The sequence below is a fragment of the Myodes glareolus genome, chromosome 2, assembly GCF_982192425.1.
Source record: "Myodes glareolus chromosome 2, mMyoGla1.1, whole genome shotgun sequence".
Lineage (NCBI taxonomy): Eukaryota > Metazoa > Chordata > Mammalia > Rodentia > Cricetidae > Myodes > Myodes glareolus.
This window is the reverse complement of record NC_142027.1, coordinates 56,684,485-56,808,977: the sequence shown is the minus strand read 5'-3', so window position 1 is coordinate 56,808,977 and position 124,493 is coordinate 56,684,485. Positions and strand designations below refer to the sequence as shown.

Below are 124,493 nucleotides of genomic sequence, written 5' to 3'. Positions count from 1 at the left end.
TAATTTTACATCTTTATGCAATGATGATGGGGTTGCATTTTGTTCTTTATCTGTTTTGGGGACCCGACACCCAACTCACAAATAATCACATTCAGAGACTTTTTCTTACTTATGAATGCCTGGCCTTAACTTGGCTTGTTTCCAGCCAGCTTCTCTTAACTTAAATGATCTCATCTGCCTTACGCCTCTGGGCGATTAGCTTTCTCTAATCTATATTCCTTTGTTTACTTCTTACTCTGGTGGCTTGCTGTGTAGCTAGGTGGCTGGCCCCTGACGTCCTCCTCTTCTCCTTTCTGTGATGCCTTGATCTTCTCTTTCCAGATTTCTCCTTCTATTTATTCTTTCTGCCTGCCAGCCCTGTCTATCCTCTCTCCTGCCTCACTATTAGCCATTTAGCTCTTTATTATACCTATTCGGTGTTTTAGACAGGCAAAGTAACTCAGCTTCACAGAGTTAAACAAATGCAACATAAAACAACGAACATACCTTTGCATCATTAAACAAATATGCCACAGCATAAATGAATGTAACATTTCCTAAATTAATATTCCACAACAGCACACTGTAGACAGGGGTAAATATTTGTGTACCTAGGCACAGAAGAAGCAGAGAAAATGTGATAGATATAAAAAAAATAGTACAAGTACTCAGGCCAGTTATGAAGAATGGAGTCTCCATGACTGGGAATCATTAAGAGTGAGTCAGTGGGTTATTGATATGTGAGCATGGAAGCCTAGGACGTTACTGTGTACAGCTGTATAGACTTTATAAGCACTGTACACTTGGACTATCCCAATGCAGTAAACAAACATTCCATCAATAATAAACTAGCATTGGCTCAGTAGCATTTTGGCTCTATAAATATTTATATTTCAACTTTTGACTCACAAAAGCAATTTAAAGCAGAAACACACCCTATAGGTATGCAAAATTGCTCTCTCTTAGGGTCCTCATTGTTGTCTGAGTTCTGTGCAATTGTGATTTGTAGGCTGGTTTTCTTTGCTTTATGTTTAAAAACCACTTATGAGTGAGTACATGTGATAATTCTCTTTTTGTGTCTGGGTTACCTCACTCAAAATGATGTTTTCTAGCTCCATCCATTTTCCTGCAAAATTCAAGATATTGTTGTTATTTTCTGCTGTGTAGTACTCCATTGTGTAAATGTACACAATGTACACATTTTTCCTTATCCATTCTTTGGTCAAGGGCCATTTAGGTTGTTTCCAGGTTCTGGCTATGTCAAGCAATGCTGTTATGAACATAGTTGAGCACATGTCCTTGTGATATGATTGAGTATATACCCAAAAATGATATTACTGTGTCTTGAGGAAGGTTGTTTCCTAATTTTCTGAGAAATTGCCATACTGATATCCAGAGGGGCTGCACCAGGTTGCACTCCCACCAGCAATGCAGGGGTGTTCCCTTTACCCCACATTCTCTCCAGCATAAGTTGTCATCAGTGTCTTTGATCTTTGCCTTTCTTCCAGGTGTAAGATGGAATCTCAGAGTTGTTTTGATTTGCATATCGCTGATGCCTAAGGATGTTTAGCATTTCCTTAAGTGTCTTTCAACCATTTTTGATTTCTCTCTTGAGAGTTCTCTGTTTAGATTTATACCCCATTTTTTTTATTGGATTATTTGTTTTTTTGATGACCAATTTCTTTAGTTCCTTTTATATTTTGGAGATCAGCCCTCTGTCTGATGTGGAGTTGGTTGGTATAGGAGTTCCTTCTGTTTGTGTGTTGTTTTCATTGGATAATGAATAAAGAAACTGCCTTGACCTAGTTGATAGGGCAGAACTTAGGTAGGCGGAGAAGACAGAACTTAATTCTGGGAGAAATAAAGGAGAGTGAGAGAGACACCATGGAGTTACCAGGTCAGACATGCTGAATCTTTTCCGGTAAGCCACAACCTTGTGGTGATACATAAATTAATAGAAATGGGTTAAATTAAGATGTAAGAATTAACCAATAAGAAACTAGAGCTAATGGGCCTGGCAGTGTGTTTCAATTAATAAATTTTTTGTGTGATTATTTCGGGTGTAAGCTAGCCAAATGGCCAGTACAAACTGCCCTCTTTTCCTTTTACAGATGTTGAATATTTTTCCCATTATGTAGTCTACTGATTTGTCTTGTTGACTTTATCCTTTGCTTTATAGAAGATTTTCAGTTTCAGGAGGTCCCATTTATTAATTGTTTCTCTCAAATGTCTGTGCTACTGGGGTTATATTTAAGAAATGGTCTTCTGTGCCAATGTGTTCAAGTATACTTCCCATTTTTTTCTATGAGGTTCAGTGTGCTTGGCTTTTGGTTGAGGTCTTTGATCCATTTTGACTTAAGTTTTGTGCATGGCGATAGATATGGATCTTTTTTCATTCTTCTCCATGTTGATATCCAGTTATGCCAGCACCATTTGTTGAATATGTCCTTCTTTTTTCCATTTGATATCTTTTTGCTTCTTTGTAAAAAATCAGGTGTTAGAACTTTTTTTAAAAGCTGACACAGAACTCACTATCTTCGGCTTTCACAGAGTCAGGGCTGTTGATAATTGATGTCATTTTCTCTACCTCCTCCTCTTGTCCTGGTGGAAGATCTTCTGCAGTAATGAGAGAAAATGCAGGAAATGTCACTGTCACCTCCCATGATAAAGGATCTGTCTTCTGGAATGTCTCCCAAACAGATTAGCTGGAGACTGTTTTTTACGTGAGCATTTTCTCTAAACAGGAGTGGTAGACCCTGAAGATTAAAATATAATATAGTAGATACAAAAGCTGATAACATAGCTGTTTATTACTATCATGAAATGTTGTGTAGTGGATGAAATTGCGTGAACTGTTTTCACATGGCTGACTGCACGGTGTGTTCTCTGTACTCGCTCAAGGAGAGCATGAGCACAGAGTGCGATGGGATCAGTGGCCAAAAGGGATATTTCAGATCTACTAATGCTACGGTAGCCCATAATATGAAACCTATCATTGACTGAAATACCTTTTCACAGTGTGCGGCTGCATCTAGGTCGTCACATCTTGGATATTTCCAGCCCCTATTCTAGAATCGGTCATTTCTCCAAAGAACTGTGGTTATTTTTAAATTGGTTTAGAAACAGAGACTTGTTTCTAGATGTGCTCATTGTTATTAAATTGTCTTTGCCCCTAGGTTCTCTCAGTCAACACGGCGAAGAAGCTTGTGTTATACCTAGCCTTGAACTAATAGTTGCACATATGCATCTATAACTACTTTCCTATGCAAACATATATAGCTATATTATCTAAATGAGTTCATAACGCTATCTGTGACTGCTGTCTGGTCTGTTACCATACACAGATCATCCTAGCCTCCTGTCTTTGTTGGCTTTCATAGTCTCAGTGAAGAAACCTGGCTCCTATTCTTTTCCTGGTAGTAAAGCTGCTAATCAGTACTATATGTGAAAGAGCTTTATCAACGAGAGTGCTGGCCTTTCCTTTGCATTGCCATCAGACATTCTACTCATTTCTTGAGTTACTACCCACCCTCTTCGGTGAGGTTGTTGTATGCATTACTAATACATTTAGGTTGTCTACATAGTCTGCATCCTATGCAGAGACTACTAAACCTTGTAAATATTTTTATTTGCATATGCATTTTTGTTCTGTACATTTCTGTGAGTTTTACAAGTGTAATAATAGGCATCTATAATCACAATTTGCAGAACCAGTGCCTAGGTAAAAATGTTCAATATTTCCCCCATTTAACCTTCTGCTCTAGCCTGGCAACCACTAATCACTTTATGATCCCTGTCCTTTTGTGTCTTATACCTTGCACCATACCTTTTGCAGTTTTCCAGACTGGCTTCTTTTACCTTTCAATGTGCATATAAGATGCACCCATGTCCTTCTGTATTGTGATAGTTCAATTCTTCTTTTAATCCCCGGTTAGTAGTACACTGTACAGACACATCATGTTGGTTTACCTAGCAACCTATTGAGGGATATCCTGATTTCTTTCATCTTTTCTGTAACTGTGAATCAAGCTGCAATAAACACTGACATGTAGATTGTTGTGTAAACATAAATATGCAAATCATTTGGGTAAGCATCTACAAGCATGATTGCTGGGTTACATGGTCAAACTATATTTAGCTTTGTAAGAGGATGCCAAACTTTTTTTCATAGTGACTGTGCTTTCCTGCATTCCCACCACCAACAAATAAGGGTTTTCCTCTACATCGTCAGCAGCGGTAACTACTGTTAATTTTTTTTGCCATTGTAATTGATGATGGGTAGTTGTAATATTTTAATTGTTAAAAATCAACTGGAAAGCAGCTAGTTCTTTTGGAAATCATGGAAATGGTAAATTAAAAGCACTTTTCAGCTTTATTTTATTATTATATTTTTAATTGATTTTTCTTGAGCTCTACATTTTTCTGTTTCCCTCCCTGCCTCTCTCCTCCCCTTCAACCCTCCTCCAAGGTCCCCATAAACAGTTGTTTGGTATTACAGAATGAGGACTACTCTCATTGCAAAGGAGTGGCTTCAAGACCCACACAAGCCCATGTTTCTATACATTCCCTTAAATTCATAGTTCTCAGCCCTATCAGAACCAATGCTCCCTTAAGACAAGGTCTGTAACGTCAAAACGAAGTTCATCAATGATGTACCCGGGCATAAGAGTTTTAAATAGCAATAGCATGCTTTATTACATTAAAGGGAAAATTTAAATATGAGAATTAAACTATTTGTGTCAATGCATCCCATAATATTCTAGCTACATTAAAGACAATAAAGTGATCAGACATTGATACCTTAGTCTTAAACAAGAAGATGAGAATAGCCAATGTTGCTCCATGAAGACAAGGATCTTCAGGCTGTGGCACTTCAGTCTCTTGTCACCACAGAGGGGCTTAAACCAACTTTCACTTCCCATATTCCAAAGGCTTGAAGTTCCGGAGGAGGATGAGAGTCAGTACAGTTAGGCTCTGAGGGATTCCTTCTACGTTGAAGAATAATATTTCTTGTTGTGTGCTCATAAGCTGAAAGAGTACAAGAGGGTTCTTGTGTTCTTTCTTACTCGGTCATTAATCCTGTTAATGAACACTATACCTCCTTGACAATTTATTTCTCAAAGGCGCACACCAGTGTATCATGTCTGACTTGAATTTTTGAGAGATACAAACTTTCAGTCTTCACAAGCAGGATGGGTGAATACTAGGATTCATATATTATTCATGTTGTGCACGAGAAAAAGAGTGCTTATTTGTATGCTAAAGGAGGGCATCACCCCAGCTGAAGTAGAACTAACATGCTGAACTAAATGTTGCTGAGGTGGAAACAATGGGAACAGAAGGTTCTTACAAAATGAGATCAATGTGCGTGCGATGTTAAAGTTTCTCATAATACAATGCATGGTACGAGAGTGACAAACTGTCCTGTTTCCTGTTTTGAAATTCTATCCATTTTGAGATATGCATTTAGTCTCATCTACCATGTCAGAAAAGGCCATATTCTTCAGTGAGCCACCGGAACTACAAAGTGAATTGAAATAAGACACTTTAGGGGAAAAAATGTGTGTTAAATGATTGGAAATGGTGTTGAAGCAAGTGCTGAAAAATAAGCAACTGCAAAATTTTTTTATTGTTATTTTCACAGCATAAAGTTTTATCGTTGTATCAGAAAAAAAAAACAAGATGACTAAGGGTGTAAAATTTTAATACACTTTTTGTAGTGAAATGCTCGAAGATTTCCGTATGGTCCTCTACTTTGATAGTATTTGGCATCTAGTCACTTAAAAGGAGTCCCAAATCTATGATACATTTGCAATCTGCCTGTAGCTTTTGCAGTAATTGCACAACTGTACTTTTAACTAGTATGTATTTGGAAGTACTATGCTACACTGAGTAGGTAGAAACCAGAAAGTAAGTCAATTATCCGATAGTTTAAAATAATGTCTTTATCCCACTTAAGCTTCTCTGTTCTATATCCTTTAATTTGCATTGATTTTTTTTGGTTGAATATATGTTAATTTCCAGTCTTTTATTTAATAAAATATTGACTTACTTTTGTAGTGTATTTGACACCTTAGGCCACTAAAAATATGTACAAGAGTGTTTCTTCAGTGGGATTTTCTTATGTATATTAGAATATCTGGAGTGCTTAGTAATGCCTGAGTTTCCAGGTCTTTACCACTAATTATCAGAAAATGGGCAATGCTCCCAGGCTACCATGAATGTCAAAAGCCAAACTTACTGTCAAAGCCTAACTTGCTGGTGATCACACAATTCAAATGCACGTTCCTGCCCTTCCATGAAGAGGATAGTGAGGTTGGGTTGCTGAGTCTGCAAACTTATGTATGTTCTTGGGTAACTTCCTGGTGGCTGTGAGATAGGTGATTAAAAACAGGTCCCTGAGAAGTATGCTCGTAATCAGCCAAGACCAAGTAACCAAGTGAAAACTAACCTAGCTTTTGTGTTCTTCTTGTTTTTGTTTTTGTTAGAACCTTGGTTATAATGAGGAAACAAAGAACATGAAAACTGCTCTGTAAGCGTGCACTATAGGCCGTCGGCTATAGTGATGACTTCACATCTAATATTCATAAAAGGTTCAGAAGATTTTACTGCCCTCATGTAATATTCACTTAGTAGAAGAAGAAACTATTGGAAGACACAAGGAGAAAACCAGACATTGGAGGAGAGCTTGTGGAATTGCCTGCAGTGCTGAATAGGTCAGCAGTATGGACTATTGAGAGGCTGTTTGTTTGTTTTTTAAAGATGAATGGCATTTTTGCAATGTCAGGTAGAGGCATTCCGTCTTCTAACCTTGTTTAAAGTCTCCTGTCCAACTTGTGGGAATATCCAACCGTTCAGTTTTGTTCCTTGCTTCTAGGAACAAGCGTACTACCGAGGCTAAGGATTTGTGACTCAGCTGGAGCTGTCAGGTGGCCTCCACTTAGTAAAATGATTTATGCACGTGCAACAGTTAAACGTTTCAACTTGAAAGATGGAAGAAAGTCCCCTCAGCTCAGATTAAAGATTCAGTGCGAGTGAAATAAAGTGCTTTCTGAGAGCTTGTGTATAGAAAATGTCTAAGTTGTTTGTTTTATGTGCCACCCTTTCATGATCTGTGTTTAAATCAGCTCATCCTATGCTCTGACTCTGGAGCTTCCAAGATAGCATGTAGAAACACACTCTCGGATGCTCAGGAAGGTTCACTGTGAAATTTTAAGAGCGCTTCCATCTGTTAGTTCAATGATTGATAACAGTTTAAAATCATCCAGGAGAAGAATAGTGCTACCAGAGAAATCAGCAAATCTTACAAACAAAGCCTCCTTCCAGATGCAATTGTGAAATATTTATCAGTAGACGGAGGTTTCAAGATTGACTTGTTCCACTGTGGCCATTGATATTTATTTAGCAATATGCTTAAGGGATCTCTGGATTTATTAGGATTTCTCTCAATGACTTAAAATACTTGACCATATGACAAGTATGAAATTAAGGTGAATGAAGAAACCACGTTACTGGTTTTCAAGGAGATCTCAAGGGCAGATGGCGATGTCTGTCAGTCTGTGACTCATTATTTTAAGGCTATTATTATTTCTTTGTATTCCCATTCTTCACTACCTCTGTTCTCTACTGACATTGATGGGATGTTTATCTTTGTACGTATCTTTATAAAATAGGAACTGCTCTGCATAGATCTGTTTGCTTACAGCAATGGTTCAGTTCACTCAGTTTCATACCTTTTACACCAAAAAAATAGTTTTAACTATTCTTAATTTGATTATTATTAGTGATCAGTTGTCCCCTGGGAAGATCTAGGCAGCTAACTTTCTCATCAGCCATTCTTGAGAAGTCCCATATTGCCACATTCTTACCAAACTTTAATAATTAATTTAGCTTTCCATTTCCAGGCTAATAGGTGTAAAGTGATATCTTGTCCTAATTTACATTTCTCTGATTATTAATGAGCTCAGGGATCATTTTATATTCTTGCTAGCCTTTGGGTTTTCTTCCACAAATTGCCTGTCAGTATATACTTACTACACTTTTATTTCTCCCATGGAGTTCCTGTCTCTTTGTTATACATTTTAGATATTAATCTCTTATCAATATCTCCTACTGCAAATATCATAGAGAAAATAAATTACAGTCCTTTGCTATCTAGCTGTGTATCAGAAGACAAACATTTCGTAAGTTCTATGTGCTCATTTCTTTCCTCTCCTCTCCACACCCCTCATCGGCCCTTTTATCAGTCAGGATTGGTTCCACAGAGTTGCAGTAGCAAACATCTCCAAGATTTTTATGACTTAGAACCAGCTACACACCTGAGTGAGAAATGATCACGTCAACTGTGGATCAACACAGGGCTTGTGCTTGTCATGGTCACTCAGGGACTGACGGATATGCTATTACTGTAAGCACTGCAGACACAAATGGAAGTGGTGGCGGGGGTTGAAGGCACTGGTATAAAAATTAAATGGTTGGCCTGAAAGTGATAGGTTTTGCCCACGATTCTCTGACCAAGAGGTGTCATGGTGCTTCATCTAATTTCTAAAAGGGCCAAGAAGCAAATTCTTACTATTTCTTTTGAAAGCAATCAGCAACAAAGGGTCACAAAACAAATAACAATGGCAGCAGCAGCAGCAGCAGCGACAGAAAGCACTATTATTAACCCTTCTGGCCCAAACTAACACACTGCTGCCGTCTTTGCAAGTGAGAAATAGTTGTCAGTTCTTGAGAAACAGCACCTAAAAGTCAATTCCAGTCAGCTCATCAAATTCAAAGTTCCTGCATCTCTGAATGGTTACACTGTCATCTCTGCATGGTTACATCGTCACCTCGGAATGGTTCCGTTATCTGGAGATAATGAGCAAGGACGACTAATTCCTCACTTCTCTCACTGCCAGGTGCCTAGAAGAATCAGGAGAGGGTCACCTTAGTGAAAAGCTGCTCAGCTGGGACAGGGAAGAGCACAGAGCAGCGCAATTCACAATCCTAATATCAGCAGGGACTGCAAGGGGTCCTGGACACCGAGGTGGGAGTTCCTAACCAGGACTCCGTGTTACACACAGGGGTGGGGGCATCTGCTCTGCTATCTTTACCTTCACCACTGGGAAGTTTCTTTTTTAGTCCTTGCCATCCTCAGCCCCATCTGAGAAGCGTGTTGGAGAGTATACCAACTTTTACAGTAGAAAGCTTTCTCAAGCTGTGGTTTAGGGACCTAGCGTCATTTTCAGTCTCAAACAGCCACCAATTCCTGATTAGTCTTGTGGTTCTCTGGACCATAATCACCACGGCAATTGGATTCTCATTTGTCTGAGTCCAAACAGCATCCTGTGCCAATAGACATGTACACAATTATTCTCAAAATTGCGCTGCTGCCTTCAGCTAAGTGCTCGGCTTGAACTTCGGTGTGACTATCTAAGCCTTTGTGTCTTTTCACTGAGTGGATGCCATTACCACAGACTGATCTCTGTTATGAAATAACTGGCCCTCCCACTGCTCTAAGCCTTGACTTGGTTCTTGCTGCGACACCAAATTCTAAGAAGACCCTTCCTCTGTCTTTACCATTTACCAGTTGGAGATACAGCAGTGACACCCTGGACCTAGAACTCCCAGACTCCCTGCATCCCCCTTCTCCCTTCAGTGTGGCAAATAAGCCAATGATCTCCCTAGTCATTGATTCCGTATGTGTTAGCAAACATCGCCAACGGTAAATAGTATTTTATTTTTCAACCTCCTTCCCCACAGATGCCATCTTATCAAGCACTTGCATTGTCTAATAACATCCATGATGTCACAAGTGACCCTTTCAGGGAAGGTTTCACCACTTTGTACTACAGATTGTTCCCTTTCCATACACCAAAATTATTGTCTTGTCACCTAGCTACTGGATCAATGGTAAACAATTTGAATTTCAGGTGAATATCTCACCTTTATTTTTGGGTATATATTTAGTGTCTGAGCCAGTCATTCTTTCCCCAGGATGGATGACTGCTGTAGCAGATAAGTATGAAGTCTCCCTGAGCACCATAGCATGTTTTTCTAAATCTGAGTTAGAGAGAGAAACTTTATTGGTTGATTTTCTCTTAAAACCATGTATTTCTAGGTCAATAGTCTAAAGATAACAGATTAAATGACTATCAAGATTGAAATCACTAGTATCTAAAACCAATACATAGTAAGAGAATTGTAGTCACTTGAGAAAGTCTTCATATTACTTTCCCTCTTGTTGGATGCTTTCATACTGGTATAAAGGATGGATAACTTGATCATAGCTGGCTTTTGTCAAAATTTGCATAATCAGAAGCTTTCAAGGAGCTACAATAAGACTGCAACAGGCCTAGGTTTATGAATTCATATTTTTGAGAAACTCCTGAGTAATTCCCAACATTAATACACTAAGCTACAGTCTTTGAGGCATAAGAGAAATTGATGATGCTCTTTTACCATAGGGGTTAGGGCGGGCACCTTAAGTCATGTGGGCAGGGGAACTAGCTTCATGACTAGAGTTAATTAAGCAGCCACATCTAGTGCAGCTCTGTTTGAGAACAGAAGGTGGATGGAGATGGTAAAGAAGTCTGGGCTGGATGTAGAGCACCTAATTCATCCCTAACTATGCAAAGCGAGCTTGACATTAAGAAAACTCAATATTTCCAATAATCAAGGTGGTTAGCACTAATCAGCAGATACTAGAGTACCAGTTCCACAGATCTAACAGCCTCAAATAGATATGGCCTCTCAAAGTCAAAATTTCAACTTCTTCAGGTTTGGTAGACATGTATGGTTTTTGTCTCTCTTTTTACTTCTAATTCTCAACGCTTTCAACAGACAAAATCAGGTGGTAGATCACACTTGGGGACTATCTATTCCTGATTATAAGTTTGCTGTTGCTGTGACAAAATACTCTAGATAATCAGTCCAGAATGGGAAAAAGTTTATTTTGAACAACCTTTTCGGAAAGTCTTGTCTGTGATTGAGTGGCCCCATTATTTCCAGCCTGTTTTACACACCACATCAAAAGCATGAGACAAAGAAAAACCAATCATCTCATGGCCAGGGAGCAAAAGAGAACGAGATGAGGCTGGCAACTCGGTGTCTCTAAGGACCTTTTGCTTGGCCTCAACTCTTAAATGTCCTACTACCTCACAAAGAGGACCACCCTCCGGTCCTCTGGATAAATCACTATCACATGGGCTTTTGGAGTGTAATCACGATCCAAGCTATAACAGCCAGTTTAGTTCAATTTAGTCGGATCTTCATAGGATAGTGGGCAATGGAGGGCTAGAAAGCAGGACATGGGCAGCAGAGGCAAAAACTCACTCCATCTGATAGAATGCCTGCTATCCCTAGACTCCATCGGCTATGCAGAGATAGCCTGAAAACACATGATTTTTTTTCCTTTCTCCCCATAGCCAAGTGACATAATTTCCGAGAAACTCAAAGAAAAAGGAGAAGCTCTTCAAATCAGATCTTTAAACAGGAATGCAATTAGGTGATTTTTGAAGCTGGCTGGAAAGAAAATTATTGAATTGGATGACTTTTTCTGTATCTGGGCAGTCATGGGGAGCCAGCGCTAAGATGGAACTGGTTATAGAAAAAGGGTTCCCATTATGTTATTTGCAACTTGGCTTTCAAATCTGCACCTGGCGTACAAAGATGTTTGGACAACAGCCAGGGGAATTAGAGGCATCGAGCATACATCTCTGCCAGTGTCACCTCCAGCTGTCAAGTTTTCGTACTGTTCATTTAATACTTCTCCTCTAAAACACTTCTCCATGTATATGTCTAAACATATAAGAAGAGCTAAAGTTATTTCAGAGTTCCCAGATACTTTTTATCACCATGGACAACTCAGATAGAGATATAATTTTCAAATATTTATTTGAGTAATTGTTAGAGTTTGGATTTGGAATGCCTTCAAAGTCTCATTGGAAAGACTTGATTAGCAGTCTGTGAGGTTGATAGAAGGGTGGGACATTGGAGAGGAGAGACTTTTCTCTGCTTTTTGGCTACTGTGAGTTGAGCAGGTAGGCTTCACCTCAAGCTTCTTGCCATGATCACCTACCTTATCACCAACTTCAAGGCAAGAAGACCAAGTAGTCTCGAAAACCACCAGCCCCAGTCAATACTTTACTTGTGTTGTCCTGGTTGCTATTCAGTCACAGTGACAAAGCTGATTGGCACAGTAGCCTTTGTAGGTCCTTAAGAATGTCGGCTGTAAGCCGATGCTGATGACACCCAACCCACAGAAGCATGCTATCAAAGTTTGTTGGGTTGGGAAAGAAAGGAGTTTATACCATTTAGGCTACAAGAAAAAAAAAAGACAGTAAAATCAATTATGATTATTGGAAACACTCAGATTTTTTCAAACATCATGAGTTTAGTCATAAAACTGATTTTCAGTCTTTTAGGTTTGCTGTTAGTTATTTTTTAAATTTACTCTTATTTTATGTGTAAGGGGGTCTTGCCTGCATGTGTGTCTATCTACTACGTGCCTGCAGTGCCTGTGAAGGCCAAAAGAAGGGATACACCGTATCCCTAGGAACTGGAATGAGAGATGGTTGTGAGCAGCCCATGGAGATCAAACCTGGGTCCTCTGGAAGAGTAAGCAGCAGGTGCTCTTAACTGCTGAGTCGTTGCTCCAGCTCCTGCTACCAGTGATTCTCCATGGAAACATCAAGGACTGAGATGCACTCAAGTTGTAAGCCAGTATCTGGAAAATGGATCTGACTCTGAATGTCTTGTGGGTTTTATTTTGTTGTCGCTGTCCTTTTTGTGATAAGTGGCAGCAGCAATCCTGCACTTATAATTGCATCTAATACTTAATAACATCGATTGAAAGCCTGATAGGGTTTGAAGTTCTAGTTTATGTGTCTTTGGTCTTTATGTCTCTCTCTTCTGTTGAAAGTCTTCCTGTAATTTTTGCCTGGTACTTTTTTTATTCTCCTGTATGTGAAGATCTGGGCAGAGTTTTATGGGGGTTTGGGTTAGGCTAGTACATGTGATTGGATCTTATGCAATTCTTAGGACTAAAAAGGACAGGAATCCCAAAGACAGAATATAGGAGTCATGAGAGCTGTGTGCACACCAACCTCACAGTGGGCGTTGTTGACTTTTAGTTCCAAGGAAGCCCAGTGTCCCTTATCTAGTACTGTTTGGGTTTTTTAATATTATCAAGTTTTTACTTAAAGAATAAGTCTTATCTCTTAGTTTAGTGACCAGCAAGATTATGTTACTAGGTTCATTTAAGGGTCATCAGAAAGGCTTGGATCAACTTCTCAGAAGGAGTTTGTACTTTCGTTTGATCACTTTCCAGGGGATAGAGAGGAATCTAGAATAGCTGTATTAACCATTCTGCCTAGGTGCCCTGCCTATCCAGTTATCCCATTTGCTTGTACTTAGGCCATAGAGAGTATGGTAATTAGACTCCAGAAATTGTGTTCATCTTGTTCAGATTTGGGGAGAATCGAAGCTAATGCAATTAATTACTCAATGACATTAGCCGACCTAAAGATTTCCTGGAGAATGTCATTGTGAGGTCTATAATGATTCCCAGAGTCACTAAGAATCTTGCACTTTCCCAGGAGGATTCAGAGTAAATACGGAGAGTGAAGCTTCTGAGTAAAGGATGGTCTATTACAAAGAGAATCACCTTGTCCTTGTTAGTGCAAGTCAGGGAATTCTTAGAGTTCCCCAGAGATCTACTGTCCTTCGTTGTTTAACAAGCCTGTCAGAACCACTCAGCTGGCTCATGCTATGATCTCCCCAATTGTCAGCCTAAAATCCTAGACCCTGGGGCACTTGGTGATGCAGATATTAAGTGCTTTTTGAGACAAAGCCTTGGTATTTTTCAGAAGTCTTTTAACTTGATGAAAAGCAACATCTTCTTTCTGGAGGTCAAAGTTGTTTAAGAGGAAGGGTTGAACTATCTTGATAGGTTTTGGTTCAGCAGGCCTCCAGAGCCATCGTCCTCAATAGGCATCCACTCCTGTCATGTCTCCCCAACCAGGACCTTAGGATTTCATACTGGTTATCAACTGGACTAAGCAGCAGGTCCCCATCTGCCTTAGTCACTTCTCAATTGCTATGGTGAGACACTCTGACCAATCTGGGGGCCACTGACGCAGCACAAGTTTAGTGAAACCATAAGCATCAGGTCCAACACTTCCAATTTGAGTCAACAAAGCACACTTGAGAGCAGACAAGGGCTCTGTCGTTCTAAGAGATACCCCAAATTTCCCGTTCTCTTTAGAGAATTCTTCCTTTGGAATGACTCTAGAGAGCAATTACTCTCTTTTCTCCCGTTAGCTGTATCACGCCATTGTCTTCTGTCTTCCACGCTACTGTTCAGGAGGTGTGTTTCTCTTCACACGTTACCTTCTTTCTGTCATCAGCCCCTGTCACTCTCTTCCTGCAGTTTTTAAGCTCTTTTATAACCCGAATTAGACTTATGCAGGACGTTCTATTTTCCACATCTTCTCTTTTATATTTGAGCATTAATCTTCCTGGGTACACATTAGAAGTCTCTTCAAAATGTATTTCAAGAATACACAGAACAAAAATAAAATTAACCAGCATTTTCAAGTTCTTACTCTGAATTTGACACACTGGATTCTTATTTTATACACACTGACTAGTGATCTTGAAGCACATAGCACAGTTTCATTATTATAATTTGATTTGCATCTTGGTGTGTGTGTGTGTGTGTGTGTGTGTGTGTGTGTGTGTGTGTGTACTCAGCTTTACTGGAAATTATCTGCAGAGCTTTAGAGTTTAAGCTTGCTGCCAGTTCTCTTGAGAAAATTGATGTTTTATTTTATCACTATCAGAGGTATGGTTTATCCTGGATAATTTCAAATTAAAATGTGTACTTGAGATTTTCTTGGACAACACAGATGACCTGATTTCTTCAGCTAACCATGGAGCTGGTTTATGATTATGGGTTCTCAGGGAAGAATGGATTTCCTTTTAGCTGAATCAACAGTTTAGGGCCACAACCCGTCCAGCCTTGGGATTGAACTAGCTGAGATGATACAGAATGATGAAGAAACAACAGATCTCACAGAGGAAATCTGGGATCAGGTGAGCTCTGATGGAGACGCACCAGACTCAGAGAAACAGCCTGGGTTTATGTGCAGCTGAAGGAAAAAACTTTCGGGGGCGGTGTCTCTGTAGCAGGGAAATTTCAAACTATAGCATCTGGGAGGGAGAAGCTGCTGTTGACTCTTTCTGCACATACTGTCAACATCCGTACCAGGGGAAGGCCTTGCCATTTCTACTGGAATGAGGCATTGGTTTCCTTGACATGGCCACGGTCATGCTCAGGGACATATTCATGGGCAGGACTTCACTGACTCCCTACAATTAAGTTTGGGAATGTATATTTTCTTGATTTTTGCCTTCTTTTTTCCTTGGTACTCTTTACCTTTATATCCTAAAGATATCAATATTTTAGTCAAGGTTTTCCTATTAGAGTCTCTAAGTGCACTGGCCAGAGGGTTTAGCTCCTTTTACTCATATTAGTGTCTACAGAAAAAACCCAAGCATCTCCAGAGGCCAGCAGAGATTGACAAATTGTGATATTATCCTGTATTCTTTATTTTAGATGGTTTGAATTTTTTATTGTAGCCTCTAATTTTGTACCAGCTTATTGATAGTTCAAGAATAATTTTTAATTTTCTATTTCTTTTCTTATATTTAACTAAAGCAAAATGTTTACTGCATTTAATCTACCATATTAGTAGAAATATAAACATTGGTAACTATTATAATGTCAAAATTTTCCAACTGTTTCCTACTAAAAATTAAGATTGCATATTTTGAGAAATGGGTACTTTAATAGAACTAATTAAAACTCCATTTGCCCCAAATTGGAAAAGCCTTCTGTGAATGAAAAAATGAAATGTGAAGAAAGAAGAAACCAGCAAACAACAAAAACCCCTTTGTTCTCAAAAGATGCAAGGGTGGTTTTGTTTTCTCCTTCCTCCCCATTGTCTTCTTTTCTGCCTTTTGTTACTTTTCACACATTTCCGGCTTACTCACATTGCATTCTGGGGGCACCTCCATGTCCTTTCATTGCCCTCTCCCCTTCTGCCTGGAGTAGTTTTCGGCTGCGTGGAAAGCTCCTAAGGTAGCACCCAGTCCAGTCGAAAGTGGGAAGATGCATCTCTAAGGTTCACGTTACCGTATTCCCACAAAAGGTGCTCGAGGTCTAGATTTTCCCACACACTTCTGGGGGTCCTTAGCCAGATAGTCCTCCCACCCCTCTCACTGAACTCAGGGGCCTTGACTGTGTCTGCCGACTGTGAGGTGTTTTCTACACCCTAATGTCAACCCCAGCACGCACATGTCAGTCAAACACACCCAAGGCATGCTCATGAGAACCATTTTTTCTTTCTTTTTCAAAAAGCCCTTTCAAATTTTATGCATTCAATACCTGGTACTAAGTTACTGTCAACGAGCCAATGTGTAACAACGGTAATAAGACCTTTGTCCTGAAACTTTGAAACAAGTTAAAGAAAGATAAGAAGCTTATGTGTGATTAAGACACTGTTTACTCCACTAGTAACCAAAGAAATATACTCTCAACTGGAGGTGAGCTTGACCTCTGGAGAGGAATAGAGAGAAAAGAATGTCAAAGGGTGTCTGACTCATTCCCAGATGGCAGTTTGGCAAGAGAACAGGGTAGAGGGTAAGGTGTAAAGGTCTTTTGTGAAGACTTATAGCCTTAAAAGGTAAAGAAACAACTTGGCAAATAGGAAGGCTGGAAAGTCCCCACCAGAGGTCCACTAACCCTGCTTGGCACTCCAGGACAGGTAAGGCAGCTGCAGGCTCAGAGGCATTTCAAAGGGTCTGAGAATAACCTGTTCCATCAGAATACTCATTATTAATTCTAAAGTCAATGCTAATTAGAATACTCTTGGGCAGAGAGTTAAGATGTTAATGATACATATAATGTATATGTTTATGTAGAATTGTATGTAACAGAGTGTGAACATAAAAGGCCATGCTATGTAGATGAGGCAAGAGTGTGGACTTTTGTGACAGAGACACCCAGTTCCTGATGCAAAGGCACACACTTGAGATACTGAACTTCCTCTGCTCCCTTGGAGGAGTGTCCTCTGAACCAGCTCTCTTGCTTTCCTCACTGTTGCCTAGTCCACTGCCACATTCTTTAAGCCAGGACATGGGAACTGGGAACTTCCTGCAAGTGCTCATCAAATGCCAAGATCAGCCACTATCAGTGAACGTCAGGAAGATTACATTTCTGAGCATCAACGTCCCCACTTCAACACACAGAATCAGAGACCACCCATGCCTGAACTCAACACAAATCAGGAGGCTGTTAAAGAACTTTATCAACTTTCAAAGTAGGGAAGGAGATCACGGTACATTTACACCCACCACATGTTCTCACTCATAAATGGTTTTTAAACATAAAGTAAAGAAAACCAGCCCACAAATCATAATCCCAGAGAACTTTGACAACAATGAGGACCCTAAGAGAGACATATATGGATCTAATCTACATGAGAAGTAGGAAAAGACAGTCTCCTGAGTAAATTGGGAGCATGGGAGTCATGGGGGGGGGTGGTAAAGGGGAGGGGAGAGTATTGTAGAAAATGTACAGCTCAATAAAAATCAATAAAAAAGAAAAGGGATTCATGTAATTTTTGTACTATTTGTGGAAAAAAAATGCCTAAATCTTCTAACTTGATGACCAGTGTGTTCAGCATTCTTCAAATGTGTGACAGAATATTCACCTGAGATTTTCTTGGGCTTGCTGAGAAAACTGAGTCAACTAACTAAACTCAGGGTGATGATCACATGCCTCACAGTTCTCCAGTTCTGGGACTTTGAAATATTTAAAAAAAACGTTAATGACAAATGGTTGTTTAATAATTTTAAAAGCTTACCACATGTACTCTATCATTATAGAGTCTAATTAAAACAAGTGTTCTTCACAAGATAAAGAGAGGCGAACAACTTCCATGTGACTGAGCCAGTGCTCACATCACCTGGTAGCCAAAGAAATATACTACCAACTCCAGGGAGCTTGACCTCTAGAGAGGGATAGGGAAGAAGGAATGTTGAAGGGATCTGACCCATCCGCAGATGGCAGTGAGGTGGGAGGAGGGGGGAGAGGGGGCGCTCTTTCAGAATATTAGCTTCTCTTTGCTATGTGTAGGGCTCACTCAGCAGTTTAAAGTAGAAACACATGACTTTACATGTCTCTACATAACACTAGCCATGGATCCCTGCTTTTTTTTTTTTTTTTTTTTTTTTTTTTTTAAGAAAAGAGAGTCTGGGTTATGCCCTCTCAAAATGGGGTCCTGCCTGAGTTTTCCTACTCAGGGGCTAGAATTCTCATACAATGCAGTCCTGTACTGATCATAGTCTCTGCTCCTGCTCTGTTTTCCTTCATGTTCGACAGCTAATCCCTGCTGTGGAACAGGAAATAAGGCAGAACAAAAACTGAAGATACAGACAGGATGCTATTGCAAGGCACCTTTGTTGCTGTTAACTGTGAAGGTGTCATTTTTGCATTTTGCAAAATATAGGGCAGACAGTCAATTTGTTCCTAGATGCTCCTAGATATTAGGATATTAGATATTAGGAGCATCTCCTCTTTTGTACTGAGAAAGTCACCTTCTTGCTGAGAATACTCATCACTTCAAGCTCTCAGTAATACGGGAGAAACTTTGAGTAAATAACTTTTGTCTACTATGTATGGGGGCTTTGTAAAGAAAGTAATATCTGGGTTACCCATAACACATAGCAGTTCCACAGTGCAAAACCAGGAATACTCCAAACAGTTTTGAGAAGGGCCTGGAACTATTGAGTATCCCTGGAACTAGGAAATTCTGAAGTGTTTTAGAAGTCACAGTTAAAAATTTGGGAGAAAGACAACAGGGTTCCATTTCAAAAAATTGTTTTTCTGTGTCTAGCATTAGTACCACGTTATGTAGGTGATGTTTATTCTCGTGAATTACCCTTTGAGGCTGATATCTCCCAGAATTTATAGGTAAGTCACCCTTGTGGTATAGAAACTTACTCAGAACTAATAAGGTGATAATGAAGAATAACTGCTTCCGGGACACTCAGGCTCAAGTGTTTGCTCCTATATCCCCACTAAAGGCAACACAACCCTCAGAGTATTATACACAAAACACACGTGAAGCTCTTGGGGTCGGGGTAGGAAGGTCAGAAGGTTTCAAGACCAAAGCATTAAGGAACAACAATGTAGAGAGTAGCTGGTTTTTCTTTTAGACTCACACACCCCAGAATTGAAGCTGAAGAGGCCAGCAACCTGGACATGTCAATGGGTCCAAAGAGGACTGAACCAAAGCCATCTTACCTCTGTGTTTGTGATCAGGATATGGAAAACCTGGAAAGAGAACTTCTCTGTGCCGGTCAAATACTATAGAAAAACTTCTGGAGGGCTTTAGTTTCTGTCTCCTGGCAGCTGTAAGAATGTGCTCGCCCTCTTGATAGGCTGGTGTCACAGGAGGAAGAATGGAGGTCCTGGCTTTCCTAACCCACCCCAGGTAATAACATGAACTCCATGCTCCCCAGAGCATTGATCTCCAGGGCATTGCTGGAGACTATGCTAAGGACCTGGACTTCTGCCTGCAGTGTGCAGTAATCAAACGCCTTCTTGCACTTCCCCTGCTGGAGCTATGTCAGAAAAAGGCAACTAAAATACAATGCAAAAATAAGTGCCAGTGTCTCTTAAATTAACTGGTTTTGCTCTGCAAAACTCTCTGTTACAAGAATATAAACATAAACTATAGAATGAGACAAAATATTTGCAAACTCCATAGCTGCCAAAGGATGAAATCTGGAATATATAAAGAACCTTCAATTCTCAACAGCATGAAGACCATCCAATTAGGAAATGGGCAAAAGATGTGCACAGACATTTCACCCAAAAGCATATGCAGATGGTGAATATGCACATGAAAAGATTCTCAACATTATTAGACATTAGGGAAATGCAAATTAGAATCAAGCAAGATACTACTACACACTTAACAGAATGACTAAAATAAAAAACAATGACAATATCAAATCTGGTGAGGACTTAGAGAAGCTGGGTTGCTCCAATCACTGGTGGGTTTTGCATGTTGTTGGTGAGAGTATAAATAGTACAGAATTCTGGGAAAACAGTTTGGCCTGTTCTTTAAAACACTATCAAGGCAATTGCACACCTGGGCATTTTTCCCAGAGAGAAATAAAAAAAAACTATATTCACTCAGAAACTTGCACACAGATATTTATGGCAGCAGGACTCATATTTCCAACCACTGAAGCTAATCCAGTGTCTTCAGTGAGCAAACCTTTAAACAGGAGTGTATCACAGGACTCCATCCAGCCATAAGAAGAGTGGAACCATTGATATGTACAGCAACCTGGACGAGTCTCCTAACAGTTAGACTAAGTTAAAAATTAAGTCCTTTTCCTAAAAAATTATGTGGGAGTGATACTATCTGAAAGAGGGTATGAAAGTCTGGTGGTGGTGGCACATACCTTTAATCTCAGCACTTGGGAAGCAGAGGCAGGCAGATCTCTGTGAGTTTGAGGCCAGCCTGTTCTACAATAGTTCTAGGTCAGGCTCCAAAGCTACAAAGAAACCCTGTCTTGAAAAACCAACAAAAGAAAAAAATAAAGAAAGAAAAAAGAAAAAGAGGCTGTAGAAATGGTAAAAGTGGAGATAGGGTCTTTAAAGAGGTACTTAAAGAAAAAATGTCACTGGGTTGTAATCTAGTATGCCTGACCTCCGTTTAAGCAGAATGATCCAGACGACAGATACAGAAGAACAATTCTGTGAATTACAAGGATCAAGTAGCCATCTGCAGCGCCGCAGGCCCAAGAAGAATGTCTCAGAAGAAATAACCTCTCTGACAGCTTTTGTTTGAACTTCTAGCATTTAGAATTGGGAGAAATTTTGTTTCTGTTGTTTAAGTCAGCCAGCCCCTGGTTCTTTGTTATAGCAAAGGAAATTAATATGCTGGTTATGATACTCTATTATAGTTTATATGTTATGTTATGGGGAGATGTTGATTGTCAGGGAAACTGAGTAAAGAGTACATCAAATATTGCCTATATGATTTCTGCTACTGCCTGTGAAGCGCCAGTCATCTCAAGATAGTTGTTTTTTGTTTTAACTGCTCTGTTTTAGTTTATTTTGCAAAAAAGGAAAAAAGGCTAGTTGAGAAGCAGCTAGTTCCACAACTGCTAGTGTTCAGAGATCAAGAGGGAAACGAGGTGAGAAGGCAAACTTCCCTTCCTCCCAATGCCACATTGCACACATCACAGAAGCACATCAGAAAAATCCAGACAGGAAACACGTTTTCAGCATAAGCAGCATGAATGAATATTGTAGGGCCATGGGGCTTGGTTGGCCTGGGGACTGTGTGTTTAGGAAGCTTGAATCCATCCCTACAGCTTTACTGCCCATCTTTCAGGTGCATCACTGCCTTTGATGACATAGTGGCTCATCCATGTGCCCAAATCTCGGCAATTTCATTGGGTTCATTTGCTCAGTATTTGAGCTAGTCAGGACCAGGCTCTGTTTCTGCACAGGAAGGTCTCTTTGCTTTCAGAGGACTCAGAATCCTCTGTGTTGCTTTGATGTTGATGACCACCTGGATCCCTTGCCTTCAGCTCTCTCTCCATCGGCTCATCACTTGGCAATTCATCACTGTCAGCTCTCGGAGGTCTCAGTCACTGGTGGAGTACTTCTGCAGCTATCTCTGATGACCCTTCACTGCAGGGACAAGCACTAAGCGCTCCTCTAGGCTGGGATTCTTTTCTTCCTTCTCTTATGCTCCCCAGTGTATTTTTACTGGGAGAATCTGACTGTCACTTTCCGGGCTGTGCTGGCTTTTAAAGGACTTCAGTTTCAGCTTCAGTAAGAGGGCCAGCCACCGAGTGACCTCCAGGGAGTGCTTTCTGGGATCTGCGGAGTCCTGGAGCTGCAGTCTGGGGCAAGCGCAGATTTTCTAAGGACCTTTTGGTTCTCCTTCAGATCTGCTTGCAAGTGGGTACAAATTTATTCCTAAAATCCATTGGTATCTTCTGGGCTGGCAGGTAAGATCCCATGCTGACATTAAACTTTTGGCCAACTTGGGAACTGTTGATTCCAACAGCAGATTCCATGTGTAAATACTTGGTCGGCCCCATAAATTACCATGTCAGGTTCTGTGTGAGACATCTGGCTTCTCTGAAATGTCTGGAACTGGATTCCTCCCTCCCCTGATGGTTTCAGGGTGCAGGAGGAGGGAACTAATGGCGGAAGTTTTCCATGGAAGCAAGATGAGGGTCTTGAAAGTCACAAGATGAGGGGCTAGAAAGTCACAAGATAAATTTTAGTCTGCTCAACTTACGGATGCCAAAATGTATTCTTACTGAAGGGACCTCTAAAGGGAGGCTGTTAGTTTGTTTCCCTGCTGTCCAGACCCAAATAATAACACAGAAACTATATCAATATTAATTACAATACTGTTTGGCCAATGACTCAGGCTTCTTATTAACTAATTCTTATATCTTAAATTAACCCATTTTGCCATGAGGTTGTGGCTTGCTGGTAGGTTCCAGCGTCCTTCTCCTTCAGCAATGACATGGCATCTCTTTGACTCCGCCTACCCTCTCTATACATCTTTGTTCAGATTTCCCACCTGGCTTTGCTCTCCTAAGCCACTGACTGAAATAGTTTTATTTGGTATTCAATAAAAGCAACACATATACAGAAGGACATCCCACATCAGGGACCAGTGGTTGCAAGTGAGTTGAACATTCTCTCTTGCGTCCTGGGCAGCCAGTAAGATGAAGAAGCAAGAGTCGCTGCAGATGCAGTGGCAGGGCCAGTAAGGATGCTTTGAAAGGACTGTTGCTGAGAGGTGCCAGAACGCAAGTGTGACCCAAGTCAGTACCACCTCTCCGCCTGATGAACTTTCACTCCTCTGTCAGTCTCCAGGTGTGAGGGCTATGGCCTTTGTCCACAACACAATGGGTTACCACCCTGCCTGTGTAGCTGCCTGGCAAGAGGCTCAGGGTATCTTCAAAATAAATGTTCAAAGTGATTCTAGGGTTCAAATGCAAATCTGTTGAAAGAATTTGTGCCCCAAAGTGGCCCAAACCTTTGACCTGGTTCTGTGTCAGAGGACCTTCAGTTTTGAAGCTGAGACAATAATCTAAAGTATAATTTTAGACTTCAGAGACTGATGTGGAGACTGACCTAGAGTCCTAGTTCAATAGCTCCAAGCGTAGTACTCCACCCGACTTTCTGATTTTCCTCATTGTAGGCCAACACTTCCTGGTTGCTCTTTTCCATGGAGTAATGACACACTCTCCCAGACCCAGAATTTAGTATAATGGGTGACATCTGCTGTCATGTCCACCTGTAAGTAAAGCCTTAGCAGTCTTAGAGTTGATTGGCACCGCACTCTATTCTGCAATTTTCTAAAAGTCACACTGAACAATTTGGAGGAACGTCATTTCATAGTAATTAGAGGAACATTGCTTTTTAAATGGATATTTTGGTACGGCATAGCCCCTAAATATAAGTCAACCATGTCACGTCTTCACTTGAGAAAATAGTAATTTTCTTTTTTCCCATGTGTTCATTTTTTATTAAAATAGAATTATATCACTTTCCCCTCCCTTTCCTCCCAGATACCTTCCCTCAAACTCTTTCTATGTCTCCACTACTCTCAATTTGATAATTGCTTTATATTATCATTGCATGCACATGTGTGCATGTATGAATGCATGTGTGTCCATGTATGTACAAATACACACAAACACACAACTTGTTGAGTCCACTGTTGTTATCTGTGTGTAAATAGTTTCAAGACTGACCATTCAGCACCAGACAATGACTAAAAAGGCTCATCCTATCCTTGGGAGAGACTAACTCTTCCTCCAGCACTCATCCGTTGTCTGTAAATCTTTGTTCAGAGTTCTTTGTTCAGAAAGTTTTCCTCCTTCCATATTAACTTGTCTATTGATCCCACCATTTGTCTGGCCTTGCATGTGCATCCATTTCTGTGAGAGACCCGTTCATAGCAGACTGCATTCCGGCTCTTCTAAGATTTCTACCATGTCTTCCACCATGGTCCTTGAGCCTTAGATGCAGGAGTTATGATGCAGATGCGCTCATTGGCCTGAGCTCTCCCTGGTCAGTTGTCCTCAGCATCATGTCCACTTGTGCTTTTCTGAGATAGTCTCCATTTGCTTCAAAGAGAGGCTTTGTTGAGGGGTGGTAGCTACATTTACCTATGGGTATAAAGATAAGATTTAGAATACATCTAGGAGTTATGCTGGTCTAGCAAAGTGGCAGTGGTAGATTCCTTTTTAAAGGCCAACATCTCCCCAGTCCCAGGAAGCTAGCTAGGTTTCCAGGACCAAGTATGAGTCCCCTACTGTTGGGTGGGCTGTAAGTCCACTTGGACAGCGGTTGATTGCCACTGACATTATTGCACCTTCATGCATATCTTGTCATGCTGGTAATTGCCATGGTTGATAGGTGCTATGACTGGGTAGGATGGTTTAATTGTTTTCTTCCCTTGGCAGCTTGCATTGTATTTTCTGGAACTGTGGAAGCTAGACAGGGGGAAAGAGACTTTCAGGTCAGATCCAACTCAAATCATCCAAGGCTTGTGTCTTATGTATGTAGTGTCTTCATCAGTAGGGCAGAACTCCCAGCCCCTTAAAGGCAACCAAGGGCTACATCTATAATACACAGCTTTGGGAGTCACTTGGACTACCTTGACCAATCATTTGAAAGGAGGTTTCTTATTCCTGGTACTGAGGACTTTTTTCCTCTATGATTAATGTAGGGAGCATTGTCAGTCCAAGTGGCTTAACTTCCATATGTATCCTAATCTTAACTAGAACCACTACACCGCTCCTTGGCTTATGTCCAAAGGACTCAACATTCTTCCCCACAGATGCTTGCTCAGAGAATTTCATTGTTTCCATATTCACAAGAGCCACGAAATGGGAAAAACCTAAATGTCCTTCAACAGATGAACAGAAAATGAAAACGTGGTATATATACACAATACTCTTCACCTGTAATGAAAGGCAAAATCATGAAATTTTCAGGTAAATAGGTGAATGTAGAAAAATTTATACTGAGTTGGGTAACCCAGACCCAGAAAGACAAATGTCACATGCTCTCTTTCATATCTAGTTCTTACCTCCAAATCCTTCTCTGTGAGTATACGACATGAAGTAACCGCAGTAATCAGTAAACTAGAAAGACCAAAGGTCAGGGGGAACTGGGGGAGGAAATTGCAGGATACAGGTGATAGGTGAAAAGTTTCTGCGCCCCTATAAGCTTCTCTGCCAATAAAATAATCTGAATCAGACCAAATCAAACTGAGTTAGAAAAAGCCCAGGCTTAATGGATACCAGCCCAAATGGCTTCCCAGCCCCCCAGATAGGAGCTGGGAAGGAAGACTGAAAAACCATATGCTTGTTCTCTGGGGGGGCAGTTTAAATACCCTGTGGGAGTGGTCTTGAGTATCTCTTGGGAGGAATCATTGTTTGGTGGGATTTCTTAGGGGTGGAGTCTGGACTGAGGCAACTCCCAAGGGTCGGGGCTTGGGGTGGAACTTCCACCTGAACATTCCAGACTCTTTGGCTACATGGATGCCAGAGGCTGGGATGACGCTTTCACCCAAACAATATGGAGTCAGAATGGAATAACAAGGAGAGTGTCCAATAAAGGAGGAGGGGATAGGTCAATAGAAAAGGGGTAGAAGGAACAAAGAACAAATAACACCAAGGTTGTTTGATAAAGCCTCAATGAATCATTTTATATTTACCTAAAATTATATACAATACATTTAAGTATATGTGTACACACACACACACACACACACACACACATATTTAAAAATCACAACATTTAAAACATACAGACTCCTCTTCTTCTGTCTGGTCATTATGGAGAAAGCGATTTTCATAAGGAGTTTCAGAGGTAATTCTGACATTGTGAATATTTTGCTGCCTTGAGAAATTAACCTCTTCATAAAATCCAATCCCACTGTGCTATTTTGACACTTCTTTTGTGTGAAAGTATTCATTAACATTTCACATAATTGCCCTGTTTCCAGAGCAAGTATGTAATTTCCCCCAGAAGGAAGATTTCATAATGCATATCCAATAAAGTCCACCCTGTCTACCACTACTTGACACCTTAGACTTAATTTCAGTTTGAAAGAGATTTTTCCACTGTTGATCCTGCTGGATCTGGTTGATTCCTATTGTTCATGTGCACCCATTTAAAGCTGCCTGGCAGCCAAGGCCATTGTACTGTCTACAATTCGGTTACTGTCTCTGTCTCTTTTGTGAATGCCTGGATCTTTCCTGAATATGTATTGCTAGTGACTAGTGACAATTCGGCACGTAGGATCAAACCTATGAGAGTACTATCACAGCTTTGCCTTTGCCCCAGTGTTCATGAAAACAGCAATTAAATTTTGATAATTATGTTGGAGACTATAGAAAGCCATGATAACTGTGAGAACTTATATTGTAATGGAATATGAAATCAGCCCAAGAATAGACTTACAGACATAAAAGTATTTCATTTTCTAGAAAATTACATGGAGATTCAAAGACTGTGTGTGTGTGTGTGTGTGTGTGTGTGTGTGTGTGTATGTGTGAATGAATGAACCAATATGTATTGAAGCCAGAGATCAACCTTAGATGTTATGTAGATGCTGACTACTGGTTCTGGTAATGGGGCCTACGGTCCTGGAATTCACTGCTTTGGCCAAACTGGGTGACCAAGAACCTCCAGGGACCTGTGTGCCCTGCTTCCTTAGCAGTGGCAACACAAACATACGTACCGTTGCAATCATTCAAGCTTTTTTTTTTTTTTCACAGATTCTGGCGATCCAACATAGATCCTTATGCTTGTGTGGTTGGTGCTTTATACACTGAGCACTGAGCTAGCTCTTCAGCCCAAGGTCAGTTTTAAAACATGCCAATGTAGTTTATCAATCCTCTCATGAGTTGTTTTGCACAATTACTGTGAAGAAAGCCATCACCGAATCTTTATTTCTGCTTATTGTTCGTACCATGCTGGCCTCTGCACTCTTCTCTCTGTTCTCTTGATGGGCTTTCTTCTCACGCAAGCCAAACCTTGCAAGTCAGTTTTTTGGTTCATTTTTCTTTGTGCAATCCAAGCAGTCCAATCCTAAACAATGTCAAAGGCTATTTATTGTCTTGCCATTACCAAAAGGAATTCGGAATCCAAATTGAAAGATGAACTCTGGGATGGTCTTATGCATTTTGGTTAGTTTTCTTAAAATTACTGTCTTCAGAATCATCGCCTTCCTGTGGTAAAGGCCATCAACAATCATTGGTTTCCTGTGAGGTAGTTGGTTGTTCATGAAATCGTGTACCTCAAAACTACTGCATCGTTTATGATGACTGTAGATACCCTTGGCAGCTAGGGAGAAAAAGAAGTTGGTGTGAGTTCTTTTTTAAAGAACGTGTAGATGGACCCAGAAGTGAAGGTCTGTAACTCCAGCTACATCATAGGGTGAAGAAAGAGGATCACAGGTTCAAGAACTGCCTGGGCTACTGAGTAAATCAAGGCCAGCCTTGGAAACTTTGTGAAGCCTTGCATCAAAGTAAAAAGAGACCTGGAGATGGAGCTCAGTGGTAAGACCCAAGAGACTGGGTATAGTTCCTAGGACTCTCAAACAAACGCACAGACAAAATTCCAAATAGATTTTTTTCCCTAAAGAGTTAAAAGTAATTATGAGTTTTATGTGCTGTGTATATATGTGTATGTGTGTGTTTTCAAGTACGATAACTTGCTATTACTTTTATGCTCTGGTAAAGTGAAATCAAACTACAAGAAACAACAGTCAGTCAATTCTAAACAACAGTTGCATGTTCTTGCCAAATTCTTTTGTTTCAAGTTATTAATTATGTGGGCAATTCTAGTGCCCATTTCATGGAATAATTACTGATAGATGGTCTCTATTTTAAGATTGCTTTGAAAGAAATGAACTTACTGGCTACTCTACATAGACCGGATATATGCCATTTAGGAAACAGAATAAACACAAACTGGTGTCTTAGAGTGACCAACACTTTAGTCAGTATAGCTACGGCCTGGAAGACCAGTTTCTTTCCTCAAACTTATGACTTCATATATTATCTCTCAGTATGTTATGAAGAAGCACACCAATGTTTTCATGCCTTGATATTTCTTCATCAAATATGTAAAGTGACCCCTAGAGGCTCTTATCTCACAAGTAGTGTGACCAACTAATCTGATAGCCAGCATAGTGAATAGAGAATCCCTTTGGGGCTATTACTTATGAAAATTTATCCTTTCTGACTCAAGAACAGCAATTTGTTTTTCTTGGTACTATGCTCTACAGTATGCTGCTATTAATATGATACTTCACCTTAGAGGCTTCATTTATTTTTCTCAATATCCTTTTTGTACAAGAAACAAACAGGTATGAATGCCCATGTCTCACCAATAAACCCTTAAGGGGTGAATCACAACAAATACACACATGTACATGTAATTATAACTGTAAATATTGATGCAATTTCTATTATAAACCTTAGATCTATAAAGATATTTTTCTGTTTTCTCTGCTCAGTGAGACTGCTTAAAATAAGCCATCTGCACATCTAAAATAAGAAGCCATGAGAATTAAAGTCTGACTTCTTATTAGAAAACTCAGGATGAAAAGGAGCCTGCTAGGAAGCGTTACAGACTAAAATGTCACTGGGTAAAGATAGCTCCTCCAGTTCTCTTGAGTTGTCTGCAGACGGGCGCTACTTTTACATATGAATTCTTCTTCTGAAGCAACCCTCACTTTGAGGCAACCACAGTTTTCTATTGTTAGGCACCTAATATATGCAAAGCATGCAGGACATAAAGAGATTAAATGCTTTCTATTCAAATATTAAATCTTATAGCTTTGTGTAAGACTGGAAATGGGTATTGACTTTTGGGTCTGGTAGTTATTAGGGTAATAAGAAGAATGGACTGGATAATCAAACGAATATGTTTCTATCCTATTTTTTACATTGGTACACCAGAATACATCTTTCAAGTCCTGGGGAATAGAGGACAAGATCCTGAAAGGAGAATGATAGGGTGGAGGAGGACCTACTTTTAGGGTTCAATGCTGAGTTGGCTACCCAATGGGCAATAGGGACCTGTTATTGGTGGGGAGTCATACCCTTGAGGATTATTGGTTAGAGACACAGGCATGGGGCAGCCTGATCCCCAGTTGGCTAACATTAACAGCAGAGAATATCCATGATATCTTTTCCAAGAGTCATACTAGGAAGCAAAGACTGTATGGGACAACATGCAGGACAGCCCCATTTTACAGCTGAGATAAGATACCAAGAATTTGTGTGAAGATAGTTGACTCAAAAACGTGCACAGCGAACACTTGGATTCAGGGGATGTGACAGGGATATAAAGTTATCTAACAGAACTCCCAATGCTAACAGTTGTTCATTATAAATACCATGCCCACTCAGTCTGATTTCTTCACCCTAAAAGAGACAGGAGGATCCCCTTCCCTGTCTGTTCACCACAGTGATCTCAAGAGAGCATCGTGAAACTCTTCGGCAGAAAACCCACTAGAAACTTGACAGTTTCTGAGGATATTGTACTACGTAGGCATAGCCATAAAACAGGGAAGAGATCAGAGGAAGCATGGAGAAGGTCACAGGAATCCCTGACTTCATGTGACAGTTCTAAAACAGCAATGGACCAGAGCAGAGGGCACACATAAGTGGTAACAGCGTTGTATTTAGCATTTTGGGGAAAAACATGTAACTCCAACACATAAGTTTTTCATTCATTGGAATGATAGAGGAATGTTTCTTGCTAGAATTAATATCAATTGATATATACTCTTTAAGGGACTAATATACGAAGAGTATCCAATGCCTGGTCTACCTCAAACCAACTGAAGATCTACATTTTAGTCATGCCTCCATTTCTCAGCTTTAAACATCAAGTTGATTTTCTTCTGCAGTGCCATGACAATGGAAAGATTCCAGTTACATTATTAATTTCAGCCTTTTTTGATCTCTATGACATCAACCAGTGGCTCTCGTTCCCTCCTTAAGTTGTAAGACAGTTATGCTTTAATTCCTTCACTATTTTGTATATTTAATGAAGGTTGAACACTGGATGTTACTATAAAATTTCCTCGGGAGTACAAGAAGATATCGTTGGGTATGCATTACAGATATAATCACAGTTAACCATATCCCATATGGCACTTCTTGAAGGGATTAAGAAGCCACTTTGTAGAAAAGAACTCTAACTGGTGTTTGAAATGATTACATACGTTCAGTGAGGAACAGCGAACTTGTGCAAGCTGTGGCCCTACAGACTTCCCTTATGGAGCTTCCTAAAGGTCCTTACTACTTCTTTTTAGGTACCTTTTCCTGGGGCGGTTGAGGCAAACACTTCACAAGGGAAAAGTACAAACTCTAAAGCTGCTAACCTACCTAGTCTTCAACATCGACACGGATGTGTGGTACCAGTGACATCCCTCTTGACGTATCTTTCAGTCACTGGTAGTGTTTAAAACCTTAGCTCTATAGTTACCCTCAGTGTGAACAGTCTCTGCACACCAAATATCTCTAGATGCATGCACCATTTCATTCTAAAACTTCAAACATCTTCAAAGAATGTCTAGGCTTTCTATTTTGAGATTCTATGAAAGTCTGTGTCCCCCACCCCCACCCCCGGGCCTACACTTTAATACTTTAGGATCTTAGTTATTTCCCTAAACTAACACGAGAGTTGCCGTGATGTGTCAGGAGCTACGTGGCTCTCGGGGATTCAGAATTGGAAGCTAGGATTATCTGCATCCTTCAAGGACGTCTCAGTTTGATCTTGTGTCATAATAAATCTTACTAAAGGATGATAAAAGTTGCAGTGGGTAGCAATGGGATTCAATGTTTCTCAGTCAGTTTTCACTTGGCAGTGGAAGTCTTAGGACAGGTGACTGCAGGACAGCACTGTAAAGGGAGAGCTGGGAAAGACGAGGGGACGAGTGCCCAAATGCACCTGTCTTCTCCCAGGTGGGTAAAGAATGTAGTGAGTTATGCACAAAGACAAAGTCCCGTGAAGAGAATATCACATGCCAATCTAAGGCCTGGTGCAGATAGAAGACTCCTGGCACTTGTCCTCATACCTTTTGTTGCTCACGTTGTAGCTTTTGCGACTTTCCCCCGTATATTCAACAAGCAAGTATTGACCATTCACTACATACCAGTACCTGGCAAGACCACAACACAGTGCTAGCTGCTGAGGAAACAGGTGTGATTGATGATCATGGATAATCGTATCTACTGTGGAGATGCATACATGTGACATGAGAGAGAGAGAGAGAGAGAGAGAGAAAGAGAGAGAGAGAGAGAGAGAGAGAGAGAGAGAGAGAGAGAGAGAGACTAAGAGAGAGGGGAAAGGAATTATAACCATCACGGATGCTATAGCGTAGAGCAATGGTTCTCAACGTGTAAGGGTTGTGATCCCTTTGGTGGTAGCATATCAGATTATGATTCATAACAACAGCAAAATTGCAATTGCAAAGTAGCAATGAAATAAGTTTATGGTTGGGGGTCGCCACAAAATGAGGAACTGTATTAAAGGTTTCCAGCATTAGGAAGCTTGAGAACCACTGCGTAAAGGAAACAGTGCCAAGTTCTCCACATAGCGTGGAGAGATTTTTTTTTTTTTTGTAGATAAGGTTTTGCTTTGATTCTGTTTGTTAAACTTATGTAGCAACCAGGACAGCAATAAAAATGATAGGTGTGAATGATTTGCTATGGACTGAGGTTCCTTTACATAGAACTGCCAAGTGGCGAGCACGCTTCTTTACTACTCTGCAGCAAGCTAGTCAGTTTTGCAGTGGGCACAAAGATGACAAGCAGCCTACCTCAGGAAGTTTTGTCATTCTGATGCTGTCATTCTGCTCTCTTGCTGGCCCACACAGCAGAGTAAAATCTCCGGATTGTTTACATAGCTGTGCCCTTTACTCCCTGCAAAGTCACCATGGGTGTATGAACTTTGGAGTCAAAGTGACTCAGGGTTAGGGAGGGGCTCCAAGAAGTGAATTCTTGGATTTCTACTTTGCTCCCAGTAACACATATGTTCCATTCTTCACTCCCCATGAATTGCCTAGCATTTGACTAAATGGCATGGAGTTCTAACGAAGGTAAGGTTTTCTTTCTATAATGTTTATATCTAGATCTTAGAATTGGACGTGATTGAATCAAATGTGTAGCGTTTTTACCTGACACATTACTTTTATGTTAGGGAAAAATGTGATTGATCTTTTAAATCAATTGATATATATATATATATATATATATATTAAAATACATGCACAAAAATAATAAAAAGTTGGCGTGGTGGAAGCTGCTGATGTATTTTAAATAGAAGAAAGACTTAATGTTCTGACAAGACACAGAAGGCGGGGCTGGATAATGCTTGTTTATAAAAGTGTTTGAGGACTTTTGATTTCGTAGGTGCAGTTTGTACTTATCGAGTTACAATACTGGGCTTTTTAGTTACCCTAAAGTGGCAAACTTCACCCCTGTGATGTCTGGAGGAGATAGGGAAGAATGTGGCAGTGATATTTTAGTAGAACCATCGGGTGAGTTTTGCAAAATCATTTTTTTGTACCTTTTAGTTATCTCAAGGGAAAGTCACTAAATTAATTTTATTTTTAATATGTAGAGAAATGATTTTAAAATTAGGATTTAATACTTATTATCACTTTATTGTTTGGGACCTTGGATAACATAAAACATAGCAGTAGATAGTCTTGATGTGTGTTGCTGTAATCTGATAATGTGAAACTGAATCCCTTCATTTCCTAGAGACTTCCTCTGAACAGGTCCTGGGTGTTACACTTCTGCTCTAGTACAAAAACTAAGCATCAAACCTCAAACAAAAGTTCTTGGCATGAAAACTCACTTCTGGTTCTTATTTGCCTACTCTGTAAAATGAAGTGAGGAAATAAGACACCTAACTGGCTGAGCTTTGGTTTTTGCCTGGTTGCTTATTATTGTCTCATACAAGATTATACACTTATCGAGTTTTGCTTATTTTTCTAGTTGGGAAATTAATATTGATATGATGGTCTAGTAATTTGACCCTAGATGGTAACTTGAGATTGAAGGAGGAAGTTTTCTCAACTCTATTTTCCTGTTTGAATATGGTTAATTATTTATCTGACAGCAGATCTGCAGATATCACCCTAGGGTAACTAGAAACCTGTAATTATTTCCCTGGTCTGAATTGAGCCTCCCTCCTGCTGTTTTACTGATAGAAGGCTGGCAGAGGCAGACACTTCATTAAGTATCTGACATATCTTCCTACTTCTTCCCTTGCCAAGTTTACTTTGATTTGTTTAGGTTACTGGTGAGGAGTCCTGGGTTCTGACAACCTGAAAGCCATTCGCTCTTTTTGAGGGAAGTGAGAAGCTCTTCGCTGCCCTCCATTTGTCTTGCCTTTGAATTTCAATCCTTTTCAAAGTTCTGTTCTGTGTCCTCAGTTTAAGTCACAGTAAAGTCCTCTGTATTTTCTTGTCACACAGAATTTTCAAAGGTGGCAACTGATTTTATTCCTTTCTCTCTTTCCACCTTCCTTCCTTCCTCCCTCCCTCCGTCCCTCCCTCCCTCCCTTCTTCCTTCCTTTTTACTTCTTTCCTTCGTTTCCTTTCCTTCTTTTTCTTTTCTCTTTCCTTTTCTTTTTCTTCCTTTTAGACCTCATTAAAGATATTGTCCACCTGGATCAATAAAGGCAAAGGATGCAATGAACTTACTTCATAAACAGTTCCTGCGTTTTCTAACTGGCGCTTGCTGTCTCCATGAAAACAGCATGGGATAATAGTCAAAGAATCAGCAAATATCACTATCTTCTGTGTAGAAGCCAAAGGTTATTCCCCTTCTTTCTCCCTTCTTCTTTTATTTGATGTTCAAATGCCTTATTACTGTATGTCCTAGCCATGCATACAACAGATTGACTTTCACCTAAAGGTGGACTTCCTGTAAAATTATTTTGGGCAAAAGGATTCTACTCTATTCTCACTTTAAGGACTATCTCTATTTTATTCTTGCATCATCTGCTCCATTTGGCGTCTTTTTTTATTTTAACTTCAGGCCGCACCATTTGTGTCCTGAGGAGTAACCTCATGGATGCCAGTCATTTGAATTCAGCAGGCTAGCTCAACGCTTCCGAAGGGTTGTCTTCTGTGCTTTACAAGTTGTATAATCCTACTGGTTGCCACTGAAATGACTATTTCCTTGGCTCTTCAATCTTCTCTCATCATTTTGTTCGGCTTGTCTTTAGTCCTTGCATAGTTCTGTGTATAATCTGCCCATTACTTTCCAATTATGCTATTCCTAATGTCTAGTCCACTTATAGACTTTGGTTATCTGTTACATATTTAATGTGATGTGTATTTTGCTCAGAATACCTCATCCCTAGCCATTTGTTCTTGATTACTCCTGGTGCGGGAGAATTATCTGTATTCTGTCAATCATATTTTAATAAAACACTGATTGGCTAGGCAGGCAATATAGGCAGGAAAACCAGACAGGAAGTAGGGGCGGAGAAAAGAGACTGGGAGTATTCTAGGAAGCAAGAAGCTCCCTCCGCCATTCCTACCCAGATCACCGAAGAGGCAACATGTGAGCTGTCACACTGAGAAAGGTACTGAGCCGTGTGGCTAACATAGATAATGATAATGAATTAATATAAGTTACAAGGACTAATAAGAAGCCTGACCTAATGGACCAATCAGTTTATAATCTTATGGAGTCCTGTGTGTAATTTTCTTTGGGGCTTGCCGGTTGTGGGGTATTCGGTGGGACAGAAACCCCAACAAGCCGGACCCTCATGTTACATACTCCAATGGGTTGTTGTGTTTGCTGTGCAACTAGGACTCGTGTCTGACTCTATATCCTTGACCTATAGCATTTCCCAATATGGGGCTTTGTTGAAATTTTTGAAGACTTAATATTTATCACATTAAAATGTGTTTTATTTATATAATGAGGTCAAGTTAATTGTTTTGCAAATTGTTAGTTTATCTGCACATATGCAGATGGTTCATTTTCAGTTCTAAGCTAGTCAATTATAAGTCCTTGTTCTCTCAAAAATGAACCAGGGGCAAGGATTAAAATATTGATCTTTCACGTTGAAGGTGACAACCTGATACAGCGAGGGACGGAGGTGAGGCGGGTGGGTGGCTCTGTGAGAAACGGGGTTCTGTATTGGCTGCTTCATAAGCATGGAAAGGAGATTGAGAACTTTCGTGGCAGACAGGTGTACAGGCTCAGCGTGATGGGCACTCTTATAGCCTGAATAAAGGGCTGTGTCTCGGGGTAGTCCATGAGAATGAGGGATGAAAGGCAGAGATGGCATTCATCTGCCAGATCCATTGTTTCTTTCCCATAAAGACTTAACACACACCTGGTGGGAAGAAGGGTCAATGAATAGAAGTTCTCGCTGTGCCAGCATGCGATGTTGTACTTAGACCCAGAGAACTCATATAAAAGAAGCCAAAGACAGTTCTAGTATCGATAATTCCTATAGTCCAATGGGAGACCAGAGAGAGGGAGAGAGGAGAATGCCCAGGAGCTGGTAGCTCAGTAAGCTTAGAATACAAAGTAGAAAAACAGCAGAGAGACCCTACCTGAGCAGCAAAGACCTCCTTTGACTGCCACAGGCATGCCCAAATCCAAACCAACTAATGTGTGCACACACATCCATATACACATATATACACAGCTTTAGTATACAGAGGAAAACCATCCTATATATCCAGACTTCATCATCTAGTCCCTTTGATGACAGTTCAGGATGCCACAGCCGGCCCAGGCCCTGCAGTAAAGTGTTTCATTTTACTCCAGAAATATGAGGAAGAGCCAGGCTCTGCAGGTGTGTGGTTAGCTGGCTTAGCTCTGAAGTGACGTTCAGAGAAAATGGCCTGGCATTCAGTACAAATGACAAACAGGCATCTCACAATTGCCGGGAAGTTAATAAAACAGTTAAGACAAAGCAATCTAAAGAGGCTCATGAGATTTGCATCCAAGGTGGCAAATCACATTTATAAATCTCTCTAATACTAACCTTTCTTTGGTCTTCCTTGGAAGACACAACTTGGTTACTTTGGACATGCATAGAAAGGAGGTCCGTTGTCAGACTGTAGAATAAGTGACTGGTGAACCATTTGCTGCCTTCAGCGTCTGTCACCATATGCTGTATTTTTTATTTTATTTATTTTTAAAATTTTAATTCAGAGCTCTTAAAGAGTTTTAAATCTGATGCTAAGTGTAAGTACAAGAACACAATACAGTTTTATTTACTTTTCCCCAGGTCCCTCAATGCTTAGCATCTAATATTCATGTTGTATTCTAAAAATTTAAGAAATTAACAATGGAACAGTACTGTTACAGATGCTATCAATTTTATTTGAATGTCATCAGTTTTTCCCATAAGACCCAGTCAGAACACCTCAACAGACTTAGCAGATCTGTTTCTCCAGTTTTTTTTTTTTTAACTTGTATGTTCTTAGTTTTGCTTTGTTTTCCATGATCTTGACGGAGTGGGGGTTAGGTAAATTGTAGCTCTGATTTACACTTTTCTTATGGTTAGAATGAGGCTGTGAGTTTGTTGTGTATTACCTACAGATGTGATATACCGGCCATTGTGAATGTGGTACTACAGATGTGATACACTTAGCATCATGGATAGCATAGTGCAAGATTGCATCATGACTTGTCATAGATAGTGTTAACCTGCTTGCTTGTGCAACGTAGTTTGTCAGGTTTTCCCACTGAAATGATGATCTCCTCCCTTGGGTACTCATTATGAGGCACCAAGTCCAGTCTACATTCAGGAAGATGGGCGCTAAACTTTACTTGTCATAAGGAATTTGTGTGCAGAGGTATTCTCTGGAATCATTTAGTAATAGAAACAGTTAATTGGACCATGTACTTGTGTCAGAAAACCCAATATCATAAATTATTTTGCTGATTCAAATTTCCAACCTTGGCCATTAGGGACTCAAGTTGAGAGCTGTACCCTTTGGTCATTGTTTCACTTCTCAAAAAACTTAGCACTGTCTCACTTTCCCTTCTTTGCAGCTCCCCAAATGTGCCTTCTCACACCAAGAGCATCTACCTCAGCCAGAGAAAGCGTATTTTTCCAGAAAAAGTCTAGCTAAGCTGGAAGGAAATTTTTTTATCCTGGGTTTTGATATTTATAAGAAAAATAGACCTTACACTGAGGAAAAGCAGTTACACAGTTTATAAATTGCCTTCAGGGATAAAATACCTTAAAATGCAAAATTCATCAAAAGACTCTGTTAGCGGGCTTGTGTTATTTTCATCAATCATACTCTGTTGACATTAATGATGTATTGTTCTTACTAGAAAAATCAGCTGGCTTAATTGTTGATTTTTAAAAAATTCTTGGCAAGTCAGAGTAATTCATTTGGATTTTCAAGGGAAATTTTTCTAGTATAATGATCTGGATTCTGATTCTCAAAAGTTGTTAATCACTGAAAATGAACTGCATCCTCCATGCATATTGGCAGCAAGGATGAATTTGCTTGTTTGTTATGATTGTGGATTTGATTTCTCATCTCAGCAAATATAGAACTGGATGCCCTTATGGTGCATCTCAAGATTGATTTGACAGCTTGAGAGGCCATTTAGAATGAGGGTTTAGGGAAGATGTAAGTACTTGATATTACATTTCACTCTATTTCATTTTCTCAAGAGTGTAAATTCCTTGAGAACTGAAACTTTTTAAATGCGACATTTAGCAGGAGTATTCAGCCATCGCTGCCAGCCCAAATAAAGTTACAGTGACTGTGTGCTAACACACCTATGGAAAAATACTTATTTACTGCATAAGCTTTTGCTTGTCACCAAAATGCACTAGAGGTTTGGTAAATGGTTATAACTTACAGACTTTTTCAAGTTGTTTTAAAGTGATACCGAGTCTAGAATGCTGACAGAATTCAATTGCTTTTCTTCGCTTTACCAAGTAGAAATGGGCTAATGCCTTTGCATGGTACTTGTAGACTTGAGAAATTATTTCACTCATAGCAAATCCATTGTTGTTTCTCCCCCACCCCAGCTGTGTAATCCACAAGTGACAGAAAACAACACCTGGAAGCCATTCTCTTTTTCTCTCTTTTCCAGCAAGCCTCCAGTCACTTAGTTACATCCCTTGGGGTGGTCTTTGTCTCAACTGTCTTTTGGGTAATCCAAGTACTGTTCAAGTGTGAAAAATAATAATTCAAGGCATATGTACATGCGTCAGCTAAACGTGGACCCGTGACCCATGCTCAGTTACGCTAAACAGTGCCTGGTGAAATGTTGGAAGTGATGGTTGGGATTGTGGAAATGTCAAGTAACATCAGACATTAAGTATAACTTACTTAGAGACGTGTGGGAGACGATGGGAATGCAAGAACCCTTTTAGGAAGGGTACCCAGTGAAGTCAGCTTGTGCCAAAATTACAAAAAGAACGAGGCATCCTGTGGCTGTTGCTCTTTCCTGGCCTGACCCTCTAGACTGCTGGCTATGTCATCTGGCTGATGTCACCATGTCCTTCCCCTATCTCCGTCCTTGATGCCACTTTCCAAAGCTCTAACTCTTTCTTATTTCTTTGCTCGTTCTAATTTGGGGCTGGGAATGGGCATCAGCAGGAGCGGAGTTTTCAAGATTGGTCTTTTGCACAGTTTGGAAGCTAGGATCTAAGCCAGAGAAACAACACATGGCACATAGAATTTGATTGCAATAAGTGGGACGTGACATAAATGTGATTACTTCTATTTTAATCTATAGAGATATAGATGTCCCCAAGCTGGTTAATTCTAGAGAACGGCAGAAAAAAAAATGGATGTTACTCAGTTGCTGGGTGAGCACACACCTGGCTTGGTGTGAGCAGAAGCACCCGCATGTAACAGAGGAGTGGTATTAGAGCCACCAATTAAATCTTGTTCTTTCTGTTCTCTTTTACACTGCTGTCAATCGCAGAGAGCCACGTTTTCCAGGCTCCCTCTCTCTATGACATCTGTAGAAATGGGAGGCATCAGCCAATGGGAGGCACAGCCAGACAATAGGAAGTCCCGAGAAGAGTGAAGCAGCCAGACCTTTCTCGCCCTTTTTGCTTACGGAGGTGTCCCAGTAGAGGCTGCCTTTCCTCTGTCCCTCCTCCCGTGCTTTCACAAACAAGGCCCTCACTGTTTCTACTAACTTCTTTGGTTGCCTGTCTAGGTCTGTAGCAGCTTCTCATTACTGATAATGACCAGATAATTTTATTCACCCCCTTATGAAAAACATAAAATAAGAAAAACAAAGCTCATCCATGGTTGTGACTGTCTCCTAGCCTGACGCTGTTACTGCCAGCTATGTCACCAGGCAGGTGTCAGCATGAGCAGTTGTCCCTGCCACGTTCTACACAAATCTGCCTGGTGGACCCGAACTCTGCGGGTTCTTGCTACTAATGACTTCTGATGTCCTTTGCTCTGGGATGCCTGGGAAGTTATGCCGTGTGACCAGGGGTTACCCTTAGCCAAGAACTGATATGTTTAGGGGCGTAAACATTCTCTTACTGCAGGACGAAGCAAGGCTGTGGTACAATTCAGCTTTCAGGGCTTCCTGGACTATTATTAGTCAAAGTCTAGATTTTAGCCAAGCCTAGCCTGCTAGGCTTTCATCATTTCTCTGCATTACTTCCTCATTTATTCATGACCCACTCTTGAAAGAAAGTTTATTCTTCTTAGTGATCCCGCTGTGTTACCCATCTCTGCCTCTGCTATGAGGAAACCAAAGTTTACAGTGTGTTTATAGAGGTGATGGAGAAAAATCTGCTAATCCAATGAGATGAATAAATGGAACTTAGGATTATCAATTTTCAACAGTTTGAACAGTTATTCAATGGGGAAGGCAACAGCAACAGAACATCCAGAGGTGGAAGGTTTGAAGTTTTAAAATTGAAGAGAAAAGGAGCCTTGCTATGATGCTTAACATTGATATATAGTATAAGGAATGCCCATGGGATTATTAGTGAAGTGTACAGTTTCTGTGAGATTGTCCCAGGTGGTCAGTTCATGAAGACTCCGATACAGTGAATGGATTGGTCCATTGATGGCTTCATCCCACAGTGACAGAATAGGAAGTTGTGAAAGGGAGGAGGCAGAGCCTACTTGGAGGAAATAGGTCACCAGGATCCAAACCATACCTTGGCCTGGCTTCTTCATGTCACCTCCCTTTTTCTCTGTTCATGCCTGTCATGGGAAAGCTCACCTGTCACGCCTTCCTAACACCATGATGCTCTGAAACACAGAACCAATGAGACAAAATACCCTGAAACTATGAGACAAAGCAAACAGCGTCTCCTGTAGGTTGTTTCTATAAGCCTTACATCCCAGAGATGAGAAAGATAATATTCTTACCTAAAGGAAGAAGGCACAGAGAGGCTAGATTTTATGGCAGAAAGGTGGTACTGTGCCTTTGGCCAGTTGGGTGCGGAGTTTTCAGTAATGCAAATGCCTGAGTAGAAACTATAAATGAAATCTGATGCAAGACTAGAAATCCAAAGTCTAAGATAATGATATGAAGCCAGGAATTCTCAGAGTTGAATCATACATCTCCTTTTCTGGAAAAAGGCTAGCATGTGTAGTCTTGTGGAGATGCAAATAGGACCATGCAATTTAGTGGGAGTAAGGCCAGGAATAGCAGAAGCAGCTAAACAGAGCGGCACCATGGGTAAAGTCGCCAGCCACCGATGACTGTGTGCAGCTCAGGGTGGGTTTTCTGAGACAGTGTATTAGGGACCATTTGCTGGGAGGAGGGATGGGAGATACTCACCCATTCCTTCCCAGCATTTTCATGGACAGAGCGTTCTCCATGATTCTGGGATGTGGATAATGTCTTGGGGGAGAATTGAGAGAACTGCTGTGATTCTCCCTCTCCCTGCTTCTGACTGCTCTAGGTCAAGGCTTGTCCTCGGGCAGAGTGCCTCAGGCTGCGGTCAGTGGGCTAGAGTCTTTCCCAGAACTGGTTGCTACAGTGTGGCCAAGGGAAGAAGTGGGCAGGTAGATTAAAGTCATGCACGAGAGTTGGTCGACAAGTACACATATATGTGGGGTGCAATGTCCTCACGCCACCTGAGTGTAGTATACCTTCATATGTAGGGTACAGAATAGACACAGAGTGGTTAGGAAAAACAACTGACTTAGTGCAGGGTCAAGCCTGACTGCACATAGAAATTAAGCTCTGAGACATTTAACAGTGTTTTTATTTATTGGTGTGGGTTGAGGCTGAGTGCTTAGGGGTTCCCTTCTCATCATGGCTCTTCTGGTGGTTACGCTGGGTTTTCTTCAAACCCCGCTTAATTTGTATTACATAATTCCATTATTTCTGAGACAGGGAGAGAAGGTGGTTGTTTAACAAGACTCACTCTTCTGAGTGCCGCTGTCCCCAGCCGAAGTCTAGATACACTTTGGTGAAGTGTACACCTTGCTTCTGATGGATTTCTCTGGGAGAGCACAGGTTGGGTTTTATCTTTGTGCCCATAATACTAACAAGTTGGCAATGCCACCAGTACTAGCAATTATACCTTTAAAATATCCAATGCAGAGAGAAGAGTTAAAGGAGGAAAGAAGTGAAAGAGGCCAGGAGAAGTCATCAACCACCTTCAGCCGAATTCTGTGTTCCCATGATTCTATGTTTGTAACCTGGACTAATGCACATCCATGGTCCTATGTTGTCCTCTAAGAAACAAAAGGGCCTTCAATCTCATGTCTTGAGGCTTCCCTTCTTGACATTTTACACATTCTAGAAGTTTGATCTCCCTGCCCCCCTAGTGCAGGGGCCTTGAAAGGTGAAGGGGCCTTCCGAGCAATGGAAGGTGATTGGGTTATGTCGCTTTTATGGAGCTGGCTAAGTCTGGTGGGAGTGGATTCCTTCCTGGTGGAGCAGTAGAGCAGGTTGTCAAAGAGCAAGGCTGACTTCTCCTGTTTTGGATCTTGCTCTATGTTATACCTTAGGGTGTTTTGTTTTTGGGTTTTTTTTTCTGTTGCTGTGATAGAACACCATGCCCCAAAGGAATTTACAGAATATATTTTGGTTTATAGTTCCAGAGACTGAGTCCATGATGGTGGGGGACACAGGGCAGTAGGTGGACAGTGTAAGAATCATAAGGCTTAAAACAGCTACTGGTAACTGTCACCCCTGTTAACAGGCATATTACTACACATGTAAGAGATCACAGATTATGGTATTGTCAGCCTTCTAGGAAATTGTGAAGCTGAAAGTCACAGCCAGCTCCGACTCTGCAAACCCTGCTCCTGACCTGGCAGCAATTCTCTGGCACCACCACTATCTGATAAGACTGACAAGGTACCCTTGCTATCCAATAAGGCTGACAAGGTACCCTTGCTATCTAATAAGAATGATGTTCGAATTGAAATCATTTTTTTTCTCAACTCATCTGAATACAAGAGCTGTTGTGCCTACCAAGCAAGATGCCAGGCTCAGTGCCAAAGCTTCTTCTTGGCTCTTCAGAAGAGCAAGTGCCTTTATTTTTCCAGATGGGTTGAAAACAGTGCTTTTGTGCTCACATTAAGCCTTTTTCTCAGACGCTCTTGCCCTGTGGAATCAGATTAAATTCAAGGTAGCTCATCAAGTGTGTGCCGGGGTGTGTTCCCTGCCCTCAGAAGAGCCTCCAGCTCAGTATCCAATACTGGCTGTTTCATTAAAGCCCTGTGCATACTGATTGGTTGTGCTCGGTGCCTTTGGAGACAAGGGCATTGGCAACTGGAAAACACTCAAAGATGGTAACAGAGATGATCCCCTGCTACACAGAATGCTTAAGAACGTGCTGAAGGACCAGTATTAATTTCTCTTGAAGCTATTAACCTCTCCTTTGCCACTGGACCGTTCAGTTGGTCCTCTCTACTGTAGGTGCAGAGGAGGGTGCCCAGCCTGGACTGTGGCTCCCTTTCTGTGTGGCTCTGGGCAGGTCTCTTAGCTCCTGCTGCACTTAGTTTAACATGCATGTGAGAGGGTGGTGATGGCTAGGATGCTGAGAGGTTTTGTATCTGCTGTGGGATTCTGGCATGTTTGGACAGATGAGCTATTAGACAAAATTCAGATGATTTATCGTATGGCGGGAACTTTCCCCTCTGAGCTTTCCTCCAGATAACAAAGCAATATCAGATACCACAGTGATATGTCTTAGAGGAGGAATTAAGGCAAACAGAGATTATCAGTCTCTGTGTGTTTTGGGTTAAGTCTTCTTTGTTAGAAAAGAATGTGGAATTTGAAGCTTAATTGAGATTTGGTCTAGTTTTAAGTGTTATTAGAAAGCTTGAGAGAGCCAGCCCGCAGCTTTGAGAAGGCTAGCAGCAGATCTGCACAGGTTCAGGATGCAACAATCATGTGCTTTGCCAACATTTCTAAAAAATAACTTGGTTGGCAGCTGGATTTCTTGGTATTTTGAAAGGGCAGGTAATATGCATAAATAGACTTGGTGCTTTTCTTAACGTTGTTTGTTTTCAAACGGGAATGCCGTACCTGTGTTTTCCTTTCTCCTGATTTCAAATATCTATGTGTTCCTCAGAGCTACCTGCTCTCAGAAGCCCGATCTGTTTGTGTGGTTTGCAAGGGGTTGATGTTTATTTGAATAATCTGAGGCAGCAGAAAAGGAATACGTTTAATCATCTAACCTTTACAACAAGGTGCATTTGAAATGTCAGCATTTTATTTCCGGAACAGGTGAGCTATTACATTATTAGGCTCATATTTATTTATTTACACAGCACATCTTTTGGAGGAAAGGATTTGGAGCAACTCTGAACTACTTCAAATAAAGGATAAAACAATAAGAAGGACAAAAAGAGGTGAAAGAGTAAACAAAGAAAGGAAGTCAATATAGTATCTGTGATTTACCTGAGGGTGTGGGAAGAGGACCAGGGCAGAAATAATTTGTATGATCTTTATTATTCAAAAGAAGAGAACACTTTCTTCTGCTTCAAAGCCCACAGCAAACATTGTCCTGGGAATGGTAGTTAGCATTATTGTACAGATACTTACATACTAAATAGCCCTGAACTGTGTCAGGTGCCTTGGAGGCAGACGATGCAGGTAAGAATGTCCTTCTCATGAAGTTCACAGTAGCAGGCATGGTAAGTGCTGCGCCTGCTGACACTTGGCCATCTGTACTTTGTTTTCGTATAATTTATGGAAATAGTAACAGTTCTGAATGCTTCCCTGACTCTCTAGTCAGACACCCGAGAAACGGCTGACATCAGCCAGGTTAAGGAAAGCAGAAGCAGCTGGGTGGATGGGAGACGCTACACTGAGCCAGTGTACCTGCAGAGAGAGCCAGAGAGGGGCCTGCCACGGCTAGCACTGACAGCTCAGTCAGGCCACCCATGCCCCAGGACTCTGATTCAGTTTGATCAAAGTTAGCATGTGAGTATTTACTTCCTGAAAGGAAAAACATGATTTTTTTTACACTTTCTGTGCTTAGTAATTTATATAGTTTAAATCTTATATTGTTTTTCAACTAAAATTTAAAAATCTTTTGTCAATCCCCACAAACTTTTTTTTTTTAAAGTTTGCTACATCTAGGAAATCTAAAAGCTAGAAAACTTTGGTCTACTAAGCCTTCAACAAATCTGAATGTAGAGACATGAAGTTGGCAAAGTCTTCTCCTTTGACTAAGGCAGGGTTTTCAAAACAGACAAGCCACAGTTTCCCTGAACAACTGCTTTGGGATGAAAACCATGCTCAGTCCACTGAGCTTGTGGGGTGAGTAGACCTTGAATCCAGTCCTGTTTCCTGTTGCCATACTATGTGCCTGGATGGGGGTGGGGCCCTTCTTTGCAGGAAGACAGTGGCTGGTTGTAGACCATACACTTCCAGCGGTCTAATACAGGATCAAATCCATCAATTCCACAAGAATCTACATGCAGACTGCAAACAGAATGTCTGTTTCATCCATTTAGTGAGATATTAGTTTAATGAATAGGCCTGTTTTTGGTTGCCTTTGAGTAGGGGTCTGCATGCCGGCTATTGCTGAATTGTGCTGTATCTATACACTTTAGAAATTAAGTTCACAAGAGAAAGAGCGAATTCAGTGGGGGAGTGGATAGCTTGATATCCCAGCCATTGGAAAGGCACTTTGTTATTTCATGCAAGTTAAGACGTTTGCCTTTACAATTCTGTAAGAGAAACACCTTAGGATGCTGGAAGATTGCTTCTAGAAGAAATCAGAAACTTTGGACTGGAGAGATGGTTTAGTTAACATTGATTGCTGTTCAAGAGCGATGACCTGAGTTTGATTCCCATATTCCAGGAACCCATGATAGAAGGAGAGAAAGTTCTTCTCTCCCCTCCATGAGCATGCTGCAGCATGTGTGTGGCCACTTACACATATGTACATGTACACACATAGTAACAATTAAAAATAATGACGATGATGAAATTATAAAGTTGTATTATACCCAATCTTGAACGCAGCCTTTATCAAACAACATTTTTCCTTCACCCTCATGATAAAGAAGAAATGATTCTGGTCAAAGGGCATTGGAGGGAGGATCTAGATGGCCTTATCATGACCGTGGAAAAGATCCTAGCTGAACCTTCCGCTTTGTCTAAAGCCTCCTAAACATGCCCACCAAGATAAATTAACCACAAAACAGGTTCAAGGGTTGCAGGATGGATTGGCCCACTCCAGAAAATCCTTTATAATTGGCCAATTACGTTGGAAGCTGTGTTGAAAACAAACACTTTACTTAGCTAATGTTTACTCGAATTCCTGGAAACAAGCAATTACCTACATCATTTCTCTTCCTCCCTACAATATCTTTTCCTTTATATTATGTCGATTTGTGCTTATTGAAGAAAATCAGAAATTGCAAACAAGAAAAGGCAAGGAGGCAAGAAAAATGAGGAAGCAGGCAAAATCACACCATAATCCTATTATACGCAGAACAATAGCAACATTTTATTCATGCTGCCATTTATTACCCACCCACATATGCACTGCATGTGTAAATGCATACATTTTAAGAAATAAGCAAACTGTGTCGATCCTTACTCTTCCAGTGGCCTCAGGTCAGCTTGAACCGTCATCTGTCTCAAGGCCTCTGGAATTTAGACTCCTTTTCGTCCTTGTCAGCACTGGTCCTCTTGGCTTACCTTTTCCATCTTGTAGACATTTTCTTATCTTCTCTTGAGAAAACAGCTCTTGGTTGCAGACACAAAGTGCCATGCATAAAGGCTTTAAAGTCTACTGGCCACTGACTGTCTGCCTGTGGTACCATAAGTGTACTGGCTAGTTTTATTTCAGCTTGATACAAGCTAGAGTAATCAGAGAGGTGGGAGCCTCAACCACAACAACAACAACAACAATGCAAAATAATAAACCAAAAATAACCACCTCCATAAGATCTGGTTGTAGGGCATTTTCTTATTTAGTGACTGATGGGGGAGGGTGCAGCACATTGTGAGTGGTGCCATTCTTGGGGTGGTGGTCCTGGATTCTATAGGAAAACAGGTTGAAGCCTGGTGGTGGTGGTGGTGCATGCTTTTAATCCCAGCACTCGGGAGGCAGAGGCAGGCGGATTCCTGTGAGTGTGAGGTCACCCTGGTCTACAAGAGCTAGTTCCAGGACTTACTCCAAAGCAACAGAGAAACCCTGTCTTGAAAAATGGGAAAAATAGGGGAAAAAAAAGCAGATTGAGCAAGCCATGAGGAGCAAGCCAATAAGCAGCACACCTCCATGACCTCTGCATCAGCTTCTGTCTCCTGGTTATTGCCCTGTTTGAGTTCCTATCCTGACTTCCTTCAATAAAGAAAAGTGGTACGAAAGTATAAGCCGAATAAACCCTTTCCTTCCCAAGTAGATTTGGTCATAGTGTTCCAGCATAGTGACAGTAACCCAAATTAAGACACTAGGCTTTTTCTCAGTACATTCTCTCTACTGGGTTTCTTAAAGCCCAGATTCCTTCTTATTTCTTACTCACAGTGCCTTATGAAGCGAGCCTCAAAAAAGCAATAGTGTCAACCAATAAAGCAGGTATTTATTTTTTAAATTTTTACTCAACTCTAGCAACATTTGATTTTTAAAAACAGGGTACCATGTTATGCTCCTTAAAACTGACCTGTTCAGCTATTTTACCAAGAATAGAGTCAAGCAAATGTGACCATTTTATAACTAGCACATTATGATTTTTAATTTTTTCCCCTTTTTAATTACTTAAAAAATTACCAATTCAAATTCCCACTCCCTCCCCTCCTCCCAGTCCCCTCCCTCTCCCTCCACAGACCCTCTCCCTCCCCCTCCAATCCTAAGGGAGTGCCACACACTTCTCCCTGTGGAAAGTCCAAGGCCCTCCCTACTAGTCTAGGTTGAGCAAGGTTTACATTAAAAGAGAATAGGATCTCATGAAGCCGGTATATGCAAGTAGAGACACATCCCAGTGTCATTATCAGTGGCCCCTCAGTCTGCCCCAGCTGTCAACCCCCTTCAGAGGTGCTAGGTTGTTTTCATACTTGTTCACTCCCATTACAGTTGGAGTTGGTGAGCTACCATTAGTTTAAGCAAACTGTCTCAGTGGATGATCCTCTCATTGTCTTGAATTCCTTGCTCATACTCTCATTCCCTCCACTGTTCAAGTGGATCTTGAGAGTTCAGTTCAGTGCTCCGATGTGGGTCATTTCCTGTGTTCCCCATCTGTTGTTGGATGAAGGTCTATGGTGATATTTAAGATAATCATCAGCCTGATTCCAGGGTGAAATAAGGTGAACTCAAAGAAAAACACATATTGACCCACCTGGAAATTGGAATCAGACAAAATTTTGGGAGCAGGGGAACTAGAGGATAGGGGGGAAGGTGGGGGGAGGAGAACTTGAGGAAATGGGATGGTCTAGATGGAGGAAGGACAGATATTAGAGAAAGAAAAGAGATATCTTGATTGAGGGAGACATTATGGAGTTAGCAAGAAACCTGGCTCTAGAAAAATGTCCAAGAACCCACAGGGATGAACCCAGATGAGACCCTAAACAATAGAGGAGAGGGGTGTGAACTCATTTTTAAATTTTTAACTGTATGTATATGTATGTGCCCATGCATTGGCATGCACATGTGCCTGTGTGGTGGGAGCCATGTGACTTCTTCAAGAAACAAGGGTTCAGAATAGCATGAGCGTCTTTCCATGTGGCAAAACTTCTGGAGTCCCTGACCCACTTGAACGGTTAGCTTCATGATTCCCTGACCCACTTGGACGGTTCGCTGCATGATTCCAGGCATGACCCTGGGAACATGGGTGTTAGGTGTCCTCCTTGATTTTCACCCTACTGCTGGCCTGAGTGAGCCACAGTCATAAAGTTTAATATAACACATTTGCATAACTGTTCTGGGAAGAATGATTGAACCATAAGAGCTTTAAAGAAATGCTATTTACTAGTTAGTATCTGGAGTCAGTAGGAACAGAGAGTGAAGCAGACTCACAGAAACCCACTGATCCCTCATTTCTGATAGCTGTGCCAATACCCCAAGACATTAACGGAGTTAGACACAAGGACAAGGAATAGACAGTGTCAGCTATGAAGAGTAAGGTTCTAAATTATGCTGCCTATCGAATAAATGGAAAAACCTGGTATGCCTCCAGAGAGGATAGAGCAGTGTAAAACATAGACTGGATTCATCCAGCTCTGGCTCGTGAGTTATTTATGAGACCCCAGACTCAACCAGAAGCTATAGATAAAAATATTTACCCCAAAAGACAAAACTGTTTCCCACCCTGCATGATTCTGTAACCACTTGTGCTGCAAAGTGGACACAATGTTCTGCCTGTGGGTGTGCCCAGTCAGAAAATTCCCTTTGTAGCTTGCAAGACTGCTTACGCTTCTGACGTTAGAGATGTAGGTCAAAAGGGTAATGGTTACGTGTGGGAAGATTTGAGAGGTGGGAGAGGAAAGAGACAGGACACAAGCTAATAATTATTATAACCATTTTAAAAAAAGAAATGTAAGACGTAGAAACGTAGGAAGCAAAAAAATTATTCTGTTCAGCAAACCATTGAAACTGTATAAAATGGTTCAAGCTACTCGGGGCTACGTGCTTGGATGAACACCGGTGATCACAAACCCTTATTAGCACGAACTCCACACATCCATCCCAAGTCCATGAATCCATCTGTGGCAAGGCCTCCAGCACCTGTATGCACCTTCAGATGCCCTGGAGCTGCAGTTATAGGTGGGTACCCGGAACTGAACTCAGGTCCTCTGCAAGAGCAATGAGTACTCTTGACCACTGTGTGTGTGTGTGTGTGTGTGTGTGTGTGTGTGTGTGTGTGTGTGTGTGTGTGAGAGAGAGAGAGAGAGAGAGAGAGAGAGAGAGAGAGAGAGAAAGAATTGGATCTTTAGAGACTGTAAGAACTCACAATCTCTCTTCTAAGTGGAGTGTCTCAGCCTACCTCATGCCACACTTGCCTCATGACAGCCTTGATAATACTCAGACCCTCTGCTAGGGCAGTATCAATGCCTGGCAGGGCCAGCTTCTAAGCCTCTGGATCCATGGCCTCATTGTAGTTTTCCATGGCTGCTCCGCGACAGTCGCTGAGCATGGTTAGGAGTATTAACATGTACCTTTAGCTATAAGATCTGACCCCTCCATAGTAACTCATTGGTGGCTACTCCTAAACAATGTTCTACTTAAAACCCTCCAATGAGGGCAGACATTCAAGGGGGCGCTGAGATGCCTTGTGGGGTCTAAGTAATTTATTAAAAGAGTTATTAATGCCATGGACAGGAAGATGAACAGACAACAGCATGACAGGTGTTCTGAGGAGAGTTTAGACTCCAGAGCTAGACAATGGGGAGGGGCTCTGAGGAGAGGACTCAGGACCCACATGGGTCTTATATGTTCCTGAGGATGAGGATGGTTTCATAGTACAAACCTCTCGGCAGGCTCAGGGTTTGCAGAGCAAGGATGTGCCCACCCACATTCTCTTTCATGCCAACACACTTCCCTAGGAGAGAGATCTGGCAGCTGGAGGTCTGTTAGCTAAGGACTCACAGAGGGACTCAGTAGGGTGCCTATCAGCATGTATGAGTAGAAGGCTGTTACAAGTATGTTTTATAGCCTGAACTATTGCCGGCCTTTGACCAGACATAAAAATGTCATAAGAATGCCTAGGAATCTGGAGTGAGATTACATCACAGGTCTCATCGAAACTCCTTTGGACTTCCATACGTGAGACCTGTCTTCCCTGTCTCTTGTCACAGGCCCAGCCTTCCTCCTCTAGCGCCACACTCTCGCCTGGTAAGTATTTCCCTAATATATCGGCTGCACTGACCTTCCTTTTATTAGAAAAAGCTAAGTAGCACACACATCCAGTAAGTTATTAAATCTATTAAAAATGACAAAATCTAGTCATAGAACGTCTGTGTCTACCAGCTCGCTGATCTCAAAGGTACGAGGTGTTCTCGGAGGAGAAGATCCCTAGAGGAAAATATTGAAATATGCTAATCTAAGTACTCCCAGAGTCACGGGCTTCTATTCTATTTCCATACAGGAGCAGATGTGTTTGTTCATTCACAGGTGAAAACATATTTTGAGCATCTCTTATGGTAGTTAGCAGGCCCTTCAACACTGATAGAATTAATCATCATTAAAGCACTTGTATTAGTAACTTCTACAGTACTGTCTTGGAAAGTGTGTTAGGAGCAGTTGTTCAGCTAGCGCTCTCATCCTCAGGGAGCAGACGAAAAGCAATACACGCACTCGTCACATGGCCTGGGCTTAAGCATTTTATTGTATAGTATATTGTGAGCCTTATTTCTGCCAGTGAGCTTCAGATCTAATTGTAAACTGGTCAGTTACACGAGCATCACATCTGAAAGACAACATATTTTGGTTCCAATTTTCTGTCAATTTCTGTTTTATCAAAGTCTTCATAGTTTATGCACTTTACTTCTTACCAATCTTTTCTACAACAAGAATTTAATTGTTGACAAGTCATACAGGGAGTTCCAGTTTGTACAGCTGCATGAGTGGGTTTTATCCCCCCCATATTATTTACTGATGGAGTTATATGTAAAATGTAAATATATAATCCCAAAGGCAGTAGACAACTTCAGAGTCCTCCACAAAGATTATGATCTAGAGTTTAGAGTCTCCCTGAGTTTGTCCCTGTCATTATTTCTTCTTAGGCCTGTCCTTCCAACAGGCTGATAGCCATTCTGACAACTGATTCTGTTTGAATCCCATCTTCTCCCTGGACATTGATAGGCTCCTCTAAATGCTAGTCTAGAATTTACGGTATTTCCTTGAGTTTCTTCACGGTTTCTTGGCATTTTCATGATAAGGCAGGTCTCTCTATAGAAACTCAAAAAGCAATATATTTTTAAAAATGAATTTTAAAATTCAGTTCTGTGAAGAGAATGTGGTTGACACTTATAGGCAAGGGATTCTAGGGCAAGATGAAGTTAGTCGTGTCTAGGGTTAGACATCTGGGTCCGGGGAGTTTATAAAAAGCCAGAGTATTGAAGAGAGGCCCTGAGTGAAGTTCTAGAGAATTTGAGCCCAACTGTCAATGTTGAATTTGAAAGAAAGAAAGAAACAAATAAAAAACGACTACAAAGGAACTGTAGGACTTTGTACACAGGTCTGTAGGACTGTCCTGCATTTCTTGTTTCTGAGTTCCCAGCGGTCCAGTGGTGTTCCCTCTCTAAGAGGTCAGAGCGGAGCTTTTTGCCCAAAGAAGATACATCTGTAAATCTGTACAGAGGGCTTTCTGGAGAAAAGAGCAGGGGATTTTTAACCCGTTTTCAAGATCACCAGCTTCTTATGTGGGCTGTCCAGAGCTTTCTCTCAGGTCTTTGAAAAATGGTCCCATTCCCGGGCAGTGTGTCTGTCTAGACTCACTCCGCTCGGTTCTGGGCTGGCTTCCAGCTCCCACTTGAGGATGTCGGCGATCCATCCTGGAGTTCATTCAGTCCTGGACTGCAGGAACTCTCCTTACTATGCCACCCCTCTATTGCTTTTACATTCAATTTGGTGGACATTTGGTGGAGCGCTTTCCCCCACAGCTTCTTAACAAGGGGCAGATGGGTTATTTCTCGGAGGCTGTGTGAGTCTGAAAATGTCATTCCGCCCTCATAAGCTTTGATTTGGACGTAATTCTAGGTTAGAGGTCATCTTCCATTAGAATTCCCCATGGCAGAGAATTTTCTTTTCACTCCAAAGTCATGTTGTTGTGAAGCTGAAAATTGTTATGATCCGTGATCTTTTTCTTCTTGGGAGTCTGTAGAGTTTTTCTTTCCCCCTTATGTTCTGAACTATCAGAACCGAGACTCTTGAGTTTTTCCATCTACCGCGTTTGTTCAGTAAGGGTTTTATGTCTTTGTATTTCAGTAATAGACACTTATCTGGTATGTTCTGGAAATTTTGTATAGTAATTTTTCTCGGCTCTCTGTTCTTTCTCTTCTTTCTGCCCTTTCCCCAGCTTTTATAAAGTTGGCCTCAGAGTTTTCTTTTTCTCCTGTTTTGTGCCTCTGTATCTTTCTTCTCTACTGTCAAGCAGCCCTCTTCTACTTTATCTTTTGTTTCTATTGACTTCACTGCTGATTGTTTCGCAAAACACATGGTCTGTTAATTTTTATGGCATTTCACTCCTCTTCTACGGATACAGCATTTTCTTATCTCTCTGGGAATAAGAAGACAGTTTTATTGCAGGCAGTTTGCTGTATTTGTTGATTTCTTACCTACATATTTATTTAATCAGAATGCATTTTATGGAAGACGCTGTTGTGTTTTATTTTCTGTCTTCTTATGACAACTTTCCTCCTGGTACCTAGAAGCCGCTGAATGTCTCCTTAATATTAAGAATGGGAATCTAAGAAGCCCATAGAAGGCTGCAAGAGCCTGTACTTCGGACCATGCTGATCATCTAGGTTTGTTACAGGGGCTCTTCGGGCAGGGCAGTGCAAGGGCCTCTATAGAGCAGAGGATTCATTCATTAAGTATTCAGTCCTCTTCGCCGTCCAGCTCTAAACTGTGTCTGGCTTATCAACTTGGATAGTCATGTTTCAGTTTCCATAGGAAACAAGCCTGCAGGTATCTCCCAGAGCAGGCACAATTGCTCAGCAAACAGAGATGGATGAAAGAACCTGGAGAGCAATGCTTAGATATTTCCTCTTGTGTGGTGCAATAGAATCTGGAGCCTTCTCGACCTTTAGACAGGGCCTCACTGATCAGCCTGGAACTCTGGATCTCCCTATGCAGACTAAGGTGTCTACACACTCCCAGGGAGTCACATGCCTCTCCCTCCACAGACCCGGGGTTAAAGGGGTGCACCAATGTGTCTTGGCTTGACTCCATAAAAAAAAAATCTTTGATTGCTGCAATCTGTTCATTTCACTGTCTTTCAGTCAGCTAATGAGGAAGCTTTTCCCTCTTTCCCTTGGCACAGCAAAGGGATCAGAGCACACAGATAAACTCCCCTACAGTTTCTCTCCTAATATAAAACAGATTCAGCTACTACCATTCATATCAACCCCAATTCCCTTCCCCATAGAGATCCTGCAGGCAAATTTCTGGGCAGCTTGGACACTCGCCTACTCTTCTTAGGAAGGTCTGTGATGATGATGCCTTTGTTTCTTATTTCCAACTATAGATGATATCACCAGCAGGACATCACACCTACTTTTTCTTTCTTTCTTTTTTTTTCTTTTGAGCATTTTAAAATGATCTTATTGTATCTTAGTACATTTCTCTGAATGTACCATTTCCCCCTTCACTTTCTTCCCTTCAAACACTCTTATATACTCTTCATTTCTTTTTTTCAAATTTATGGTCTCTTTTTTATTAATTGTTTTTATGCACACACACACACACACACACACACACACACACACGCATGCACGCATGTAAACACTTCCAAATACAAAAACATAAACTACTCAATTTGCATAACTTTACTCTTGCATGTGTGTTTTCAGGGCTGATCACGTTGTGTTGGATAACCACTTGTTGTGCTTTTCCCTGGCATTCCTTGGTTGCCTGTAGGTCTTTGTATAGGGTTACGGCTTCTTGGGCTTCCCCTGTTCGACTTGATCATTGCTGTCGTTCTTGTTCATCTCATGTGTAGGCAGCCATGTTGGTGAGTCTTAATGTGCATAGCTTCTGACATTGCTAGGAGATACAATCTCATAGCACCTATTAACTGAGGTGTGCCCCAATTCCCTGTATTGGATGACTACAAGAAACTGTCTTCAGAGAGGGCTGCTTTGTCTTAATTTTCCCCTCATATCCCTTCCACCTAACGAGTTCCAAAAGCAGTTCCCAAGTCTTCTGGACACCGTCATACAAATTGGTTGACACTCACAGTTTTCTAGTACTGTATAAATATTAATTTTCTTAGGCCTGCTAAGTCAGTTCTTATCTATTGTTATGAACCCCCAAATTTCGTCTGCTATTTTTTCCTTTTCCTCTTTTGTTTAACTGCTTTGTGTCTTTTAAATAAGTATCTTTGCCAAGTGTTTATTGAATTAAGGAGATGAGGAAACAATTAAAGGCAACTGTCTAATCTGTGTTGCTATCCCAGAAACCTTCCATGAGCTCCTTCTTCACACCTTGTGGATGCTATTATCCCGGGACTGCTGAATTCCTGAAGCGCACATAAGTTTTGCTCTTACTGCTCACAGAGCGCAGTTCAACTATATTACTGTATTCTGATGCAATCTACTGTCCACATTACTAAGAGCCTAACGTTTAGTTTCCCTATCTACAATTGACTATTGATTTCAGCCATTTGGTTCACCTAAATCTGCTTCCTGTTATTAATAGCCCTCCATTGTAAAAGAAATACAAACCCTTCAGCCAACAGTCTAGAAAGAAGCTACACTGAAAGGGAATTAGCTTTGCTTATATGACTAAAAAATCTTGTTGGAAATGCTAAATATAGAAATTGAAATGATGTTGTTTGTTTGAAAACAATGATTTCATCTATTGGTAATACTATTTTGTTTTCAAAATGAGTAAAATTTGTTTGTATTGTTAAAATACAATTTCAAAGTAATCTTCACAATAAAAGCATAAAGATGGAAATTAATTTTTTAGCCATATATACCACAGTTTTAGTCTCTGCTCCAAGTCAGTGAGTCAGATTAAATGTATTATATATCCTTAAAAAAAACAACTGTATGATATAATCATGATAGGAGTACGTGAGCTTTAAAAATACAAAGAATAGCATATTTTGCCTGCTATTTTGTGCTAGATCATATTTAACTATGTTTCTGAAGATTATTCTATAGTCAGACAATTACATCTGCCTTATTCTTTTACTGGTTTTTTGTGGAATCGAATAAAATAAAGACATATATGAAATGTGCCACAGCTAAACCATTCAGCACAAAATAAAAGCTCCTCAGCTTAGCCAAACAGGAGAATATTCTCAGGATTGTGCAAAACTCCCTCAGCTCCCTTCCAACTTAGTAGTGTCTCTGCCTCCTTCACCGATGCCTCTCCTTACTGCCTGTGGGCATTTCTTCTTTGTCTTTAATGTTGCTACCTAAATATGGAGCCTCATGCATATGGTTAAGACACACCTGCTTTGATAATTTCAGGTAATTAGAATTGGACAACAGGGATTGCTCTGAGTCTCACTTGGGGTTCTCATTTGTCCTTCCTGTTCTGTGTGTCCCTTGCCTGCCCTGCCCAATCTTCCTTCTGTTGGAACCTTACCAATAACTTCTTATTCCATTTTTCTTTACTCACTGTATTGGTTACTTTTCTTTTGGCTGTGACAAAATAACTTAAAAATAGATGATAAAAAGAAAGGGTTTATTTTGTCTCACACTTCAGGGACTTGATAGCCACCAGGCTTGGAACAGCTGGACTTGATGTGTTCCTAGCTGGGGAGTAGAGAGTTGAAAGCTTGTGCCTAGCCTTGCTTTCTCCATTTTGTTCAGTACAGAACACCAGACCATGGAATGGCACTGCCCTTCTTTAAAGGGTTTGCCTAGATCTATGCAATCTCCTACAGAGGTGCCCAGAGATTTATTTCCATGGTGACCACAGATCCCATTGGTGGACAGTCAACTTTAACTGTTGACTCCTTTATGTTCTTCTGTAGAATATTAGCTGTGTCCTTGGCTCTTAGGACTGTAAGTCAGTAGGTATTTTACTGTCTGCATAAGGAATGGGAAGCAATTAAGGTTTCATTTAGCCTTTTCTAAACTTTTGAGGCCCTTATTGTTCCTTCCTGTTTTTCATTCAAATTTAAAATGTGTGTGTCAATAATGTACTCAACTTAAATTTGAAATGTTTATCCTTTAAACCTTATTGGTATTATTGCTGCTATGATACATGCTTAAATTAGTCTCATGTTCACCAGTTTATTGAGTTGAGAGGTATTTTTTTTTCCTTTTAGCACTTAGGAGATATTTATTATTTCTTATCCCTTTATTTCTATTATGAGTGTTTAAAAATCAGGCATCTTTCTAATATTTACTGTTTTGAAGACAGTCTATCTTTTTAGTTATTTAAACTTTCCTGGTTATTTAAATACTTTCTTTTTCTATTATTTGTGACAGTTTACTATGGGGTAACTTAATTTCTTTTTGTGTGAGAGTTTCTATGCTTTTTGAATCTTGCTAATTTTAAGTTTTAGAGAATCTTTTATTCATTATTTATTCAAATAGTTTCCATATGCACTGTTTTTTCTTTCCCTTGGGTATCCCTTAAGGAATATAATAACTCACACACCATTATCTATAGTATCCTTTGTTTCTTGTCTTCCATCCTAACATCTCCCGTCATTTTATTTCTCTTTGCGTTATGCTGGAGTTTCTTTCTGATTAACCAGAATCTATCCAAGCTTCTTCCTTACTATTATTCTTTTGTACTGCTGAATTCCCTGGCCTTGTTTATCTTTGAATAAAATGAGTATTTTATGTTTAAAATGAGTAATTTATGTTTAAAAACCTTCAACATTTAAAATTTTCCTGACTATTTGATTATTTTCTTGTCGTTGAGTACTTGTTATATTTTTTGTCATGTGTCACGATTTGTTTGCAAGATACTGAAATAATTTTCAACCTGGTATACCATCCCTCAAAGAGGATTTATGTTCTGTTTTTCTGGGACACTCATCCTCTGGGTCAAGTTGATGTAATTTCATTAATACAGCATGAGGGAAAACCCTAACTTGCTCAAGGTGAGATGACAATGGCCTCTTCTGAATTATGCCAAAGTTCACAAAGCATCCCCTGTTGTGAGCTGGGAGGAAAGCAATCAAAGTTCAGTATGATTTGTATAGATAGCTATCTGATACATACATATACATTTTAGTTGCTTTTCAAACATCATTAAGACAACCCTTCGAGCAATGAATCTGAGGTGGTTATATAACCCTCCCAGGACTTCAGATGTGAAGCTGAGGAAGAGGGGCATCATGCCTTTTGGCCATGGAATAACTTGGGCTTCAAATCCTTCCATCTGATTTTAGCTGTTATGGTAGAAGAACAACTAATATCTAAGCCAAATCTTCTGAACTTGGTTATATTCCTGGCTTTTCCGGATGTGCGTAACTAGAAGGCAATGCTATTAGAATTATTTGGTTTCTTCTCTCAGGGGCATGTTTTGGGAATGGTCACCAGGCTAACTAAAGAACTGAATCTGTATGGTGTCTCCTAGTCACTCTCATTTCCACATAAGCACACACATACACAAGTTAGAAGTTTGGATCCTCACATGAGAGCACATGCAGTGTTTATCCTCCTGGGCCTGGTTACCTCACTTGATACAAGACTTTCCAATCTCATCCACTTTCCCGCAGATTTTATAGTCTCAGGACACTTGATTTTCTTTATGACTGAATACAATGTCATTGTATATGCGAATGACATTTTAATGACCTCTTTATTTGTGAATACAAACATCTAGACTGATTCCATCCCCTCCTATGAAATACAAACACATGTATCTCTGTGCTATGGTGTTCAGTCCTTTGCATATAAACCTCAGAGTGGTGTAGTTAGATCATATGACATTTTGAACCTTAGTTTCCATGTTGACTTCTACTGTGGTTGCACTGGTAAACATTCCTATCAGCAGATGTTCAGAGATACAGGGCAAAGCTATTTAGAAGAGCGATGTATAGGGCATCAGAACACTTGTGATGTGGAAGTGCAAGGGGTAATCCTGGAGGGTATAAGAGGGGAGAGCGAACAGGGAGAAATGAGGGAGGTTAATCAACTAAAACTAGCCATGTACAAAAATGTCCTAAGAAAACCTATAGTTTATATGCTAATTAAAAAATGAAAAGGAAATTGGGTGGGTATAATACATTGCTATCACAGTCAATTTAGAATTAGGACAGCAAATTATCCTGTGGAATGATAAAATTTAGCATTAGATTACAGGGGGCAGTTAGGAGGGAAATTTTATTTTATTTATGTTGTCTAATGATTGTAAGGTTTAAATGTATGATCTATATGTCTCCTGGGTAACTACTGGGTCACTGTGAGCAGAGCACCTAAGAGAAACAACTAAAAGAAGGAGAGGTTTCGTTGGCTCACAGTTTCAGAGGGTTGCAGTCCCTCGTATCTAGCAAGGCATGGCAGGGCTGCTCCGTCTCATGATGGTGGGCACTTACAGGTGTGCCTTGTTTATATCTCAGTGGACCAAGAAGCAATGAAGAGAGGCTGAAGCAGGGGCACTCATCACCTTCAGAGCCCTATTCCTAGTGAGCTTCTCCCACCTTCCAGGCCTTACTTACTGAAAGTGCTGCACCCATTAAAACAGCACCAGAGGGCCTGAAGAGATGGCTCATCCAGCAAAGGGGCCAGCTACCAACCTTGACAGTTTCAATCCTTGGGACCCACGTGATGGAAGAAGAGTACTGACTTCTGCAATCTGTCCTCTGACCTCCACTTGTGAGCCATGGCCCACAGACATGCACACACACACGCATGCGTGCACACACACACATACTTCAATAATAAATGTGAAAATAAAATAAGATAGAACCATAAGCTGGGCATTATGCATTCAAATCATTAGCCCATAGGAGACATTTCAGACTCAGATAACAATGGGTTCTTAAGAGAGAATGAAATAATGTCTGTGATGTCGGGAGAGGGACTCACTGGAAAAGAGCCCAATGTGTTGCAGTTCCTAAGTGGGAGGAGGGAGACTTTGGGGTTGAGTCAATGCTGCTAAAAGCTCTTTTGCACCGAGAGCAACGAGTAAGAGGGAATTGCATCTCAGAACTTGGAAATGCTTGCTGGATTCATGTGTGACATTTGTTTACTGTGTTGCTTTCCACAATGACTGCTCAGGCGGCTTCAGCTTGGATGCTTGGCTCAGTACCCAGAGGGTGTTTGATTAGCTAAGTTTTGAAGCAAACACATACACTGTAGAGGAAATTTACCCCAGAACAAATGCAGATCACTTAGTCAAAAGGCTATATTTTCAGTATGTTAAGTCTTTTCTGGGAGAAAATGCCACAGGAGCACTCTTAGAAGCATAGATGAACAAAACACATTTTTTTTTTGTACCCAAAGAAACTGAGGTGTGGCCTAACATGTGATTCAGAACCAGTCAACTTGACCTTGGAGAGAAAGAGACCATAAAAGGAGAAAATGCACAAGGCTGATTCTGCAGAGAATATTTACCAGGCAGAACCTTCATTGAGAGTGGCAGAAATCAGATGCAAACCAGCTTAATCACAGATATCGAGATGGAGAAGATGAACAAATTGCTGTCTTTAGCTTGACTATGGTGCATATCAATGTGAATTCATTCTTGCTGAGTTGGGGAGAGAGACAAAATGTTCTAGCAGGTTCAAACATACTTAGAAGACTATGAACTTAAAATGAGTGAGGCACCTCTTGTCACAATCCCCAAAGCAACATGGACAACTGGCCTTGATCGGAACTCATTACGATCATAAGATAAAATAAACCTTCCCTCTTTCAAGTTGGTTTTCCTAAGTATTTAGTTATAGGTGATGGAAGTTGACTAATATGGGTATCTACTGCTGCATGACAATTATGCCCTGAAGGGTAGAGTCTGCCAAAAACACAGTGTCTCCTGTGGCATTTCAGTTAAGGTGTGGCCAAGGATATGGTAGCTGAAGCTGTTGAAGAAACTGCTTCCAAGCCATTCATATGAATTGCTCTAAAACTTTGGCTTTTGTTCCTTGTCGTCTGGGTCTTCACATAGGGTTGTTCATCAAAAGAGCATAGCTATAGAGGGAAACAGATGAAATAATCTTAGAAGTGGAGCATCATGATTTCTGCTGTGTTTTATTTTTTATGTTTGTGTGTGTGTGTGTGCACATGCGCACACACGTATGTGCAGGCGTGAGCACGTGCATGTTCATTTATGTGTGTTTCAACCACCTCTGTTTCTATTCTGCTTCCTGGACCACAGGAATATTCGTTCTGATGAGACAGACTGCAGAATCCTTTGAAATGCACATTACTCCACTTCCAAGGCCAGGACTACAGGTGAGTCAGCCGGACAATTTAATGGATTCTAAAGTAGCATAGATCAGTGTCATGCCAAAGACAAAACACTGCAGACTCCAGATGGCTACAGTCATGAATCCAAAGACTGTTCTGTATACAGTGCTTGGGAAATAACCCAAAGAAGCAGAAATCTCTGGCTCTAACTAAATATAGGAGCTTCTGGGATTAATTAGAGCCAGCCTTTAAAGCCTGTATTTATTTATTTTCACTTTGGAAAATGAAACAAAAAATTTTATTCTCCAAGTGTCATCAAAATTGTATCATAGCCAAAACAAAAATTTTGCAAGGAAAAAGGTATAAATATCCATATGTCCATCCTTCTATGCTTTGAAAACAGCCTAGAATGTAGCATTATTTTAATCTACTAGTTTGAAGAGCAAACAAATTGCTGCCCCCTGGCTTTCCTAATATACCACATTTCTATACATATAAAAAATGCAAGGTACCAATTTGGGGACACAGAAAGTTGGCAAGAATAGACATGTAATCAGAGAAAAGCCTTAATTATAGACCCATGGGTACTAGTGAAAATGGGATGGTTGATACCCAGTGTATTCAGAAAAATATCATTCACATCAAGTATGTTTAATAGAGGGAGCTTAATGTAGGGGAACGGGCTCAAGAAGCTGAAAAAAACCAGCAGACAATGACAAGAAACCCAGTTGTAGTGTGGCTCTTCCTGGGGATACATAAAGAAATGACCGTTTGCTCCAGATAGACTAATGACAGATGAAAGAAAGGTTCCATTCAAGTCCAGCTTGGTAAGCCAATGAATTTGTTGGGGTTATGTGCAGGAATACAGGGTGGCTTAGAATCAGCAGTGTCACTGAAAGGTCCACCTTAGCATGGGTGATAACTCATGAAAGCTGCACCACTAGCATCCCAGTCCCTAATTAAATGCCCATCTCCTTTGTACTGTACCACCTTCCAAGGATGTGTGTAGCTGGAGACAGGCAGGTGGGGATGGTGGATGGAATCCCAAGTAAGAATTTAGTGATGCTCACCCCTGCTACTATGGAATAACCTCATTATTATTGTAACCATGGGCTTAGTCATCATTGTATTGCTTTGTTTATTTTGTTACCACAATGTAAGCCTTGATATTTTATATACCATTCAAATGAACCACACCTGAAATTATAAAGTACCACCCATATTAAACCAATGAAGAGTATAAGAGTTTATTTTGGGATAGTGCCTCAAAAAGATTCTTGTTGGAGAAGCTCAGGGCACAGCATTTTTAAAGCCAGAAGACCTCCCAACCGCATTTACATCAATCTTATATGAGGATCAGAGTAACATTGTAGCATCTGTTTTGGCAGAACATAGTTCCTTCAGATACAGGATCATTAATTAAGATTTATACTATTATCTGTTATTTTTGTATATTCTTAAATTGTGCAAATATTAATTATTTTTGTTAATGCATCCAGACCATGGCCAAGGTTGTGGAAAACCCAGAGCTGTCAAAACAGATGTGGCAGGTGTGAGAGCTGTCAAAACAGATGTGGCAGATGTGGGAGGTGGGTGGAGGGTTGAGAAGTGTAGAAGCAGATGCAGAATGGAGTCAGGATGACATGATGTTGCCTTAGTCCCTTCACCATAGTGACTCAACCTCATGATCCAACGGTCATGTCATGGCCAGTGGAAACAGCTCCACTATACTGCTTCACCCTTTTCTGGCTCATACTTTAGTTCTGCTCCCTTTTCCATTATGTTCCCATAGTCTTGGATAGTGTGTGTGTGTGTGTGTGTGTGTGTGTGTGTGTGTGTACCAAAAAGGAGAAAGAGGGTATAAGGAGAGAGGGAGAGAATGCATATGTAACACATACTGGGTCACTATACCACACAAGCAGTATAGCCCACAGCAAGAGCATGACAGAATAAACCACAGTAAAAGACACTTGTCCTCAGCAGCTAAAGTGTCTGAAGTATCAACAACTGCCAAGGAGGTTTTCTTCCATTATTATAGGCAACAGCAGTGATCTTTGGTTGTGAATACAAAAGTTCAGAAGAGAATTAGGCAAACACATTTTATTATTTTTTTTTTAAAAAAAACGGTAGTAATAGTCTTCTCAAGGGGACTTATGATTTCACAATCACAGGGTTTACCCTCAAGTATTTGGAACATAGGCTCCCTTCTATAGAGCAGGACTTAAATACAACCTGAAAGTAATTGGTTTTACCTATAGCAGTATTGCCACTATTACACCAGCAGGCACATATTAGTTCACGCACTCACAGAGGAACATGTGGGATTCAGAGCTGGACAGGATCCTTGGTGATCACCCTTCCAATCAGCATGCAGAATACGTTATGACACTACAGTATACAGCATACTCACTATGTGCACCACTGTAGCAAACCTCATGGGGTCTGCCTGGCCAACAGCTCAAAGGAAATTCACCCTGGTCTACCAGTCATCCTGCCTTGTCTTCACAGGTAGACACACAGACCACTTAGTTAAAGAAGAAACTGGGGCTTGCTATTACAAACTATGGAAACTACTTCTTTTGGAATAATTGTGGTCTGTTACCACTGGATTTTATCCTATAGAGATAAGGTATGATGAGGTAGATAGATAGGTAGATAGATAGATAGATAGATAGATAGATAGATAATAGATAGATAGATAGATAGATAGATAGATAGATAGATAGATAGATGATGGAGGGAGGGAGAGAGAGAGACAGAGACAGAGAGACAGAGAGAAAAATCAACCAACATGTTAATTGAAAAGAAAGTGAGAGATTGTACCTGACTGGTAATGAAGAAGAGTTCTTCCAAGGCAAGAAACTGTTTTAACTTCAAGTACACATGCATATGCTTTTAAATAGCTCTGGAACAAAAAGAAACAATGGGGATCAAAGGCGTTCTGTCTTCTCAAACACAAGCACAGGTTCTGGTTCTCTGTCATCTTTTTCTCTAGCAGCTCCAGCATGACATAAATTTCTCCAGTTCCTTTCAAGTGACCCAGACAAGTCCCTTGTCTACTTTACCCTTTCCTCAGCCCCTCTTAAATGTTTTAGTACTTCACAAATCCAATTTAAATGATGACTTCACTCACTCAGGTTCACCAAAGCTAATCCTACCTCATTAAAAAAAAATCATGTCCTACCATGAAACTCAATAAAGCCACTAAAACCTTAAATAGTCCTGAATTATCCACTAAATTAAAGTATGCTTTTGAGACAGAAACTCCCTTGTAGCCCAGATTGTCCTTCACCTTAAAACAATCTTGCCTCATCATCCTGAGTACTATGACAGGCCCATGGCATCACTGCTGACTTAACTTCTCCTTTTACTATTGTGTTTGTCCTGGTATATTGGACATGAAACATTGCCTCTCGTGGGACCATCATGTTTATTTCATCTCCTCAGTGCTGTCCCATTTACTGATTTTCCCCAATGAGCCTAGGTGTTTGAACCTCAGGAGGGGGTTAATCGACACAATTTTTAGTATACCCTTACCCTGATGCCCTGCCCCTAGCTGCAAGTATCAACAAGCCAGTACCTGCGTTTCATTCTTCCTCTGACCTTATTTTTCCTGATAAATCAGGGCTAATAAGGAAGATTCTTCCTCGCATCTCTTTCTTATTCAGGACAGCTCCCCCTGGGCAGAGAGCACAGCATCATTTGTGTTTTATCACTCACAGCAAAGGCCACACAACTTGCCACAAGAACTTCCTTATAGCCTTATTTTGTATGTGCTACTTTCAAGGACTGCAATGCATTGCCTATTCCATCTGGAATTTTGAGGGTATCCCCAGACTCATATGAGGGTGTTCCCCAGACATTCACCAGGGAGGTGTGCTCCTGGACACCAAGTAGAAGAAGGTTATATTAAGATTTATCCTGTGGATTCTCAACCCTCAAATGAAACAACCTCACTTTTATAGCACGAGCTATAAAACTGGTCCACTCAGACCTATCTTTGGTTTTGGTAATTTCTTGTGTGTCTTCCCAAGGACATATAAAGAAACCAGTAGGATGTTGATTGCCTGTGTGTTGCGTGGGAAACCAATGAATTTACTGGTTTCAACGGTCATCCCATACTCAGAAGAAATTGTTTTGCTGCAACACTAGGCACATGTATGTCACTTTCAAGCTAGAAATAATTCTATCAGATCTCAGAGGTCAGGCTACTTCAGGGAAGTTAGGGCCCTAATAGTCATAGAAAAAGAAAACCTTCCCAATATATAATTAATTAGTCTAGTGTTGATTCTTCTTGAAATTGTTATTCCATATGTTATCTCCTTAATAGAACAAGTTTATGCAATGACTAAGGCAGATCCAAATGCTGAAAAATGCCTCTGGCAAACACCATTAGCACAATTGCAACACACACACTCAGATTTTAGAGAAAGACTGCTTGCTACCTTTTGCTGGGGCTGTTATTTTTAGAAACCTAACTCATTCAGATTCTGAATCAAGAAGGTACTTGAATTTTAAGTTCCATGGTAAGGAATCCAGAACCACAGCAAAGTAAGGAAGGACAAAGATACATTTCCCCGGCAGAACTCCATAAAGCCACAAATAATAAATATGTTTTATGAGTGCATTGATTTCATGCTCACTGAGACTACCATGCCTGTGGTCCTTCCTCACATGTTGTTATAGCTTTGTGAAGAACTGCTTTGAAAAAAATGGGGTATGGGACCGACAGGATGACTCAGAGAGGAAGTATTTGCTTTACGAACTAAGTAACTTGAGTTCAGTCCCTGGGAACTCACATAGGGTAGAAGGAAAGAATTGTCCTCTGACATTGCTTGTGGGGGCTTAAATGAGAACAACCCCCACAGGCTCATATATTTCAATGTTTGGTTCCTTGTTAGTGGACTGCTAAGGGAGGATTACAGGGTATAAGGAGGTTGTGGAATTTTTCTCAGCACTTAGGGAAAGCCATCAAAGTCAGACATGTGGCGGGGGAGTCTTTGTATGAGGGCCTGGAGAGGCCATTACATGAAGCTGTGAAGGTGAAACCTGGATTTCATTGAAGACCCCGAGACGTTGGCAATGCCAGAGCCATAGGATACTTCTCAGGGAAAGCTGCAGATAAGACAGGGAACCAGCCCTAGAGAAAGAAGTATATTGTAGTCAGCAAACCTGGAAGGAGTGGAAGACACAGAACATAGATACAGAATTTAGAGTTTCATTTTTGCTTTGGTCCAGTATTTCCTCACTATGCTCTCTTTGTCCACTTTGGGAGTGGGAATGTGTATTCTGTACCACTATATATTGGAAGTATGCAATTTGCTTTTGATTTTACAGAGGGTTACAGCTAAAAGATTGCCTTGAGTCTCAGAAAGGATGCTGGGTTTTGAAATGGTATTAGGACTGAAAGACTATGGGAACTATTGGAGTTGGATTGAATGCTTTTTGTATTATGATGTGGTCACAAGGCTATGGTGGTCAGGGAGCAGAATGTGGTGGATTGATAGAGAGTGGCTCCTATAAGCTCGTATATTTGAATGTTTGATTCCCAGTTGGTAGACTGTTTAGAAAGGATTAAGAGGTGTTGGTGTGGGAAGTCCTTCTGTCTATGTGTTGCTTTTATTGGTTAATGAATAAAACTATTTTGGCCAGTGCTGTAGCAGAACAGGGTAAGGCAGAAGTTCCAAGCAGATAGAAGAGGAGAGAGAAGGCAGAGTTATGAAGCCACCAAAGAAGAAAGATGTAAGCTGCTAACCAGAACCTTGTCAGTAGGCCATGAGCCTCATGGTAAAATATAAAATAATAGAAATGGGTTAACCAAAGATATAAGAGTTATCTAGCAGTATTTTTAAGCTATTGGCCAAACAGCATTGCAAATAATATAGTTTCTGAGTGAATATTTCAGGTCTGAGTGGCTGAGAAACAAACGAGTAGCCTCCCCCAACGAAGTATGTCACTAGCCATAGACTTTGAAGTTTCAAAAGCCCAAGCAAACCATTCTCAGTTTCTCTCTCTTTCTATTTCTCTCTCCCTCTCTTTCTATTTCTCTCTCTCCCTCTCTTTCTATTTCTCTCTCTCTCTCTCTCTTTCTCTCTCTCTCTCTCTCTCTCTCTCTCTCCCTCCTATCTGTGGATCAGGAGCTCTCAGCTACTGCTTCAGCACCAAGCCTGCCTTCCTGGTGTTAGACTTCCTACTGTGATGGCCTTGTACAAACCCTCTGAACCTGTAAGCAAGCCCCCAATTAAATGTTTTCTCTTTTGATTTGCCTTAGTCATGGTGTCTTTTCACATCAATAAAACAGTACCCACCCAAAACATTCCTCTATTACCTACACACACAAAAAAAAAATGACGAACAATAAAATAAAATAAGGCATAGGAGAATGTCTTTTAAGGATACTAAATACCATCAGTACTGAGTAGTGTCTTCACAGCCACTCTACCTTTGGCAGGGTTACCTCTGGAGGACCATAGATGATGGAGGAAAACTTCCAAGTAGATGGGATATTGAACATTGCACCTTGCTGCATTTTTTCTTGGTGAAAAAGATCATAAAGACAGGATTGGTATCCATTCTGGCACCTGCCACTCAAGGAAACAAACAAACAAAAAACTGACTAGAGGACTGAAAAAATCTGAAACATTTTTTTCATATTGAACATTGCATCTTGCTGCATTTTTTCTTGGTGAAAAAGATTATAAAGACAGGATTGGTATTCATTCTGGCACCTGCCACTCAAGGAAACAAACAAACAAACAAAAAACTGACTAGAGGACTGAAAAAATCTGAAACCGTGGGTCACTGAGAATGGATCCAGAGTATAAGATAGTTCTGGAGGCCACTGAACAAGCATGTCACAGAGACTAGACCAACCTAACTGTGCAGATGTTCCTGCACACATCTGAGAGCCTCCTTAGAAGTGGGGTTTTCCTGACAATGAAATAGAACATGGAAGATGCAGCCACTGGGGTAGGAAGAGCGGCTTTAGGCACACCCCATAGATAACCTTCTTGTCATCAAAGCAGACAAGGCTACAATCATATATGAATGTGCCACCAGCCCACTTTCGGGTCCTGCCTACATCTCTGATTCAGCATCACCGTCAGCTCCTTGTTGTGTTATGTTTAACTATTCCAACCAAGAAAGGGAACTGCATTCCATTTTCCTTCTTTCTCTTGATTATTCTTCTGCCAGATCTGTCAACCCCAGACTTTCTTCCAAACACTTCATACTCCATCTTATTATTCGACCCAAACTGGTTGTAAAGGAAGTTCCTTGGTTAAAGAATGAAGCTGATGAGAAAATTCAAAAGTAATTAGTTGTTTCATCTTCTCTACTAATGAATGCGATAGCCTTTTAGAGGTCAAATGGCCTCTAATATCAAGTCCTAGAAACTCACAGGGCATCCTTTACCAGATAACACAGCAATTTGCAGAATCCAGGTGAGAATCTGGCTCTGGCCTCAAAGTAATGTGCTGTTTCTTGTAGGTAGAAGCGATGGAGTGGAAGTTGGAATGTGCCAAATACTTCCAACTTATTAACTCTCTTGCAAAATCTTGACCAACTGCTTCTTAGAGTGTCACTCATTGCTCATTAGTGTCCAAGGGGGAAACCATGGAATACGTAGGATTCTTCTGAATTGGAAGACAATATGAGCTACTCGGGCTCTTTGAGGTCGGAGAAAAGTGGCACAAAATGGAATTCTATCCTACCTGTGGTGACTGAGCTTGTCTAATAAGTGGAAGTACAAACAGATCTGGGAGAAACATGATAGGCAGCAGATCTTTTTTGCTTCCTAGTGTGCCCAGTGACAAGGGTTCATTGGGCTCTCCTTTCCCTCCTATGTGCAAAGCCACGTAGAACTGACAGAGCTCAAACACCAAAGTACAGGTTACTGTAGTGGGGAGATGGCTGCGGGGTGGCAAAAGTTAGTAATCACAGAGTCAGTAAGATGAGGGAGAAGATATTGATGTCTAAACCATCCCTGGTTTAGGCACAAGTGACAGAAAAACGAAGGCTGTTTTCTTGCTTGCTGCATTATAGCTTAAAACAAATGCTATCTTTTGTCTCCAAATTCTACAGATGGTGGTGGTGGTTCAGGGTGTCTCTTGGATTGTATAAAGCAGAACTGGGGAAACAATGGGTATCATCTGGAGCAATACAAGTCAAAGTAGGCTAACAGATAATAGGCTAGCTCCAGTGCATAGAAACGGAGTATTGCAATATTACTGTGACATTGTGCTTATTGTATGTGATAATAACTTCAGGTTTGAAGAGGATGCCCTTTTAATTTAATTTTTACCAATTCACTTTTATTGCATTTCTCCAGTGATTTCACCTATGACATATTAGAAACAAAAGTTATTGCCCCTTTCCTACAGGCACTTTGAGAAGCACTGACCTCCATGGACAACGGCAGCCTGCAAAACAGGGCTTTGATTCTTGGTTCAGTAGCCCTGTGGAGCTTCTGCTTCCCATTGTAAAGGGAAGTTTGCCACTTTTATCAGAGTATTTATTAGTGTTAGATGAGGAAGTTTTGTGTGAGAGAAAGACAGAGAGAGAGAGAAAGAGAGAGGAAGAGAGAGAGAGAGAGAGAGACAGAGACAGAGAGAGACAGAGAGAAAGAAAGAGAGAGAGAAAGAGAGAGGAAGAAAGAGAGAGAGATAGAGAGAGACAGAGACAGAGAGAGACAGAGAGAAAGAAAGAGAGAGAGCTAGATTGGGCAGTCAGAAGTAGTGCACAGAGATTTGAATAAGCTGCAACTTCTGTCTTTGTTACCTTCTCTCTTCCTCTTCTAACCAGTTGGCTTATTAGCCATGGTTTTCTTTTCCAAGGGCAGAAATGCATAACCAAAGATTGGTCTCTTTAAGAAAACTGGAAAGTGGAACAAAGACCTATGAGAGAAGAAGTTGATTGGAGCCCAGTGGGCCAGAATTGTACTAGTCTGTAGTGTTCTTACTGCGGACATTCCTGTACTTGCCCGAGTCTCTGCTGGCTTTGATAGTTAGTTGATCCTTGTTCAGTTCCAGAGTTGTTGTTGTTTTAATCTAAGAAGACATTGGTCCTTCTACTCTTCTAATCTTTCTCCCCCCTTCTTGAAACTCCCTTCCTTTGCATAACTTTCACACATATGGGCTCTCCCCTTTTGTCCTAACCTGTTCTTTTGTCACTAAACCTACCTTAAATGATACTGTCTTGTACCGTTCTTTTGCGGTGAGGAGACACCATGACCAAGGCAACTCTTATACAAAGAAAGCATGTAACTGGGGTCTGGCTTACAGCTCCAGAAGGTTAGTGAGTTATCATCACGGCAGGAAGTTTGGTGGCAGGCAGAAAGGCAGGGTGCTGGAGCAGTAGCTGAGAGCTTTACATCCTCATCCACAGAGAGCAAGCAGAGAGAAAGAGAGAGACACTGGGCCTGGCTTTGCCTTTGAAACCTCAAAGTCCATCCCTAGTGATATGCTTCCTCCAATAAGACCACACATACTCTACTAAGCCCATACCTTCTAAACCTTCCAATGAACTTAAACGGTTCCAGTCACTGGTGACTAAGCCTTCAAATATATTAGCCTTCTTATTAAAACCACCACAGACAAAAAGAACTTTACAGTCTTAAAAGCGTTTGATAAATATCGCTGATTTATTTTTCAAAAAAATTAAAATTATCCCATGTTATTACCTGTGATTTAAGCGACTGTATGTGAAAAAGTGTGCTAGGTTAAACATGCCCAACCAAAAATACTGAAATGGAATATTCTAAAATCGAAGTCTTTAAACAATAGCAATGATTCCACAAGCAGAAATAGTTGTCTCATGAAACTTTGTTTCAAGTACAAAGTTATTAAAAGTATTATATAAGATTACATTCAGGATATGTGTGTATGTAAGATATCTTACTATATACATGTTAATATTCCAAAATAAGAAAAAAAAAACAGTTGATGCATGAAGCCTTTTGGATAAATGAAACCCAGTCTGTAGCTGTATATCTATCTATATATGTCGCTTGGACTAATGACACGAGCCTGTAAGTATGCATCTTTCTATTTATATCTCTTTGACATTCTTCTGAGTTGGAAATGGGACATTATTTGCATTTTTCGTATCTTTTTATAAATCATTGAAGGGTGAATTGGGTGATAGGAAGTGTCAGAATATTTTTATCTGCAAGATATAGAAACTAAATTCAAATTAAATAAGACAGAAAGGGTTTTATTAGCATATATGCAAAGGCACCAGTGGAGCTGACAGAATTGAATGAAAATGTATGGACCCAAGTCAGAAGGGTATGTATATTAGACAGCACATTTGCTCATTCTGGTACATGCAATCGCCTGCTTTCCAACAATCACTCTCCCTAAGCCCTGGTGGTCACTTCTTTCCTTTCTGCGTAGAACTTTCTCTCATTTAGTAGGAATCATTGCTGCTGCATAAGTAGATCTTGGTTAAGGTTCGGTAGTGGTTTGGCTTCTCCTGCATCACTTACCCTACTGCGCATAGGGATGGGTTGCTATGACTGCCGTGACTGAGCTATTAGCTTATCCTCAGTTGGAATAGTAGGACATGAGTGTGATTAGCTAAGATTAATGATCCTTCTCAGAAAGAAATGAAAATTGGGGAAGAAAGACTGACTTAAAGGCAAGGTTACTAGGCATGAACAAATGGCCCCTACTTCCTTGGCCGGGACTCTAACTGCCTGAACAGTCAACAGTGATATGATGGTAAGATGATCATGAAGTTCATCATCTAAACTGGAGCATTTTTGTAAAGGAAAGAGGCGTCCATGAATAATTAATGGAATGTATACTTATCATACCAGGAGAAAGCTGAGCAAATGAAAGAGAGGCGATTTAGAACTGTTGCACTAACCTCTTCCCTGAGGTCTAAGACAAGTTATGACTGAAAAGCAACATAGGATTTCACAATCACCACCCAGCACTTGCCAAGACGAAATAAATTCTTGGAACCAGGACCAAGACTCAGAAAAGGGTTATGACTCACAAAAGAAACATTTACTCGTTGATGATTGGCTCTCAGGGGAATAATTCTGGGGCGATGAATCATGCCTTCTGTTTAAGATGTCTTAGCAGAGCCGCTAACAGAAATCTCAAAATCCATGAGCCTGGTGAAATTCAAAGTTCCGACTGACATTTACCAAGTATGACCTTGAACAAGTGATTTAGTGCCTTTAAATACTCGTCTTTGACTATAAAATGGCAATTATAATATGACACCTGATTATGCTTACAGTATGTATTGATATTATATACGATGTAGTTATACATTGCTTATAGTTAAATATTATGCTATGTTTCGAACTCTATAAGGATAAAATACCCAAAATGGAATAAAGAACATAAAGAAAAAAAGCTGTAGGTGTTCCTAGTAGGTAGAATCTTCTAGTAAACATTGTTCACGCTAATTATTTCATTTATCTTGATTTACTTGTTATGTCAATTGTTTCCTTCAAGACCAGCACAAAAGCAAACAAAATCCACCAAAAAATATGAAGGAATGGCTGGATATCTCTCTTGTGGTTTAAGGATGTCTTTGGCATTATCTGTTCTGTAGCTAGAAACTTTCAAAGTGCCCTCAGGATTGGTAGGAAGTAAAGTATCCTTCACAGGACTTGCTTTCATATGTTAGAACACCACAACTAATTTCACTGGGATCTTCAGTGGACAAACCTGACCGAGACTCAGGTAGACAATTTCCGCTCTCCTTCCTCTCCACCATTTCAATCTCTCCAGTCTTTTCCCCAATTCTGTAGTAAAGTGCTTGTAAGGCCCTGTCCTTCCTCTTTTCCTCCCTCCCTCCATGGGGACTCTGCTAAACCTTACTATCTTCCCTCACCCAGAATCCACTTGTATCAGTCCCTAATATGCATAAACACTGTCTACAGGATCTCCAGTGGCCACCATGGGAAGAAGAGAGAAGAGATGGAAAAGGAAATCCCAGGTGTTGATAACAAGGTTGAAGAAATAGTTAACTCAGTCGAAAAGAATGTTAAATCAAAAGCAATTTAGGCATGTAGTATCCAAGAAATCTGGGACACTATGAAAAGACCAGATTTGTGAATAATAGAAATAGAGGAAGGAAAAGAAACCTATGTCGGAGGCAGAGAAAATATTTTTAATAAAATTATAGAAAAAATGTTCTAACCTAAAGAAGGAGGTACCCTCTCAAGGTAGATAAAAGAAGCTTACAGAACACTAAGTAGTCACAATCAGAAAAGGAAGTCCCTTTGGTATATAATAATCAAAACCGTAAACATAAAATATAAAGAAAATATATCAAAAGTTACAAGGAAAGAGATCTGTAAAGGCATGTAAAGGCAGATCAATTAGAACAGTGGTTCTCCACGAGTGGGTTACGACCCCAGGGTCAAATAACCCTTTCACAGAGGTTGCCTAAGAGCATCTGAAAACATGTGTTTAAATTATGAATTGTAACAGCAACAAAATTACAGTTATGAAGAAGCAACAAAAATAATTTTATGATCGAGGGTCACCACAATATGAGAAACTGTCTTAGAAGGTCACAGAATTAAGAAGGTTGAGAATCACTGCATTAGAATAACACCTGACTTCTCAATGGAGACTCTAAAAGCCAGAAGAGCCTGAACAAATGTGAAAATTCTAAGAAAAGACAGATGTCAGCTAAGACTACCATAACCAGCAAAACTATCAATCACAACAGATGGAGAAAGAAAATATTTCTTGATAAAACCATATTTAAGCAGTGTCTATTTACCATTCCAGCTCTACAGAAGATACTAGAAAAAACCTTCATCTGAAGAAATTAAGCACATCCAAGAAAATACAAAGAATATATAATCCTCAACAAGTAAATCAAAGGGGGGTCAGTGGGAGAGGAATCCACACTATGACAATAAAACATCAGGAATCAATAAACACTATTCATTGATAACTCTCAACATCATTGCCCTCAATTCTTCATAGAAAGACACAGCCTAATAGACTGGATTTGTAAATAGGATCCATCTTGTTGCTGCATCTAAGAAACACACCTTACCTCCAAGGATAGACAACACCTCAAGGTAAAGGGACAGAAAACTAGTTTCTCCAAGGGAGTCTCACTGGGTATATCACACATAACAACAAACATTATGACTAGCAGTAGATAGAAAACACAGAAAGGACTAAATGTTATTTTAGAGATCTGTGTGTGTGTCTCATATTGCCTTGTTTTAAAATTTAGTTTTATTAATTAATTAGAATTTTTATTCTACTGTTCTTTTGCTTGTATGTTATTATTTCTGATTTTATATTTTCATGGGTTTTGTGTATGTGTGTTTGTGTTTCTGTGTTATTTCATTGTTTCTTTTTAGTTAGTTTTTTTTTCATTTTGTTTTATCCTTGTTTGTTTTCTCTGTCTTTTTAGAGAGAGCAAAAGAATGTAAGGAGTTAAAAGGGTAGGGAAGTCAAGAGAATAAGAGGGGGAGATGAGAAAGAGTAAAACATAATCAGAATATATTTAATAAAAATTTATTTTCAATAAACAAACAAAGAAAAACCTGGAATATTATTAAAATTCTGGTGATTTTCTTGTTCATCTTGACACTGATGTCATGTTGGATGATTTATCCCATTCCACAATTTGTCTCAGTGTCATTGACTGTTTTCTTCAGCATAAAGAAGCTTCTTATTTTGATATAATTCCAATTGTCTTGTTTGATTTTGTTGTCTATTGTTTTAGAGTCTTATCTAGAAAGATCATTGTCTATACTGATGTCTGGCTCTTGTAGTGCTTCCTTTGTTTTCTTCTTGTAGTTTTGTAATTTTAATTCTTACATTTAGGTTTTTGATCAATTGAAAGTTTATTTAAAGTTTATGTGTATTGGTGTTTTGCCTGAATGTATACACTTGTATGTCTGGTGCCCATAGAAGTCAGGAAGGCTAGAATTGATTTTATAGATTGTTGTGAGCCCCCGCTATGGGACCTGGGAATTGAACCCTGGGCCGCAGAAGAGGAGCTAATAATCTTAACCTCCAAACTATCTCAGTAGCCCCATAAGCCTGTATTTTAAACGTTAGTCTAACCATTGATATCACTGGGAGGTGATAGAATCCTAAATAGATAGGGCCTAATGGGATGTCTTTAGACCACTGACAACATGTATTCAATAGTTGAGCAACACTATCTCTTTCTCTCTCCTTTTTCCTCCTTGTCCAAGAGGTACATGATTTTGCCCCACCATGATTTGCTACTACAGGCCCGAAGTGATGCACCCAAATGAGAATGGACTGAAATTTCTAAACTGTGAGCCAAAGCATATTTTTAATTTGTTACCAATCTAAAGTATTTGTATAGTGATAGAAAAATTATCAATACATTTGATGGTCTTGTGTCTTACAATTTTACTAGGCTCACTTACCTGTTTTGTTAGATTTCCTTAGTGGATTTGTTAGACTTTCCTATCTATAAAACCATGGCATCTCTAAACAGAGAAAATACTTTCCTATCTGGGTGCCTTTTACTTATTCCTCTTGCTTGATTCTTGTTGCTAAGACTTCTACTACATTGATAAAATGGTGACAGTAGACATATGACTGGTTAAAGACCATGAATGATATACTTTCAGAGTTTCCTCACCAGATGGCTAAAGGGTTTGTTATGTAGCTTTTTGTCATGGTGCATTTCTTCCACATGTAATTCACTGAGTGTTCTTATCTGGACAGAGTGTTAGACTTTATGAGTACAGCATCTGTATATATTGAAATGATCTTATGCTTTTTTAAAGTCATGTATGGCGTCTATTGGTTTATGTACAGTGAACCATCCTTATATCACTTTAATAAATCTTTCTTGATTCTGATATATGCTTTATTTTATTTATTTATTTATTTATTTATTTATTTATTTATTTATTTATTGTGCTAGTCAGCTGTATAGCTTGGTCTGCTTGTTAAGGCTTCAAGCCATAGATCAGAATCTGTCCCTGGTGCTTAGCTGGCTTTTGGGAACCTGTTTCCTATGCTGGATTACTTGCTTAGCCTTGGTGCAGAGGGAGGAGCTCCCTCAACTTGATGTACCAGTTTTTGTTCAAGCCCAAGGGAGGCTTGCCTCTTTCTAAGTGAAGATGGAAGAGGAGTGAATGGGGAGGAGGAGAGGAGGGAGGTTAAACTGTGATGGGTATATAGAGATAAATGAAAAAATGTTAATAAAATAAATAAAATAAAATTTAGAAAAAGAAAGTATCTGGTCCCAGGCTTCTTTTGTGGATATATTTTATTACTGATTCAATTTTATAACTTGTTATTGGCCTGCTTGAGTTTTTAATATCTCTGTAGTACAATTATGTAGATATATGTATTCAGAAAGTTATTTCATTTAAAATTTCAAATTTGTTGATATGGAAATTGCTCATATGGTACCTAAAAATCGTATGTTTTTTAGTCCTGCCATTAATAATGTCATCTTCACAGTAGAATAATTCACATGGCCTAGGCAGGTTAAACATCATCGTATAGGGCATCCAGCCCTTTAATGAGTCAAGGTGTCCAAACAGAATGACTCCCCTGTTTCTTGCAACTGTCTCTGGGCACAGTTGCCAAGCTGCTCTGAGGGACTGGCAAAGTTTCTCTTTTCTTTTCTTCTTTCTTTCTTTTTTTTTTTCTAGATTGGGTTTCTCTGTGTAACAGTCTTGGCTGTCCTGGAACTTGTTTTTTAGACCAGGTTGGTTGGGAACTCACAAAGATCTACCTGCCTCTGCCTCCCAAGTGTTGGAGTTTAATGTGTGGGTCACCACTGCTCGAGGCAGAATCTCTTGTTGTTACACCGTGGTATTTAGAGTCTCCAAAGGGTAACATACAATAGTGACTGATGTTGAATAAAATTCATTGGTTAATTTGTTTCTTTGAATCAGTAAAATAACGTGAATTTGTTGCTCTTTCTGCAAATGGACTCATGGACTTCTCCAACAACAAGATATCATCCCAGAAAAAGCTCAGAAGCTAAAAGTAGTTGGGAATTAGGATAATACATACAAGGAACAATAGCGCCAACAAATGTTATGCTGTGTGTTTGCAGGCATAGAAAAATCTTCTAAATGAGAATTCTTGTTGAAAAACAAGAAGATTTATGGAGAGATGAGGATGGGATCAGGGGCTAAGATAAAGATTCAGAGGACTTATCAGAAGTTGGGTTTGCTTGAGAAAGAGATGGGGAATTTTATATTGTTTGAAGTAGGTAACATTTGATCTTTCAATAGTAGGAGACTGGAAGCTACTACAAGGGAAACAATAATCTTTTGGCAATAAATTATGCCAGGCCTAGACTTCACTGTCAATACATAGGCAGTGAAATGCCTCACTCATTGGACCTTCTCCTCTGTGCTATGCACCACTGGTTGATTTCTCGTCTCTCACATCTCCTTACCTGGGTTTGCAGCATCTTTACTATTACCAGACAACTCTAGGGCATCTCTAACCTTAGAACCTAATGGATCTGGGTAGAGCTTGACTAAGTAGGTGCACTGGGGGACTTCATTTGTACGACTGAACAGATATGGATGTCAGAACGAGTAAAGCATAAATTTTCCAAAAAGTAAAAGCCTGTATGCCAAATTAAAGCTTTTCTATTGCCCCTCTGAATGTCTTAGCTGACTCAGCACTAACGCTATGGCCTTGAAGTACAAACAGTTATAGTGTAAAATGTCAGCTTCGTTATTTCTCAGGTATTACTTTGAAGTTTCTTTACTGTTTTATAGGCTTATTTTTATAATTCCCTGGAAAACAAGGATTTATTTCTTTCCCTTTTTTTTTGTTTGAAATAAATAAGGAAGCACGATTTCGTGGAGAGTCAAATAGGCAGACAAACCCTTTTCTGGTGGAGCGGAAATCTCTCATGTTTGTAAAATGATGCTTCATTTGAAAGTCAGTATTTTCGTTTTAATGTTGATACTAAAAGGAAAGAGGAATTTTAAGGTAAATGTGCTTTTCCTGTTAGAAACCTTCTATACACAACATAAGGTGCATCCAACTAGCTATAAAATTCCAATGGCTCATATCTAATGTTTGTAGCTTCAGATTAAATGTTACTTGTACTATTACCAAGCACATGAATGCCTCTTTACTCTGGTAAAAGATAATAGGACTTCTTGTGGCATTTTGCTGAGATAGGACGAGAGATTCCTTTCTTCTGTACTTTGTTATTAGAAAAATAAGAAAAAGCTTCAGCTGTTTTTCTTCACTGATTGTTTTAATTCAATGTCACTTCTCGATACCTAGAGACATCCGAAGACTCATTTCAAGGTAATTTAAACCTACTGCTTAATTAACAGTCCAGGAGTAGGGGATTCAGAACAAGTAGGAGGGACTCAGAAGTTAAACATGTAGGTCTTCTCATTTTTCTGTCCCTTCATCCTTCTCTGCGACATTTAACTATTTCACTCCTCACATACTTGTTAGATGAGTACTGCACCTCTAGGCATCAAATCGATGCTTAGACTGTAGAGACAGGGAGGAAAGCAGCAAACTACAGCAGACGTCCTCCTACGGACTTCTCTTCCTTCTCATTGTTCGGATGGTGACTGTTGCTTTTTAAATTGATTTCAGAAGTTTATCAGGGAATAAAGCAGTGGAAGGTATTGAACATACTTCCCAATATACTTGATCACTTCCATTAGACTCAAAGTCAAGAGTAGGAAAGAGTGGACACACAAGCATTGTGGTCATGGTGCCACACTCAAGAGTCGAATACGCAGTTCAGTTGGCGGCCAGTTTTCAAGGAACTTGAGAATTTCTGGCTGGTTTACACCTCCCACCACTGACTCAGCTTCACTTCTGTGTGACCACCTGCTTGTAGTCACCTTTTCAAACTTTGGAGAACTCCAAATCCTGCTTTGAGCCTGTCCCGGCCATCTCAGTTACCTCTCCTGAACATCTCAGTTCTCCGCTTAGCTGGAAGTGATCACGTCCTGCAAGGGACTGGGCAGAGGAATTCTGCAGGCAGGGTAGGAATGGAAGTAATGCATTTCACATCATCCTTAGAGAGTTCACCCCTTTCACACTGGTGAGCTGCTTTGGAATGATTTCCTGCTGCCTTCTTAGCTACAGATTGACTCCTTTTGTCAACTGTTACAGTTGTACTGGTGTACCCTTTCTGAAATATAAGTCTTTCTTCATGATTAGCGCATATGTGCTTAGTATGAGTTCTAAAAATAATCAGGATACATCCGTTCCACGTCTTTCCAGCACTTTCTATTCCGTGTAGTTGCTTGGTCATAGCACTTAAGATTTATGTTGCAATGTGGCTGCATCCAGCTCCGTTTTCTGTTAGAATATCTAACCTTCCTCTCTTTTCCCTATTCTCCCTTCTGGGCCGGTTTCTCCTCGTTCTTCAAACTGTTGCCTTGAAAGCCTTTTCTAAGTACCCTACCCCAGCAGGCTCCAGTGTTTAATAGCATCTCATGAGAGCTCTTATTACTGCTCATGTTTCTGTACTGTGATTTATTTATTTCATAATCCACCTGTCTTTTGGTACTAGACTGAACTTTCTGAGATTAAGGGCTGTCTGACTCATCCATGTAGTTTATGACCCATAGGTGATGTTCAGCTTGTATGGTTTTAGCGGTCCAAAAGATGTCAAATTTGCTGCGTGACAAAATCTTAGTCCTGTTTCTTAGGAGGTCAGGATAAATTCGAGGTACTTGTTCTTGTGTCTTATAATCTTAACGTTTTCTGGCTCTAACTTAGGAATGGATCGTGTATACAATTCAGGGCTTCAGACACAACGCGTTATAAACAAAAGTTATTTGGCAGAACTGACCCTGAGAACTACAGAAGTCTCACTGGCACAAAGCAAACATGATAACCACTGTACTTTAGAAGTGATTCACCGAGCTATGCCGGGTAGTTTTTCTTTTCTTATATACCAGGCAGTCAGGTCAGCAGCAGCATTAAATCCTAAGGACAGGAAGTCACTAATCCAGGTGTACCTAGGCAGGATACTTGCTGGAAGTCATATATCATAGAATATCATCGGATAGAAGTTCAAAGTCATATATGCAGCTATGAATGAGTCTTTTCAAGACTGGTTTGATGCCTGCTCTGCACCTCAAATCTTTGATTTTGATATTCAGTTAGAGTTCACTCAGCCCAATGCCTCAATATGGAAACACAAGGAAAAGCTTCCTACTTCCTGATCTGAAGGAAGGAGACAGGGATTTAAATGGAGTGATTAAACTCCCACTGGCAAATGAGGTGTATTAGATCTATCGCTGAGCGGCTGCCATAGTTGTATTTGTATTCAGTGCTTCTGACCAGCATAGGATGAAATTCACAGAGTTAGGTGATAAATTCAAAGGATCACGTGAAGCATCCTATGCTAGTGTGGCATGCCTCCTCAGCCTCCACATATTGATGAGCCTCCTCTGCGATACCTTATTTGTAGGATTTGGGACTGTTCATTGCTTCAGTTGAAATCCTTACATCTGCATTATAAGAAAGTAGTTGATCTTGTTTTTAAGAAAGTTACATAGTCAGTTAAATTCTAAATTCTGTAAACTTAGAGGAATCCACTTGTGGTCTAGGTTTTTGCAGAGGGAGAAGGGAGGCTTTGTTCAAAACATGGGAACCGCTATTTGATGTTTCTCTGAGTCTCCTTTCTTGTGCTACCCATGCCTATAATGTAATATCTCACATCTTCAATGCTGACTGCTTGCACATGGCCAGGGATCTCTGCCTTCAAGAGACTCTGTTCGCTTTGGGGATTCTACAGTTTGCTTTCATGCTTTGCCATTTATCCCTCTTATGCTGTATCTGAGAACAGAGGTTTTAAATTCTCCTTTTCTGTAATTTTGCTTTTATTTAGCCTTTTCTAAACATGCATCTTATTCAACTTTCTTGCTGTAGAAATTGTTTGCTCTCATCTTTCTGCAGAATTAACATTCTATTACATACCATTCTTTTAAATTATTCAAGGAGCATGCAGGGGCAGAAGGGCACGGAAATGGCTTTCGGTAAACATTTAGTGTGCCGTTGGCACTATTGACATGATTTAAAGAGGGAGAGGTCACTTTTTTTAAGAAGTCCTAGGTTTCACATTTGCACATGCTCTACACTCCTAATGGAGCCTTCTCCAATTGTATCCCACTTCGACGTGCTTGACAAGGTACCTGCTGTCTACTTTGTTACCCGTGGTGATTTCCTTTGTCTGTTTTTCTCCTGTGATTTTACAGCATCCTCACAGGAAAAGAAAAGAAAAAAAAAAAGAAAGGAAAAACCAAAAGCCCACTCTTCCACTCTGACTATATTCCTTCTTATGCAGAATACTTCTGTGGAGGGTTTTATAATTGACTGCCCCCACCCCCAGCAGCATTTCACACACGATTAGAAGCTAAACTGGAAAATGGTCCTTGAAGGCACAGAGACACATCTGGATCCTCTCAGGCGATGGCCTCCCATCCAAGTCTTAGGCTTTATGTCCGGGGATGCAAAGTGAGAGGGAATGTGTGAGCAAGTGTTCAGAGTGAGTCCCATATGTGCCCTGTAAGGAAGTAACAACAGTTACATAAACACAGCTAAGCAAGGCTGTGACCAGATAATGGCTCAGCCTTGACCCAGGGAAGCTCTGGATCACAGAAGATGTTTTCTATTAAACCTACTACCAGGGTAGGCAGTAGAGAAGTGACCAGCTTCCCTGATGCTACTGCTTCTGCCGCACAGTCACTGTCTCCTGAAGAACTTTGTAGTTACCGAACACGTAGTAGCAGCTGGATAACTCACATCCCAAAGCTAAAATGAGTAAAGCAATTATAGGGGACCTGGGCAGGCCATTAATTGTCTTCTAATTAGGAAAAGATCAGAAATTAAATGAGTACCTCTCCTGGTTAGGATTTCTTTTTTTTTTTTGAAAGTAAATTTTATTAAATTATAAAAGTTTCCATTTTCGTTCCTCCTCCAAACACCCTCCCACTCCCCCCACTCCCTCTCTTCCTCCCTCTTCTTCCCTTAGGGCAGTCAGGGTTTCCTGCCCTGTGGGAAGTTCAAGTTCCTCCCCCCTCCCTCCAGGTCCAGGAATATCCAAACAGACTGGATCCCCAAAATCCAGTATATGCAGAGGAAACAAGTCCCAGTGTCATAGTCAATGGCTTTTCAGAAAGACTCCGGGCCAGCGACATTCAGAGAATCCGGCCAAATTCCGAGAATCTGGTTAGATCACGTCCTTGTTCAGTCCCAGTCCAACTGGCCTTGGTAAACTCTCATTAGATCCGTTCCCTTGTATCAGTGGGTGATAGCATCCCTCGCAGTCCTGATTTCGTTTTTCATGTTCTTCCTCCTTCTGCTCCTCATTTGGACCTTGGGGGGCTCAGTCTGGTGCTCCAATGTGGGTCTCCGTCTGTATCGCCGTCCTTCGCCAGATGAAGGATCTATGGTGATAAGCAAAATATTCATCAGTATGGTTATGGGCCACGACCGATTCAGGCACCCTCTCCTCTGTCCAGAGAACAATCTGGGGGATCTCTCCTTGGACCTGGGATCCCATATATAATCAAGTCTCCTGTAAACCCTAAAATAACTCCCTTAGTTGAAATATATTCTTCCCTGATCCCATATTCATCCTTCCTCCCTCCCCCCCCATCCCAGGCCACCGTGCTTTCCCCATTCCTCCCCTACTCCCTTCTCTCTAACCCTCTCCCCTTCCATCAACCCTCCCACCCCACCATGCACCCGAGGTTACCTGGGACTCTTGTCTATTTCCTACCTCCTGGCGGATAGCTAAATAATCTTCATCAGGTTCATCTTCTTATTTAGCTTCTCTAGGATCACGAATAATAGGCTCAAAGACCTTTAATTATGGTTAGAATCCACTTGTGAGTGATTACATACCGTGTTCCTCTTTTTGGGTCTGGCTTATCTCACTCAGTAAAGCGTTTTCTATTTCCATCCATTTGCATGCAAAATTCAAGATGTCATTGTTTTTTACCGCTGAGTAAAACTCTAATGTGTATATGTTCCACACCTTTTTTTAACCATTCTTCTATTGAGGGGCACCTAGGCTGTTTCCAGGTTCTGGCTATTACAAATAGTGCTGCTATGAACATAGTAGAACAAATGCTTTTGTAGTATGTTAGGGAATCTCTAGGGTATATTCCCAAGAGTGGAATTGCTGGGTCCTGAGGGAGGTTGACTCCCAGTTTCCTGAGAAACCGCCACACTGATTTTCATAGTGGCTGCACGAGTTTGCATTCCCACCAACAATGGATGAGTGTTCCCCTCACCCCACATCCTCTCCAGCATAAGCTATCATTGGTGTCTTTGACTTTAGCTATTCTGACAGGTGTAAGATGGTATCTCAAAGTGGTTTTGATTTGCATTTCCCTGATCGCTAAGGAGGTTGAGAATGACCTTAAGTGTCTTTTGACCATTCGAAGTTCTTCTGTTGAGAATTCTCTCTTGAGTTCAGTACCCCAATTTTTAATTGGGTTAATTTGAGTTTTAGTGTCTAGTTTCTTGAGTTCTTTGTATATTCTGGAGATCAGACCATTGTCTGATGAGGGGTTGGTGAAGATCTTCTCCCAGTCAGAAGGCAGCCTTTTTGTCCTACTGACAGTGTCCTTTGCTTTACAGAAGCTTCTCAGTTTCAGTAGATCCCATTTATTCATTGTTTCTCTTATTGTCTGTGCTGCTGGGGTCCTACTTAGGAAGAGGCCTCCTGAGCCTATATCTTGTAGATTACTTTCCACTTTCTCTTCTATCAGGTTCAAAGTGGACGGATTAATGTTGATGTCTTTAATCCATTTGGACTTGATTTTTGTGCATGGTGATAGATATGGATCTACTTTCATTTTTTTACAGGTTGACATCCAGTTATGCCAGCACCATTTGTTAAAGATGCTTTCCTTCTTCCATTGTATACCTTTAGCTCCCTTGTCGAAAATTAGGTGTTCATAAGTTTGTGGGTTAATACCTGGGTCTTCTATTCGATTCCATAGGCCGACTTCTCTGTTCTTATGCCAACACCAAGCTGTTTTCAATACTGTAGCTCTATAATAGAGTTTGAAGTCAGGGATGGTAATGCCTCCAGAAGTTCTATTATTGTATAAGATTGTTTTGGCTATCCTGGGTTTTTTGTTTTGCCATATAAACTTGATTATTGTTCTCTCAAGGTCTGTGAAGAAGTTTGATGGGATTTTGATGGGGATTGCATTGAATCTATAGATTGCTTTTGGTAGAATTGCCATTTTTACTATGTTGATTCTCCCAATCCAAGAGCAGGGGAGGTCTTTCCATTTTCTGGTATCCTCCTCAGTTACCCTAATACCAAAACCACACAAAGACACAACCAAGAAAGAGAATTACAGGCCAATCTCACTCATGAACATCGACACGAAAATTCTCAATAAAATACTGGCAAACTGAATCCAAGAACACATTAGAAAAATTATCCATTATGATCAAGTCGGCTTCATTCCAGAGATGCTGGGCTGGTTCAACATACGCAAATCTATCAATGTAATCCATCATATAAATAAACTGAAAGAAAAAAACCATATGATCATCTCACTAGATGCTGAAAAAGCATTTGACAAAATTCAACACCCATTTATGATAAAGGTGTTGGAGAGACTGGGGATACAAGGATCATACCTAAATATAATAAAAGCAATATACAGCAAGCCGACATCAAACTGAATGCAGAGAAACTCAAAGCCTTTCCACTAAAATCAGGAACGCGACAAGGCTGTCCACTCTCTCCATACCTCTTCAATATAGTGCTTGAAGTTCTAGCAATAGCAATAAGACAGCATAAGGAGATCAAGGGGATTCGTATTGGAAAGGATGAAGTTAAACTTTCGTTATTTGCTGACGATATGATAGTTTACATAAGTGACCCCAAAAACTCTACCAAAGAACTCCTACAGCTGATAAACACCTTTAGTAACGTGGCAGGATACAAGATCAACTCCAAAAAATCAGTGGCCCTCCTATACACAAAGGATAAAGAAGCAGAGAGGGAAATCAGAGAAACATCACCTTTCATGATAGCCACAAATAGCATAAAATATCTTGGGGTTACTCTAACCAAGGAAGTGAAAGACCTATTTGACAAAAACTTTAAGTCTTTGAAGAAAGGATTTCTTTTACTGTGATAAAACATCATGTCTGAAAGCGAGTCACAAACTCTAGTCACAGCCCGATAACCGTGATGGAAGGAAATCAAGGTGGAACCTGGTGGCAGGAACTGAGCCAGAGACCAAAGAAGATGCTGCTTGTTGGCTTGCACAGCTTGCTTTCATGTATACCCCACCCAGGTAGTAGGAACACCCACGGTGAACTGGGCTCTCCTCCATCAATCATCGGTCAAAAGATGCACCACAGGTCAATCTGGTGGCGTGTCTTTCCTCAGCTGAAGTTCCTTTTCCCAAATAACTCACATCTCAAGGCAGAACTTAAAAAAAAAATGGGTACTTTGATTGTACACAGCTTACCAACCACATTTGGTATGGATTGTCCCTTGGGCCCTTACCTTGTTGAGGGGTGATTAAGAGGATAAAAGAAGTCCAAGTCTGAGTTGAACTGCCACATTTCTATGTGTCATCGTCAGACCCTGGCTCACCAATTTCAGCAGGTTCTTTGCTGTACTCTCCACAGGGGAAGCTGCAGTCAGTACAGTCTAGATCTGCCTCAGAGAGACTTATAGAGATTGCGGCTCCCCATCCTCTAGAGTAGCGCAGTGTACCTTATGGTTAAGATTCCATAGAGTAGGTCTAGAGCGATGGATCATGGGTTAAGAGCACATACTGCTTTTCCAGAGTTTGATTCTCAGCACACATGTCAGGCATTTCACAACTACCTAATCCCAGCTCCAAGGGAACCCAATGCCTCTGGACTCTGTGGGCCCCAGCAGCTACATGTGCATAGACACACACACACACACACACACACACACACACACACACATTCTATACAGTAAGCCAAAGCATCTTGCTTCCTTAGTGGCTGTCCCAAGAGGTAAGGTCTACAACCAAAAGAAAATTGGAGTGCCTCTGGCCATAGGAAAATTTTGACCAGTGTGCTCTTCCTGGGATTCTAGGTGCAGTGGTCCTTAGAGCTCTCAGCTGAGCCAGTTGCTCTTCGCTTTTCTGGTTGCCAAGAACCATCATCTTGCATCTACTTTCCGCTCTTGTTTAAGTCCCCCTTTCTTACACCCTTGTTGCTCTACAATTCAGCCTCTCTTTCTTACCCAGAATGCATCAGTGTGGACTCTTCACTTGGTTTCCAACACAAAACAAAACAGAAATCTCAACTAATAGATCCTAAGACAATAATGGTACCCCCCAGAGATTCAGACTTTCAATTTAATGTATGAGTCCCCTGTGTGGTGGAGTTCTGCTGTAAAACATCAGGGGAGATATTTGCATAAAGAGGAGGCAATCCTAGTCCTATTCTTTGTTCTTATTCTGTCTAAACAAAGGCAATACTATTAAAATCTAAGTAGAAGCTAAGGAGAAATCCCCAGGATGCTACAAAGAGTTTGCCCTTCTGTTTCTATTTCTTTTACAAATTGGCTCAGTGCCATGGACCCTGTGGAGAGACAGTGAAATTTTTTAAAATGCAGAGGAGGAGAAAGCATCCTGGAATCTGCCTTTTTCTCAAAGGAACTCAGAAGGCTGCCTGGCCCTGTGATGCGTGATGTACTGCACTTTTTCAGAACAGAGCTGCTGACTTGCTGGCTGGAGACCAGTACTGGCCTGTGTTGGCAATGTATGGATTCAAGCCTCTGGTCTGGCCCCAAGTGATGTGTGGCATCACTGTCATCTGGTGCTGACAGTGTTTATTGCTTTGGTCTGTAGCTGCTAAGATGAGCACAGGGCTAACTCTTCTCTCACCCTATGTTCCAGTTGTGGCAATAGCTTCAGCTTCCTCCTCTGACTGATAGCCTTTAGCATCTGGATTCCTTTTGCTCGTGTTCTGTCCAGAGGCTGGCTTCTGCTTTTGTCCTTCACATCTGGAACCTAGTCAGAGTGTACTAGAACAAACTGTTTCTAACATTTGAACCCTTTTGTAAGCCTGCTGATTGCAACTTGGGCAACCAGCTTCATCCAAGGTAGATGCTTTCTGCTGCTTTGAGGGGAAAAAAAATAAATGTCTAAAAATAAAACCTAGGCATAAAAATAGGGCCAAATACTCATTAACTGCCTGCCTCACTTAGCTGAATGCTGAAACTATTTCTATAGTGTTAAATCAAGCTTTTGTGCACTTTATTTATGCCGCTTTATCTTAGATGATAAGTAGGTTACTGTAATTAGTCATTTTATTCAAAATACATGAATTAAATTGTCTCAAGGACCCAATTTTCAGTTCATGCTTATGCTGACCCTTGGACTGGAGTACTTGCGTTCATGAGTCTCTGAGAATATACACTACTGGATGCTGTGGGGGAGGCTTAAGAGGGAAGAAGGCGGAGCATGGAGAGCTTACTGTTGCAGGAGGAAGAATTTAAATCTTCATCTTGGTGGTGGGAAGCCACTGTGGGATTTAATTAGGATAATGTCACAGAATGACTTATATATTTTAAGAATATGATTCTTGACTGTTGTGTTGACAGTGATCTATAAGGAGGCAAGGGCAGACAAGGATTATCATCCAGATGTCTATTTTTAGATTTCCACATACGACATAGTGGTGCATTGAGTCTCATGATTACAGAGGAATGGGAGAGAAGGAGACAGCAAACTGGCCAATGGACTTGATGTGGGCTTGAGGAACTGGAAGAAAGAAGCTTAGCTTTTGGCTTAAACAATGGAAGAATTTGGTATCAGTTATCAGGATGAATACTCCAGGGAGCACATGATAATTCTTACCATTTGGTTTTGTTGAGAATGGAGCCAAATGAAAGGGGGATAAAGCACATATCTCAGGCTCAAACTGACTTTGTGAATAGGCTTGGCTCACAGGAGAAGTTTCAGAATCCTTAGTTCTGACAGCTTGCTCTTCTATGGAATAAAGGAACTCACTTACAGAGGACATGGGTAGAAGAAAGCTTGGGGACACTCCCTATTTCCACACAATCAGGACAAGCAGAGAAGAACCAGAAAAGGACCAAGGGATGCAATAGAAGGAAAAGCAGGGAAAACAGTACTTTGAAGCAGTCTTCAGGCATAAGTGAGGTGGCAGGGTGGGGTGGGGTGCGGGAGCTAGAGGTCAGCTGTGCTATGGCACTCAGGCTGAGTAAGAGGGCATGATATCATATGGGAGTTCTTGATGCCACTGACAAAGGTCAATTTTGATACGGCCTACAAAGAGAAAGACAGGATAGATTAAGGTGAGCCAAAAAAAAAAAAAAAGAAAAATGGAGATAGTTACTTAGTGGATTTTTTTTTAAGGATTACTGAGGTGAAAAGTAGGTAGGTACACTCCCCCCCCCCCGGTATTATACAGGTAAAATAAAAATTAATAAATTATAAAAATATGAGTTTACTGATATTTTCATACAGATTGTCATTGTGATATAGTATCTATTCATACCTTGCACATGTAATTAGGTCTGTAAGAAGAAATATACCTTATTTTAATAATTAATGCTATTTTTTAAAAGTTTTCATTTTACCAAATATTTTGCTTTGAAGGGATAGAAGCTGATAGATAACATTTTAGTCCTGCTGCAAATGTTCACCCTGCTTATATTTTAGCATTTGTTTTTGTCTTTATTGCTCTTCTGATTTTTATGCAGCTATATTTTAATAAAAATGAACAAGTTTAATAGAAAATGAACACATTTTAATAGAAAGTCAGAAAATGAGTCAAGTTGAAGAAACTCTTTGCAAAGTTGCAAATTCAATTATTTCCTTCCAGCCTTTAAAATGTAAAATTGAAACTATAAATTATTATGCTACTGGGTTTTGTTTTGATGGAGGAGTCTAATTTAAATTTTTAGAATAATTCTAATCATTCTAAAATTTTATATCTTATGGCACATTTAAAGTATTCTCAATTGTAGAACTGCCAAATGATTCTTCAAAATCTTCTAATGATTTTAAAACAAATTATAGGCTATTCTTAAAGACACTGCTTCTCAAAGAGAAAAATTAACTCTAATCCCATCATTCAAGAAAATCAGTTCTATTTTATGTGAAACTATGTTGTGTGTGGACAAGTAAGTAATCATCTGTATTAGTCACTTGTCTGGAGCTGTAATAACACACCATGAGCAGAAGCAACTTAAGGAAGAAAGAACACATTTGGGCTTATGGTTCCAGAGAGATAAGTGTCCGTCATGGTGGGGAGTCATGACAGCAAGTGACAGGCATGGCAGCAGAAACAGAAAGCAAAGAGATAATTTCTTTAACAATAAGAATGAAGTGGGAGAGGGGGCTGGAAGTGAGGCCAGACTATAAACTCTCAAAGTCCATACCCTACCCAGTGACCTACTTCCCCTTCCTCTCGCAAGTCCACACCAACTAAGCTTCCCCAAACAGGTCCCCCAACTGGGGACCAAGTGTTCAAACATCCGAGACTATGAGTAGCATCCCTCACTGAAACCACAGACAACTGTGTGTTGTCCCCAGGTCCCATTTTAACAGCAGCCTTGTGGTGTGCACCAAGGTTGGTGTCATCCTTGGGCTGTTTTTATGCATGATTATAAACAGCGCCATAGCTATCATCAGCATTTGATATTGAATTGAGTTTCGTTTTAGTATATTTTACTATAAAAACCCTGTAGAAGGCTTCATAAATAACAGCTATTGTCTAGAGAGCCACTGCAGGATCACTGCCAAATCGCTATTCCTCAGCAGCCATTTATCAGTGACTAACACACTGCACACCCAGCTCTGGGTGTCAAGTCCACCCTTTAGCGTGAACACCGTCGTGTAGATTTGGTGATGGATCCTGCTACTGTCTTGTATGCACAAAGGCATGTTCTTCAAACAAACAAATAAAAACCAGGAGCATAGTGTTTCAAGTTGTATCATAATTGAGTTTTCTCCTATGCGGCAGGAAGGAATTCAATGCCACTGAGCTGAATTTGTGTGTAATGGCTACAGCAAATTATTAGTATGATTGATATTAACTTAATCTCCTGGAGTCAGACACTGTAATTCTTTTCAATTGCATACTGTGGTTCTTCTGAAGTTACAATTCATAATGTGAAGTTTTTTTCTGTTTTTCCACAGCACAGTTAATATGACCTCCACAAGACATGAAGGCACAGGCTCTGCTGTGTGTCTTCTTCGCTGTCACGTTGTACCCTCATGGATCTTTTGGTAACTTCTTTGGTATGTCTTTGTAATATGGGTGTTAGTTATTCGTATCACTTGAGATTAACAGTAGCACAAAAATAAATTGGATATGAATTGTACATTCCTTATCCAAACAGCTCCAAAATCTAAAACATTTTGAGCAATGACATGACACCACAGTTGGGATATTCCACCGCTGACCTCTTGTGACAGGTGACAGTGAAAACACAGATAAAAATTTTCCATTAGTATGCATATTCCATTCCTGTGTATAATGTGTACGCAGAATGTAAGTGCCGGGGACCAGTCTCGACAAAAATACCACTTGCTAGAGAAGGGGTGTGGGGATTTAGGAAAATTAATAAAGAATACGAAGATGCATGAAAAATAATAAAACAGAAACCATAGAATAGTGTTGGGAGGGCGTTCCAGCGAATACTGAAATTGCCCGTGTTTAATTTTTCATATGCTTTTATTGCCCAATGCAAAAGGGGGAAGAAGGCAAAAGAAGGCTTCTTTAACATGGTACAAAGGACAACTTGAACAGTTAATTGCCTTAATACTTTGAGGTATCAAATCATAGCATTTGGTCCTTTATGTAGTGAAGCCACTCTAGACCAAGTATCCTGAAGGCAGCCATTCCCCAGGTAGCCTCCAATTACAAATGAAGGAGCAAAAGTATACTTGCTTATCCAGACCATCTGCCAGGATGGAATGGATCTACTTGTGTGAGCTATCCTCATGTCAAGAGAACCAGGTAATCACATCCTGAATCAGAACATTGCAGCTACGCTTGTCAACCATTTTGAACAACTTCCAAACTCTCTGACGATCAGACAAGGTGGCAGTAAGCTTACATTTTTGGGTCTCCTTATGTAAGTGAATGGTACTTAAATTGGGGTCCTTTCCCTCAGTCATCTCACTATGGATGTTCAAATACCCTGAATCTGCAGAAGTCCAAACCAGCTCTGATTTCAGCTGTGGGGACTCAAAGTGCATCTCCACAGCTCTGGGGGCTCGCTTTCCTGAGTGATCAGTCTGTGTCTTAGCAGAAACAGCAGCCCAAAAGTATACAGAATGTTAAAAGCCACATTTTCCTCTCTGTGCTCTATTTCTAGCTCTCTAATATGTTATCTGTTACTAACATCACTAGAAAAGAATGTTTGACTGATGCAGTGCCAGAGTGGAAGTTTGGTACCCAAGCTTGACGGATTTCCAAGGTTTTATCATCGACATTCTTTTTTTTTTTAAAGCCATCATTATCATTTTCCTTTTACAGAATGCCATCTAGATAAACTGTTTTCATAAGCATCGAATCTTAGAAGGCTTATCACACACAGACAAAAGTGCCAGCAACAATTAGCATCATAGCAGAAGCACACAAAAGTCCTTTACATACCAAATCAGCTTTACTATGCAAGTTAAATTCAGAACTTTCAGTCAAATACAATAATGGGGTTATCACACTGGCAAAAACTAAAATTTTAGACTTCTTACGGATTTAGAGAAAAGTTTCAGTTACATATGTTGGGTTCACAGTGTGTTTGTGGGGAGCAGGGTCTTCCGCAAAGATAGCAGAACACCAAAGTCTAGTAAACCAAACTTTATTCCAGGAAAAAAAATTAAAAATTAAATCTTCATGGAGCACAAATGCTTATCAGCTAGTTGAGACCACAGTCAAGATGGATTTGTAAGGTTGTGGCAAAGGACAGCTTTTGAACCCTCCCTTTTTATATTAAGAAGCAAAAAGCATTAGGCAATAGCAAAGGAATTTTTACAATCTTGAGGGGAAACATAGACACAAATTGCCCTTCTTTGCAATTTCCATCAACAGATTTTTTTCAGCTAAACTAGTGTTTGTACTTAGTCCATTGTTTTCCTGCTGTTCCCTGGCAGTGCCTACAGAGGCTCTGCACCTACCCCGACACTGCTAATTTCGCATGGCAGGAAAGGGTATGGGAAAATGCACAAGCAAAAAGCCAAAAGTCATGTACATTCCATCATTTAAAAGTTAACTCAGCTCACATCAATTGCTGGTCATGAGTGGCCAGGGGGTTATCTAAAATCTGGCCCTCAGTTTGCAGAGCTACCCAAAGTTTGCAGAGTGCCGCTTCAGCCTCACAAATAGAGCTATGGGTTGTAGAGTGGAGTAGCCCACTGTTAATAGTTAATCCTGAAGCTGCTGAGAAAGCTGCTGACAGCCTGCTCTTATTCTCCTAGGCTTAAAACTTTATATTTATTTATTTATACTTATTTTTGGAATCTACAATTTTATATTCTCATTCTTGGACTCTTCACACATACATTTGGTGTAAGTATATATTATATAACACACACATATATAATACACAAAATCAAAAAACCTTTTTTAATTGAAAATAATTTTCATGCAATACATTTTGACCCCCTTTCTCTTCTCTTCTCAAAACCTTTTCACCTTCCCACCCATCAAACACCACGCCTTCTTTCTCCCTCTTTATAAAAAAAAAACACAGGAAAAAGCAAATCAGAAATATTAATCACTCCAAAGAATAAGTATGAGAAACACAACTACACACATATACACACAAAACCCATTGAAAACACAAAATTAAAAACCATAATATACAAGCAAAGGACCAGCAAGTTTAAAGAAAAAATGTTCAAACAAAGCAATATAAGACAAAAATAAAATAACAACAACCAAAAAAATACTCCAAAAATACCATTGAGTTCTTTTTGGCTCTCTATTGCTGGACATGGAGCCAGCCCTAAAATGTGGTTAATATTACCAATGAGATTGCATTGGAGATAAAACTGATTTTTCCTTTGCCAGAATTATAGATTGGAGAGAGTTTCTTGTTTAGGGGTGGAGCTTGTGCTCATGGCCCGCTCTCAGCACTCCAACCCTGTCTAGCTGGGACCTAGGCAGGACTTGCACTATGGTCTCTGTGTGTCAGTACTGGTAAAACTGTTATTATTTACTCAGGACAAATGGATACAGAGGGCTTTTTTCTTTTAAATTGTTATTTATTTTCATTTTTATGTGCATTCTTGTTTTGCATACCTGTGTAGAGTTTTGGGTCCCCTTGGATTGTAGTCACAGACAATTGTGAGCCACCATGTAGGTGCTGAGAATTGAGCCCAGGTTCTCTGGAAGAGCAGTCAGTGCTCTTAACCCATGATCCATCTCTCCAGCCCCACAGAGGGGATTGGTTTAAGTAACAATTCAGATGCCAGGCTCTGCATCCAAATATAGTGAAAATAGCCTTTACCAGTCACTTTGCACACATGAAGCATATACACCTTTACCATTTAGAAATATACACAATGTAGAAACACAGTTTTACTGCTGAAAGTCACAAGTACTTAACCCACTGAATGTACAAAAACCACTTCAAAATAGCTGCTTACAAGGTAGCCATTCAAAAGACTATAACCCAAGCAGACTCTGGAGTGAAGCCTTATTTTTTGTTCTTTTAATTTTTTAAAACATTTTAATTAATTCCTCAAGAATTGCACACAACGTACTTTGATCATATTCACTTCTCCAACTCCTCCCATTTCCACCATCTCCATTACCTCACCCAGCTTGGAGATGAGAGTTAAGTGATGTGCTGATATAGGGTTACAGCAGTATGTGATTAGGAGTTGTTCTAGGGTTGTGTTCATGCAGCTGAATAATACGTGATGCACTATTTTCACTCCCCATTCATCAAGCAGTGGACATCTAGGCTGTTTCCATTTCCTGGCTATTGTGAATAAAGAAGCAATGACTATTGAAGAATAAATATCTCTGTAGTAAGATGCAATGACCTCGAGCATCTGTGCAAACGAGGTAGAGCTGGAACATGTGGTAAATCTCTTTCTAGATTTTTGAGGAAACTCCACACGGATTTCCATGATGGCTATAGCATTTTGCACTCCTAGCAGTGGTGAATAAATGTCCCCCTTTCTCATTATTCATGTCAGTATTTCCTGTCTTTTTCTCTTAACTCTTGGCTATTTTGATCAGAGTAAAACAAAATCTCAAAGTAGTTTTCATTTGCCTTTTCTTGATAGAAAAAGATGCTGAGCATTTTAAAAAATATTTCTTAATTTAGAAGAAACTTCTGTTTCATCTTTAACGAACTCTACGTTTAGCTACTTGCATGCCCCATTTTAAGATTTCAGTGTTTATTTTCTTGATGTTTCATTTCTTTGAGTTATTTGTATATTCTAGACACCAACCCTCTGTAAGACGTTTAATTGGTAAAGATTTCCTTCATTCAGTAAGCTGTCTCTTTACTCACTGATTATGTTCTTTGCTGTACAGAAGATTTGGGGTTTCATGTAGTCCCATTTGTAGTGGGGCAGCAGAGGGACTGGGCAGTACAGCTAGAGAATCGACAATGACTTCTTTGCTTCCTTACTGTCCCACATGTTTCTTTTTACGTAATGCTACAGCTCTTGCAGTTGCTTCAGAGACTCTATGTCTCTCTGAGAAGAGCAATAAAGCATGGTCAGAGAGAAACAACCACAGGGGGTGGACAAAGGACAAAGGCAGAAGACATGATGCCACTGCTCAAGTGTTCAGTCTCAGGCAATGTTGGCAAAACTCCAAAAGGATTTATTCCATTGTCCATAATAGAAGGTTCTTTCTCACCTTAATATCTCAGAATTCAGCGAAGAAAATAGGACCTACTTACAATTTTTATAATTAGTCAAAGAAGTAGATACAATTTTCAATGCTGTGATGTGGTTAAGCATATATTCATTACAAAACCTTTACTTGTTTGGAGTTATTTTGGTTTTTGAAACCTCACATTCTCAATAAAACAACAGTTGAATCCAATAACTCAAGGGTATTAGAATTTTTACAATTATATTCATAATTATATTCCCCAAAATTTCATTTGTCTGACTCAGAGTATTGTGAGTTTGGTCTTACTATGATTTGAATGTGAATTGTCCATCACAGACTCCATGTTAAATATTTGGCTTCCAGTTACTAGTGTTATTTTGAAAAGTTCTGGAAACTTAGGAGGCGGGGACTGTAACACATATTGGAAAATTGTCATGTGTGTGTGTGAGGAGGTGTAGTAAAGAAACCACCGAAATGGCTGCTCTGTAGAATGGTTAAGGGAGTGGGGTTGTTGTGAATGAAAGAGAGAATATACCCAGAGGTATATGCAAAAGTCCAGAGCCAAGGGAAAGAGGAGGAGAGTGAGTTGACCATCACTATCTATGAGAGACGGGAGAACATCAGGAGAGAAAAGCAGAGACAGTGAGATAACGCAAGACAGCAAGAAAGCCAGGGGACGGCAAGAGAGAGAATAGAAGAGCGGCTGGGTTATAAGGAGAATGAGTAGCTGGGGGACTTGAGGGGGAAGGAACTCCAGGAGGCTATCGTGGGCTTTGAAATTTATAAGAAGTAGTTGTGAGTAGAGACTGAGGGAGCCTGGAGGTCAGCATGGGTTTTGATATGCAACCATATGTCCATGTCCATAGAGAGCCATCTGTTCCTTCTGCCAGAGGAAGGGAAATGATCCCTTTTAGAAGATGGCAATTGAGTTCACAAGTTCCTGAAGAATGTTGGATTTTATTTAATCAGTAGAAATTCTTTGATAGTCCAGTGTAAGCTCTTTTTTTTGAATATATGAACTTCCTGAGATCTAGCAATGGGCTACTTAAACTTTTTTTTAAAATTTATTTATTTATTAAAAATTTCCACTTCCTCCCCACTTACCTTTTCCTTCCCCCTCCCCTCCTCCCACTCTCTCTCCAGTCCTAAGAGCAGTCAGGGTTCCCTGCCTCATGGGAAGTCCAAGGTTCTCCCCGCTCCATCCAGGTCTATGAAGGTGAGCATCCAAACAAACCAGGCTCCCACAAAGCCAGTCCATGCAGTAGAATCAAAACCCAGTGCCATTGTCCTTGGCTTCTCAGTCAGCCTTCATTGACAGTCACATTCAGAGAGTCTGGTTTGATCACATGTTCGTTCAATCCCCGTCTAGCTGGCCTTGGTGAGCACCCATTAGATCAGTCCCACCGTTTCAGTGGGTGGACACACCCCTTGCGGTCATGACTTCCTTGCTCATGTTCTCCCTCCTTCTGCTCCTCATTTGGACCTTGGGAGCTCAGTCCAGTGCTCCAATGTGGGTCTCTGTCTCTATCTCTATCCATTGCCAGATGAAGGTTCCATGGTGATAAGCAGTGTGCCTATGGGACAAGGCCAGGTCAGGCACCCTTTCCTCTGCTGCCCATGGAACATGCTGGGGACATCTCCTTGGACCTGGGAACCCCTCTAGAGACAAGTCTCTTGCAAACCCTAAAATGGCTCCCTTAATTAAGATATTTACTTCCCTGCACCCTTCCTCCATCGCACCCATCCCATTCCCCAAAGTTCTCCCCAATCCTCCCCTTCTCCCCTCTCTCTACCCATCTCCCCTTACACCCACCCCACCCCCACCCCCCACCCTTGTGCACCCAACTTTTGCCTGGCAATCTTGTCTACTTCCAATATCCAGAAGGATAACTATATGATTTTCTTTGGGTTCATCTTCTTATTTAGCTTTTCTAGGATCATGAACTATAGGCTCAATATCCTTTGATTATGACTAGAATCCACTTATGAGTGAGTACATACCATATTCATCTTTTTGGGTCTGGGTTACCTCATTCAGTAAAGCGTTTTCTATTTCCATCCATTTGCATGCAAAATTCAAGATGTCATTTTTTTTTCTGCTGAGTAAAACTCTCAAGTATATATGTTCCACACCTTTTTTAACCATTCTTCTATTGAGGGGCACCTACTTAAACTTTTTGCAAGTTGGTTCTGAGACTATGTAGCCGTGTCTTGAATAAGACTCAAGCATGGTTTTAGCATGCAGCCTCTAAAATCCTGGGCTGAGTTAGGCTGGCCACTTGGCTCTCTGTAACGGGGAGTATGGGTGGGGAGCAAACAGATAAACTCATCAGAAACATTGTGTTCTTGAGAACTCATAGAAGCCAAACCATGCCTCACAGACATTGCTATTGTTTAATTCCAAGATAAACACACACACACACACACACACACACACACACACACACACACACACACACACACACAAAACACTTTCAGTGGAAACAGGAAACTAGAAGTTTATCAATGGGGAGACTCTCAGCTGGGACCTCCAGCACTGATTTGAGGGTGTTACCTTTGTTTACTCTCTCACTCTGGTGGCCCGAGTTATTTCTGCTTGATTCTATAAGCACATGAGGGATGGCGCTGTGCTCTCTGTCTTCGGATTTATCTGCCTGCTGCTACTTATTTGTTCTTTTACTTTTGCTTGCTACATGTTTAATAGTCACTTAATTGAACCCAAAAGGTACGACTATTGCAGGTCATTGTCCAGACCACACTGAGCAGGATCTTAGCTGAAGAAAGTAGGTCAATGAAATAATTCATTTCTCTTTTTTTGGTCTCCGGTTTGTGTCCTCTTGGACTGAGACTGTCTTCCAGATTACTACCTGACTGTTGAACCCAGAATTGTCTTCTAAATTTTGCATGTACTTATTGGCTAAGTAAAACTAATTTCTTCCCAGTTTTAGGGTCTTCTGGATCTAGTTAGCTTCAAAACTTACTAATACTGCAGTAGCTATCAAAGACGAATTCTTATGAATTCACTCTTCCCAGTACCACAGCAGTGATTTGGAGAGAGACAGACTGCTGGTCAAGAGGGTCACAAACTAATATGCTTAAGCCTTGGACTTTACCAATCTCACAGTTATTTTGACTCAGTTCAACTGAAAGGGAAAATACTCCACCACAGTGTCAGGGTTTGTTTTCAATGACTAGCAAACCAGAGCTTCTTGAGATGTAGTCAGGCTGTTCTTCTAGAAGGTTCACTCAGGCAGTCCTGACATAAACCCTGACAAGCACCTGCCACTAACCTGTTCATTTTGTCTCTGCTCTGCATGTTAGACCTATTCTTCCCAGTCCTCTTGAGTCACCGTAACAGTGATAACAAGCAACTCATTCTTGGAAGATATGATGAAGATGTCATTCTCCCTTGCCTGTTTACGAGTGGGTCTCAAGTTGTAATTCACTGGATAAATCAAGATAACTATGTTCACAGTTACTACAGTGGCAAGGACCAATTGGAAAATCAGTATTTTAGATATGCAAACAGGACATCCCTCGTTCCTAGTGAAATTAGCAATGGAAATGCCTCTTTAACTGTTAGAAGATTGAGTCTTCAGGATGAAGGAATTTATATCTGCTACGTGGGAACAACAAGTACACATACTAGAAACACAGTGGTGCTAAAAGTGGGAGGTAAGTGAGCATGCAAATTTTAATAAGGCGTAATGATATAATTTGATATAATTCTGAAACAGCTTTTTCTGAATTTAATATGGTAAGGTCTTCTCAAGTCACTTCCTACAAATCTACCTCATTATTTCAGTGCATAATATCATAGACAGTGCCCAGTGTACAATGTCTCATAGCCTGGGTCTGTTATGATTGATATATCCATTCCCCATGTTGGTGAGTGTTTGGGGTGTCCAGTGTTTTTTTTTTTAATCACAGACTCTTTTATGGTACATGTCTTTATAGTTACATAAAATGATGACAAATTATCTGAAATAAAAGAAGTAAGGTTTTAAGATTCCAATAACATTAGCAGCTAAGTAATTCATTTCCTTAGTAGTTCTACCAGCACTGAATATTATCAGCCCTAAACATCTCTTCCAACATGGTGACAGGAAATAGTGAATTTAAGTTGTCTTTTTAATAGTTTTTATTGACCTTTACATTTTTGTCTGCTCCCCTTCTTTACTCAGGAGATCTTGTCTTTTTCTTCTTCTTCTTATGTAGATCTATGTATGTATCTCTTGGAGTCCTCTTTGTTGTCTAGGTTCTATGTTGATCCTTTTGAAGTAAAATAGAAGTTACTGTTGGTATTGCATCACTTTATCTTCTCTGCAGTAACTATGTTTGTAACTCTAACCATACTATTTGATTAATGTACTCATGGTTGCCAATGGTTAAGTTTGTGTTTAATTAAACTAAAATGCAATTTAGACTTAAGAAATAATAGAAATAATATTGTGGCCTATTCATAATTAATCATACTACCAAGAATTCTTATTGATATGATATGTTAATGTTGACATGGTCGTTAGATAGTATTCTTTATTTCACAGTCAATTTTGCTGCTATTATGAATTTGTTGTTAGTTCAGTGGTAATTTGTAGTTATAAATACATATACTGTTTTTATTTATACAAATTTGCAATGTATTTTGATCATATCTAATCCCCTTCCCCGTTTCTAACTTCTCTTGGATCTATGTTCCCTTCCCAACTTCCTGTTTGTTTTTTCTTTTTAAATAACCCACTGTATGTAATTAGTGCTTCCCGTATATGTATGAGTATGGGGCCATCTAGTAGATCATGGTCAACCTACTAGGGGGTCATACTCGTGAAAAAAAAATGATCCCTTCCCTAGCCTCATCAACAGTAGCTTCTCAGCCTGCATGGAGGCTCATGCCTTGCCTTCCCCACACTGGCTTGATCTTTTGCAGGTCTTGTGCAGCGACCATAGCTTTTGTAAGTTCATGAATGCAATTGTTCTGTCATGTCCAGAAGACACTACTTTACCTCAGTCCTCCACAACCTGTAATTTTTACAGTTTTTCTTTACTTCTACTACGGCCACTGAGCCTTGAGAGGAAGCTTGTGACTTAGATATCTCAAATGCTGAGAATAGATCTCAAGACATAATGCTATTATTATAGAACACAAGATGGTGACATGTACTTATAATCTTAGCACTAGGGAGGTTGAAAAGATAGGATCTATTGCTGGGTGGTGGTGAGGGGCACACTTTAATCCCAGCACCAGCGAGGCAGAGGCAGGTGAATCTCTGTAAGTTCAAGGATTGCCTGGTCTACGGAGTGAGTTGCAGGACAGCCAGGAATACATATAGAAACTCTGCCTTGAAAAAAAGAAGAAGGGGAGAAAAGAAAGAAAGAAAGAAAGAAAGAAAGAGAGAGAGAGAGAGAGAAAGAGAAAAAGAGAAAATAGGATCCATAACTTGAGGGCAGACTACTCCATGAAGAGAATCTGTTTCAAATGAAACAAAGCAATTATAAAACTATTGCATCTGTAAATGACTTTGTATATAATGTAGAACTGCTTTCATATGCTTCAGGAAATCACAAAAATCATATGACTTATTCTATTGCAATATTTGCTATACATTAGTGGACCGGAAGAAAAATCACGTTTTTTAAGTACTCTGGCAAGTGAATATGAGTGCATGTAAGTGTGTGCACAGCTAGAGTGTTCTGTATAATAGAGTGTTGTTCAGTACTGTATGCGTCAGGGGGATATTATCTAATATATTTTTAAAATTTAATTCTTATTCTTTCTTCCTCTGACTCACTTAACTGTTTTATATCTTGACTCAAAATTGTATTTTAAAAAATAAAACTTAAGTTGGCTGATTCAGTAGCTAAGAAGTCCGGACTGCTGCCTGAACTCTATAGATTTTGACCCCATTTCCTTGCTTAGTGAGGCCATTAAATTTGTCAGAGAAGTTTCCAGAGAATAGTGGTTGTTTGTTGTATATCATGCATCTTCTTTCTATACTTCTTGGACAACAATACACAATCATCATCTTTTTTAGTTTTGTTTGGGTTTATTTTTTCTTTAAGTATTTGAGAGATTTTGTTCATAAAAATTTAGCTTTTATTACAAAGGTATTGATAAAAAACAATTCTTTATAACTCACTGTTTGTTTTGTGCAGCTTTTCACACACCTTTAATAACATATGAAAAGAGAGACACAGAGAGCTTTCTGGTATGCAGTATCCCGAGTGTTTACCCTTATCCACACATCACGTGGAAAATGGACAATACAAATGTCTCTAACAGCAGTTTACAAGAAACCAGAGCTCTGGGCCCTTTTAATATTAGTAGTACACTGAATATTACAGGATCAAATTCGTCTTTTGAGTGTACTATTGAAAATTCACTTCTCAATCAAACATGGAGAGGAGAGTGGACATTGGCAGGTAGGTTCCACTGGACTTTCTGTGTACAGTGCTGTATTTGGTGCTGGGAGGTGCTGGGGATAGATCTACAAGGAAACAAGAAAGAAAACTAATCTGCAGAAGGGATAATTTGACCACATTGGTTCTGAGAATCAGCTCCTATTCATAAAATAGTACCTCAGTGGGTACTTTTACACTGAGTGAAAACACTGGAGATCTGTCCATGAATGTTTATTCTTCTATGGTTCCTCCTCTAAACAGGATTTCCCACCTGCACAGGAATATGTGTCTTTTAGCAGATCACAGCCCCTGATTCTCTCCAGTTGAAAGATTTATTAAGTTTAACTGTAATTATTGTTGGGCTTTAAATATTGATCTCTAAGAACATTTTTATTTTACTGATTGGGGGCAACATAATGCTAGATTGAGCATGAGGAAGCCAGAGAATAATTTGCAAGAATTGGTTTTCTCCTTCTACCACGTGGCTCCTGGGAATTGATCTTGGACTGCCAACTTAGCAGCAGGTCCAATGCTCCAGAGTGCTTCTTCAGGGTAGAAGAGCTAAAATCCAGGAATTTTCCTCCCTGGAAGACCCCACTCTAGCACAACTTGAAGGTCTACTATAACCTTAGAGGGAAATTTTAAACTAGAACCAGGGCAGTTTCTCGTGTGTGAAACTCTACAATACAGACACCAGAATGCTTTTCCCACAGACATCAGTAATGTAGCTTGTATTCTTTCCTAATCTTAAGGAAATTTACAAAATCCAGCCAACAGTTTCATCTTTACTAGTTTCCTTTTTGTTTCTGTTGTTAGGTAGTCATCGGAAGAATGAAAGTGACTCTATTTCTCTCTGGTGTACAACCAGCCGCAATTTTTCTCTACTAAATCAAGATTTCCAAGTTTCTTGGTCCAAGGTAGTAAATGGGGCACCCTCGATCTTGGATTGGCATCCGAACTCTTCACAGGACACAACTACTAATGACCCTCAATTCTCAGGGAATAAAGAGCTGAGATATTTCTCCCTAATGTTGAAAGATCTTCGTGCTTCAGACAGTGGGGAATACTTGTGTAATGTTTCTTCTACTGACTACACATTACTCACCGTCCACAGGCTGCATGTAGGTAAGTTGCAAATAGGGCACACTAATGGTTTTTGGGTGTCGCAACAAAGGTTAGTTAAGACTTTTCACGATGTCATTGATGGAGATACTTTTGCTCATGGTGGTAGATGACATGCCATCTTTTGATCAAAGTTACTCTTAGAAGATGGCCTTTTCTTCTTTCTGTGTTTTGAAATGAAGGAAAACGTGCATTTTGGTGGCTCTAGTACCTTCAACTCCTCCTCATTGCTGTGTGTACTATACATCTTCATGCCTTGGTTAGGAGTTGAGGCTGTAGGCATAGGGGACGTTAGAATTGGGAACTGCTGGATGCTGGGAAACACGTGAATGTCTGTTAATCGGGTGGAAACAGTCACATGGTATTTGAAGCACTAAGAATGTGCCTGGTTCAGTTCACTTTTCACTGCAGTCAGTTGCGAAAATTCTTTGTTTATAAAAACTACTCCTAGTCCACTGATAAGACTCGGAATATGTGAAGTGAAATTGGCTTTCTGGATGAGGTGGCTGGCCTCCCCACCATTCTTCTACCACCCTGACATAGAGGAAACACTAACAGCTCTCTTTCATCCCTTAATAAGGATATTTGAGATTGTGAAAATTATTAGATGTTTCATAAATTTTTAGTTATCCATGTGTTATATCGCTTCCAAAGAAAGCTTCTATGCTGAATGATAAAACTCCTTTTGACGATATAGAATAAAAAATAAGGATGCATTTAAACTTCCTACTTTTCTTTCCAATAAGAGTGTTGGTTTTATGTAAAATGCAGAGAAGCCCAAATTCTATTTTTAAAACTGTTGCCTCATATTGGATTCATTTTGGAGTATAGAAAAACAATCAGGAAGCAAATGTGTGAAGACTACATGTGCCCTATCTTCCTAAGCAGAGATTCAGTTTTCAGTTCAGCCAAAGTGAAGCAACAGTAAAATTCCATCTATGGAAAAGTTTTTGGTTTTGTTCTTTTGAACCTTGCATCCTCAAATATACCCTGTCCTGTAGGGCCAGGGAAAGAGTCTTCCTATACTCCCCGAGAAGAGGCATAGCAGGAGCATTCTCTCAGGGAAGAAACCAGAATGAACAGTCATGGTACTGGAAAAGAATTTTTCACTGAGGCTTGATTTCTTGTTTCCTATTGCCATGCCAAAACACTATGAACAAGACAACTCACAAAAGGAAGCATTTAATCTGGGATCACAGTTCTAGAGGGTTAGAGCCCATGGCCATTATTGAAGGTAGCATAGCAATGGGCAGGCTAGCATGGTACTGGAGAAGTAGCTGAGAGCTTACATCTGATCTACAAGCAAGCAACAGAAACAGAGAGAGAAAGAGAGAGAGACAGAGAGACAGAGAGAGAGAGAACTCTCTCAAAGCCTACCCACAGAGACACACCTTCTCCAACAAAGCCACACCTCCTAATCCTTCTCAAATAGTTTCACCAAGACCAAGCATTTAATTATATGAGCCTGTGGGGACCATTCTCATTCAAACCACCATATTTTACTCCCTAGCCTTCATGAACTTGTGTCCATATTGCAGTGCAAAGTACATCCTGTCCAACTTCAAAAGTCCTCAAAGTCTTTTAGTCTCAACACTATTTAAAAGTCCAGCCTCTTCTAAGATTAAGATGATCCCTTAACTATTACCTGCTATAAAGTCAAGACTGAAACCTAACAGATCCAACACCAAATCATTTAATTCCATGTCTGATGTCAAAGGGCTTAAATCACTTTGCCCTTCTAGCTTTCTGACTGCAAAACACTTCATTCTTTTGTGATGAAGTCACATCACTTTTGTGATGAAGTCTCTGTATATAGCCATCCTTGACTCTCACATTTCCTGCATCTTGGGGTCTCTAACACAATCCAGGCTTCACCTTCAGGGCTTCACCCAATGACTCTTCTAGACTACCATGCAGGGAGTTCCCTGCTATACTTCTGGCTTCAGAAGTTCACATTTAAATTTTTTTTTACTAATTTATTTTTTCATATATTACATCCTGATCACAGTTTACCTCCCTCCTCTCCTCGTAGTCCCTTGTCTCTCCCACTTTCCTTCAGAAAAGACTAGGCCTCTCAGAAATATCAGCCAAATATTGCATAGTCCAATTAGGCATCTGTCCTCATATTAAGACTGAATGAGACAACCCAGTAGGAGGCAAAGGATCCCTAGAGCTGACAAAAGAGTCAGAAACAGACTCCTCCCTGATCCCCGTTAAGAGTACCACAAAAACATCAAGTTACCAACTATAGCACATACAGAGGGCCTAGGTCAGTCCCATGCAGGCTCCCTGGTTGTCAGTTCAGTCTCTGTGAGCCCAAGTTTGTTGATTCTGTTAGGTTTTGTGTGGTGTCCTTGACTGCTCTGGCTCCTACAATCCTTGCTCCCCATCTACTGAAGGATTCAGAGTTCTGCTTAATGTTTGGCCGTGGGTCTCTGCATCTATTTCCATCAATTGCCGGATGGAACCTCTCTGATGGTAATTATGCCAGGCTCCTGTCTTTGAATATAGCTGAATATCATTAGGAATCATTTGATTTACTTCTTTCCACATGGCTTGTTTTGTTGTATCCTTGGTCTCTGGGCTGTCCAGCTTCTGCTTTCTGATCTTCCAGGCAGTTTCAGGGATAGGCTCACTCTTATGACAAGGGTCTCAAGCAGGATTTGTCATTGGTTGACCACTTTCATAATTTCTGTGCCACCTTTGCCCCAGCACGTCTTGCTAACAGGACAAGTTGTAGCACAAAGGCTTTGTGGCTAGGTTGGAGTCCCAAACCACTGGAGACCTTACCTGGTTTTATGAGATGGTCATTTCAAACTCCATATCCCCCATTATTAGGAGTCATAACGTGCGTCACCCTAATGGATTTTTGGGTGTTTTCATTGCACTAGGTTTCTTACCTTGCCCCAGAATTGTCCCCCAAATTCAAGTTGTTTCTCCCAGTACTCCCCCTCTCTCTATCTTCCCCCTACATGATCCCTCCTGCTGCCTGTCCCTACTTGCCTCCACAATATCTGTTCTATTTCCCCTTCCCCGAAAGAGTCATGCATTTGCCCTTGAGTCTCCTTGTTTCTTTACCTTTCTGGGTCTGTGGACTGTAGCATGATTGTCCTTTACCTTATAGTTAATATCCCCTTATAAACAAGTACATGCCATTTTTGTCTTTCTGGGTTTGGGTTACCTCACTCAAAATGATTTTTCTGTCTCCACCCATTTGCCTGCAAATTTCATAATTTTCTTTTTTAACAGTTGAATAATAATCCATTGTGTAAATGGATTTTCTTTATCCACTTTTCTTTGAGGGACATCTAGGTTGTTCCCAGTTTCTAGCTATTATGAATAAAGCTACTATGAACATAGCTGAGTAAGTGTCTTTGTGGTAGGATGGAGTGCCTTTTGAGTATATGCTCAGGAGTGGTATAGCTGGGTCTTTTAAGGTAGATTAATTTTCAATTTTCGGAGAAACTGCCATATTGATTTTCAAAGGGGCTGTACAAATATGTCTTTCCACCACATTGGAGGAGTTTTCCCTTACTCCACATCAACACATGCATGAGCTGCCACTAGTGTTTTTTTTTTTTATCTTAGCTGTTCTGACTGGAGTAAGATGGAATCTCAGAGTTGTTTCAATTTGCATTTCTCTAATGGTTAAGGATGTTGAACAATTCTTTTAGTATATCTGGGCTTTTTGAGATTCTTCTGTTGCGAATTCTGTTTAGATCTGTACCCCATTTTTTAATCGGATTATTTGTTTTTTGATGTCTAGTTTCTGGAGTTCTTTATATATTTTGGAGATCAGCCCTCTGTCAGATGTGGGGTTGGTGAAGATATTTTCCCATTTTATAGGCTATCATTTTGTCCTATTGCCAGTGTCTTTTGCCTTACAGAAGCTTATCAGTTTCATGAAGTCCCATTTATTATTGCTCTCAGTGCTACTGATGTTATATTCGGGAAGTTATCTCCTATGCCAAAGTGTTCGAGGCTATTTCTTACTTTCTATTCTACTAGGTTCAGTGTAACTGGATTTATATTGATGTTTTTGATCACTTGAACTTGAGTTTTGAGCAGGGTAATAGATATGGATCTATTTGCATTCTTCTACATGCTAACATCCACTTATGCCAGCTCCATTTGTTAAAGATGCTTCCTTTTTTTTTCCATTACATAATTCTGGATTCCTTATCAAAAACCAGGTGTCTGTAAGTGTGTGATTGTATATGCGAGTCTTTGATTTGATTCCATTAATCTACTTGTTCATTTTTATGCCAATACCATGAGGTTTTTTAATTACTGTAGCTCTGTAGTAGAGTTTGAACTCAGAGAGGGTGATACCTCTCTAAGTTCTTTTGTTGTATTTGATTGTTATAGCTATCCTGGGTGGTTTTTTTAAAATATAAAGTTGAGCATTGTTCTTTGAGGGTCTGTAAAGATTTGTGCTGAAAATTTTAGGGGGATTGCATTGAATCTGTTGATTGCTTTTGATAAAATGACATTTTACTATTGCTAATTCTATCAGTTCATGAGCATGGGAGATGTTTCCAACTTTGTGTATCTTCTTCAATTTCTTCCTTCAAAGACTTGAAGTTCTTGTTATACAAGTGTTTCTCTTGTTTGCCTAGAGTTACTCCAAGGTATTCTCTTTTGTGGTTATTGTGAAAGGTGAGGGTGTTGTTCCTTGGTTTCTTTCTCAATCCATTTCTCCTTTGTATATAGGAGGTTTACTGATTTTTTTTTTGTTGTTGTTGTTAGTATTGTATCCAGCCGTTTTGCTAGAGGTATGTATTAGCTGTAAAAATTCCCTGGTAGACTTTTTGGAGTTGCTTATGTATACTATCAATCATATGCAAATAGTGATACTTTGACTTCTGTCTTTTTAATTTGTGTTCCCTTATCTCCTTCAGTTGTTTTATCGCTTCAGCTAGAGCTTCAAGTACCATAGTGAATAGGCATGGAGAGAGTGAACAGCTTTGTCTTGATTCTTGTTTTAGTGAAATTGCTTTGAGTTTCTCTACATTTAATTGATGTTGGTTATTGGCTTGATGTAAACTGCTTTTATTATGTTTAGGTATGTCCATTGTATCCATGATTTCTCCCATATTTTAATCATGTCAGGGTGTTGGATTTTTGTCAAAGGCCTTTTTAACATCTAATGAGATGGCAATGTTTTTGTTCTTTCAGTTTGTTTATATGGTGGATTACATTGTAAGATTTCCATATATTAAACCAGACCTTCATCTCTGGAATAAAACCTACTTGATCATGATGAATGGTCTTTTTGATGTGTTCTTGAATTCAGTTTGGGAGTATTTTATTGTATATTTCTGCATCTATGTTTATGAGGGAAAATGGTGTGCAATTCTGTTTCTTTTGTTGAATCTTTGTGTGGTTTGAGTATCAGGGTGACTGTGGTCACATAAAATTAATTTTATAATGTTCCTTCTGTTTTTCTTTTGTGGAATAATTTGAGGAATGATCATATCATCTCTACTTGGAGGTCTGGCAAAATTTTGCACTAAAATCACCTGACCCTAGGCTCTTTTGTTTGAGAGATTTTTATTTTTTATTTTATTTTTATTTATTTTATTATTATTTTATTTTATTACTTAAAAAAAATCTAAATTCCAATTGACTCCCCTCCTCCCACTCCCCTCCCTCTCCCTCCACACACTCTCTTACCCTACCTATCTCCAATCCTAAGAGATGGCAATGAACCCCGCCCTGTGGAAAGTCCAAGGCCCTCATTTGGGAGACTTTTAATAATTGTTTCTCTTTCCTTAGGGTTTATAGATCTATTTAAATAATTTATCTGATGTTGATTTAACTTTGGTAAGTTGTATCTCTCAAGGAAATTGTCAATTTCTTTTAGATTTTCTGATTTTGTGTAGTACAGGTTTTGAAATATGACCTAATGATTTTTTGGATTTCTTTGGTATCTATTGATATATCTCACTTTTCATTTTTGTTTTGTTAATTTGCATATTCTCTCTCTGTCTTTCTTTTTATTATTATTATTATTATTATTATTATTGAGGCAAGGTTTCTCTGTAGTTTTAGAGCCTGTCATGGAACTAGTTCTTGTAGACCAAGTGGGCCTTGAACTCACAGAGATCTGCCTGCTTCTGCCTCCCGAGTGCTGGGATTAAAGGAAAGCACCACCACTGCCTAGATTTTTCTCTCTGTCTTTTCGTTGGTTTGGATAAGGGTTTGTTTCTCTTGTTGATTTTTTTCAAAGAACCAAATCTTTTTTATTGATCTTTGTATTATGAACTTTGTATATATTTTATTAATTTTAGCCCTCATTTTGATTATTTCTTGCTATCTACTTCTCTTGGGCATGTTTGCTTCCTTTTGCTATAGAGCTTTCAGGTGTGTTGTTAAGTTGCTAGTGGGGAGATTTCTAATTCCTTTATGAAGGCACTTAGTGCTATAAATTTTCCTCTTAGCACCACTTTCATTGTATCCCATAAGTTTAGGTATGCTGTGCATTTATAATCATTGAATTCTAGGAAGCCTTTAATTTCTTTCCTTTTTTATGCCCCGGTCCAGTAGTCATTCAGCAAGGAGTTGGTCAATATGTAATCATGTTAGGTTTTCTAGATATATAGAGATATATTTCAGTTAGATACATATTCTTCAAATCTTTCCTTAGTTTGGCTTTGTTGAGTTTGTCTTTTTGGATGGGTGTTTTGTTCCTTGGTTTCTATTTCTTCTCTGGTCTTATGGTCTGGATGGCCTGGACTTCTTCAATCTCTGTGATCTCTGGTAGAGCAGGGAGTCTCTGTTCCAATTGGAAGTTAGGGAAAAAATTAGGAGGGTGTGGAACTGTTGATAGAAATGGGGGAACTTGAGATGGTGTAAGCTTGGGGGAGTTTGGTGGGCTGGCAGCATACTTGGACTTCTCCCAAATCTCTGGTAGAGCAGAGAGTCTCTGGACCTATTAGATGATGAAGCACAAAAGGTAGGACATGGAACTAAGGATAGTGTGGGGAGGTGCCGAAATAGTGAAAAGTGTGGAAATTTGTGGGGAGGGTGACCACTTAGACTTTTCCAGGTTTGCAAGGTCTTTAGTAGAGTGGGTCAGTAGTTCTCTTTGACTGTAGAGAAAAATTCCACAACCTCTTGTTCCTGTATCTTTTCTGACTCTAAAGATAGAACCCTGTGGCCAGTGCTATGAAGTTCTGCAGCCTTTTTGACCTTTCTTTGAATGACATTTACTTAAGCTTTCATTTGTTGTTGCTCTTTAGGAACAGGCTTTTTCTTTTCAGAAGTTGTGGGATTATGAGTGGGGTCATATTTTCCAAGCTCCTATAATGACAGCTCACTTAAGCCTGCTTATAGTATTCAACCAATACTAGTCCAAAATCCCTAGTCCAAAATCCCAAAGTATTCTCTATTCCTTCAAAACTACCATGATCATGGTACACTCCTTAGTACCAACTTCTGTCTTAGTTACTTTTTCTATTGTTGTACTAAGTAAGATACCATGACCAAGGCAACATATAGAACAAAAAAACCTATTGACGGCCTTACAGTTTCAGAGGGTAAGACCATGGCCATGATGGCAGGGAACATGACAGTAGATCAGCAGGCATGACACTGAGCAGCAGTTGAGAGCTTACATCTTGATCTACAAGCATGATCCAGTGTGGGGCTTTGAATACGTATGACCCCCATTGACTCAGGTGCTTGAATGTTTGGTGCATAGTAAGTGGCACAATAATGAGTATTAGGAGGTATGGCCCTGTTTGATTAGATGAAGCTTTGCTGGAGAAAGTGTGTCACTGTGGGGCCACAGCATGCAAACTGGAAATCCACTTCAAATTCCTAGTTTATAGATCTGATCAATGAAAGTTTCATTGAAATGAATGGACCTAAGCAATCTTGTCTAAATTGTCTTTCTGAGTTAATATGTGACTTTATATCTATCTCTTCACTCTGGAAGGGACTAAAGGCCAAAGGAAAAAAATATGAAGTAATTATATTGTTCCAGATGTGTATTATGAGGGTCTGCTTGTTGGAGTTTTTGTTTTCCCAGTTCCCTAGCCATTTAGTCCCAGAAAAAATCACACAGAGAGTCTACATTAGATATAAACTGATTGGCCCATTAGCTCAGGCTTCATATTAACTCTTATAACTTATATCAACCCATTATTCTTGTCTATGTTAGCCACATGTCTCAGTACCTTTTTCAGTGGGGCAAGTCACATCTTGCTTCATCCATGATCTGGGCAGGACTGGGGGTAGGGATGGTCTTCCTCCTTCCTATAATTCTTCTGTTCTTATTGTCTTGCCTATACTTCCTGCCTGACTACTGAACAATCAGCATTTATTTAAAACATGATCGACAGATATAGAATTGTTCTCCTGCACCACAGATCTATTTTCAGAAGAGAAAGCATACATCTGGATACACATTAGAAATTAAACTTGTCCTCTCTACCTAAACGCTTCTTCCTCACAATAGACAGATATTCAGAATTAGCAACTAAATGGAAAGATTAATATTTTTATTGTTAGAATGCAGACTTATTAAATAATAACTGTGTTCAGGACTGTTTCTGTGTGACATATAAATAGAGATAATCATTTTAAAGAACAATGCATAAACATTGTTTCCACCCTACATCAGCCTTTGTGCTCTAAAACCACCTACTATTTGGTAGGATTGTAAGATCAGCTGGGTCTCACTTTAGTAATCCAAATCCATTTACCAATTCATTGGAGGAGGCTGCTTATTGGTTCCCAGCCGCTCAGAAGTTAAGAGTTAAGCTACTCTTGCAGAGGGCTGTTGAAGGAAGGCTGCTGGTTAGTTCCTGGCCTCTTAGCCCTGAAATAATCACACAGAAACTATATTAATTAAATCACCGCTTGGCCCATTAGCTCTAGCTTCTTATTGGCTAACTCTTACATATTTAATTAAGCCACCTCCATTAATCTGTATATTGCCATGTGGCTGTGGCTTACCGGGAAAAGTTTCAATGTAGGTCTCCAGCAGAGCTACATGGCTTTTCTTTGACTCCACCCTTCTTTCTCCCAGCATTTAGTTTAGTTTTTACCCACCCAGCTCTGTTCTTCCCTATCACGGGCTGAAGACAGTTTCTTTTTTTAACCAATCATATTCACAGCATACAGAGGGGAATCCCACGTCACCAGTTCATGTTTCATTTATAATAATTTTAATAATCCTAATCCTAGTCCAAGACTGCATATGGGAAGCTTGCGCTCCCCCAGTTATTCCTTTTCCTTTTCTTGTTTTTTTTTTTTTGGTTGTTTTTTGTTTTTTGTTTTTTGAGACAGGATTTCTCTCTAACTTTGGGACCTGTACTGGAACCAAGCTGATCTTGAACTCACAGAGTTCAAACTATGATTGCCTCATATTGAAATAACCTGGTTCAAAGAATACCAGGCTAACCCCAAGATAAACTGATACTATTTTTCTGTATTATAAGGGGCAAACTCATGAAATGAGAACAAGAAGTTCAAGCCCAATTGTGTATCACCGGAACCACAGAGAGAGCAAACCTGGGCCACCCAGTGTTTTTCTCCAGGTTCCCAAAAGATCATACCCTAACCTGGTCCCACCTCTTAAAGATCATTGGTTGATGAGATTCTCCATCAGCCCCAGGCCTTTATCTCATTACTATGAACATCCTATCACTGTTCCCTTAGGACTGTCTTCTCCAGACCAGTGTGGAAAGACTCTTGCATGAGGGTCTAAGGAGAACTACAGGCTAACCCAGGTTTCCGTTCTTAATCAGTATTTTTTTTTAAAAAAAATATTAATTTCCTGATATAATATAAACAACAGAAAATTAAAATGCAGAGTTGAATGTTTGCTGTTCAAGTTTTCACTCTTTTCTCTCCTAATTTTCTCATTTACCAAGACCAAAATTGATAGAAATTATAGTGACTCTAAGGTTCTTGTAACAGAGAGGCTGAGAACAACCTCATATTCATACCGATGGTTTCCTTATACTATTTCTTTTAAAAGTTTTTTTTGAAGGCTTTCTTTACTCTGTGAATCATTCATTCTCCATATTAATTCTGTCCCCTTTGCTGCAACAACCAATCTTAAAAATAGTAAACATCTGTCCGGGCACTAGCCTTCTCACATTTATTTCACTTGGTATGTTTCCTTCAGTTCACAGTCCTTGTTACTTTGTTTTATTTAGATTCCAGTTTTTTACAGAACAAACGTTTTGGAATTTTGATGTCGACTTTACTGCTTCTGATGTTGCTAGCAGCATATCGCTATTACTATAAAGTGAGAAGAGACTCCAATGACTCTGAAGGTAATATGAAGTATTTGACTTTAATAAAGCACCTATAATACTGCTGATTGTGGATGTATTTTTCTCCAAGTCATTCTAAAATTTATTAAAATCTGTTAACACTCTTTTGCATTTTCACTTAAATATTCTGCTTCTTAAAATTTGTTCTGAGCAAGAGGTCAGAGGCACATTAAAACATATATAAGCACAATCACTGTAGCTTACTGTGAATATTCCCAAGTTTTGACTATTTTAATCACTAGTAGGGAAGATGGTTTAATGAATTGAAAACCACAGGTGCTCTTTCACAAAAAATCGAAATTATTTAAAATAGTGAACAGAATGATCTGATCAGCTTGCACTGAAAAAAATAGAAGGAAATAAAACTAAGCTTTAAAAAGTTGTCTTTGTAGTATTTCCCTGTTACGATTGTGCGTGCAAAAGACACCAGTGGGTGAGAACTCAGAGGCCTTAGGGTGGGCGAGAGACAAATAACACCCTGTAGACAGAGCTTAAGTGAAGAGTTTGAGATAAAGGGAATGGGGGAGGGAAGAGAGACAGAGGAAAAAAGAAAGAAGGGGACAGAGATCTGCTTGTCTCTTCAGAAGAACAGTGGGAAAGAGAACTGAAATGGGCAGAGCTTGTCTCCTAATGGGACCTTTTGCACCTGTGCACAGATTACGTTGTGACATAACAGTCATAAGATCCTGGGTGGGTCAGGGTACTGCCTGAATGCATCCTACCAGGTGATCGGTCAGCATAATGCCTGAGTCCTAATTCTCCACCCTCCCACCTCATGCAGTTAATTCCTTCATGTCCCCAGACTCAGTTGTGTACTGCACAGACCTTGTTCTATGTATGATGATTTCAAAAATTGCTTTGATTTTCTTAATTTTTTTGTGAAACAAACTTGTATTGTCCAATAATCACTTAAAACAATGCCTTAAGATACTGTGACCACCCGTCCTTAGATTTCTATTGAAATGTGCGTCAATGATCAGAACTTGACCTGGAATGAATCTGTACAAACTAGGGATTAGTTTGCTTCCACATTCCAGGAAATGTGAATCCAGGAAGGTGTTCAAGCACCAAGCAGACTCAGGAAGCAGGTCTGTGTGACCGTACACTAGCTATCCCTGTGCCCACTAGTGTCAACAGTAGCACAGTGCTACCAAGAGCACCACCTGGCCCCCAAGAAAGCCCTGGATTTCCTGGGGGTTCAGATAAATCTCATGTCCCAGGTATGTGTTTCTTGCAAGTAAAAGATTTTGGTTACTGGAAAACGATTATTGAGAATGAGGTTTCAAGGTGACATCACAGGATCATTTCACCAATTTTGACATTGTAATCATCCAGTCTAATAAGCAGGCCGGCCTTGCTTGTTACACCCGCCACTTAATTGACTAGAAATAGTCAGAGATGGTGCATCTCAAGTAGTCTAACTTGCTTCCAGATTCATCCTCTGGGTTATAATGGTCCTGTGGTTGGATTAAATTCAAATTTTGGGAGATGGGGTGTCAAATTATGGGAGATGGGGTGTCAAATTATGGAGATGGGAGAAGCTGCTTAACAATGACAGCTTCTGCACTGGAAATCTGCCCACATCCAGGTCTATAGAAAAACACACAGAATACTCAGAACTTACAGAGTTAACATAGAAGATAATGCATTCACCCCCTAATCCCCAGCTCTCCACATCTGAATCAGAACCAAACTTAAACTTAAGGTGACAAAGAGAGAGAAGAGTTCCCCAATCCTGCAACTGGGAGTTATATCGAATCACTCCCTTAGGTTAGAGTGGCCTTCAGTGAGAAGACACAGCCAAAGTAAGAAGAGTATGCAAGGGAGAAGCTGGGAGTTTGGGAAGGGATACACACCTACTTATCCCTTTCTTCCCTCTGATCTGCAAACAAACTAGGGACCAGAAGATACACATACTCTGCTGCTGGAGACCAATGCGTCCAGGTTCCCCAGCCAGAGGAAGAAGCACAATGTGGTTCTGATGAAGTAAACAATCACAATTCAGGTAAGGGTAGTATGTTCCTCTTGATCATAAAGAGAAATATTCTTTATTGTTGTATGATATCTTATTGCTCTGTGATACTTTGAGATTGTTATCCATGAACAGGAGAGGGGGTGAGCAGAGTCAGCAACTACCTGACATGAATTAGCCATAGAGAAGCCAGGAATTTGGATGGAAAAGATGAAAAGGAAGGAAATGGCATTACTAGAGTTTGGTGCTTCTTTTTGGTTTTTGGGACAAGTGGGCCAAAAGGCAATTTCAGCTGGTTGCTTCTCAGCTTTTCTGACCTCGCAGATTTTCAGCCCCCACATCTGACTTCCAAGTCTTTGTTGGAAAATAAAATGATAGAGACTTAGTTTAAACCTACATATCGAGGCTGCAACAATGGTTAAAATATCAGTAGACTCAAGGGCAGCCACTAAGTTGACAGAAAAACATCCCCATACTTCTGTAGTTAGAGGTAATGAAGATATATTTGGAGCTCTGTAAAAGGAGTGGTGGGCTGCATTCCCGCCTGGCTCGCACATAGCTAGCTTTACACCCGAAATAACAGCACATGAATTGTATTCTTTTAAACACTGCTTGGCCCATTAGTTCCAACCTCTTATTGGCTAACTCTCACATCTTGATTAACCCATTTCTATTAATGTGTGTAGCACCACAAGGTGGTGGCTTACCAGGAAGGATCTTAACCTGTGTCCATCTTGGAGAGGAGAGCTATAGCGTCTGCCTCATTGCCTTCTTCCCAGCATTCTGTTCTGTCTACTCCACCCACCTATGTTTTAACCTACCAGGCCAAGCAGTTTCTTTATTAATTAGTCAATGAAAGCAACAGAAATACAGAAGCCTCTCCTACATTAGAGCTCTTATACTAAATCCTATAAAATCTAACCTGTCTCCAGGTTCCTGGTTGTTGTTTAATATGCTATGGTTCTTATGCTTTGATTTTTAATTTAGCTTTCTGTTGCTTAAAATGATCTTACTCTAGGCTAAGTTTAGATGGTTCAGAGTTTTCAGCAAGGCTAAGAAAGAAGGGTTTCCCTGACAAATGGCATTCTATTCTTGTCCCCTAACTGCCACTTTCAGCCCTTCCTTGGCCAGGATATTTCCTTTGTTAGTGCTTGGTGGAAACCTGGCCAACAGCTGTAGTGAACCAAGAATTTCTCATTGTTTGACTTGTATTTATTCTCCTCTTTGGAGCACTTGAATCAATCATAGAAACGCATTGCTCCTTTGGATGCCATATTGCTACAGTGAAAGTATTTTTTAATATTGTTTGTTGGGATAAGATGTGAAAAGAGAAGTAACCAAGGTGATACTTATGATTACAAAGAGATGGGAAAGAGGAAGAATGCAAATTCTTAGAAAGAGAATTTTATTCTTTTTTTTCTTTCTTTCAGAAATGTGCCCTGTCTCTGTTGATGAGAGTGTTGTGCGTGGTGATAACTCCAATGGATATGACGTACAGCATTGTGGAGACCCACAGATGTGAGCCTATTCCACCCAGACAGGAGATCAGAGAGTTTGAGCTTATTTTTGCTCTTTCAAAGTTGTTGACAACAGGCGTGGCTACAAATCCTGAACTAGGGTGTGGTTTCTTGGTGTTTTAGACATTAGCATGGCCCATGGAGGTGGATCTGCTCTACTCTGGCCAAAGGTCAGAGAATTCAAACCTATTCCTGCTCCTTCATTGTAAAATAGAAAATTTTGGCATAGGGAATGGCTGCCTATGGAATACTTGGTCTAGGGTGTATCCTGCCCCAAGCATCAAATGCTTTACCCAGGAAATAATGGCTTGATGTCTCAAGTATTGAAGCAAGTAACTGTTCTGGTGCTCTTTGTGTCATGTTGAAGCAATCACTTGCATTCTTCCCCCTTTTGTACTGGAGTATAAACACATATGAAAATTAAACGTGGGTGAATTCAGTATTCAGTATATACTGAGTTGCCGCTACTATCCTATGTCTCTGTGTTTTTTTCATATCTCACTTCCTTCTACCTAATGTTTCTAATCCACATGCCCCTACCCTGGTAGTATAAACCCAACATGGCTAGACTGTGACAGAAATCACCCCCAAAATGTAACACATGACAAGGTATCATTTTCTTCATCAAAACCATCCTCAATGGAAAGCTAATATGAAAGTACATAAGAGAGAAAGAAAAGAAAGGGCAGATGTAGATCCCAGCATTCATGAGGTAGACATGGGAGGCTCGGGATCTTGAAGCTTGGGATTTATAGCAAGATGCTGTCTCAAAACAAACAAACAAACAAACAAAAACTCTACCACCAATACATGAACTGATTTTTTTTTCTTTACTGACTTAGATATCATTATGCAAGTCTTGGTGGTAGGGAGAGACAAGAAGAACTGCAGGATAATATGTTGGGGAAAATACAACTAAACTTTTCTCACTGAATGAGATATTCCTATTTAAATAGCTCTTCTTGGTTTTCTTCTCTTATCTGCAAACATATCTGGGGCACTGTATTCCAGATGCTTACCAGAGTGTGCTCAGTGTGATTGCCCTTCTGATAAAAGTGGAAAGAAACAGACTTGTATACAAATGGAGGCAGACTACAGTTTTCACACTGGTCCAGATGTCTGACAGTCCATACATTGTAGATATTTCTATGTCCCTAGGTGACTATTACTTCACATACAATGTATAGTTTAGTTCATTTAGCTGCATCAGATTTTACAGTTTTGCATGTTTCCCTAATCTGAATATAGGTAAGGGGTAGAACTGAGACTTGGTTTTAAAACTTTTAAAACTCAGGGACCTCTAGAAGGCAGATTAAAGTTGACTGACATGGCCCAGGCTGTGTCACTATTCTTTTATAACTGACTCATGGATCTATGATCAGAGATATAAGTGATGGCTTGGACCTCCCCATTCCCACTTCTTCTACAAAACCAAATAACATCATTGCTTAAGATAAAAGAGGTTATTCTGACTTGGTTAAGAGACAATGCTTTATTTTCTTGCTTCTAGCCGTCTTCAGAAGCGTCAGTCAGCAAGCAAAATCCTGTGCTTGTCTTACAGAAGAAATCCTCAATTTGATTTCCTCCATTTACCTGAAGATTTACTTGACTGACATCATGCTCACCTTCTCTCACCGTCATTCCAGGCGATGGCTTGTCAGATTTGACAATTCCACTGCTGTAAAGACAGTCATTTACTTAACATGCACAGATTTGAATGCGGTCCTAAAGCTCATGTATTAGAAACATTGTGCAATAGTGTTGGAGGGTAAACCCACCCCCCCCCCCCAAAGAAGCAATTGTGTTGAGGACTTCACCAACATTATGGAAGTAGGTTAATTACCGGAAAACTAAAAGTTTTCTTGTTCTAAAAGTACATTCTCTTTCTCTTGGCCTCTCTTGACCTTTAGACTTTTGTCAAGGGATGCTCTGTCAAAAAGGCTCAAACCATAGGCTAACACCTTAATACTAGACTTCCAAGCTTTAAGAATTATAATTAAATTTATTTTCATTATAAATTACTCCCTCCACAACACCACCAACCAAAGACCTCCAGAACTGTATTGACTCTTCGAGATGTAAATGTCAATCACTGATCTACTACCTTCAATAAGGCGATGGGTATCTGTGTGGAGAGAATTTTAGCTCCACTTAGAAAACAAATGCCTTATTAATGAACATCACTGTTGCAGTCAGGCTAGGCTGTTACTGTGCATTTCCACCAATAACTCAGTAGAACTGTATGATTGGAGGTTGCTTCAAGATCTGAGAGTAGGTAGAAGCAGGATTATCCTTAGTGGAACTGTAAAGAGCCATTTATGGTCTAGAAACAAGACAACTGATGTGATACAGTATTATACACTAGTCTTAAGTAATGATTGTTTGGGCAATGCTGATTAGCATTCAGATGATGAGTTACAGGACCCTGGAGAGTAAGAATGTCAGTGTCCCTAGGACTACTTAGGGAAAGATATCTCATCATCAGAACTGATCTGTCTGCTGGGAGTTACAACTGGCAACACCGGCTGGCATAGCTGCTGACAGATAGCTTTGAGGATGATTTGAAGAAGGCTTCTTCAGTTGGCATCTTGTTCATCAGCCTTGCAAAAAGTGGAGAGTTCCATGTAACTGTTCTGCAGGGACTGAACCTAGAGCCTGGCGGGTTTGATAATCTGTTGCCTTCATTTTAATAATCAACTTAGAAGAAAAAGACAGAAGTTAGTATTTGGAAGTTTGTCAATATGATATAACTGCACATTTTTTCTTAGGTAATGAATTTTTTGAGATTGCAGTTGGTTTGATTGCCACCTATCTAAAGTTTTCTATCATTTGATCTTGGTATTATATTTGTATACTTTGTATATAGTTTTGGTAACCTTTTGTGTAATGCTGTACAAAATATTCATAACAGTAAGAATTCTATCTCAAGTGTGGTGTGATTGACACCTCTCTAACCTTTTCTATTAATTGATCTTGGTATCATATTTGTATACTTTGTATTTAAGTTTTGGTAACTTTTTGTATAGTGCTGTGCAAGATATTCATAAACAGTAATGTGTTAAGGATTCCAATGAAAAGAAAAATTCCCCTGAGATAATATTATAATTCAATCAATTGTAATACCCCTGCTACCTAGTGAGGTAGTAGCTAAGATTAGCCTATGAAAAACACAGGTTGGCAAAGAAAGAGTCAGAAATCTCTCTAGTCAAGGCCAACTAAGACTCACTGACAATCTGATATAGTGACTCTTCATTGTCCAAGGGTAACTTATGGCTCAGTATAATACTAAACACAACCCTGGGCAGAGACTTAAAATGCTGATTAGACATAAGACATGTGAAGTTGCAAGTTGAACAGATAACAAATCAAGTGTGCATAGAAAAGTTGGCATTATGTAAATAGATAAAAATTTAGGCTAAACCAATAAAATATCCAGAGCTCTGGCTGGAGAGATGCCTCAGTGGTTAAGAGTACTCACTGCTCCTGCAGAAGATGCAGGTTTGATTCACAGCACTCACATGGTGGGTCACAACCATCTACAACTCCAATTCCGAGGATTTGACACCCTTTTCTGACTTCCATGGGCACAAGGCAAGCACGTGGTGCACAGACATACATGCAGGCAAAATATTCAGATACATAAAACAAAAAGCAAAACACATCTTAGAAAATAAAGTTCACCAAGGAAGCTTCACCAAGTCCCTGCTTTTGTAAATTAATTGTTTGCTATTGCTACAAGTGTTCCCTCTTTCTGTTTATAATAAAGGCAGATGGGTGACAAGAAAGAAAGGAAGAAGGAAAGAAAGAAAGAAAGAAGTTTATAGTGAACAAAGTTGTTGGACTTCCTCAATGTTACCGCCCTTGGCTCTCCTCTTGGAAGTATATTCTCAATAAACTAACTCTGATTTAGCTACACCTGTGTTTTCTGCTCAATCCTTTGTGGCTATAAGTGCCTGAAACCCCTGTGGTGATGTCCTTGCAACCTGACATTAACTGGTAATGTCAGTTGGTGAGCTAGCCAGGAGGCAAGATTTGTGTTTCTAATCTCTTAAACTTCCAACTCATTTTGGGGTGACTGATAGGAGCTGCTTCAAACTGTGAGCAGAGGGAGGGGACCATTCAAGGGTTATTGGGATGCCAGCTCCTTGAAAATCACCCGGACAGGATTATCTGCTCATGTGCCAAGGTGAGAAGTTGGTCACTCACCAAGGTACCCTTCAGAATAGCACACTGTCCCTCTCCTGTATCAGCTCCCTGTTAAGGATTAATAATGGCAAGGGAGCCTTGAATATTTTCCCTGTCTCTCTCGGCTAACGGGTCTCCACCTCAGCCATTCTTTCCTTCCTGCTTCCTCCCTTTGCTTTCACCTCCTATCACATCTTTGCTGGATATCCTTGCTGCTCTCCTAAGCTGGTGGAGCCTCCCGTGCCTCTCCCCATTCTCAATCTCTTCTGCACTCCTTGCTGAATTTGTTCCATGTATCCCTAGTGTCTTTCTGTGTCGCCATTCTCTACCAATTTTCAGTGTGTGTTCCTTCTCATTTACTACATGCAATTCTAGCAGCAAAAGCCTGGGTTTAGTCTCCCAGTTAGTAAGGCACTTCCTGAAATGCAAGGTCCCTGAAAACACATGAATGGCAATATGGAAAAAAAGACCAGAGCCATTTGTGGGAACAAGTCTTTTCTTTGATAGGCCTAACCTCTTGAGGCTTTTGAGAGCCTCAGAGGAGAGATACTTTGTTCTACCCAAGTAGAAAGAATTAACCTGAGAGAGCCCTAGAACAAGGGCTTGTATCTCAGTCTTGTGATAGTTACTGCAGGATGTGGTTCCTGGACAGATAACACAAGGGTCTGAACCTCCAACATTCCAAATTTTAGACAGGCATTGAAGGTGTGCTTTCTTTTAATTTTGAAATTATAATGAAATCATATTATTTCTCCCTTTCCTTTATTTCTTTCCAAATTCTTCTGTGCCCCCTTTCTCTCTTTCAAATCCATGACTTCTTTTTTCATTGCTTGTTGTTATAGGTATATAGATATATGCATATATATTTTTAAATACAGCCTGTTCACTCTGTATAATGTAACTTGTATATATGTTTCCAGGACTGACCATTTGGCATTAGATAACCAGTGTGTGTTCTTTTTCCTGAAGATTCCTTCTCTCACTCTCAGCATTTCTTAGTCGCCTGTTGTTCTTTGGGTTGAGGCCTCCTGGTCTTTCCCACACCCACTTCTGTTGAGCATGTCTTTGGTGTGGTCCTTGCTTAGGTCATGTGTAGGCAGTCATGCTGATGAAACTTCATGGGTGTACCTTCTGACATCACTAGGAGCCAGTCTCATGGCAAACTCCCCAGTCCTCTGGCTCTTCCCTTTGATTATTCAGTGAGCTTGTGTAGCCAGCCACAGCTTCTTTACGGGAATCCTCTTTCACGATGGAGAGATCTAGACTTGATTCCGAATGCTTATTGTACCTCCAAGGGGAAAGATGACCTGGGTGGAAGTTAGGGGACACGCAAATGAGTGACTTGCTCAAACCCTTTCCAAAGTACAGACACACCCAGATCAGGAACCTGTGCTTGAAATTACAACACCCCTGGAGATGCCATAGATCTTTTGCATACACTCCTCACAGGGATGAAAATTACACTAAGAAATCTGTTAACTCTGGCAAGATCAGAGAGGTCACTTAAGGAAGGGGATGTTTCTCAACAGGCTAATTGAGCTCATTACAATATTAAGGTTACCCAAGATGCCCTTCCCTCTGCCTTTTATCTCCTAAACGGGAAAAGATATTAACCTAAGTCTACTTAACAAGCTTCACCTCCGACCCCTTTTGATTTCATTGGGGCCTTTCTTTCACCTCAAAGATGTAGAGATGTAAACTTTCTACTCTGTTTAATTAACCGCCCAGGCTGATTTACTGTAATTCTGTCATATATGTTTATAATTGCTTCCACATAATTGTTTTTAGGTATGATTTTCTCCTGGGCCCAAACTCAATCTGCCTCCACAATTGCTGAAACTGAGTAGTAAAATCCATGATAGTTAAATCTTCCTTTCATATTCCGACTTACTTTATGATAAAATTACTATTCTTGGCATGCCTAACTTGAGATGTAAAGGTAAATGTTTCCAGGGTGATTTTTATTATATTTATTTATTTGGTTTGTGTGGCAGACATGCATTTGCCATAGTGCATATGTGGAGGCCAGAGAAGAGCTTTCTGGAGAGAGTTGATTCTCTCCTTTTACCATGTGAATCTCAGGGATTGAACTCGAGTTTTTGGCTTTGACAGCAAGCACCCTTACCTGCCAACCAGATCTCACCCTCTATGATGCTTTCTAAACTTGCCATTCGGGCACCAAGAAATGGGAACTGCTATTACATGTCTGCCTGAGATTTCTTTCCCCATTGCTTGCTACTGTTTTTTTTATTATTTTTTAGAAAAACAAAATAATTTTTTTTTACCAAGACCTTATCTTGACCAATTTTAGATTTATTAAAAAAAAAAAGATCATTTTAAGACAAAATCACTGCTGCCCACTCTGTGCAGTTTGAATCTTAGAAATGATATTATATGGACTTGATCCTAATATGTTTAATATAGTTGAGATCCAGTCGCCTTTTACAAATACAATGAAAGCAAGGCTTATCCTCATGATTCTTCATGCTAATGTGCAGAAGTAACCAGATGCACTTAAGGGAAGGAAACAAACACAAAATGAAGCAGAGACAACCGGACCTTTATCCTCCCTTTCATTAGAGGCAAGATAGAAATACCTCTAAGAGTGTTAGTGAGTGTTATCTGCATTTCAGATGTAGCTTCCTGTGTTTTCATTGGAATATAGACTTTTTTTTTTTATTAAGAGAAACCATGTTTCTAAAGTCAAAAAAAGGTAGATAGGAACTATCAAGAAAAGGACGTAGAAGCTATGGGTGAAGTATATTTTTGGTAAGGAAGGTAAAAGGTAAAAAGGCAATGGCGTGGGGGCTAGAGAGATGACTCAGAGGTTAAGAGCACTGACTGCTCTTCCAAAGGTCCTGAGTTCAATTCCCAGCAACCCACATGGTGGCTCACAACCATCTGTAATGAGATCTGGTGCCCTCTTCTGGCCTGTAGGTGCACATGGAGGCTGAACACTGTGTACATAATAACATAATAAATAAATACATCTAAAAAAAAAAAGGCAATGGCGTTAGATGAGAATGGGTTTCATATGGTAGTTTTGACCTAAGTAAAGGATTGTTCCAAAGGGAAATAGAAAAAAAGTGAAGGCAAAACGGGAACACTTATTCATATTGTAGAAGGTCCAGGTAAGTCACGAAAGTGTTTATGAAACTATAGAACTCAATGATTAGAAAGTCACATGGTTAAGTTTACAACAGTTAATGCTAATTAAAAATTCTAAGTGTCAGATTTTTGCTGGGCAATCATTTCTTGGGTCAGGCTGCCCAGATGTCAGGAAGGAGCTCCAAAAGGATGTGGGGCCACTCCAGATACTCCAATTTTTCACAACACAGATAAAACAGAGACAGTCCAAATGTCCCGGGGAAGTAACCACAGGCAAAAAAACTAGCCAGATTATAGCCTAAACCATGGGGAATAATATGTTTCAGCAGGCTAATAAAGTACCTGCTACTTCAGAGAAATCCCAGACAGAAGTTTCTAAAGGGTAATGCTTGCCGTAGCTATGGAAAACCAAGACAAAAAGAAAAGAGCTACTCTCAACAGAGTTCTAAGAAAATGTGGCTCTCCCACTCTGCAAAAGAGACCGTCCCTCTGCAGAGAGGACAGACCTTCAGACACAATGATGGGTGACAGTCTTAAGGACAAAAGCTGTCCCTGGTTTCCTATTGAAAGCGGACTTCAGTGAGTACAAATGACCACCAAGGTGCCTTGGATAACTTTTAATGTGACAGTAAAAATGTTAATGTGACCTCACTCGATAGAACTAGAACTCCTTATTAAATGGACATAGTAAAAAAAAAAAAAAAAAAAAAAAAAAAAAACGTTGGAATGCCTCAGAGTTGAAAGAATCATTGTTGCCAGGCTCACCTTGTCCCATTACAAGACATAACATGGGGAGTCCTCACATAAATGTAGGGTACATTTCCAACACTCTTAGCTGACTTTTCCTCCACTCTCTAGCTAGCATGCAGATAAACAGGACACTTACAAGCTGCAGCAGCTATACAGCAGAACGGGTAGAGGAAATGACAAAAATGGCCTTGATAACTGTCCCAAAATAAAACGTAAGCATGTCTTACATAGGAACGGGAGAAAATGGGCAGGCAGCACAGCAAGGATATAAACTTACTGAAAAGTGCCTGGTGGACCCAGGGGAGCATAAAATTCTATTGCTCAAACAGAAAAATTGTTAAGGAACCTCATAACTCACGTTACCTTCAAATTCAGACATGAACTATTCTACCCACTTATGGCTTATTTATTTATTTATTTATTTATTTTAGAAAAAAGGACTACAAGGCCTATAAGTCTATAACAGAAAACAGGTAGAAGGCTATTATTTACTCTGTCTCTATAATTTACTTTTTTTGGGTTTTTTTTTTTTTTGCCTACTACTCTACGCGGATCTACGGTGGATGGTGGGAGACTGTGTGTGGGTCGTTCTGCAGGCCACCGGGCAGCACTGACTGACAGTCACAGAACTACATGCGGTACCGGGCCAGGAATCGAACTCAGGTCCTCGGGCGGAGCGGTCGGACGCTCTGTCCCCTGAGCTGTCTCTCCGGCTTATAATTGACTTTTGAGGTAGAATTAAGCCACTACTTTCCTTTACGGTAGTATAAAGGACAGTCACCTTCCAGAGAAAAGATGAACAATTCAGTTT

General features: G+C 40.1%; 1 protein-coding gene across 19 annotated transcripts; it reads left to right on the top strand.

Moving 5' to 3' along the window:
• The first annotated feature begins 32,063 nt into the window (after positions 1 to 32,063).
• Hhla2 (HHLA2 member of B7 family) lies at positions 32,064 to 116,114 on the top strand. 19 transcript variants are annotated; one of them, XM_087900631.1, is made up of 13 exons: positions 32,128 to 32,219; positions 49,152 to 49,303; positions 50,335 to 50,371; positions 60,494 to 60,570; positions 62,025 to 62,075; positions 89,669 to 89,770; positions 97,659 to 98,012; positions 100,491 to 100,761; positions 101,557 to 101,861; positions 112,031 to 112,150; positions 113,188 to 113,370; positions 114,048 to 114,155; positions 115,553 to 116,114. In XM_087900631.1, exons 6-13 carry the CDS (start codon positions 89,695 to 89,697, stop codon positions 115,642 to 115,644), a joined length of 1,509 nt encoding a protein of 502 aa, XP_087756757.1. In that variant the 5' UTR covers positions 32,128 to 32,219; positions 49,152 to 49,303; positions 50,335 to 50,371; positions 60,494 to 60,570; positions 62,025 to 62,075; positions 89,669 to 89,694; the 3' UTR covers positions 115,645 to 116,114. The 19 variants fall into 19 exon arrangements, with proteins under 19 accessions (XP_087756797.1, XP_087756756.1, XP_087756793.1 ...); XM_087900636.1 differs by lacking the exons at positions 49,152 to 49,303; positions 50,335 to 50,371 and adding an exon at positions 32,533 to 32,660 and having other exon boundaries at positions 32,101 to 32,219; XM_087900617.1 differs by lacking the exon at positions 62,025 to 62,075.
• The last annotated feature ends 8,379 nt before the right edge of the window (positions 116,115 to 124,493 follow it).

Excerpts from the sequence above, each read along its gene's own strand:
- Hhla2 (XM_087900630.1), top strand. The coding sequence starts at position 89,695 with ATGAAGGCACAGGCTCTGCTGTGTGTCTTCTTCGCTGTCACGTTGTAC. Across the intron at positions 113,371-114,047 it reads AGATAAATCTCATGTCCCAG|GGACCAGAAGATACACATAC; the intron begins GTATGTGTTTCT and ends CAAACAAACTAG. Across the intron at positions 114,156-115,552 it reads AGTAAACAATCACAATTCAG|AAATGTGCCCTGTCTCTGTT; the intron begins GTAAGGGTAGTA and ends TCTTTCTTTCAG.